Here is a 121,896-nt window from a genome sequence, read left to right as displayed (position 1 = left end):
TCTAGTACGAATTTAAAAAAGATGTTACAGTTCTGATAAAAACCTCCCTACATTTGCTCATTAATGAGCTTAACTGACACTGGGACAAAAGAATGTTTGAACCGGTTGTATTTACATAAAGAGACCCTGTATCTTCTCCCTGAGGGCATCTGCGAGTATTCGCTGCACAAAACATGGGAACTGTCATTTAGAATGTTTTTTGCCTGAGTAAGGACAGCCTCGTTGAACAGTTCCTGAGGGTTAAGAGGGGGGTGACCCATAATCCTGCCCGCTACTCTGACCAGGTTGAGAATCTGTGATTTAAGTTTGACACTCAAATTACCAAACCAACTGGTGATACCATACCATAAAATAGACTCTATTGCTGCCCTATAGAAAATTAGCATTATGTTTTTACTGACACCAAACAACCGCAGTCTCCGTAAAAAGTGGAGGCGCTGATGGATTCTGGCGCACACAGTGGCTACTTGTGTCTGCCAGCTCAGGTCACTATCAATGTGAATGCCTAGGTACTTGCATGAATTTTGTTGAGTAATGTTATTGCCATGTATCGTCACAGGGCTTCGGTCACCAATTGCTAATTATCTCTTTTATCAAAAATCCAAGTACATCTCAACTTAAATGTAGTGTCTGAGTGCTGCCTGTTTTGAAAGCAAGCTGTTGAGAGGGTTAGAAGTAGGATCTAAAGCATTTAAGTCTGTCACCAACAGTTGCTGAGCTGTCAGCTGGACGTCATGGTCAGGGTCGTGCTCCCAGCTCTACAGGCTCTTTACTGCAGAAGAGGCGCCTTTTTAAAGTGAGCATTAGGAACGTGCAGTTGTTTGAAGGCCTCACGAGGTCTGCTGTCATGGATTGACTGGAGCGCGCCATCATTGTGAGCTTGATTTGAATGTTGACACTGAGAAATGGATGGTGCTTGGTGTGATCCAGCATGTCTGTAGAAGATGTCCCATGTTAGTAGTTTTTAGTTTTTGGTTAAATCTAAAAATAATAATAATAAAAAAAACATAAACAAACTGATGCCTGTTTGTTGGACAATTTTTGCAATGTGACAGGTTCTCTTAAGTCTTCAAATCATTATGTAAAAAAAAAAAAATACATTTTTCATCTATTTACCTTGTCATAATTATTGTCATGGTAATAAATAATACAATTTAAAGACAGAAAAAGCACAATGAGGTCACTGTAGCCTGTAATTTACACAGCAATAAACAGATAAGACAGCAATAAACTTACTTTTTCAGTTCTTACCATTATATATATATATATATATATATATATATATATATATATATATATATATATATATATATATATATATATATATATATATATATATACTTATTTATTCTGTATAAGTGAAAGTGACAAAAGTGAAAGTGGCGTGACATTCAGCCAAGTATGGTGACCCATATAGCCTACTTATTAATTCTGTATAGCCCACTTATTAATTCTGTGCTACGCTTGTAACAGGCAGACATGCAGTGTTTTCACTAAAAATATATTCTAAGTTGCCACTTAACACATTATTACATGTTAAACATTAGACAATGAATGAATGAATGAATGAATGAATGAATGAATGAAATGTTGTTTCCCCCGAACATTTATATACATATTCAGGCCTACACAAATTTGAACAATTATTTTCAGCCATGCTCCTGATAAGGAAAAACATGCAATTAACAGTGATGTAGCACTTGCATACATAGTTTGTTTAATGAGAACATGTACTTTGAAAATGTTTACGCCTGTTTGTGCTCTTCCCCCTTCCCCTCTTTGTCCCTCGCCTGGTGTCCTTTAACGCGTCCTCCCTTTGACAGTCTCTCTGCGGTTCCCATCGCACAATGGCCATCAATGCCCCGCCCACTGGGCGTGACCGATGCTGTGGGCAGTTTATAAAAGCCCCTCCGAGTCACAATGAGGAGACTCAGCGTTACTATGGTACAGTCGGGCGACACGCATGTTTTTTTTTGTAGCCTATTTGGGTTTTTTTTAGAGTAGGCTATTGAAGGGAGATTTGGATTAATGCTTTGTATATCACAAAAAGAACGTGCTTAGAGTTTGATAAACATGTCGAACACGTATGGCAGGAAAGCTGTGCTCTCCCTCGCGGGAGCGACCGTCACCTGTCTTGCGCTACTGTTATTTCTGTGGCAGCATCAGCGGATTCATACGGACGGGATGCAGAACGAGAGTGAGGTCGGCTTGCGCTCGCTCCAGAGTCTGGGGGAATCGGAGGCTGATGACGGAGCTCAGCCTGAGCAGAATGGAAAGAAAGGATTCTCTGCCTATTTTTCAAAGCTGACCCGCAGCAGGAGGGAGGCGGATAAGCCCAGCGAGGCGTCCGGAGCGACGACAGACGCGCCGCCTGCTGAGGACATAAGCGCGGATGACATCTTCATCGCAGTGAAGACCACTAAGAAGTTTCACCGGTCCAGACTGGATCTACTGCTGGACACCTGGATATCCAGAAACATGCAGCAGGTATGTCTGTTTGCACTGTTACAAACTGTTACAGTTGTTGTACTCTTTGGTTACATATTTTACCAGCCGGAAACAAAAGGGGATTTCCCCCCCAGTGATATTAATGATTAATGGCGTCTTTCCGCTTCAAAACACTATGCTTTACTTTATGACACTTTTAGCTATGAATTTAGTTCATGTTCCGAGTGTTTGAAATCCAGTCACATTTTACATTACTGTCTTTGTTAAATTATAATATAGTTAACTTCAATAGTTTTAATTGGAGATGGATTAGTACTGCTTTTCAGGACCAATCTGGATTATGTCTGTTTAAGTGATATGGTAAATGGATACATTTAAATATAGCTTAAATACTTTATGGTTAAAATAATTTAATCATAATTTAAATGGTTGTAAGTTTATTGTATTTTATTGCATAACAATCCAAAAATAAATAAATAAATAAAAACCAATCTATAGTATTAGTACTAACAATGTGTATCTACAAGCAGGACCACAAAACAAATACAAATGTTGTATTGCCCGGCATATTAAAAAACACATTATAAAACTCAGATTCATAGTGCTGTCTGTAGCAGTTGCGGTATTGCTCACAGAGCGATGGGTGGCTGTACGTTTCCCCCTCTCTCCCCTCCTGCTCCATTGTTTGGGGTGTCCCCATGAAGACACCAGGGCTAAGGATGCATCACAGCAGCGGCTTCAGAGCTGTCCCCTTCTCAGCACTAACAAAGCGTCTTTCTGAAGGGGGAAAGAAAAGCTTTGCCAGCCCCTTGTCTCCCACTCTCCATAGGAACTGGGGATCTGGAGCAGAGGCTGGGACAAGCTATCCAAGCGGTGGGAAAAGAGAGTCTTCGTTATGGAGATGTTGGGGAGCACAAAGGGAGAGCATCTATAGGCAAGGGAAGGCTTTTCAGCAGCACGCCAAGTGGCTCACAGTATGAAAATACAGCTCTGAGAAACATGCCTCTTTTGCAGCCAGCACAAAAGCACTCTCGGCACATCGACAGCAGCAAGTGCAGAGCAGTCAAAGTGATTTTATCCACCACCTAGAGTAACTGCTCATACATTTTACAAAAGTCAGTTTAATTGGCCTTGGGGCTCTGTCACAATCAGTTTCCCTCACACCATAGACAAGAGGGGTTTTATTATTGTCACAGCCATAGCAACACTTTTATAAATTCGCAGAGTCTCAGTTCAAAGAATATTATGGTTGTGGCGTTTCTGTGAATAACAAAGCATGTGTAAAGTGAAAATTTAAATCAGACCTCTTTAGCCTCTGCTCTCATTCGGTCAGCTCAGATTTGTCTTTCACTATCCAGCTAAACTGATATGACCACTCCAGGAGACTGAACACTAAGACTAAGTTTGCTCAGTACAGGAGTTGATGGAAGTTAACCTACAGAAGAGAGAGTTAACAGCAGGGATTAATAGCAGCAGCTGGTGGGGAGCAGTGCAGACATAAAAGACCAGCATAGCCCAGAATACAAGGGGGGAGTTCCTGGAGAATAAGTGCCAGGTGGCTGGGTCTCAAAGAACAAAAGATGGCTCTAATGCCAGCTATATGAATCCTCACATTCTCAACATGTGCACACAAAGAGCCGCTCTCAAATTATTTGTACATTCATCTGTGCAACACCTGAGTATGTTAAATCCCAGTTATTGTCATCTGAACGGCCGGGGATTATCCCAAGGACTTTGGTGTACTGTTTGGCTGCTTGCCACAAGAATTTCAACGGGCCAGGCAGTGTTAGACCCACGGCATGGGAACTTTGTCACATATGTCAAGTGAGATGATGCATGACTGACACTGTGAACGTGTTCATAGGGGTTAGAAACTTGTGTAGGAAGGATCTTTCTAACCCGCTTACCTACTTCAGGTGCTGCATTGAGGGGTAATGAACAGCTTACAGTCTTGGGCTGTTTACATGTAAACACTGAGAGCAGATCCAATCTGTGCCTGCTGTTGACACTCATGGCAGCCTGTGGCTCTTCTTGGTGGGAAACTGCCTTGTCTTTGTTTAGAGTTAGCCACGGTCAGCTAAAAGCTCCCCTAACATTGTTAATACACTGGAATTATCAGTATTTTTCTAATGAATCTCTAGAGCTCAGTTGCTTTCTGAGTACTTGTTTTTGATTATTAAAAGCATGTTTTGTAATTGTCTTGACTTGATGAGTCAGGACTCTTGAATAGTATTATTCTTTTCAGTCAGATCTGCTTCATTGTGAATTGTTTTTTGATGCTGCAGCTTCTGGCTTCCACTGTTTCTCTAAATTTCCCCCCTGGAACAATGCAGCTTCCCCAGTGAGAGAAATTCACAACAATGAGAGAACAGCCTGTGCCACTGCTGCAGTATCCGGTGTCCAGTTACACAGATAGCTACTAAATGCCATTGCATATAAAGTACCACAACCAACCTCATTATCTCTATCTGAAATATTTAACTGTATAATAATTTTCTGTTTGTGGCAGTAGTTTCTCTGGGTTGAAGACAAGACAGTGAAAACAGTGTAGATCTGTTGTGGTACGAGTCTGTGCAAGTTTCTGGTCTCTTATTGGCACAGGTAGAGGGAGCAAGGCTCTTTGGTGTTTAACAGAGGGAGTAACATCTCTCTACTTCCTTCCCGGGTAGAAGGAGACAGACAGCCAGGCTCCATGCTCACCCTGCCCTATGCCAGACCTTCCTTTGGCAGGGTGGGAAGCCCTACCAATCTCTGCCCGCTCATCAGAACTCCAAACAACCGAACGGAAAACCCTCATTCTTTCTTGTGTGCCGAGAGTGCTGGGAATCTGACATTTATGAAAGAAACCACAAAAGGGTCATTTTGGCTCACAGTATCTTCAATAAAAAGGAAACCGAGAAACAAACCCATGTGCCATGAGAGGCCTCTTTAGTTAACCACTGCAGCTGTATGCAAATCCAGGCAAACATATTTAGGATTTACCCAGTGACAGCTTTACCCACTCCATATTGTCTCTATGCATAGGGACAGTGGGACCATGGTTGGGGGTGTATGGTCACACACACATTGTAATGCACTAATCAGCTAATCAGGTTTCTCTCTCTGTCAGTGCCCAGTCTGCCTTGGCAGCTGCCTGTGTGATTAGTCTGTCCTTTCAGCAGATCTCTACGCAAACAGCACCAGCCTCTGATTCTGTACTGGTCCAACCACCAGCCCTCCCTGAACAAACATCGGCCTTGGGCCTCTGCCCCAGAGTGCTGCGCTAAACATCTGGTCAGAGTTTGTTCTGAAATCCAATCAAACATTATCTGGCAATGTTTGAACATTCAGAAAAACTCGACTGTGAAAGGGGGAATGAGTCCACGTGTGTGTGTGCGGGCATTTGAAAGGCAAAAAAACAAAACAATACAAACAAATTCACTCTTGAGATAAAAGTCACAAAACAGCTCATAAGAGGATAGTTTTGTAGCGTAGGTGGTACATGTTCAAGGCCAGTTGGGCGTGGACAGGTTGACCTGTTCAGACACGTGGCTGTGATAAGGCGGCGGGTGGCAGGTGCTGTCTCACCTGAGGTGGAAAGCAAACAGGTTAACGGCAGTGCATGGCCTGGGGCACGCCGCCTTTTCATCATCTGTCTGAGGCGTGTGGCGGCATCTTCTCAGTGACTCCTTTGAGCCGGGGCTGCCGCCTTGCACCTGCTCTGTCTTATCTTCCACAATGAGCTTCTAATCCCACCCCTTCTATTTTAATGTTAACAAAACCCTGAGGGGTCAGACGTCAGTGAATGCACACTGGTGTGAATGTATATTCATCAATTCGAGTATGTCTAGGAGAATGGGACCTGGTTCTTCTTTCTTTTCTTCCAGATGATTTGGCCATTCCTTTTTGGGACATTTTAACATGTCTGAAGTGGATAGAGGGATGAGGAATGGAAAGACTTGGGAGGTGGTCAGGGGCAATGGAATGGGGGTGGAGTGTTGGGGGTAAGTGGGGTGGTCTGCTCCCCGCTTTGTTCTGGGCCTGGAATGCTTTGGGGTGCAGAGCAGTTGCCATGGAGAGATTGACAACAAGAACAAGGGGCCTTTATTTGGGGGGGTAGAGTTTGGCTTGTTTAACTTGCTGAGTTTTCCATGGCGTAAAACCCAGACAATGGTTCCTAATCAGTCCACTTGGAATAAATAGCTCTCCAAGACACATGATTCCAGTTTGGAAAACGCCAATTCCTGTTTTGTCTTTGCTCTAGTGCAGTGATTCATTGATGAACTTGTGTGACTCCATTGATAGAGCTAACCAGGCTTTGTCTTTTGCAGACATACATCTTCACGGATGGCGAAGATGAGGAACTGAAGAAGAAAATCGGTGAGTGCAGCTTCCTCAACCGGAAGTCACAAGACATTCCCACTTTGATATGCACATAGTTTGGACTCACCCTTTTTAATTCTCTTAAAAAACTTGTGCTTAGCTAAAGGGAGCCGGGCTCTTGGGGGAAGATGGTATTAGGGCGCGTGCAGAGTCACCTGACCTCTTAGATAATGGGCATTTCTCAAGTGATAGACATAAGTGGAGAATTACATGAGCATTGACAATGTATCCATCCTCTTGTCCACACAGGAAGCCATGCTATCAACACCAACTGCTCTGCTGCCCACAGCCGCCAGGCTCTGTCCTGCAAGATGGCAGTTGAGTACGACAAGTTCATTGAGGCTGGAAAAAAGTAAGCATCATAAATTTTTTACGTCATAAATACTTGTTTTAATGTCAAAGCAAACCATGTTGGATGTTCTAATGATATCTCTGTCTGGTGTAGGTGGTTCTGTCATGTGGATGATGACAACTATGTGAACATGAAGACACTGGTGAAGTTGCTGTCCAACTACCCTCACACTCAGGACATGTACATTGGCAAACCCAGCCTGGACAGGCCGATTGAGGCCACAGAAAGACTTGGGGACAACAAGATGGTAGGTGGTCCAAAATATTCTCATTTTATATATATACACTGGTAGTAAAAAGGAAAAGGAGCCTTAAGAATAGAAACCGATGTTTTTTTTTTTCTCCATTGCAGAGACCTGTCAATTTCTGGTTTTTTTTTGTATTTGAAGGTTTTTTTTTCAGCCGTGGGCTAGCTTTGAAGATGAGCCCTTGGGCAAGGTGCAAAAACCTCTCAACTATCCTAATGCAACATCTACGAGCATATTCAATGTTTTAAGATGATAGTAGACTTTATGTTGACTTACTCTTTTTATGCCAGTGGTGGCCATTTCATGAACACTGCCGAGAAGATCCGTCTTCCTGATGACTGTACCATCGGCTACATCATCGAGTCAGTTCTTGGGGTCCCTTTGACCCGAAGCAGCTTGTTCCACTCTCACTTGGAGAACCTGCAACTGGTGTCCAAATCAGAAGTACACAAACAGGTTAGGAACTTCAGTGACAGCTTGATATAAGCACATTTTAGTTCTGTAAAATGTAGTATAGTTCTATTAATGCAGTGTTTCATATCATTTCATTTAGATTACATTGAGTTACGGAATGTTTGAAAACAAGAGGAATATCATCAACATGAAAGGGGCTTTATCTGTTGAGGAGGACCCATCCAGGTAAGACCATTCTAGATCATATTTAGATGTTGCTTTTAACTAAATTTGTGTGCATGTACAAATCTAACGTCTATTTTTTATTCTCTCTCAGGTTTAAGTCAGTGCACTGTCTGCTGTACCCAGACACTCCGTGGTGCCCTCCTCAGGTTACCTATTAGGGTGACCGGCTCCTCTGTTGTATCCTCGTCCCTCATTGCCTCGGTATCTGAAAGGCATGAGGGACCAGTGTGGTATTGGGCCGTGTGGCTGCTGCATTTACTCTGCAGTGGGCACACGGCTTTCTGTGGTTATACAGGGCTGCTGTGCGGCCCGCCTTTAAACAGTTCCTTCCTGCCTGGTGCCTGAGCTTCGTGTTCAACTCAGACATTACGAAGGGCCTGGCTGTCAGAAGGATGCTTTCAGCTCCAAGCTTTGCAGGCAATCAATTGTGCTTTATGTGATTACTGTTGCTTGTATCTCATTTGCAATTCTCATAGAATGTAACTGTCTAGCATACCCAAGCCTTTTGCCAGCTTTATATGCTTAGTTTTAAATTCTAATCAGCAAATTAGTGCATACTTTATATTTTATTCTCTCCAAATGCCGTTCAGGATGTTCTTTCCCTCAGGTTTGATTTAGTGATTGAATTCTTTCAAATATTCGAAGGAAATAAGTACAGTGGGTGCTTTATTATCTAGTTCTAAAGGACTCCGGACAAAATTAATGACATGAAGGTCCATTTTTTTGCGAACTGATTTCTTTGATGTCAGTGTTATTATAATTATTATTGCTATTATGACATTTTGTGCTGGCAATAGGGCTGCACGATTAATCGCATGCATTTGTCATGCGTGTCTCATCAGTAAAGCTGGTTCCGTGATTATCGGTAAATATCCGTCACCTGTTTTCAAATGCAACGGGAGTTCATACACAGAGCCGTAGTTCACTGACAAGCTACGCAATATCGTGTTCATAATCGAATGCGATTAATCTCAATTATGAACAGAATATTGCGTAGCTTGTCAGTGAACTACGGCTCTGTGTATTAACTGCCGCTCCCGTTTGAAAACAGGTGACAGACATTTACCGCTAATCACGGAACCGGCTTTACTGATGAGACACGCATGACAAATGCATGCGATTAATCGTGCAGCCCTAGCTGGCAATAGGCAAATTTTCCAAATATGCTGTCAGGTTATTTTAATCTGTGGTGTATGAGGATTGCGCACTTTTCTCCCTAAATCCTCTGGGCATTTTATGGTGATTTAACTGTTGTATCTTAAAGCTGTGTGAAAATGTATCAAGTGCCCTAATTTTTAGATCTTTATATTATTTAATGCCAATGCATTCACACAATCTTGGCAAATAGATATGATATTTTTGGCATGGTTTATTATTATTATTATTTTTATTTTTAGCTTTGCTCAAAGATGTACTTAAGTGGGAGTTGCACAGCTTGGTTTTAATTAACTGTTGCTTGCTCAAGTAAAGTATCTCCTAGCAGTCACTTTATGCCGTTTACTCTTTTGAATTGGCACCAGGGCTACTGTTAACACAATGTACATTGTTAAAACAGATGGCAGCTAAAGTTAAAGATGTGTTTATAACACAGATCTGAGTTCTCTGATCCCCTTTGCACAGAGTGGTCTGGCTTAGAGCCACAGTTTTCCCCATTCCTTCACGGCTGACAGTTGGACATCACTATGCCAACTATACAAAACATGTTAAGTGAGAGCTTTACATGAGCAACAACAGTGATCCTAACAGAGTTTCAGTTTCTTTATGGGAATGACCCATATTGGGTGAGCATGTATATTTTATTTTAAAGCAGTATTTATGTACTGTGCCATTTTAAAACTGTTGTATTTGTACATAATTGTTTAGATATTACATGCAATTTGGTCACCTATGGATCAGACCTAGTTCTGATGATTCCTCTAAAATGTTTTTTAATGCTCTGTATTTTGCTAATGGCTGTAATTTATATTCCAGTATCTGGATTTGTTTGTTCAATTGTTGTCCTCTCAGGGATCACAATCCTGATATTGTTACCATGCGCCACCTTGGTAATTCACCATTCAGCTTATGAATAAAGCAGCATATTCGCTAAGAAACTTTCCTGCACTCCTTTCCTGTTTGTTTTCTTTCAGCTGACACACTACATATTTCAGATTTCGGAGGGTAGTTCACCTACAATTAAAACCTACAACACATACAAAAACCTTCATTTTAGTATGTTTCCCACACAAATGTATCATATGATTAATATAGACCACATTTATCACATTTGTTTGGTGCCTTTTTTGCAGCCACAATGAATGTAAGATGGTGATTGGGCACTGATGTCACCATCTACTTTAACTGTATGGAAGAGCATGATCATTTTTAAAAACATTTTTTTGGTGAACTATCCCTTTCAACAACATCTAAGGCAAACAACAAAAAGGACCCACTCACTAGTGCAACACAGACTACTTGCATCAGTCATTTGGTGTAAAATCATTGCCAGACCGCAGAGGTTTAGAGGCCAGTGTCTCTTACTCTGTCAAAACTGTTGTGATCTGTTACTGAAGCATGCAAGCGAAACAAACTCGGCCCCTCGTGGGTTTTGAGTGCTGGCACTGACCCGTTCTGTGTAGCTTGTTGTATTAATGAAACACACTTGAAAGTTTAGTCTCACTCACACATCATTTATTATTCTACATCAATTGCCATGGGAAAGAACATTTCCTCACTACCGGGACTTTCAACACACTATATAGTCACGTCGTTTGAGGCCTGGAAAATATAGGGGTTAGATGTTAGGTAAAATGTGTTATCCCCTTAATTCAGCAAAATGTGACCCTGTTTAAACGGCTTCGTCCATTAAAAATTTGTAGTGTGGAATATTAGATGTTTTAATATAGTTCTATCATGACAACTCTCAGATGATTTTAGCAGGATAATGGATATGAAAATGTTAATGTATGCTCTGCCAATACATACGCCGATACAGTGATGTGAGCATTTACGACATACTGCTGCTGCAAAAATAGCATATATATAATAACCAGTAGCAGATCTATACAGGTGGAGCTGGGGAAAGTGGGGGGTTTCAGAGGAAATGCTCTAGTGAATGCTAACCAGCCATTAAAATGTAAAGCAGTAAGCTCATTGGCTTATGCAAAAGGAACCAATCAGCTTGTGCCAAGTAGTTTAATGCTATGAATATCACCAGTTTGCATTAATGACCCATCAGTCTGTGCCACCTAGAGTTTCATGACAGAACTTGACATTTGTTCAAATACGAAATATACATTAATTAATTTTGGCTGGTAAATGAGGAAATAAGCAATTAAAAAGCCTTTGGGTACAATTCTAAAAATGTCCACTTTCAAGTCATGGTTGACATCTTTTTGCAGAGAAATCTTTAATGGTTTTTATTAAGTAAACATAACTTTTATATTGTTTATATTGTAATATTTTAAGATGAACACTTACTGGACTGAAGCAAAATCATGTTAAGAAGTATTAAATATGAAATATCAGGCTCCCAATCATCTCAATCATCTTAATATTGCTTTACCTTGTATGTTTTACCCCCCACAATTAAAGTGAGTGAAAGTCATGGCAACGTACAACACAAAGTACCTCACACAGGAAACACTTAACGTAACATGTAAATACGCGTAACTAACATAAATCAAGCAAGCTAGTATGCATAGGCCATGAAGTGTTGTCGAAATAACACATTAGCGGCCCGGAGAGAATATGGAATTTTTTTCCAGAAAACTTCTTGCACAAAATAAATTCGAGCACTTTCAATGACCTGTATATCTGTGTGTGTTTATTTTCAAAAACTTTTAATACGTGCAGCAAAAATGGCCTAGAAAAAAAAAAAGCCTACAAATGAAGCTTGGTTTCTTTCTTTGGATGACTTAATATATTATGAAGACTTGTATTGCTATAGATCAAAGAATTCCTCCACATAAATGGGAGGTCAACAACAGAGATGTTGTAAATGTTATTGCAAGATGATACAAATCCTTTTATTCCTTCAACATTAATAACAGGCTGAGGTCATATTTTGAGAACTCTATGACAGACACTTACCCCAACGGCATCATTCAATATACTTTTAAAACCACCTTTTTTTTTTTTACATTCCAGTCAAATCACAAAGATCTTATAACAAACATATTCATGTTTTTAAGTCACATCTGTGCCTGTTTTAATAGTGTGAGAGTTTATATTCTTAAGCCACAACTGCCTGTTTTCCCATGAGTCTGAGGGCAGCGAGGGGATTTCTGCATTCACAGATCACCCCAAAAACAACCACTGCACCAAAAAGGCTTCCTTCAATGGTCCTGAATTATATTTCTTCCTCCCAAAACCCTCTTCACAGACTTCACACAGTTCATATGTCATATGTGGCTGCAGATGTCAGAAACCATGTCTGCAAGAGTTGAAGCATCAGACACATTCGGGCATGTGTTTGCTTCCACTGTACTGTAATAAACCAAAGCTATGATTATGGGTATTCATCTTGAAGTCTGCGTTCCAGGAAGCCCAACATCTTTTTGTTTAGGTTAAATACTACATTTACATTTAAGGTGGAGAGCGAGATTGAATTATGCAAAGCACTCAAGCAAGGCAGCCAGCCAGAGAAAGTAATCTGCCTGGAGGAAAGATAACTGCTTAAATACTACTGAGAGGCAGTTGTCAGTTAAAAGAAACAGAGTGCCTCGAACCCATCCATACACAAAACATAACGTCTTTAGTGTGGCATATAAACAAAGCTTTCTGTACCATAACCAAAACTACTTGCTTATTACCGCAGAATCATATGAGGATTATAGTATATGTGTAAGCTACACCCAAATATCCAAGCCATTCATCAACTTGAAGGGCTTATTAATGACTTCTGCTAACCACTGGTTGGTATAACAAACATTACAGAACCAAATTTTAGAAACAGAATCCATTTCGGCTCTCATCCTCGTGCCAAATTCTCATTTGTAATTAAAGCCTTGAGGTCTGTTTTGACTGCTTCTGCACTGTTGCGTGAAATACAGTTGGACCACACAATGTCTGGGTCCAAAAGAGACTGGAAAATGCCTCTAAAGTCTAAAACAAAAATCACTGAGGTCTTGGATTAAAGCACAACCGATCCCTTCCTTTGACACTTGACCTTGATGTATGTTGCGGTGCCAGTTTCACCTCAGAGAGCCCAACGAAAACACTGAATGTGAAAACATCAGGCCACAAACCACATAGTGGTTTGCCAGACAAATAAATAGCTGCTTGAGCAAAGCAACCGTCGCATGGTTTCTTGGAAGGAAGAGGACAGCACTTTTATGATGAGTCAGAGGGCCCTGCGGTCCACATACTTTTACATTCTCAGACCTTCTGAACTCAAGAAACTGATCATCGCAATATTTTTATGCTTCTTTCTGTTCAAATCACATTCATATTGAACTTTACTGATATTATCTGTCTTTTTCCACATCTGGATGCATGTTCAATGAAGTGAAAGTGCTTGCAAATTCATTGTGAAACCTTCTGTTAGATATTGATCAGATAGCCTTCCTACTGATTCTACTAAAATAATTCCTCTCATAAAGATGTTACTTTCACAATAGCATTATTTAAATCTGATTTTGACTTTTTCTGCATAAAAATTGTTTCATTCAGTAGGTCATTCGTCTGTAACTTGGATTTCTTTTGACTTCCTTGGCAAAGCTGCCTTGATGAACCCTCACCTGGATGACAAAAAACAACTAATTTCAAGGTTTTGTTCCTTGTTTCATAAACCTGCATACATTTGAAAGAAAAGACAGAGAGATGATGCTCTGCCAACGGTGAGGGTAAGTGTTATGTGTGATCTCATTTTCTACTTTTTTTCCATTTGCATGGTTGCTAGTTACAAGTAGATCTTTCCGCCTTTTTAACCTCCTTTCATCAGTGCCTGGCATGCATCTGCATAAATTAACACCTGACTGTTTTCAGTTGAAGCAGACAGTTTCATGTACGTCATGTACTAAGAACATTTCCACTGATGCTTAAGCTACTTTTACACTTTTACTTACAATTGCAAGTAGCTCAACAATAATCAAAGAGCTTGAAAAAGTAATTAGCAACATCAAACACCAACTTTTTTTTTTTTTTAAAGTTACTCAAACAGGAAGTTAACCTGAAAACAAAAAAAGAATAATAGTTGACGTGACACAGTGTTGTTATTAACTAAAACTATTAAAATATTATGAGGGGCCATACAAGCCATAATTCATTCTGGCACTCTCACACACTTACATTCTCCTTTCACATACATATAGTTTTGCTTTCACACACTCACATTCTCCTTTCACGTACATACATTTCTACTCTCACACACACATACATTCTCCTTTCACATACATATATTCTTGCTTTCACACACTTACATTCTCCTTACACATGCATACATTTCTACTCTTACACACACATATACATTCTCCTTTCACATACATATATTTTTGCTTTCACACACATACATTCTCCTTTCACATACATATATTTCTACTCTCATACACACATACATTCTCCTTTCACATACACACACACACACACACACACACACACACACACACATATATATATATATATATATATATATATATATATATATATATATATATATAGAATGTTTGTATGTCTGAAGAAAATATATGTATGTAAGAGAAGAATGTATGTATGTGTGTGAGAGTGTATAGTGGAAACAGAAGGAGTATAGTGGAAACGGAAGGCAGGTTAGGCGCGATCAGGGTCACCGGGATCTTGATCAGCATGGCTGAGGTAGATGAGGTGGCCGCATATGTATTTCAGCAAGCTATCTGGGTTTTCAAAAATAAATAAATATTATTATCGTGAAAAGGTTACATGGCTCCGTCCCTTGAGTGAGTTGTGATTGAGGATGCAGGCTCAGCCTCAGTCATGTTGCCAGATACACGCATTATAAGCGTCTATGTGTTTTTTTTTTTTTTCACTTAATTTGGGAAGTTAGGGACAGCGATATCTTTATATTAATTTCATAACTCAAGATTTGGACTCATTGCGGTTTATTTATTTTTAGATTTTTTTTTTTTTTTTTAATATCTGGCAAAGCCAGCATAACTGACAGTAATTGAAAATGAGCAGGTTAAAAACAGCACGGGCAGGTTATTCCTGACAGGATGCAATTTGCTAACACAAACTTAGTGATCATCATGATATATTTATCTTTAAGACAGATGCACTGAAGACGGACACAAAGAGGAGAGAATAGTCACGCAAGCAGAGAAAATACTGTACCAGACAGAACAAATTTATTGAAATACTGAAATAAAACCATAATTATGGAATAAGGGTGGGGTGAACATGGATGTATTTCTGAGGATAACTGACAGTCTTCCAAAAAGTTTCTATAAGCGCCACCTGCTGTCAGAGATTGAATTTGCATTTTCATCAGAATCAGAACGAGCTTTATTGGCAAGTGTTTACACGCAGAAGGAATTTGTCTTGGTGTCAGGAGCTTCCAGTACAGAAAGTACAAACATAGTGCAGACATACATATAATTAAGTTAATAAAACTAATAATAAAGAGTTATAATAAAATATTCATTCAGCCCGTCTGATGTTTTTGTTTTGTGCAGTTGCAGTATGGGAATCGGCTCGTTTGATTGTAAAACAAATAAATAAAATCGGAAATTGGAATCGGTCACGAAAAATCCTGATCAGTGCATCCTTAACTGGAATAGAGTTAGACCTACCTGAAAGACCTGAAAAAGCATAATTCATTTCAGTTTTATCTTTGAATTATTGTACCTATTTGTGCAAAATGGTTATTATTTATTACAATACAATGTTACAGTCAACAATGAAAACAAAAAGTCTTATTTATTGATTTATTGATTGATTGATTGATTGTGTGAAAATTTTGCCAGGGCAAGTAAAAAATTTAAACCACTGGCCGAACCGGACCAGTAGAAAACTTCCATAGCGTTAAGCCCTGTCAATACAATCAAAATCAGTGTCTTAACACTTGTACACGGATCTGTAGAACACATAGGTTACATAATGATATGTTCAAGTTAAAAACATGTACCTGAAAAGAAAACAGGATGACTCTGAATAGCATAACTGTAAAATTGTGAGGAAGAGCTGAGCAAGTCTTGCACATGTATTTCCTGGTCTGAGAGTGGCTTCCTGCTTAAACAGGAAGTAATGGATACCAAATATATATATATATGTATGTAAAAGGAGAATGCATGTGTTTGAAAGCAAAAAAATTATGTATGTGTAAGGAGAATTTATGTGTGAGAGAGTAGAAATGCATGTAAGTGAATGCAGAATGTAAGTGTGTGAAAGCAAGAATATATGTATGTGAAAGGAGAATGTATGTGTGTGAAAGCAAGAATATATGTATGTGAAAGGAGAATATATATGCATGTGAGAGTAGAAATATATGTATGTGAAAGGAGAATGTATGTGTGTGAAAGCAAGAATATATGTATGTGAAAGGAGAATGTATGTGTGTGTGAGAGTAGAAATATATGTATGTGAATGGAGAATGTAAGTGTGTGAGACCGCCAGAATGAATTATAGATTGTACGGCCCCTCATGAAAGATAATATATACATAATATAAAAGTTAACAGCTTCAAGCTTTGACTGCAAAGAAAGAAAGAAAGAAAGAAAGAAAGAAAGAAAGAAAGAAAGAAAGAAAGAAAGAAAGAAAGAAAGAAAGAAAGAAAGAAAAGAAAGAATGGGTGCAATATATAAGCCAATACATATTTGTAAACATGCACTGATATAGAAATATCCTACTAAAATCATAATGAATTTCATCCAGGGCATTAAAACGTGGATCTCTTGAGGTTGGAATGAGTTTAGGTGAAAGTGTTCTATTGTTGATTTCTGATGCAAAGCAGGATGCAAATAAGCAGAAAATCAGTTAAACTTACAGATTTAGTTCAGGCCAGGACAGGATGGTGTCATTAACTGAAAATCATATTTATTCACGCTAACATTTTCAGTTTAACATCCTACACAAGTTTGTGACAGGATAGTAATCAATAATAACAACCAACTGCTATGAGTAAAAACCCAACTGCGGCTCTCCTCAAGGTTTCAGTTTTTGCATTTCATAACGGACACAACAGACCAAACCTCCTTTAAAAGAAATTACTCATGTCAGCTTTGACTGCAGAGCTCAACTCACTTGCCCTTTAGCACAATGCTGTTTTCATGTAGAGCCGGTCTTCCTGCAGTTGTTCATTCTTGAGGTATTTTGGGGTATTCAGGAGCAGCGTGGTGGACTAATGTGGGTTATACCTTGTTAACTTTCCCTTGTCCTTGTGCTGTGTTGGGAAAGAACACTGAGGTACATAAATCGCAACAGTGAGGGGGAATAAAGCTGACAAAATGGGTAAGAAAGGGGCGTATGGCTCAGAATAAATGGTCTTAGATGTTTCTGAATGGTGTGGGTATTAGAGAAGAGCAATGGGTTGAGTTTGAAGTTGACTGACAATCAAAGCCAGCACTGGAGGAATGACTGCTTCTCCACACTGCTCTTAAATAAAGGAGAGGGAACAACAGGATTGAGCTATTCAGAGTGGCCTGCTCCTTCCTGCTGGTGGAGAATAATGTTAAAAAGAGGCAGTGGGGTGTAAGGAATGGGTATGCAAACCCCTTGAATACAGCTGTCCCTCTGTATGGCTCTGAGGAACCTGTGCTGTCACTGTGACTCAAAATCTTGTCCATCAAGGTGGAGTGTTAAGGGAATTTACACACTAGAGACAGCTCTGACAGAGCATTTGATGGATAGGATGTGTTTTGAGGTTGTGGAAAGAACCTAACTGAGCTTCTGTTAAGCTCCACCCTCAGTGGTTACCGTTGATAGCTGAAGCTTTACAGAACAGCCCATGGAAATGATGAGATTTCTGCCATCAGTGCAATTTTTAGTAAAAGTGATGAAGGAGATGAATTTTAACATTGCAAAACATTATTTTATGGTTTATTTTAACACTTTAATTTAAAGTTTCCTTGTTATAATGTAATTTAAGTACTTAGTGATATTAAAGAGAAAGTGACGTGACATATAGCCAAGTATGGTGACCCATACTCAGAATTCGTGCTCTGCATTTAACCCATCCAAAGTGCACACACACAGCAATGAACACACACACCCGGAGCAGTGGGCAGCCATTTATGCTGCGGCGCCCGGGGAGCAGTTGGGGGTTTGGTGCCTTGCTCAAGGACACCTCAGTCGTGGTATTGCCGGCCCGAGACTCAAACCCACAACCTTAGGGTTAGGAGTCAAACTCTCTAACCATTAGGCCACAACTTCCCACAAAGTCTATATTAACAAAGTCTATATTAATACAAATATATTAATATATAATACATAATACAATATATTAATACAAACCCTATATTAATAACCTAATATAGGGTTTGAGTTAGGAATAGAGTTTGTTCTAGGGTTAGTTAGTTGCATGTAATTATGCATAATTTTACTGTTATTACTAGTGTACATGTAATGTGTAACAAGGACAATAAAATTAAGTTTTTTACATTTTTATGATGTTTTTCTCTCGATAAATTGCAAAATTATGCAGTAATGTGATTAAAATGAAAATGTTTTACTTAGTACCCCCAAATTATGTTTACCAAAACATTATCATATTTTTGGATAATTTAAGTTGAGTTGTGTTCGAAAGTATTCAAATACACAGATCCTCCATGAACTGATATAGAAGGGGAAAAATGGATGGCAATTTCCTGGCTTTCATTTTTTTTTTTTTTTTAATTTCAGTTTTAATTTTAGTTTTAGTCATTTTGCGGTTATTTAAAATATTTCTGTTTAGCTTCCCTTCTGGAAGAAAAACAAACAAACAAACAAACAATACTAATACCGCTAAAACTGAGGGGTTTTGACTACTTTAGCTGGTCCCAGTCTTTTACCAGCTCAACCAGGCTGGAAGACCAGCTAAAATCATCTACTTCCAGTTTAAACCATCTAAGACCAGCCAACCAGCTGGTTTTAGCGTTTTTTTTTTTTTCCATCAGGGTTTACATTTTTTTTTTATTTCAATTTTAATAATTTTAATATTTTGCCTTAAAATGATTTATTTACCAAGGCAACCTTTCTAATTTCCAATTGTCATTGAAGTTTTTCATCTTATATTTATATTTAATTTAATTTTGGATTTATTTCAATTAATGAAAAATGATTTTGAATGTTTTTAGTTAACTGTAACAGTAAGTTGTAGCAGAATGTAAATTTGAGGTATCCTGCAGTGAGGAAAGAGGGAGAACAAAAAATAGGTGCAAAAACAATTTTCAATCAGAACGTTTTACAAATAATTACAGAAAACTACAAGTAGCACACTAAATTGAAGTCTTAAAATAGAAAGAGTGAAATAAGCATTACTCCAATAATACTTGTTTTACCTGAAACTTTGAAAAGTCATTTCTGTATGTGTGTGTGTTATGTGATTACTGTTGCTGTCCTTACTATTGAGTAAGAGTGGAGTCTTACTGTTGAGTTTCTCATATTGACAGCACAACAGAGTTAACATCTGCTAAGAAAGCCCCTAAATGTTTCCAGAGTAACAGAAATCATTTTCAAGCAGATGGTCATTAATAAAACTTAAAGAAATCTCACCTATGATCAGAAACACTGTTATGTCCACAACTAGGACACGTCAACAGGAGAAGAAAAAGGTAGCCACACTAAATGAGCAGGCATTGAGCCTTGTCTAATAAATGAAAATCTGCTGGGGTTCACAGGAGCCTGGAATAACCCCCATTTCCATTCACTTAACCACTCCACTGCATTCACAACGCATTCCTGTGGCCCAACAATAGGAGCCTAACTCAATTTCCAACATAATTAGGTTGTGTGGAATTCCATTTTCGATCTCTATTATGGAATAAACCGGTGGCATTTTCTATTAGAGGGAATAGACGTATTTTCCATTTGTGGCTTGCTAAGCTAATTTGTTTCTTTGATGCCTGTTAACATTTTGAGTTTCTGACATTGTTTGGCACTCAAAAACTCAACACTGACCCCCATGACTGATGTCACAGCGGTGAGGTCATAAAAACACAGGACTGTGAATTCTATTTTCCTGCCAGGCCCCAGTCAGCATTCAATGCCTCTGACCTGTCTAACTTTTGGTAACATTTCAAAACACAATCTCCAAACATCCCCATAATCAGGGAAGTAAACAGCAGCAAATTTCTAGCAATTTTTAGTTAAACGTCAAACTATCCCATTTACAGCAAGTCTTAACAGCACATCATTGAGGCACATCAAATTGTGTGTAATTCATAATTATGAAGCTAGCAGCCAAGATTACCAAATGCCGATATTCATCTTTTACCTGCAGTGTATGATCATTGCACATGTACTTCCTATTGAATGACACAATGCTGCCCTCCTGTGTTTTTATGCTAGAACTGAGTTGAGGGTGTGGTGTTACCCATGAGCCATGGGGGTGAATGAGCACAAATAATGAGTGTGCAATCTTCACTAAATACATTCAGAATTTACAGTTTTTAATACACACAATCCTGTGTGTATTAAAAATCCTTGAATATCCTTGAATAAGTGCTGTAACTATAAATACTATAATAGCATTCAAAAAAGATTAATGACAAGAAAGATAAAGATAGAGAATAAAGTGCTTTTACACCTAATTCAACCCAATAACCCTTCTTATGATCTTGGATTATTCAGAAAGGTCAACATAATAATAACGTAATCTAAATATACTCACCATAGTGCATTGGTGTAGACATAAAAGACACGCAGCTGGACAAGAAAGACACATTCATCAGTTGATGTTAGATTTAATCTGAAAACCACAGGTTTTACATTTACAATATTTTAGTAATTGAACAAAAAAAAAAAGAAAAGTTAATCCTACAGTGATGTCATATAAAAGCATCTTGATAAAAGACTAAAATCATTTAATCGCATGAAAGAGACAAAATATTTTGTGCTTCCTAATATGTCTAAAAATATGCAACAAGGACTAAGAAATTAAAAAAAAAAAGAAAAAAAAATTCACAATTTCATGTCCTTAATGGGGCATTTTCTTGCAAACATTTGTTCAATATACTGTATATACATTATTTTTTGCAGTTTGACATTACCAAATGACGGAAAAAAAAGAAAAAAAGATTGCATCATCACTAACGTGGTCATTTACAGAGAAAAATAAAAATACTCCCACAGCATCAAGCTCATGTTCAAATGTGTCTCATTTAGTTGCTCAGCCCACGCAGAGCTCACGAGAGTCCACTTCTTCAAGGATGCGAAACATTTAGAGATACACGAAAGTTGTCGGTTATTGGCACAGTTGAGGATGTACGGACACAAAAGCATCGACTGAGAAACCAGTGCAAGCCTCAGTAGCACACAACATGGTTCCACTCCACATTTATAGGATGACCATGCCTTTGAGAAGCAAAAAGCTTTACACGGTCCAACAACAGCTAAATAACACAGTCCAAGGCTCTGTTCACTTATAGGTGTAATACATCCCTTTAGTCACATGAAGTTCTTGTTTTCATAAACATCTGGGACCTCAGGAGCAACTTTGCCACATTGGCATTTGTTATTAGTCTGCATTTAAACAGCATGCATGTATGCGGAGACCACGTAGATCTCTATGAGATGGAAAATCAGGGCTCAACAATAAGGATGAATGGCCAAACCAATGCTTTATCTATTCTTCATAAATTATGAACCTTTATCATTAAGAATTTAGAGTGTGTGGATAATAAAAATGCAGCATTTTTTTTTTTTTTTTTTTGATGTGGCAAGTGAAAATGTTAAGACTTTTTGTTGAGCCCTGAAAATGTGGTAAGGATATGACCTGGACTTGGTGTCCTGAAATCGACATGTTGGCAGTATGAGGAAGCAGGCAGTCTGTCCTGAGGTGTGGGCAAATGTGAGACTGATGATGCCCATGGTGTGAGAACATTGGCACCACTTTATAGGTCCAGAGGGGAGACGTGTTCATACTAGACTCCGTCTACAACATGAGAGAGGTCTTTTGAGGAGAAAGGGACTTCACCCTGATCAGATGCCAGCCTCCTGTGTGTTTGTGCTCTCATCAAGAAGAAAATATTCTGTATGACAGCACATCACTTTATATCTTCTTCAGGGATGGCAAGTTTCCCCTCAGCTCTGGGAATGAAAGCAATTTGTGGTACAGAAGCAAGAAGCCCAGGAAATTGTGGGCTTTGAAAATCACACTTAATTACAGCACAAGTTGCTGAGGCTTGCAGGCTCTCTTCCATTTCTCTGAATGAAAAAAGACAGGCCACTGATGACTTTACTTCCTGCCATATTGGTGTCCCCTTTCCTGAAGACTAAATATTATCAGCAAAATAATGGTCCAAATGTTAAGTCTACATTGTGTACACTACAATGAACTCCTCCCAGCGTCTTTCCTAGAACAGATAAGCGATGACAAATCGCCCAAGCTGTTCCCAGTGTCTCCGTGTTTGTACAGTATTAGGACAAATGTAATGTTCAGATATGGTCCCAGCATCAGACTAAGTTTTGTTGAATTCAGATTGAAAATACTTGGATGTAATAGCAGTTGTCCAGGTTTTCCAGTAATGGCAGTGGATATAGCCCAGTTAAATGAGTAATAATTTAGTTCATGTGTATTGAGAAAAAAATGTGTTGTCATTTAGTACATCTGTGTTGAGTGAGTAATAATTTGGTTTTTTTTTGTTGAGAAGCATCTACAAAAAAAACCATTAAATGAGTAATAATTTAGTTCATGTGTATTGAGAAAAACCCAACAAGGACTTCTATAGTTGAAGAGTGTGTAAGATAGATAATCTAATACTATCTTGATTTCATGCATTACACTGAAATCTGTAACGCAAGAAGTTTGTTAAAGCAAGCATTTCTTTAAGTTCCATTACAGTCATGACGAAGCAACTTTTGAAGAGAAACCTTGGGCTGTGCCTGAAATATAGTGCACTATATGGTGCCTGCAACTATACTGAACATAATCAAGTACAGTACACTCATCTGATGTACACTTAATGGCTAACTGCTAGTGCATACCAATGTACTGTGAGCGTTGTTCCAAATATATTCTGTGTTGCCAGACGGCGGCATACACGTCTCCTATAAATTCACCCACTCCTTTTCTTTCACTCATTTAAGTGGACTATATTAGTAATGCAATGAATAAATCTACTTAAAACTTCTGGCTCTGTAACTTCAGAGTATTGAGGTCATTGCCAAAGCACGTAAAATGAATCGACACATTCTAGGCGTCTGCATTTGTTTACTAGAGTAGAGCATGTTTCTGGACTTCTTTCTCTCACCATTTCATTAGAGCAGCTAATGTGAAATTTAAAAACTGCTATCTTAAGCCTAAACAAGTGGAGCCCAATTATTGAATTCTGGGAAAATTCTCATTGCTCTCACGCTATTTAGATTAGATCTGTTCAGTTCTATTACAGTAGATGCCACTAATGTAAACCTTAGAGTCGGGATTTGGCAGTAGGTCCTGCAAATGGAAAAGGTCACATTACTTTAAAAGACCAGAGGACAGAGGCCACGTTGGAATGTAGGGTTATGGGTGTTAAACCACGTCCAGTTCTTCAGTTCTGGACCTATCTGAACCTCTGGCAAGAGCACCACAAATGAGCAAGGGCAGCATGGATCAACAAACACACACACACACACGTCACTCAATGTATCTGTAGGTAATGAAGCTCATATCATTACAGACGCTCACACATAAGCAGCCAGGGCTGAGAGTAACCCTGCTAGCTGCATGAACTGAACCAGCCATCTGGAACATTCCTCTGACAGCAGTATTTACATGATGCAAGGGCGTCCTTTATCAGCTGGGTTGGAGAGCTCGCATCAAAGATCAACATGGCTGGATGGGTGGGCCTGGGGTGAAACTGTTCTGGGCTGTGGGAACAACATGTGGATGAGTGGGAGCTTTAGACTGAAGGGAAAGGAGACAGTGTTGCTCTAGTTTGCTGAGGAACTGCTGTTGGGGTCGGTCCGGGTGTTTGCCAGGTACTTGGCCCTCATGCTGGATGTGTACTGGATGAAGACAAACATTGAGAAAAGAAAATACTAAATCATTTAGATTTTAGACTTAGTTTTCACACAAAAGAACATGCTATATATAGTGCAAACATGCCTGTCACAGTTTACACCTGGTATTAAAACCAAGAGGATGGTCCAGGATTTCATGGAAGTATATTAGGGATGCACTGTAAATGACTATTATTTCATAATTATATGAAATAATAAGAACTAACGGCCTTACATCATATAATATTACAAATACAAAAAGTACATATTAATTTTGAGATCTGCTGAAAAATGCATTCAAAAGTGTTAAATTATTAATGAGAATATTTTAAAGATTAGCTGGTAATCTATATGTAAAAACAGACATAAGCATACACATTTAAGTAACCAATATTGATGTCAATAAATTATAAAAATTCTGTAATATCGGATTAGAACAGAAATGCTATTGATATTGTATATTATGCATCTCTAATGTATAATGAATGCTTTCCAAATATTTTGATTGGAATTTTCTTTCAAAGCTGTACCTTGAAAGATTTGATACCCTTGTTTTGGCATCTCAATTATTGTATTATTTAAATTGTACTAAACTCACTAAAACTACAATTTGGATAAAAAAACCTCCCAACACAAATTAAAATGAAAATACAAAATATAACAAAATTATAATAAAAATAACACTTATCCATAATAATAAAATAATAACAATAATAATAATAAAGTCTGACTCAGCACACCCAAAATCATTAAGACAGCCTTATAGATGAAATATTAATGTGTTTGCAGAGAGTGATCTAACACAGTTAGTATGTTATTTATTTATTGCCAATTAAATGGCAAAACGCATATTTTAACTTTGAATGCTTGCTGTTTTGATAGAGTGAACAGATAAATGCAACTATAAATACGACTTTTCTTATATATATCCACTAACATGATTTGATAATATACAAAAAAGAGGAGACATCTCTTTACACTTCTAGATGTAAAATTACCTAATACTAACATAAATCCTCTTTTGATTCCCTTAAGCTCATTTTATTCTTACTGAGGTCTTTAAGTGTGGCATGAATGTAACTGGCTAATTACTCTACACTCTTAAAAATAAAGGTGCTTCACAATGCCATAGAAGAATCTTTTTGTCTGAATGGTTCCATAAAGAACCTTTAACATCTGAAGAACCTTTCCATATCACAAAAGGTTCTTTGTGGTGAAAGAAGGTTCTTCAGATTATAAAAAGGTAAGAAAGAGACGGTTCTTTAAAGAACCTTTGACTGAATGGTTCTTTGTGGAACCAAAAATGGCTCTTCTATGGCATCGCTTGAAAAACCTTTTGAAGCACCTTTATTTTCAAGAGTGTATCTGCTGATTACATTTGCAAAATGGCTTGTTCAAACAGGTGCAAATGGCCTTAATACTAAGATAATGACTCATACCCTCAGACAGGTATCGACAAACTCAGTCAGATTTGTTTCTAAATGAAAGAAAAGCCTGTACATTCAAATCCAGTGTACACTAATCATCACCAGTGTACAGCTGCATATGTAGCAAATGGAGCTGACAGCTATTAGTTAAAACTAAAATTTCAACACCTATCAAGCTGATATTAAAAGTATATACATTTTAAAATAAAAATGAAAGGTATAACTAAGATTACACAAAACATGACTACGGGACGTTACGTTACTTTTGTTCACACTGACAGAGAAATATTCCTCAAGTGCTTATTTGTGTAATTACACTGTAACTAGGAAACATTAAAATAAAGTGTGACCAAGAATTACTGATTGTCAGTGAAATGAGGGACAGTGACCCTTATAAAACAGAGCTCAACTTCATTCAAATGAGCAGTGATGTGATGTGCAAACTGCCAATGGGAGCTCATACAGTGATCTGCTGCCTGATTCAACAGTCAACCCAAAAAAATAGAAATTAATAGCATAGTGGCTCAGTGACCTCCATCAGTTTAATGACTGTCAGTGTGAATGCACCTTTAGGATGCTAATCATTAGCTAAACTAAATTAAAAAGCTGTTCTGTCCCTTAATGTCTACTTTAATGCATTTAGTCCTCTCTGTGTTTGTGGAAATTGGATTCTCTGTTAGATACGTGAATAGTTAATGCTGGTGGAGGGAAAACATGCTGCCTCACAGATGACAAGACCAGGGATCCACACAACAAAAACACCAGGGGCAAGGGCAGCTTGCTTGGGTCAGAGTGAGGGTGGTTTGGGAAGGAATCACGTTGTTGTGTTTTTTGTTTTTGTAGGGAGGGAGGTGGGCCAATTAATGGGAATGGGACATTTGAGTACCTGTTGGAATAGCTGAGGCTGTTACCAAAACGAGCGGGAACTCCCCGATGGCTTTAACTGCCAGCTGTGATGGCTGTTACTGTCCGTGGATGTCAAATATAACTGTGTGGGTTTGCAGAAAAGAAAATGACAAGAAAGTGTAGAGCAGATAGACATCTCTGACTGCATCTCCAGCTCACAAGAAACACGTACACATGCACTCCCAAACACACACACAGGGTCTAGAGGACACAAGACCAGACACGAAGGTGTGAGGAGACACTGTACACGGGTGTGGGGTTAACTTACATCAGCAAGTCCTGACAATCTGTATCTCATCTAAACTACCAGCTGACCAATCCATTTTAACATGTATTTTTAGCCGGAAGCTTCTTTTAAAGTTCAGTATCAGTAACTATGTTTACATCACTCTATTTTAATGCACATTTTGAAGTATCGCATGAGAAACAAGTGATGGAAACACTACATTTCTAATAAAAATCCCTTAATTCGCAAAAAAAAACAAACAAAAATTTACGCTCGCTTGAGGTGGTTTTTGAATTGTGTGAAAAAGCGTTGATGCGAATAATGGGAGATGGAAATGCATTTCGCCAAAAAATTCCTCCAAGTGCATCAAAAAAGTCATGTGACTTTACGCTATAGGACGGCAAATCCTGACTAACCAGTGGACCGATCTCATTCCACAGCATCTGAAATGTTATGTTCATTCGGAAATGCATTAGCAAAGTCTGTCAAAGTATTTCTGTATAATTGCCTCCCAGAAATGTCTTACACGACTGCATTCCCAAACAGCAGCATCCATCTCCGAAAGCACTGACCGCATTCATTGCATTTTGTCTGCTTGCTCTGAGGCGCAAGTAATTTATTTTATATGAAAATTATTTTATTATCCTACTTTTCTTAGTGATTTATAGTGCCAGTTTATCGGGAAGTGATGATTTTGTTCTCTCTGACTCGTTGGATGGAAACAGTGCTTGTTCGCAAATGTTTTATGCAATATTCTAGTTTTGCGCACAAGTTAAATTCGCAACTTTGGATGGAAACCTGGCTAGTGAAAATGCTTCTTAAAATAACATTGAGTAATTTTGTGGTCATGTAACTGATTTGTCAAAAATTAAAATACAAGTTAAAAAATGATGAGTATATATGTGAAATTTATACATAAAAATAATGTAATGCATGTTATTGCAAAGTTAATGTAAAAATAGGCAACTGACTGCTGATCAGATTAATTTATATTATTAAAATAGATTTTTTTTTTTATATAAGTTCTAGGTGAGCACTTATATTTTATTTTTGTTGACGAGTTTCTTAAAGAACCATAAAATTGGATTCTCATCTGGTGGGATGCATGACTCTGTCAAGAAGCACATACACCAAATAAGGAAATGTCACATTAGCAAAATGTCGAAACAAAACAAACAAACAAAAAAATCCATTGTCTAATGCCAATAGTGAGCGATGTATGAAGCACAGCTCAGACAGAAGTCATTTTTTCATGACCAACTTGAACCTGTTGTAAAATCTGTATAGTGAAATAATTCGCCCTCACATTAAATGACTGGATTTCGGCCACAAAATTTAGCCAAACAATGGTAAATGTTAAGAAAACCTTAACAACCACAATAAAGAATGCTTCTGAAAGCACACATCATCACCTCAACATCATGAATCCACAGCGCCACCTAATGTTCACAGTTGTAATGCCAAGATTAAAGTGAACTGCATGGGAACTTTTATTTTGGTGCTTTTTTTTCCCCTAGTCGACTAGGTGGTGCACAAGTTCTCAAATAAATAATTACCTTCTAACATTCTTAGTGTTTGTTCATGAGTGAACACTTACAATCCCACCAACTAATCTCCCTGGCGAGTTAGTTTCTTGGTTGGCGGATTCTTGCAGACAAGAATGAAACTGACAAGCCATGCGTCTGAACTCTTAGTCACACCGTTTTTTGTTTTTTTCCTCTGAAAATGTTAACTGCAAAGAATACAGCAAGATTGTTGTCTGTAACGCTTATGTTTGCAATGTGCTCTAGTTCTTATTTTGGGAGCTTCATATTGATTGGCCCCCCAAATCAATTAAAAGTCTATGTGAAATGTCAGGGGCACTCATTTAATCAGTCACCTCTCTTCTATATCGGAGCACTGAGCTTAACAGCCCGATTTCAGCAATTACAGGTGGCCGTGTTGATATGACCCTGTTTTGAGTCGGTAAGCAGGCAGCTTGCTCAAAATCTCTGCTCTCCTTTCCCTCACACGAAAAATCAATGCAACTTTGATCTATGGCTATAAATCTCCACACTACCTAAACTGTTCTGTAAGATTGGGCAGGCAAGTTCCCAGTTCCTAAAACCTTTTTGACCAACAGCAGTTGGCTTGAAAGGTTTGCGTTCAGTTCTCACTTACTCAATCATCCTAAAAGACATTTACTTGAACAGAGTTCAGGGCTTTTGTAATGACTTGCTGTGTACAGTGAAACTACAGTGGGGGAGATCACTGATTTATACAAGCAGACGACAAGAACGTGCTATCTGAGGTGAATATTTAAGCATTCAGGCTGTCAAAATGACTCTGTGGTGTGTTAGTGTGTTTGTGATTATTGTGTGTGTGTGTGTGTTGTCGTTCACTGAGGACGATTGCAGATACTTACAGATGGAGGAGGAGATTCTCTCCCGATCAGAGGAGTGTTCTCACAGCGAGGGTTCTGGAAGTTTGCATTCTGGGTCCTGGAAACAAAACACACTCTTTACAAAGATCCTATATCCTCCTGCAGTAATGTTACTAATTACTAATTTCAAAATCACTGCTTATTTACACTATTAACATTTGGGGTTGATTTGATTTTATATGATGTTTTTAAAGAATAAAAATTCCTCACAGAAAGGAAAAGGTGACCTGTATGTGTTCAGCCTGTGTTCATGAGTATTGGCTGTTGATGTCATGTGTGTGTGTGTTAACTCACATGTACTCAGTAACAGGAGCGTTGCTGACAGTGTGCGCTCCTGCAGGGATGCTGGTCTCACTGCCATAGCTGCTGCCGCAGCTGTAGAGACTAGGCATGTGCACCCGGTACAGGTTATCATGATTCTGTCTTCCTCCATGAGCCATGGACTCCTCCTCACTGTCCTCTTCAGGCCTGTATGCACAAACACACACACCGCATACACATTATTAGAGGGACAGATCCATCAGTTCAAACTGGCTTAAGCTCAATGATGATACTTTACTGATTTCAGAGGACATCAGCTGTAGTTTGATATTGTTTAATCTGTCAACACAGCCCAACGTCATGCAGCTTGTGAAGTCACTTCACTGAAAGCACAAGCCGTGATCGCTGTGGGAGTGTGAGTTAGCAGTGTGAGACACTGCAGATAGCTGACAAGCAGTGTCAAAACTCAGACGGGACCCCTCGAGATCAGAAAGAGTTGTCACCTGTATGCAACACATGATAGAAGCGAAATACCCACTGTTGATTAACTAATTTAATCAACAGTTACTCAACAGCAATTAAATAACTGCAGCCTAGATAAGCATAAGGAAAAAAAAAAACCTTTCCCAACATTTTGACCTGTAGTGTTCTATACTAGTGACTTTAGTATTACCGGTCAAAATAAAAATATCACTAAACATACACATCATCAGCATAGTCAGAAAAACCCAAACCAAAACAAAAAACAACAAAAACCCTTGCTTCAAAGTGGAAAGCTAAATTTCAGTGAAATGGATGAATCCACTTAGAATAGAGGAGAAATATGAGTCATACCACTGTGATATGTCCAACTGTATATTAATAAATTCTATTTAATCTTCACTATCAACGCGTCACACTGTGGTATGAACAGCAGAGGGCGCTCTCTGCTGTGCTACTGATGACAAACAGGAAGAGCACATCAAGTCCACATACAGGCATGTGCTTTCCATTCTTCCTCTGCTTGTTTTCAGCCTCAGAGAACAAGAGAGCAGCATGTGATCCGCTCTTCCCTCTTTCCTCTTAGAGGGAGGACAAAAATACCTTTATCAATGACTCTGTGACTCTTTCTCCTGTGTCCACTGGTCTGTGATTGGATTACATGCCACCAGGAACAGAAGCGGATGTATCTGCAGTGTGTTAGCTTTATAGACGTGAATGAGAAAGCTGATGGTGACCAGAGGGAGAAAAATGAGCATTGTCAGGAGGGCTGTGAGAAAGAGTGTGGTGCTCTAAATATACAGATCTGGGCCGCCCCCTGCTGGTAGCTTGATGAACTCTGTATCACTATTCAATTTATTACGATTCAGTGTACAGTAGTTCAGCTTCAGTATACTCTAGCTAACACAAGAAACTTATCATTGGCATAAAGTGTGGTTGCTTTATTGTACACACAAATAAACTTAGAGTTGATCCAGTTAACGACTTGTCAGCACCAAGTCAGAATTTTCGGTACCTGGTTTTATGACAAAAATAAATAATACATTTTTTAATAAATTTTAAAGTTTAATAATTTATTCTTATTTAATAATAATTCCAATTTTTATATATTTATTTATTATTTTTTTTGCTTCAGATGCAAAAAGACTTTTTAATAATGAGATTTTTTTTTAAAGTGAATTCTGAAATGTGGCAGTGTGAATAGTTATGTAAATGCTTCACACTTTTGTGCAATTTAGTTCCAGCAGACTTACATTAGAAAACACCTTAACTGTCAAATTATGTTCGCATTTAGTGTCATATAAAAGTCTCAAAGTCTGTAAAGTCTCAACAATCTAGTGTTGTGGAAGTGTGTGTACAAAACTGAAAATCTGTTAGTATTATGATGTTTGCAGGTCAATTTGACTAAGTATTTCATGGTTAAAGGCAGCTGAACAAAATACATAATAAATGTCAGTTTCTTAACTAATCTCACGTTCATGCATTTGATGGATGTTTTTTTCCCCCTAATAAACTTTTTTTCCCCACAGTACTTCTGTGTAAATGATTAACATTTAAGATTTAAGATTAAAGTTTGAAAAAAAAAGCAAAATAAAAATAAAAAAATACAGTATTAAAAATCATGTTATCTTTTTTTTTGATATTGTTGTAATGCATGAGAAGTATTTATGTTAAAATTTCACTGTTTTTTATTTGTTTTCATATGGTGATTTTTTTCATAGTGAAACTGAATTGAATCCAATTTTTAGATTTTTACAAGGCACACTCAGTACTTTTTTCTTTCTTTATTTTTACATGTTGTGCTTGTCGGGAGCACTGTTATGGTTTCTGGGCCCCCTTAACAACATATTGACTTGGGCCCCCTCGGTAGAACTTGCATCTCTGATCAGGGCCCTTGGAATCATCCTAAACTCATGTCTGCCCCCATAAGGCGACCCACTGTGCAGCAGCGCTGAGCAGACCTATCGGTGTTGAATGAATGAATGCATGAATTTTTTTTGCATATAAAAATTCACACATAAAAATATCTCAAAAATGTCCCAACTTCACACAATTAACATAATCAGTGTCTACTTCCACACTGCACTGCCTGCCACAGCCTGCCTAAACTCATATTCAGAAACTGCTAATTACCTATAATGAAGAGTTAGTGTGAATAGCTGTGTACCATGAGACACACACTTATGTGTGATAATTACATAATATGCGTTAGCTGGCGTCTTTGTCCCTTCTATCTCTCCCAGCCTAATCCTGTTTGTTTGATGCAGGCCTATCCTGGGAGAGCAGCCGCATGGGCCTGGGCCGGGAAATTATTGCAGTTTATGTAATTATGGGAGGAAGATGTGAGTGATTCCCACACAGAGCGCTTGGAAGGAAGGAACAGGGGAGAAGAGTTGGAGCGAGGCAGCTGTTTCCGTTTAGCTTATGACTGAAGAGCGTGATGGGAGCACGAGGTGTCCAACCAAAGTCTTCGTAACAATGCCCATAGACACACAAACACACCACTAACCACTTCCAATGAAGGTTTAATCCTTACGGGTGCATTTAACTTCAGAAATGAGGATGTTCCACTGAATGACTGCATCATACTGCTAACACTAACTTGCGTAGGAAAAGAACAATGTGTTTTATGACAATAACACAACTGCCCCTTTCTCTTTAATGCACTTTAATCAAGATAATTCATATTTAATGCTGTAAACCAGTGATATAGTGTTAGGAATATATAGTATAAGGTCACTATCAGATGCGTACTGTTAGTAATAGTATAGTTATTGTCATAAAATGGTAGGTAGGTATAATATAAAGGGAGGTAGGTATAGTATAAATATATATTAAACACATTTCTAATGTTTACAGCAACTGCTTTCCATTCATTAATTTAGATTTGCTTATTTCTATGAGACCAACAATGTCAATTTGTTTATTTGACATATACCTGGAATACCGCTTTTAAACACATTACACAAAAGCTCATAGGCTCATTTTTAATGGTTAAATTAAGTTTTATTAATCAGAAATCATGCTTAGGTAAAATCATCAAACGTATACAATTTAATATCAATTTATTCAAAGTTGAACAAAAAATTTTTTTTAGGGCCCTATGAAATGTTTTATTTTTTTTTCACATTCTGTTTTATTGTTATCAAATTCTGTTTAAGCATGTCTAATTATTTTTTTTTTTTTTATCTTATTATGTTTTATTTTTTGGCATTTTTTTTTTAAAATTAGTATTTTCCATCGTGTTAATGAATTTTTTTTTTTTTTTTTTTTTTTCAAAACTTCTGATTTTACCTACTTTTGATTTTCTTGTGATTGGATTCCGCATCATGGAAATCATAGGGCCAAAAAATTATATATTTGGAACATTTATGAATTAGTTTTTCTCTTCAGATCTCACCTTTTGACATGCCACGTGTGTGGCACACTGCACACGACAGAGGTGAACATGAGAGCTGTGATGAACGAGAACAGCACCAGGTAGATCAGACCCTCTAGTCCATCATAACACACTCCGGTCAATGCCTGCACATAATCCTGCACACAAACAGAAAGACACAGCATTAAATGCACAATCACAGCACTGCACGCAAACACTGCAAATTCTGTCATCATTCACTCACTGCCACCATTGACTTTCTTTCAGCAGCAGAAACATTTTCATTTTTAGGTCAACTGTCACTTTATATGCATTGCATGAAACAACACACACACAGAAACCAGTCTCTGCTGGGTATGTGGATAATAGATACAGAAATAATGAAAAAAGTATGATAATATCCAGTGCTAGACTCTCTAACTGGGATCTTCCTGCAGCAGACAGCACCATATGCTGCAGAGAGAAACAGGGCTTTTAATAATACATGTTGACTGAACTGCGACCAGCCTTTCACATGCTGCTATCAGAGAAACATGGCAGCGTCTTCCTTCCTCTAAATTACTGTCATTATTAACTGCAAAATTGCTCCATTTGTAATTACTGCCGGTGCTGTTCAGCATCTCCAGCACAAACTCTCCTACATACAGCCCAGATGTACGCTTGGACCGTGTAGTAGGTTATTGCTTTTGCAGTATGAAAACACCATTAATAATATATAACACATTGCCAAAAGTCCACATTTTATCTGTTACTTTCTCTTCTCATGGGAAGAGATGCACTTTTAGGACCACCCACACAGCAGACCTCTGTCTCTCAGCCCTGAGGAGGAACTCTAATCACGCTGAATCCTGAAATATCAGACATCTCCATCTCAGAGAAGAGCACAGGCTTCAGACCGCAGTAGTAAGTGCTGGTAAGGTTTAGAGCATTTAGAAGATAGAAACACACACACACACACACACACACACTCACACACACACACACACACACACACACACACACACTACAGAAGTAACCCTGGCTTTTTATGTCACAGAAGCCCACAGGTTGAGGTTACAATGAAAATGGTGGCAAGATGTGCCTAATTAAGAGTCAGAGAGGAACTGTTTGTGCAAAGTGGTCATATACTCTGAAACACTATTTCTTACCATGTGCAAACTGCGGCAGTCCACAAGAGCAGTGAGCTGGTGAAGTCCAACTTCAGTGGTGTTCAAACCCCCCTGAATTTGCTCAAGGTTTCCCTAAAAAACAGGCAAACATAGTTTGAAATAAAATGGTTACTCTAAATGCAATATCTATAGATATTCTCATTTACATATATGTTTTTTGTTTTACTTGATGAAAATAGCAACAGTCAACTATTATTATAATTTAAAATAACTGTTTTCTATTTGAATATATTTTAAAATGTAATTAATTTCTGGAATGTCAAAGCTAAATTTTCAGCATCATTATTCCAGTCTGTCACAGGATCCTTCAGAAATGATTCTAATATGCTGATTTGCTGCTCAAGAAACATTTCTTATTATTATCCATGTTGAAAACAGTCGAGCTGCTTAATATTTTTGTTGAAACCAAGATACAGTTCATTTCAGCATTTATTTGAAAGATTTTTTTTTTGTAACATTACAGATGTCTTTACTGTCACTTTTGATCAATTTAAAGTGTCCTTGCTGAATAAAAGTATTAATTTCTTACTGAACCCAAACTTTTGAACAGTAGTGCATACATTAGGAAGTATAATCAATATCCTTATTTCATATATTTCACTATTTTAACACTCTATTCAGTCGTTATGAGTCCTCCACACAATGGCACACACACGACAAACCAAAACATTCACATTCACACAGGAGGATGTCAAAGAAGAAAGGCTTGTTTTCTTTCTTTCAAAGGCTCAGTGTTGTGTGAGGTCTAAGTTGTATGAAGCTGCAGTGGTAATCAGATTTTGGCTGGTTCTAAGGGTGAAATATTTCCATTGATTCAGCGTTTTCTCTCCACGCTTGTGTTTCAAAGAGAGGGTGGCTTTCTTTCTCACATGTACAGAATGTCAGCCATCACTTTGTCCCAGAACACACACTGATGCTGCACAATGACAGAGGCCCAGGTGTAGTGACACACACAGACACACACATACAAACATTTCCACACAGAAACCACAAAACGACCTGCAAGCTTTGGGACACTTGTGCATCAGGGATTGTGAGAAAAGGGCAATACATACTGCATGCATGCTCTGAACACACACACACACAGAGTCATGCAGAGATCTACATACAAGCACTCACCTTCGTTTTGGGGTAATCCCGGACTGCAGAGCGCAGTAGTTCTGACACATCATCCTGCATTTCCACCAGTGCTTTGTGACTTCCTGACAGCATCTACAACAAGAAAAAAAAAAAACAGTTACGTGCTGAGTGTAATTTAGGTTTATTCCATTTATTTCAACAGAAAGGAATTCACAGAAATCAGGTTATCATATACAAAAACTAGCACAAAAACCTATTGATCTAAACAATAGGATTTCAAAGTTAATCATTCTAATATGCTGATTTGCTGCTCATGAAACATGAAAAGTATTTTTCAGGATTCTTTGATGAATAGGAATTTTAAAAGAGCAGTATTTTTTGAAATAGAAATCCTTCACAATATTATTGTCTATAGTGTCACTTTTGATCAATTTAGTGCATCTTTACTAAATACAGTATGAATTTCTTCGTATAATTCATGAAACTATATCATTATTAACAATGCTTGTAATTGTTTGATTCTAGTTATTTTCTGAAAGACACAAAAATGTGACGTTAAGAGCTAGACAGGTAATCCAAACTGGGTTGCGCAACTGCCACTTCATGCCCAGTGCAGAAGTATTTCCTCTGTGTTCATTCACCAATGCACACACCACGCTCACTCCACTGTTAGTGCTGCAGGAGCAGTGAGAGCTGCTTGCATAATGGTAACAGTGGATTTATACCCAGCAGCAAAAGTCAGTGCAGTTTCTTGCACCCGGTCATTTAGGACATTTTAATGTGTGTCATGGAGCATTTCAGAAGCACAGGTCTTGAAAACATGGATATTTGAGAAGCCAAATGGCCACTGTGTCAGCATTGTCTGGCAAAAGTTCTACAATGATAGGCTGGAAAATTAGCTGACATTTACTGAGAAAGAGGTAGTGAAAGTACAACATGTCCTTCTTTAGAAAGCTCACAGAAGACTTTTGCTTACTGTGTTGATTGCAGGCAACAGTGCTGGAAACTAAAGTCAACAGCATGTACAGGTTTAGTTCTGCTAGCAAGAATTATAAAAAAACAACCTCACACAAATGCTTTTCCTTTGGCTTAGAAGATTTTAGTCAAAACCGTATTACATAGGCTACACTAACATTCAAAAATTTGGGGTTAAAAAGACGTTTTGAATACAAATTACTACTTTTACTGAAGAAGGACACATTAAATTAACAGCCAAGACTTATGCTTATAGATAGCAAAGCAACTCTAATTTTGAAAGCATAAAACGTGAAACTTGCAGAATCGTCAACATTTCTTTTTAAAATGTTCCTAAAATATTCCTTGGTGACATTTTAAGTCATTTGAAATCAATATCCATTTCAAGAAATTGCCATCTCAGATGTGAATCAGGCTTATTTCATCTGTATGATGCATAAGAACTGGAGGAACTCCATTCAGAGACATCAGCTGACAAAGAAGAGTGTTCAATCTCCATATAAGCATTACACTTCATTTAAATTAAATGACATCAAGACAATGAAGCGGCCACTGACAATCCATCAATCATGACCAGTTAAGAGCTGAGATTTGTCTGAATCATGCATATGCATTATTCAAATAAAGAAGTGGAGTCTGACTCCATTAACTAAAGGGAGAGGCAGGAAGCCAAAGGAGCACACATTTTCATTGAGCCGCCCATAATAAGGAGAATGCTAATGTACAGTGACAAACGAAATGGGGGCGGCACTTCCCCTGTAACGGAGTGTGAGGAGGGAAGAGATTGGCTATCTTCTAATCTCCAGTGAGATGCCTCGCTGTCTATTGTTTAAACACACATCCTTACCACAATAAAGTCAAACTATCTACAGAAGGAACAACATTAATGTCACCTCAAACCTCACACAAATACAGGTTCGCATGCAAAGTGCACAGGACTAAACATACTCAGAGTCTGATGGCAGAATCAGTTTTGTTAATTAAAACTATAACTAAAAAAAATATATATAGTTAACTTTACTCAATTATTAGATAAAAAAATACAAAAGCACATAACAAAATTTAAACTAGAATTAAAAACTGAAAATATGAAAATAAAAAGCTCATTCATAATATTAATAAATATTATAATAGAATATAAATACTACACCTACACATTAGCCTGTTGTTAAAGTAACACATTTGAAGAAACAAAAAATAAATAATTTAATTAACTATTTTTATTTTTTACTTCAGAAATGGGGGGGGGGGGGGAGGTTGTCACAGACTCTGTCCACTATGTGTGAAAGTCCCACTAACCTCATAGCATTGAATTCTCAGATCATCATTTCCTTGACGCATACATGTAATGCTGTACTATATTTTTGCCAAATGAGGTACCCATAAAGGTGCATAATACTGCTATTTGAAAAAAGTCATGATGCCAAACATCTCTAGTTAGGAAGCTCACTAGTGTTTTGAACAGAGCTGATATACTTTTTTGAGGTCATCTCTCAGAAATTTGAAAGTGAGGTATTTGGTTAACAGAGAAAATTTGAATCGAAAAATTAAAAAGAGGTAGAAGCTATAGTTACCTGTTGGAAGGGGTTGACCTGACCTATGTTACATGTGAGGTAATACTGCAGGATATCTGTAAAGAGAGAGAAAAGCAGTAGGTCAAGGGTAATGACATGAAAGAAATCAGCATTTATCATCTAGATGAAGACCCACTCAGGTACGATTTTTTCCCCCTCCATTTGCTTGCCTCTACAAGCATACAATACAATTTTCTGCACTGTAAATCATTATAAACCTGCAACATTCAACAAATCTTTTCTCTTTTCTTTCCATTTCACATCAGCCCAAAGCAGATGAACCCAAACACTGACACACTATCATTTACTGAGCTCAGAGAACCCACAGCAGCCACGTCAGGTATCTGAACAGCTATATTTCCAACCAAGAGCCATCCTAGATTCAGTCCACAAATGCCTCACTCACCCAAAGCTAAGCCAAGCATCAAATTTTTCTCATGCAGAGGAGAATTTCCCAGTCAATGCATATGAATCAATAACTAATCCCAGACCAAATCTGCAGATTCTTTTTTTTTTTTTTGCATAGATATTGAAGGAAAATCTGTGGAATGAATTTAAACACGATACAATTTGTTAAAGTTAAAGGCACTCTTATTGGTAGCTGAGCACATAACAAATTAGCCAAAATATTTAATAAACAAGTAAGACTCTACGTCTTCAGTCTTAGGGATGATCAGGGATAATTCTTGCCTGGTGCAGGAAGTTGCAGGTTCAAATCTCAACTCTGAACATTGGACATGCTTCTCAGTAAATGTGCTTCAGTAATAGGTGTCATATTCGGTTGAATTTAATTTTGTGATTTCAACTATTTTAAGCAAACGTGAAGAGAAATTACATAATCACACATTTGAATAGTGCTGACATGTCATAGAGGAATTGTTCCGAGGACTGAAAAGAAAGACGAGAGCTGAAGACTTCCTAAATAGCAGGTTAGCATCTCAAACACTAGCAACACCAAGGTGTACAATGTACACACACACAAAAAGTTTGGGGTCCCACACTTTTTAATTGTGAAGCTGATTAAAATGAACTTGTAATGAATCCGATGGAATGGAAACGAAGATCTAGACTGCAGTGTTAATAAAAATACTTTCTATTTCTGCACAGGAAATGGTATTAATTCACACAGTCCTCTCACAAACCTCCACACACCAACACAGATGGAGTCTTGGGCCATTTTCGTGCGCAGTTTGCAGCGTGTTGCGTGGATGTGAATCAAAAACAGACACATGCGTCAAAGCGGTGGGTTTGTTGAGGAGGAGTGATGCTTTCATTACTATCATTACACACGTGGACACACACATGGCAGCGGTCTCCCTGATTGCCCTATAAATTGCATAATTATGGCAATGATGAGGGAAATAAACTGGCCTGTCAATTATATGCATGGATGGCTATATACAAAAGGCTGAACTGAGCAGCATTCATTTATAGTGTAGTAGTGGAGTTCAGTGCTGGATTTATAGGTTGTAATAGTATTCAGTGTGAGGGCCAGAGCCCCACAGGCTCATATGTCATGTGTAAATGACCTCCAGTAATTGGATGTAATATTGGGTGACTGGTGATGCCCATATGGAACCGAACAAAGACAAAGACGTTTTTGGCTTCCAAAAACAATCTGAGGAGGAGGCAGAGCTCTAAATCCCACTCACGCCGCGATGTCTGCAGGCTGTAAAAGATCCTGATTCATGCGAGGCAGGGAACACGCCAGCGTACTAGCAGATCTTATTTATGAAGTGTTTCAGCTTTTCTTCAATGATGATTGTAAAATTGAACATCCTACTGAGACGTTATGAGATGAATAAATGGCATATACAGTGGAAGACAATTATAGCATGCATTACTGTGGATAAAAACTGTAATGTCATTGTAAAAAACCATGCAAACTAGTAGGTTAGCCAATCATAACAGAGCTTATTTACATGTAGAAGTAGCCAAAGCATTCGGCCTAATTCGAAAAGTTCAATATTTTTGGTGTAAAATAAGTTCAAACAAATAAATAAAAATATTATGTTTCCAAAACTTTTTTTTTTATAAAGCCAGGCTAAAAGTGTACTGTTATGAAAGTACATTACATAATAAAAAAAATTGAAAACAATAAAAAGTTCACTAGATTTATGAATTTAATTATTCTAAAAATGCATCACAGTCTGTAAAGAGTCCATATGGCCTCTTTAAACAACAAGATTCAGGATTAAACGGCAAAAAAGTCATGTTGTAATACATTCTGAGGCTTTCCTCACAGAAGAAACATGACGGATGGCACAGGGACATGTGTGCTATTTGTAAGTACAGAAATGTCTTGGTTCTATTCTAGGGAAAAGCAGTAGGATGACTCAGTCTAGGACAGTGATAGCCAGAAGGAACACACTCAGAGCTTTCTTTGTGGTTTCCATCTACAGCCATTAATGCTTCCGGCTGAATTACTGCATTACTGAAACATAATTCTGGACTAAAGGAACGTAATTAGTGGAAAGGTGTAAGCTAAGATCTGATGTGCATATCTTCATGATGTTCCTGCAAATCAGAGATTTTAGATTTGTTTCGTATGTGTATGTCCACTTGCCATTTATGAGTGAAAAAGAATTATTTTATTCTAGAATGGTGAGAGGAATTCTGAAATCCCACTAGTATATATTGTTCCTGATGAAGGAATCATACTTTACCAATATTTTATCCAAACTATTAATTTTGCTCCTCTTTTCCACATAATAATAAATAGTGACTATGTCTGGAAAACTCCAAAAAAAGACAAACAAAAACCACCATAAAAGTAGTGTAAGGACTTGTGTGCTGTACTCCAAGTCTTCCAAGTCATATTATAGTCCTGTGCGAGGACCAGACTAAATTTTGGTATGAATTTATTGAAAATCCTCCCCTTCAGTAAGGTGTTAAAATAATTTTTTATTTATTTATTTATTTATTTTTTGAGCCAATTCTTTAAGAACTAGTTCATCTGGTTCATAGATCGGACTGATCGGTCTATAGTTTGACTCGCTCAGCACTGTGGTTACAATTAAACTTCGCTTTTCCCTTTAACTTCAGAACAGTGTTATTTTAGTATTATTTATATACTATTTTACTAAATTTTATTTTATTTATAGCAATTTTATGTGCGATTATTCTTGTATTTTAAAAAATCCTCTTGATCTTTTGACATATAACAGGCCAATGTACTATAAAACAGTGAATCTCTTTTCAGATTTTCAGAGAGACTGAAATTAAACAATGATGCAGCGCAGAGTCTGAATAGAGTTGATCCAACAATGTCACATAAGTGTGAGTAAACGTGTTTTTTCAAAAAGCCTGGGTGAAAATTCATAATTCTCCTTCTGAGTCTGGAAAATAAGCATGGTGAATAAATAAAGGCAAAATTTTCAATTATGGGTGAACTATCCCTTTAAGGACTTATTTAGAGCAAATAAAAGGAAGACTGAAGATAGGAAGAATAAAGATAAGAATAGAGCCCAGAAGACACAATTACATGGGTGTGTGAAGCTGATAGTCACATGGTTTATCATCTCCATCCTTCAGTGGTTTTCTCTTCCTTTCCTCTTATCTCTCTCCTCTGTTCTCCAGAAGTTCTTGCGGTAGCTCTTCTCAGCCGACCAACAAAGTGATTAATCAAAACAGACGCCAAAGCTGACATATCAAAACTGCTTCTACTACATTAAAGCATAAAAGGATCCACATGCATAAAAAAAATACACTTCTGCTTCCTGCATAGCACCAATTCTTGGGGTCATTCACTGAGACCCAATATAACCTCTGCATCTAAATGTCCATCTCTAATCACAGGTGAAACATAATGAAACCATTTAAAAACATTTACTAGGATTCACACATGTTCAGGCCAGTGTAAACGCTTCCTTTCCAAGGATTAAGTCATAGGAAGACCAATTTCCAATGGCCGTATCCTGAGTCTACCTAGATTAGGCTTAACTAGAATGTGTGAGCATTAACTTTCCATCATCATCATTATAATCATCTTGCTCCGGCCACCCAAAGAGGAACAATCGGACACACCAAACAAACACAGTCTGAGATAAAAACACCCACACGGCTGTCTCTTCCACCGATTTACTGAAAGCATCCAGACTCCTGTGGAAAATAAGGTCACTTTGAAGAGGAACCGCTGTGTTGAGTAACACTGATAAAGTGAGGAAGAGAAAGTCTTATGGAACGCTTTCTCTCTGAGCCAACAGGAAATGAACGCCTGCGCGACCGCTCATGTCTCAGAGAACACGCTCCTCTGTCAGGAGGACAGTCTGAATTCAGACAGACTCACATGTGATTCATAATAACACCTGCTAGAATAAGCATCTTACTCACAAATCAGCAGGAGGTGAAAGAAAGGGGAAAAAAGAAATATCTGTGAGATCTGAAAGAGAAAACTGGATTGGAATGAAATAAAACATACCTTTTTTGATAAGCATGTACTGCTCTGACACCTTGGTTATGTACATGTCAGGTGCCGCACAGAAGTCACTGAAGCCCTAAAATAAGAGAGAAAATCAAACAATGTATATTAAAAGAACATATTCTACACTTTATAGCATGCTATTTTTCCCTGAAGTAAAAAAAAAAAAAAGGTTTTTAGCTTGCTGTGCTTTAACTGGTTGACAAGTCTTGCATTTTTTTAAGATGGCACGTCAACTTAAAAAATAGTCTAACTTTAAAACAGGCACCTTGAAATCCCTTAATTCTGTTTCATTGCATTTTTATGTGAGTGAGTGATGTGACGTGTAGCCAAGTATGGTGCCCCATACTCAGAAATATGATCAGGCCTTGTCTAACCTAATCATACAGGAACTTCCAAACAACCGATTTTCCAACTAGTAGTAGGTAACCTACTGACTAGTCCATTTTGACTTTCATCTGTAGGTCTGTACATTCCTAATATGTAAATGACCTTGATTACGAGTGTTAGATTCTGAGTGTTAGAGTATGCATACAAAATATGACATGGCATCTCCCGTTTTAAGTAGCTGTATAGTATACAGGCAGCTATAGAGATAAGCTATTCCTGGCTGCTTTAGGTAATTCCACAGATATAATTTGGGCGTTTGCAGGGAGATCACAAGAGGAAGCATCATCACTACAATACTGTCCTGCCTCTGTGTGGAGAAGCGTTGCCATGGAGACACTCACCGAGGAGACAGTCAGTTCCAGACCGAGTGAGCCCCAGCTGACTACCAGCGCCAACACACCCAGAAAACACACCCTGAGAGAACACAGATAATCATCATTTCAACCATCATTATATACAGTGTATACATATTAAACACTACTTAGAAAAACCCTTCATCCCACTATAATTTTCATAACTTTCATCTACAATATGAATTTAATTTTGGTAAAATTACAGAGGCAACAGTAGGATTCAAAACTATTAAGTAACAAGCACACATGTATTGCTATAATCAAGCCTCATTTCGAGCCTTATATTTGTGTAAAACAAACTTCACCAAAACATCTGCTTCACATCTAGCATCTGATGCCCACGTTTGAGCATATTTATTTATTTATTTTTAATTAGCATATATACACAAATTATATCTATCTATCTATCTATCTATCTATCTATCTATCTATCTATCTATCTATCTATCTATCTATCTATATATATACATATACAGTCTGCTAATCTTAAATTTATATTTTTATTTTATTGGAAAACAAGAAAAAAAAAACTAAATTCTGAACAAAAATGACTGTTTGCAGTATAACAACTCTAAAATCAACATCTTCCAGATAAAATGGGCAGACATTAGAGGGATTTTTTGGTGATGTGTACATTAATGAAAATTATGGTTCCATCTGTACCTTTAAATAAAGGCAAATCAAGCAGTAGCATGGTATCATAGTATCATGAAATGCCTTGAGTCAGGACTGAACTATGGCAACCTAAAGATTTCATGCTTTTAGCGAGTAACGACTTTTACTGCAGAGCACATCAATATCCTGACATTCACCTCCTGACACAACCTCAAGACAAACTGGATTTTTCACTATATAATGTGAATGTGAAATGCTAAATATCTTAAGGTATAGTAAATATGACAAGCTAGAGGGAATCAGTAAGCCAGACGGCAGGCTTTAATGTGAGCTCTAGCTTCCTCCTATAAGACACAACAGGTTAACAACACACTGTTTTTGGAAAGGCTAGTGGAAAAGTTGGGTGCTATCAACTAAATAACTGAACATGACTGGCCCGACACCATGAACCCGAGGTACTCCAGCATACACAGGAAACCAACACAACAGAAAGAGACCTCCCAGAGTAAAACTCACTCACATACACACACAACAGCTTTGTTCCAATACATAGTATTCCTCCTACCTACCTACCTAGACAGCATTTTAAAGCTACACACTCCCAACACAAACGCTGTTTCAAAGGACAGGCATGCCACACAATACATTATGTTGAAGCCATGTTTTTTTAAATATATTTTTAAAATAATCATGTTCAAGAGTGAGCTTTTGTTCCTGGTGAAAAAAATAAATCTCTGCCAATTAGAGAACTGATGACACATGCAAATCACATCAAAACAGCTCTGTAGTGCATCTGTATTTGCATCTCCATTGTTTTTAAATGAATTAAATGTCATTCGCAGTGCTTCATGGGATTGTAGTTCTTTGAAAATAAAGTACACAGTCTTGTAACTGTGATTTGAAGCAGAAAAGTATTTGAAAATATATTTGATCAGATATCAGATAACAAATAAAACAAAAGTGGCAGTATTGGATTTTAATGCCATGTCATCATATGAGGCAGTGTGGCAGTATGAGGAAGTTAGTTATTTCTGTGAATGTGCGAGACTTACGCTGCTTTAGCTGCTGTAGCTGCTGTAGCAGTAAAACTGTTTGCACTACAAACCAGTGTGTTCATAAATAAGATAATACATTAAAATAATATGGTAAAACACTGCAGTTTGCAATATCAAGCAGCAAAACAAGCTGTTTTTTACAGCCAGACACATTAAATTTACAAATGTCTGCACCCACTCTAACAGGAAAAATAAGTTGGAGAGAGCAGTCTTGAAACAGTGCTAATGTGTCTGTTTTTTCAAGCGGTGTTGTTCAGGCACTCTGGAGAGTTTGTCATGCTGTTGTTCTTCTGTTTTTCTGTACCATCTCTGATTTAAAACTTCCCAGAGGGGGTGAATTGGAGAGAAAGAGACATTATCATTTCTCTGTTGGAGCTTAAACAGAAGAGCATAACTAACACAAAATAAATCAAGCTGGTGTAACTGCTTTGACAGAGTCAGAAATCATTCATCAAAGCCTCATAGAGTGGCACTGAGTGGATGGCTCCCTGACAACTGAAAGATTTTATGGGTCACTGACAAGAGCAGATCAAATATCTCTGGTCATTTGCTAGTTTCTTTAAGCTCTGTTTTCCCTGATGTACCACACATGACCCATAGACACATCCATATGACAAGTCTCACCCAATCAGAGTTCCTTTGGAGTTGCGGATGAGGCCGAATAGCACCAGCAGACAAATCAGCACATCAAACAGCAGCAGACCCAGGTAACCCAGCCACCTAAAGACATCAACACATTAACATTACAAACACAGCTAAATCCACAGTCAGAGAAAAAACACTGTATAACAATGTATCGCAAACTCAAATATGGTAACACTTTAAGAAACATTAAGAAGTCATTAACAAATAGTATAAGATGCTTAATAGATCAGTTGTCTCTTTTATATTTAAATAATGAAATCTAAATATATGAAAAAGGGGACAGTTAGCTGTTTTTCTTTTAAGAAATTGATATTTTCAGAAACCAAGAATTCATAATGTTACAAAAAACTAATAATAATATTGTAATAATATTTCACAGTATCACGGTTTTTACTGTATTTTTGATCAAATAAGTGCAGCCTTGGTAAGTATAAGAGACTTCTTTAAAAAAAAATGTTATAGATGATAATTTATATAAGTTTGAAATGTAAGTTTTATAACACATCTGTTTAAATGTAAATGCCTTGATGAAGTGGCTTTTTTAAATTTTCTGAAGCTTATCCATTCAAAACTTGCCAGCACAATTATAGGGGTTGTTGTTGTTAGCATAAAGTCAACTTTTGTTTGAGCAAGCACCATTTACATTTTCAGAACTGTTTTTTTTTTTTAAATTAAAGGCCAAATTATTTGGTTTTATGGATGTATACTGTTTTGAAAGCCTGAAATTAAACTTATTTGGCTTTTTAAGGCAAACAAACAGACCCCAAAGCAATTTCTTTCAGTGAGAAATGTAAATGGCTGACGAGAGGTGGAAAGAGGCAGCGAGTGAACAGAATACTAATTTCCATTCTCTCTAAAAGTGCACTGTTCACAACTCATGCGATACAGAGAAATCCTTTGAGTGTTATTTTTTTCTCCTGACACTTGTTTTTTAGATGTTAGAAAGGTTTCACACCTTCAAACAAACTGAAGTACATGCCGTGTGTCTGAAACATTTCTAGGGTTGTCGCAACACTAAAATTTCAGTTACCAGTATAAGGAATTAATACATTTTTGTCAGCCGAACCCCTTTTACTAAATATGCTTGCTTGAAGTAACCCTTAGATTTTAATTTAATATTTCAATAACACAATTACATGTTCACAGTTCCCTGATGTTGGTTAATGGTAACACACACACACATACATACATACATATATATATAGTTATTTTCCTTATTAAAAATAAATAAATATATAAATACTTGAACTTGGGCATTGAGATCTGCATTTTCTTTTAAATTTTAGAACTGATTTGGTATTGAAGTAGAATGTTTGACATTCTTACATATTTCTTTTAGGGATATTGCCATTCCTGTGAAAGAAAGTACGTACCTGTACCAGTCATATAGTTCAATCTGGGTTGCCAGATCCTCCAGGGAGATGCTGAGATTGCTCCAAAAGGGAATGCCTGCCATCTGATGAACCAGATCACTCCGCTGATCCTGGAGTTTCTGTATGATGGACAGGTAGTCTGTGTGCTTTGCATACTGTTCCTTTAGCAGCCGAAGGTTCTCGTCCACAGTCTGGCTCTGAGCTGATGTACTTTCTGTCACCTACAAACACACACATTTGCTTTGTAAGCGCTTATCTCACGAGCTACAGATCACACAGTAAAACATCCAAGTATGTCAGTGTGATTGTCAAGCTCTGGTTTGTTTTGGAGAGATGGAGCACCATGTGAACATAACCCAGTGTGCATCAGTGCCTCACCAGTCTGTGCACTCCTGACACGGTACGGTTGGCATGACGGAGGGAGTAGGTAAGCCGATTCACACCGTCACAGGTCTCACCATTGCCGTAGAAACCAACAGCAATGCCGGCACTGTAAGGAGACACAGAGAGAGGCATGAGGAGGAGACAGGGAATGGAGGCCTTCAGCAGAGCTGTGGTAACCCTGAGGAATACTTCAGTAATGTCCCAAAATCCCTGCACACAGCCGGAATAAAACACAGACATGCCTCTAATTCAGACTCCGTTGTCCTAATAACACAACTGAACACACATGAACGACTTATTAAATAATAGTGAAGGCTCACAGATCTTTCAGGGCATGGATTTACAGCAGTCATTCCAAAACAGAGGTACTTAGGAATGTTTCAGAGGTACATGTTTTAAATATTAAAAATATATATATTTTTTTGTAATAACCACATATGCACAATCCTTTTTGACATTTATTTAATGAACAAAGCACACACAAAATTTATGACAAAGCCCTAAAACACACGATTAATCGTCATAATCACAATTATTTCTTAGTCAATTAAACTTCAGCCGAATTTCATAATCGTGAAAGCCCTAAGCATTACTGCATTACATATAGCTCATAACCAGAAGGTTGCTGGTTCAAGCCTAATAAAGGCCAACATGTGAATACGACAAATAGCCCTTTGCTCCATGGGGACTGTCAATGTAATAAGAGCCCTAAATGTTAACATAATCTAAATGACTACTCACTTACGTCTTTGTAGAGTTAGCAACTAACAAAATGCTCTTCTGTGGTCACAAAGACACTTTAGTCCATTTAGTCAAAGTGTCTGTGCAAATGTGAGAACCACAAAGAAAAACATATTGGTCAAATGATCGATAGCACTCTGAGAAACTCAACACAGCATTGCCTCAGACTGTTGGGCTACTAGTACAGTGCTGGGAGAAGACAGATGAAAATGAATCGATTGCTCTAACAGCTTTGACCAACCAGAGAATCAGGTCACAAACACACGGCTGCCCCACAAACCCACTGAGGCCATTCACAGCAATGTACTCCCAGCAGCGGACCACCTGCATCAGGGATGTAGATGACCACCAATGCATCTGACTTGAACTTGCCTCACCACCAGGTGGCAGAACAGCACAACCCACCAATGGGGCTTTCAATCCCACTCATTCCCATTCCCCTCCCTCTCTCGCTCAAGTATGTCAACCAACTCCATTGTAAAGCATTCAACGGCAGCTACAATCAGCGGACACCCCGCTTAAGGGGGTTCTGCAGCTAAACAAAGAGCTATTCACAGCAGGACAGGCCCCGCAGCTCTCAGCCAGAATACATTTAAGACGCATTCCATGCACTTGCCAGTTTTGTCATTTGCATCGCGAACAGGCCAAAGTCTAAGTATTAAGATTTCACAATAATGCGTGGAAGTGAAGGACCCATTGTCTCCGAAGCACTACACAGGAAGTCACTTGAGTTGAATCGAGTGACAGTCACTCAAACTAACTCTATATTTTGTAAACAAACAGTCAGTTGTGTTAAACTGACGAGGTGTGTTGGTTTATTCTCCATGCGCTGTGCTGTCCGGACGGGGCGTGTTGCGGCATGAATGCACAGATCAGGAAGCAGATGTCACATCACTGTTTCCCCCGAGGCCACGATCATGTGACCCATTAGAAAGGTCTCAGTGGAGTTCCCAGCATTCCTGCTACACTGTAAATCTAGTGGATAATCTGCATAAGCAAAGTTAACCAAATACACAAAAACACAGTATAATCTCTCACAGCACAACATAAATGGCTAGAGAGTGTTTGAGGGCCATTTCTTTTCTCATATTTTTGCATTAAAACAAATTATAATGCTACTTGTGTTTACACTATTACAGAACTATGCAATGGCATCACTAAGAAATTATTTGTATGTAAGAAGCAAAGGTTCATATTTCCCAAGAAGGACATAGTAAATTAATATTTCAGGACTATAGGTTCAAGGTGGCATTCTAAAAGGCAGCAGTGAGGTTTATAGGGTCACATACGTAAAACCATACAAGATATATCTCAGATAATAGAGAAGGGAAGTGATTGTGGGCTCTAAGGCAAGATATGACCCGAGGACATATCAATCAATGTTCCCGCAGCTGTGGCCTTTGGTAGTCCGATATCACTGCTGTCCTGTATTAAAGAAAGCTCAGTCTGTCTCTTTTCTGGACCACAGCTCTCATGGGTCTATACAGACATACTGCAAACAAATAAATAACAAAAATAAACCATGTGACTCTAATGCTAAATAGCAGACTTTAGTTGCATAACATATATTAAGTAATGACCTGTGATTGTTGATCAATGTGAATGGGGTTAAATGCTCCTTGGAGAATAACACTCCATTGACTGGACAGATCACACTGAGCAATCTCATTACTTATGCTCGTCCTGGTGTGCCCTTCCCCCTAAACACAGCTTCCTGAATCAGTGGGGATTTGGTTAAGTGGAGTGTCACACGGTTAAATCAAGACTGGTTTGGTCACTGTGCCTAAAGAGTGAGCGGCCAGCTATAGTTACCAATTAAAAAAAAAAAAAAAAAATAATATTAAACACCTTCCCACACATGCACACATACATATAAATACTGTACATACATACAGAGAGAGAGTTATACAAAAAGGGCAATCTTCCAACAAAAATGTATAATTTGTTACAACAACAAAATGAGTTCTTTGAAAAACAAAGAAACATATTATACATTACACAGAACAAGCAGCAGGTCTATTAGTTTGTAAGACTTAACGCACAGAATTTTGGACCCTCCATTGCTTTTTGGATACAATCCCACATTTAAATATGGTTCTCGATCTAACGATTTTACAGTGTGTAGCTAGCAGCAAATCCTTTAACGGATGACTGTGATTGGTTACAATACCTTAGCACTGAAAAAACATAAATAGAAACCTGACACTTTTGGAGTGATTACACATATGCATGGAAGTGTTTAAAAAGCAGCACCTATGAGCTATCATTCTAATGAGACAAAAAAGGTCTTATTGTTATGTTATATTGTCAGCAAAGATATTGTGATAATATTAAACGTACTGCCTAGCCCTACTGTCCAACAGCATTAGCAGAGACAGAATATCTTTCATATGTAAGAAATATTGACATTATAACTGAAATATACCTAAATGAACAGAAATTAATCAAAACTGGAATCAAGAGCGTGTGAATCAGAATCGAATCAGGGAATCTGCTCAAATTAAATAATTTGTATATTATACAATGATCTACAATTGCACAGATCCATCATATTTCTAGTGTAAAAATGTTGGATGGACACAAGCTTATATACGCCTGTCTCAAGCCCTTCAAAAGCCCAAATGAAAGGCACACTAGCTTCTGTGATGCTATCAGAGCCTTTGAAGTGGCTTCAATGTCAAGCCATGAGCTGATAAGCATAAATTCTGTAAAGAGACTTCAAAGTCTTGCACAGGATTTCCATAATCTTTAGTTATGCAGCACTACAGCTAAAATGTGCCCGAAGCTGCAGACATCGGAAGTCCAAGCATGAAACTAAGGTGCTTGTGCATCTGGAATGAGTCCTCCAGGCTGTTTCACACCAACTACATTCAAAGTAGTTGACTTGACTTGCAAGCTTCCAACTATATAAATTCTGATTGAACAGCGTGCATTTGAAGGGATTTCATCTGGACTAAATAATGCATGTGGTGCAACAGAACACATTAAAGAAATACTGCTATGTAGGAGCAAACAACAACAACACAAACCCTAAATGTTACTCACAATAAACAGGAAACATTTAGAGTAGGTGTTAACCTACACGACTGATTGAACAGTGAAGAAATCTACAGTTACATGACTTACAGTTACATTCTGCTGTTTATGATCACTTCTCTGCGTAGTCATGAATCATTGATTCAGGACAGGGGATTGCATGTCTCAACCACATTTTGTAAAACATTCTTGTACTTTCTGGTTTCTATTTGAGCACTCATGTGTTCCTTCAAATGCGTCCACTGAGATTTCTTGTAAAGCTCTTAAAATAAGTGCCTTCATCACCATACAATTTTCTTACAAGAAAGACCAAAAAAATCGCACAATTATATATTTCTATTTCAAAAGAAGCAGAATTAGCGGATATATCTAATACTAAACCCGATGGCATATGTTAAACTTCAGGTCCAGACTGCAGATGGTACATATCGCATAGGCTTCTTACTAAACAGTCCATGTTAATAGGCTGTCTAGATCCACAGATTCTACAGCAAGACCGTCCACTGAACGGACCGTATGAGCTCTTTTCCTCCTCATGCATAAGTGATGAGCAGTCCATGCAGAATCAGCACTTTTTAACATTTTCTGTGCTGACTGGGGTGGAATATTTGCAGAGTTCTGCAGAATAAACTCAAATATGGTCGATTTTGCTTGAAACTCACACACAAGAGATGGGTGAGGAGATTCGTATTAATGATGTACAAAAGAATAACATGGAAATCTGCAGAACTTTCAGTGGAATTCTGCTGCTACAGCTACCATGCAGGCCTGCTGATGTGAAATAAGATAATGTTTGATGTCCACTGCTTTAAAAAGCAAACACATCTTCTTTAAAAAGCAAACATTGTTGTGGGACTTCCCAAAAACAGTTTCAGGCACAACGTAATGGCCAAAGATGTCTATTTGAATGTGTATGGCTTTAGAAGTGGGTGATGAATTAAAAGAAGCAACTTCTGAGATGTTTAACTGTACAAACTATCTAACAACTAGAGCACATCATATGCTGTGAGCATGCTAATCAAAACACCACTGCTAAATAAAATCCAGATCTGAGCATCAGCTGAACAACAAGTTGACCATCACAATCATTCATTATAATTATCACTTTAAAAAGTACAATTTCTTAAGTGTACCACTTAAAAGTGAGAACGAAGCCAGCCTAAAGCATTACTGGCCGCAGGCACACATTATGTGAATATTAATATCACATTATGAGAAATCCTGAGTCCTGTTTGTCACAGATGTGATGATTACGAATAAAAAAAAAAATCCAGGTTGATCTAAAAATGGATACAATTTACTTTCTGAAACTCATTTTGGTCATATTTTTATTGATTTGCATTGTTATGTTTTTTTATTTTTTTAAATGTGTTTTATCAGATTTTTTAAATCTGATAAATAATCTAAGTAATATTAGGTAGCATATTAAGTAACTATTAGGGTCTATTTTGCTTCCATGATGGCTTCAAAGAAGGTAAGAAGAGATGGCAACACTCAGAGTATTTTGCCTTGCCTTTGAGCTGGAAAAAGAAGAAAAAAAAAAGGAACATGTACTGAAGACAGGATTTACTGCTTGGTATGTAACTCATAGTGGCCATAAAGTTCTCACCTGTCATCTTGCCTGTCAGGACAGCTAAGAACATACACAGAAGAACAGAGACTCACAAAACCACTCAGCAGGCCCTCTCTCATGCGGACACAATCACAGGCGGACTCCCTGAAGAGTGAGCGCACGTTTACATGGACAAAACATGAGGAGCGGTCATGAGACGCAGGGGGTTGTGGTGGAAAAAGGTGGTGGTCTTTTTTGTGAGTCCTTGATGATGGCTGTAACGCTGGAAAGCCACAAGTTAGGAATTGCTGGGGAAGATGCTCCCATAGCAACAGCGTTTATTTGAGACAGGAACAATAGCCGAGCCTCAACTTTCCCACCAAATTCTTTTCATTCAAATTGTGCATCCATTTTGCTTTCGAAAATCATCATAACAAAAGCCAGCATTACTTATTCAATCTGTTTGTTTATGAATCCTGCCATTGGTTTGGATTCACTCAGAGAAACATCTTGACCCTCTTGAATTTTAATGGCTTATAATGCACTTGAAAACAAAACGGCACTATGGTCAATACTGAAGACAATGAAGGAAAACTGGAGTGAAGGACAGCAGAAACACTCTTTGTGGTTTCATGCATTACAACAGCAGCACCAGACAGAAGGTTGTAGACTGAAGTAATGACTTTCTCATGCACAAGCACACTTTATTCTGCACCTCAGCACTTGTCATCATCGACATTATAACACACCAGGAATAGCCAATAAAACAGTCTCACCCAATCAGTAAACATCCTGCAATTAATCCAAGCAATCTAAAACTTGTGTATGGAGGGACCTAGAAGGGATTCTCAAGGAGTCAAACGTGCATTTTTCTAAATTTGCATTAAACAGTTAAACAGTTTTAAACAGTTGCTACACACCATTTTACTGTGAGATCCAAATGACCTAGACATGATCATGAAAAGTCACTGACAAATCAACTAAATCAAGATATGATGCCAAAAACTATGAAAAAAGTAAATTTGGAATTTGAAAATAAATTTAAATTTGAGCAACTAGAATTCATAGGGATGCACTGATATTAAAATATTTCCGATACCAATAAAATGACAGATAGCTAATATTAAAATTCTATACTACTATGCCTGAATAAATGAGAAATAAAGCACTGTAAACTATTTTAAATGCTACAAGTGAATTAAAATGTAAACTTTATGTACCAACATTATAATTTAAAGAAAATTAAAAAAAAAATGGATATTGTTTTTGAGATTTGCTTTGGATTACATTAAATAGTGTCATTAAATTATTAATAGTGTCCTAGGAAAACTAGGACATGAGAAAAATTTAATTTGTCAGTTGCATCTGAATTCTGACTTTTTTGACTGCCAAAATGTCAGTGCTCCCTACAGTTTATCTGTGGTTGTGTCATGGCAAAGCAACGGTCTGAAGAGAATCCCGCTAAGCAAGTTAGTTCAAGTTCAGCAGCCTGAGCAATGAACTGAGTGGCTCATGGATATCTAGCTCACTTCCTAATCAAACACTGCTGCTCTGATTAACCTGGCAAACTCAGGCAATTTCAGTGATTAGTTCCTCATCACAAGCACTCATCACATCAACCTTTTTACCACTTACTAACTTCTTTGTCAGATGGATTTATCAACAAATCTGGGCACCTAACCCTAGCTTAAAAGGTTAGTTCATGCAAAAATGAAAATTTGGTAATCAATTATTCATAATCATGTCATTCCAAACCTGTATGACTTCCTTTCTTGTGTGAAACACAAATGTCTCAGTGTCTACTGTAACCAAAACTGTGTGGTTACCAACATTTCTCAAAATAACTACTTCTGCATAAAACCAGCAGATGAGAGCAAAAGGTTGAAACTACTGCCAAATTAAGTAACACACTAAAGACAGGACTACTGGCTAAGCATTTCAGTACTGCCATAAAATGTGTTTCTGGCCTGATGAACTTTCATATTGATACAGTGGACATTTTCTTTTGGATAAATCTTACATTAGCCCTTGCCACTGAGGAGTGCTGGGGCTGCAGGTAGAACCCATGTGGACCTACAGCTAGAGGTGTCAGAGGTGTTAGTACAGCCACACCGAATCCCAGAGAGAGCTCCCAATGAGCTATAGAGATTAGTACAGAAACAACTGCCCTTCCAGAAATTAAACACAATACACACATTCTTTTACACTCCAACAGACAGAATAAAGTTTTTCCAGCTGGGGATAATTTGATAAAAGCATCTCTCTGGAGACCAGAGTATATGAACTGTGACTACACGTGTAATCTTCTGCCTGAATGAGACGCTGATATGAGGAAAAATGCATTCAGACTCACCTGCAGACGAGGGTGGCGATGATGACGCACCAGGCGGTGCAGCAGCAGTCTGCGTTTGGCTGCTCGTCGCTCTTCTTACGGCGGCAGCACAGCCAGCAGGAGTAGGTGAGGAGGAAGAGGAGGTCCAAGGCCAAGCATGCCAGAGCTACACTGCCCAGCAGCAGGATGGACTACGCAAGAGATAAGAAGAAAACGTGAGCCATTAGCTACACTTACATGCACCCAAATAATCAGTTTATAATCAGATTTATGGCTCAAATGGTTTGAAAAGCTGTCATGTAAACGACACAATCAAGCCGACTGGGCTGGATTCAGATGAAATGTCGATCAGATTGAAAGGGGTGCTGTAGACCTGAAAAAAAAACAATGAGAACAAAGACGTTTTTTTTTTTTTTTGGTTATAACTTCTGGAGAGAAATAGCCTAGACACTGGACAAAGGTGAAACTTTCTAGTGCGCATGTGTGAAGTGCCTGCGTTTGCGCATGCTAACAAATGCATTATACTTTGAAAGGCTTTAAGCTTTAGCCTCCAAAAAAAAAAAAAAAATTATATATAAAAAAACTAAAAATCTTGAGAAAAAAGATTTTACAAAATATTTTGGGGCTACCCAATTTAACACATCAACTCAGATAATTATTAAATGGTTAACAGAATTTTAACATTTACACAGCATTCATTTTGATGTTTCATTTTGAAACTGATTTATTGTATTATACTGATAACACTAACTACCATATTATAACCAAATACTGGATTCAATCTTTTTATCAACATGTTTTCTTTCAGTTAGCACAGATTTTTTTTTGATCTGAGCCTACACATTCAATGAACATTGCCAAAATTATCCACAATTATTATTATTATTATTATTTGTCTTTTTTATTCAAACTCTGAGGTGCATAAGCTCAGATCAATGAGGTCTTTGATTACTCAGTCTCAAAAAGAAATACAAAACGTGCTAATTAAAAGAAAACAAGTAGACAAAAAGATTGAATCCATGATTTGGTTATAATATAGCATGATGAGAGATATCCAAGCAATTTTAAAAAGGCCAGTCAATTTTGACCAGGAATGTCAAATTAGGTAAAGGATACTTAGCAAAGCACAAGGGCAAAACAGGAGAAAATTAAAACAATTCTACAGGTCCTTCTCAAAAAATTAGCATATTGTGAAAAAGTTCATTATTTTCCATAATGTAATGATAAAAATTAAACTTTCATATATTTTAGATTCATTGCACTCCAACTGAAATATTTCAGGTCTTTTATTGTTTTAATACTGATGATTTTGGCATACAGCTCATGAAAACCCAAAATTCCTATCTCAAAAAATTAGCATATTTCATCCGACCAATAAAAGAAAAGTGTTTTTAATACAAAAAAAGTCAACCTTCAAATAATTATGTTCAGTTATGCACTCAATACTTGGTCGGTAATCCTTTTGCAGAAATGACTGCTTCAATGCGGCGTGGCATGGAGGCAATCAGCCTGTTGCACTGCTGAGGTGTTATGGAGGCTCAGGATGCTTCGATAGCGGCCTTAAGCTCATCCAGAGTGTTGGGTCTTGCGTCTCTCAACTTTCTCTTCACAATATCCCACAGATTCTCTATGGGGTTCAGGTCAGGAGTGTTGGCAGGCCAATTGAGCACAGTAATACCATGGTCAGTAAACCATTTACCAGTGGTTTTTGGCACTGTGAGCAGGTGCCAGGTCGTGCTGAAAAACGAAATCTTCATCTCCATAAAGCTTTTCAGCAGATGGAAGCATGAAGTGCTCCAAAATCTCCTGATAGCTAGCTGCATTGACCCTGCCCTTGATAAAACACAGTGGACCAACACCAGCAGCTGACATGGCACCCCAGACCATCACTGACTGTGGGTACTAGACACTGGACTTCAGGCATTTTGGCATTTCCTTCTCCCCAGTCTTCCTCCAGACTCTGGCACCTTGATTTCCGAATGACATGCAAAATTTGCTTTCATCAGAAAAAAGTACTTTGGACCACTGAGCAACAGTCCAGTGCTGCTTCTCTGTAGCCCAGGTCAGGCGCTTCTGCCGCTGTTTCTGGTTCAAAAGCACACGCCTGTGCACGGTGGCTCTGGATGTTTCTACTCCAGACTCAGTCCACTGCTTCCGCAGGTCCCCCAAGGTCTGGAATCGGTCCTTCTCCACAATCTTCCTCAGGGTCCCGGTCACCTCTTCTCGTTGTGCAGCGTTTTTTTGCCACACTTTTTCCTTCCCACAGACTTCCCACTGAGGTGCCTTGATACAGCACTCTGGGAACAGCCTATTCGTTCAGAAATTTCTTTCTGTGTCTTACACTCTCGATTGAGGGTGTCACTGCTGGCCTTCTGGACAGCAGTCAGGTCGGCAGTCTTACCCATGATTGCGGTTTTGAGTAATGAACCAGGCTGGGAGTTTTTAAAAGCCTCAGGAATCTTTTGCAGGTGTTTAGAGTTAATTAGTTGATTCAGATGATTAGGTTAATAGCTCGTTTAGAGAACCTTTTCATGATATGCTAATTTTTTGAGATAGGAATTTTGGGTTTTCATGAGCTGTATGCCAAAATCATCAGTATTAAAACAATAAAAGACCTGAAATATTTCAGTTGGTGTGCAATGAATCTAAAATATATGAAAGTTTAATTTTTATCATTACATTATGGAAAATAATGAACTTTTTCACAATATGCTAATTTTTTGAGAAGGACCTGTATATATAATTTTATTTTAAAAAAATATTCTACCTTGACATTACTTGTCATAATAATAATAAAATAATAAAATAAATAAATCAGACTCAACGTTTTATGACTCTTTTTAGCTCAAAATATGACTAAGACAAATCAAAGTCACCTCCTAACACTTCCGCTTTTATTAAAATTGGAAATGGTGTGTGGGTCGCTCTCAGCCGAATCTCCCACTGCAACTCATGTGACAAGTAACCTGCAGGGGAATTTTTATGTATAATGAGGTCAGAGCTATTCTCGGTTAAGACACATGCTTCACTCTGACAATCTTATTGTGACAACCACACAAATGGTGACACCCGTGATGGGTTTGGCCTGATAATCAGTTAATCTGCATGGCCTTACTGAACCCCTCTTACATTTAAGCATTTCAAATCTCTCAAATCGCAGAGTTTCCATACGGTTTTCAACCTGTGCCAAGCTGTCCGTCAAACTCACAGTGTGTGATCACAGGAGAGATGGGGAAACCATTGTGCTGGTTCAAAAGGGCCCAGCGAGTCAAACTAGAAAAGCGAGCAGATCTTAAAAGCACAGACTGTACTGCTAAAAGTGCATCATTGCTCAGTGCATTTACTTTAAAACACAAAGCCTGCTTGTTCGTCTCAATGTAATTCTTTGGGCTTATTGGGCTCAGATGATTCCAGTGAATTTTCAGATCAGAGGTTTTATAAGACCTGTATTTTGATCAAATAAATACTGCCTGGCTGTTCATTTATCTCCGTCATTCACAAGTTAAAATCTCGGTTAGGGTAATATTATAGGGTAATCATGCAGCTCTCGTTTATTAGACATAAGGCATGGTAATTAGGTTACCTTAGTTAACAGTCTTCAGAGCAGTCAATCTGCCCTCAAAACCAGGGATTGTTCATGATGGTTGACCAGCTGAAGGATCTTTGGCCATTGCAGCAAGTTAAAAATATCAAGATCCCTGTGTTTTGCACATCCTTACATTGAAAGAGTTTCAAGACCTCTTCGTTGAATTTGGAGAACACATCCATTACTTCATTGCATTCTGTGTGATGGAGATTGGAGGAGATGGGAAATCATTTCCACAAGCCAAGACAACCCAGTCCTTGTGGGCAAAATGCTAAACCGATCTAATTTTAGAAGCACTATTAAGCCTTGTGCTGTATAGACTGTGAAGTCCACAAACCAGAGTGTCCAATATTCACAGTGGCACTTCAAGAAAAATGAATCTTTTGTGAAGTCTTCTGAATCTTTCACTCTTTGACAGTTCCAAAACAGACAGTGAGGGTTGTGTCGACTTAAAACGTTTACGAATCTTTTGTATCTGACTTACATGTGAATAATTAAACAGACTCATATTGAGGATAGATGAATAAACCAAGACGACTTCATTGATGACCATCTACTTTAAGTAAAAGATGATAAACCATGTACCTCTTTCCTAGTCAACATCAATAACTGACTAAACGGTTGTCGGATGATTAGACAGACATCGTGACCCACTGCTAATATGTAAACACGATCTAACCCACTTATGATCTTAACACTTACCAGGGTCACTGAAACAGCTGTTCCTTTCAATACAACAATGGGAAAAGTTAGGCAGGATCTTATCTGAGACAAATGTGGTGTGAATGATGACGACAATGTGTGATATGACGTCTCAAGATGAGGAAATGTGTGACTTCGTGCCAACACCATCTGGGAGAATGGCCAGTAAGCACTCTTGATATGATTAATCAGTGCTTAAATACCCTCATTTACAAAGAATGACAACTCTTGCCAGAACTGCATAGCTGACAACCTCCGATAATGTGTTTGGAGAATGTGATTAACAGCCTTTGTGCCCATGAGATCATCTCAGCGTACTGGCAAAAAGCTGAGTCTTTATATAAATATGCAACGAAACTAAATAATCAGCCCTAGTAGAAAATGGCAGAAGAAACAGAGGTTTGCATGTCTACTAAATCCATCTACTTAATTGGTTTCAAACAAGAAAACGAAGTAAAAAAAAAGGGGGGAAAAAAAAAACATTAGATTAGCCAGCGTGGGGACATCAATGCCAAAAACAACTTTAGACGTTGTTTTTACTTCCTGTAGCTAAAAGTGCTTGCAACACCAAGGTCACAGGTTCGACTCCCAGGGAACGCATGAATTGATAAAATGTGTACTTTGAATACAATGGATAAAAGCACCTGATAATGCATTAAACCTAACACAACCTTCAACAGACTTCCTCACTGAAATACAGCTGGCATTTGCCAACTCGGAGTGCTTGCGTTTTCCTATGAGAACTTGTGCCAAGGAGGTCACTGCAATTACTGAGATTTCAATCCTGCAATATTTCTCCTTTTGCTGCTAACAGGAAAAGACCCAGACTCAGCTTTTCTAAACAGACGGTAATCTTCTGCAGACTATCTTAATGGATCTACTCTTTCCATATGCTCATTCAGGACACGGTGTAGCGAGAAACCCCTCGGAGCGATACCACTGCCCAAGAACAACAGCAACATTTCAAACACAAGCTCACTGTGCTGATGTGCTCCTGGCTGTAGGCCATCATACTGATATTTGCTAAATATGCACCACCCTTTATCCGGTCACATTTCAGAGAAAAACCATACATGGAATCTCACTGTGCTCTACTAAACAAAGACAAAAAAGCTATGTCACATTAAGGGACTGTTTTTTTATAATTGATTTAATATTTAATTTATTTGTATTTTTTTTTATTCCCTTATCTACAGGATACTACACTGAAAAAAAAAACAAAGAAAAAAAAAAGATTTAAAGGGTTAGTTCACCCAAAAATGAAAATTAGCTTGTGTTTCACTCACCCTCGAGGCATCCTAGGTGTGTATATGACTTTCTTCTTTCAGACAAATCCAGTCAGAGTTATATAAAAAATTGTCCTGGCTATTCCAAGCTCTATCATTGCAGTCAGCAGGTGTTGCAGTTGAACAGTCCACAAGTCGTCAAATAAAGCGCACGCGTTCATAATAAATGTGCCTCACACCGCTCCGGGGGGTGAATAAAGGCCTCCTGTAGCAGTGTGTTTTTGTTAAAAAAAATATCTATATTTCAAACGTAATAAACACTTTTCTCTCACTTATGTTATCCTTCACACGCGGAAGCCGTTTCGGTGGATGACGTAGTATGTCGGCATTGCGTGATTAGTTGACGAACGTGGAGAGAGAACAAAACAAAATGCTAGTCATGAATTAGAAGTACAAACCGAGGATTTGCAAAGAAAAATGTCAGAGGATTTCGATATAAACCAAGAGGAGACTGGTTTTCCTTTGCTTCTATAAACAAACTTGCAAGACTAGCATATCTCAGAGGCGTGCGCTGAGCATACATGCTACATCATCCACCGGAACGGCTTCTGCGTATGCGGATGATGGAAGTGAAAGGAAAGTGTTTATTATGTTTGCAATACTGATATTTTTCTCACAAATATGCATGGATTCACTACAGGAGGCCTTTATTCACCCCCCAGAGGTTTCTGAAAAAAGCAAAGCTTAATAGTTTAATTTAATTTAAGCAAATCTTTACACTCTAAAAAAAACACAATATTGTTAAACTTAAAACCTGAAATATACATGTTGATAACACAAACCATTGCTTTCTACTGATTTAATTTTCCTTAGGGAGCCATATAGCCTCCACCTTGTCATGGAAAAGGAGTGAGGCTCTTTTCATTTGCAGTTGGAGCAGCAAGGGGCCAAATCTGGGTCAGAGATTTCTTTGGGAAACCAACAGTAATCTAGGGAGGAGTTAGAAACACTTTCAGAGAGGATGTCAAAAGCTTTTCAGCCTTTGAAGGCAGACTGGATGGCAATACCCCCCCCACCCCACCCCACACACACACACACACACACACACACACAGACACACACACACACACACACACACACACAGGAAGTCAGTAGTTAACACCTTACTGTAAATGTAAACTGAAAAAAAACAAAAACAAAAAAAAGATCTGGAGTCAAATGAAAGCAGACATAAATATTTCAAACAGGGTTGTTTACACACCGCTCCATGATTGGCTCCTTCTCAAATCCTTAATAACCAGCCAACCACGTGACAAAATTATTGGCAGTATGCCACTTTGAGAGACAGCTTGTGTTTCCTGCCTGGCCTGACTACAGGACGGCCTCGTCAGTCTGTATCACACCATGCAAACACGCTGACAAAACAGATTAGCAGCATCCCTGGCTGCTCTCACTTCCTGTGCGCCCAACGACATCCCTGAGAATGACACGCTAGAATGACTAAAATGACTCAACAAACACTAGAGCTACAATTATCAAAAAGGAAATGTTTCCAGCGCTCCCCCACGACATGAAGAGGCCAGTCACGAATTTCTCCAACCTCTCCCACAGCCAGCCTGGGGAGTGGGTGTGGGAGTGGGAAATCATGTGGGGGTTTTGTTTTTCAAATCTGAACTTCAAGCCCTGCTCAAGCCCACATTCCCACAACAAGCAGACAGAAAAAATGAAATCAAAACTGTGATGCTTTTAATCCATGACTGTTAGCTTGGAAATCAAAATCTAGTATATAACTAGTTCATCACTAAAATTCTTTTAAGATTTACAGTTTTTCTCTTCCAGCAAAACAGTCAGAAGAGAAATGGTACAAAGGCTTTAACCTTTTAAAAGGTACTAATACAGGGGTAAATATGATTCAAAAGTGTACCTTCTGAAAGGGGACCACCCCAGTGACAGCTTTTGTACCATTTTTCGGAGATAAATCTAATAAAATTTTCTAGAATGAGAAACGTTTCATCCCTTTAATTAGGGCTGGGCGATAAAATTATAACAATAATTATTATGATAAAATGTTCCTTGATAAAACAATAACAAGAATTCAATATAATGTTTATGTGCCAAAAGTGGAATAAAACAGCGTGACTCATTTGAACCTCGCCACATGGAGCATTTATCTGCTCGGCTCAAAGTTCAAGCAGCAGCGCAGCGGGAGCTCACTGGAACAGATGCGTTTACTCGATGATCTCAGTCACACGACACTAAACAGAGCTGTGAGATCCAGTGTGAAGCACTTCAATTCGGTGATGAACACAAATGACTCATGATTTAAACTAGTTTAGAGCCAGATGAAACAGTGCTGACAAACAGCAGAAACACGGTGCGCAACGAGACAGTCAGAAGCTTTTCAATCAACAAATCCAGGGCTCTAGACTAACTTTTTGCACTGGTTGCACTGGTGCGCCTAAATTTTTTTTTTTTAATTTTCGACTGCATCACATTTAACATCACAGTTTTACAAGTGCACTTTTTTTTTTTTTTTTTTTTTTTTTTTTTTTTTTTTTTAAATCGCTGTCCATATAGACAATATTGACTTGTAAATGATTAACTAACAATCTGGTCAACATAAAGTTCTATATTTGAAGCACAATTCTACAAGAAAGGTAAATTACTGAAAAAGTGTTGGTGCTTAAAGTGCTTCACTGAGTTGAAATTTAAACTTAAAACATCTCAAGATAAATGAAATAAAAAGAAAATCTAAATTAAGTGTTTAAAGGGCTTCAAACTGAACATCTCATGGCTCAATGTCTTATGGACTATCCTCCATCGCAGTCACATGCCCCTTGGATGGCCAACTCCTGTAGCTTGGTCTTCTTGATCTTTGGCCTTGGCTAAACCAGCTGGCCACACTCTCTCTAGCATCAAAATCTTCCAGACTTGGCCACTCTAGACTGATTCTGATCAGATCTTCCACTGTGTCTGAATGAAGGGATGCTCTAGTGTCTGATCTGAACAGCTAAACAGTCCCTAAACAGCTTATACTACTGTCTCAGCTATTAAAATTTTTCAGTCTTGTATGTAATAGCAAAGTAATTATATTTCATTTCGTTTTTTTGTTAAGTTAATTTAGAAAAACCTTTGGAGCATTTTTCTTGTTTGGTAAATATACGTTTGAGCCTTTGTTTGATCAATTAAGCCTTCTCAAATCATCACGACTCACCTAAATTAAAATTTATAGATATAAAACAGTTCAAGCATATAACAATGTTTAAACGTTAGACCCAGATAAATGTGCGCTATATCCAGTAGTTTGTGCAGAGACGCTTCAGGACGTGGAGACGCCAGCGTGATCACTTACATTTTTTTTCAGTAGATACACCGTCATTTTTGCACATGAAGGTAAGAGTAATACATCATTCGTAACTGCAAAGGGTATTTTATTTGTGTGCATTCACAATATCAACAAAACTTTGTGCTTTTATGAAATAAAGAAAACAAACACGATGCGCTTTCTGCATCTCATCTTTAACAGGAGTACTAAAATGAAGCAAAACTCAGTGAAAACATGCCTCACAGACATGATAAATATATCTATAGAAAGCTTTAATTGATTACTTTACTTTAAAACAAATCGAAAACAAAAACTCTTTCACTATAATCATAATCCATAAAGATGCACTTCTCTCTAAAGGCACGTCTAATGAGATGGCGAGTCAGGATCAGCAACTTCATCCTTGCGACACAGACTCAGAAAACACTTGTTTATTAGTAAATAATTCAAATATCTCCTTACTATTTCTCCCTGTCACATTTATGGTAATTACTTTTGGCAGTGCTATGCGGCAAGCTTAAGCATATTGCGTGTATTTGAACGGAGAACTGTTCAGCTGCGCTGCGGGACACTAAACACCGTTGAGCCGCTCTTGACACTCGCGGTAGCACGGTCTCATGTTGTTTCCACCAGCGCGGCAAATTTTTTTTTATCACTAATTAATGGATGTCTAAAATATAAAAGTAAGAAGAAGTCTAAAACAGGCGGGAGGCCCGGCCTGCGTCTGAACTACAGTATGACGTGAAAATTATCCCAAAGTCCGGCTCTAGGGGTGTAAAAAATTTGGGGTCTGTCAGGCTTGGGCTGAAATGCAGGGCTCTAGTGTCTGTTGTTGAACCACAGAGAGACTTTCAGAATCGCGGAGCCTTTTTTTTCTCCTCGAACGGCTGGTCGCACCGGTGCGACCTCTGATTTTTTTTAAGTCGCACCTTTGAGAAATTAGGTTGCACTCTAGAGCCCTGAAATTGCCATCATTTACCATATATACACTGTAGTAACACTTATCCCACTATAGTACTGTGGCAGAAATGTGGGATATTCACATTTGATTTGATTAAATGAATTGTAAACATGTATTAAATGTATTAAGTATTGGAATTACAGTATTTTTTGTGTGATTAAGCTATAGCATTTGTGCAGTATAACTGTTTTTCACACAAATACCCATATAGTTACATTTTTAACATGGTATTATATGTGTGGTTTTAACTGTGATCACCATGATCTTAATGTATGCTACTGTGGAAGACCAATGGTTAATTTTAATAAAACTCAAACAGTCGGAAGAATTCAATTACACCATATATAAAAAAAAATAGGTTTTTAAGATGTTACCATTTATGATAATGAACAAATTTACATCTGCATACTAACTAAAGCTACTACTACTACTGTCAACTCAAGATACTGTTAAATGTACATTTCTAAGAAACAAAAGAAGGCAATATTATTAATATTGCAGCCTGCACTGCAAACTGTGCTTAAGATACTCGTCAAAGTCAGGCAACGCAAACCTGTTTCATGATTTAAAACAAAATCACTCATTAAAACATGCAGAAACTAAAAAAAAAATTTTTTTATTAAGATATTTATTTTGTTAAGGATACATGACTGGAAAAATGTAAAGAATTCAAAAACGTGAAGTGTCTTATGTTCTGACCATAAAGAGTAGTGTAAAATCACAAATAAAATGGTCTGGTTTCTACAATCTTCACTTAGGAGCAAAAATCTGCCTTTAAACTTGAAAGAAATAAAGATTTGAAATTTGTGATAATTTATCGATATCAACTGATGATTTCACTGAACAGCACTGCCTTTAGTTATAAATACAATCTCCCTCTGATTAGCTTTTGCAAGAGCCAAATTTTGCTTTCTTAGTCTGTCTTCAGTTTTGCTATATCTCCTTTCCCATCCAACAACTGGTTGTGAAATCGATCGATTAAAACATGGAAAGTGGCCTGAATTTAAAGTTGACAGATTTTTTCTTCAATATTGTGACGTATATCCAAGTGTAAAAAAATCATCGAAAAAGGGCTTGGTTCTATCCACCGGTTGTTATTTGGATGAAGGCCAATCTGAATGTGAGCTTGCAGATGATTGTAAGAAAAGGGTGGGGTTTAAGAAAGTGGAATAAATGATTGGAACACTTGGGCATACTTTACCAGAGACAAAGTAGTTACACTGGAAACTCACCAATTTTGATTGAAAAATTACAAGGTCAAAAAAAGAAAAAAAAAACCTGAAAGATGAAACAGACAAATAGCTCACAATAAGATCAAAACATGTAACAAAATAAATAAATAAAATAGAAACATACATTTTTTTTTTTCCATGCTTACTTTAATAATTTTCAAGTCAAGTGTCAACTAAACTACTAATTGAAATTAAAAAGGGATGAGTCCACTTCCAGTTACAACATATCAACACATAAAAGAAACCCCGCTCACACAACTTCACAAGGTCTTTAAGATGTTGGAAGAAAAAAAATCCAATAGAATCTCTGAATACAACCATGAACTACTTACTAATAATCTGTCCTTCAGATAAAGCTGCAAGTGAAAATGTCCAGAAAAACAAGCACGGTTTATGGATTTAAAGGATTACTTTTAATGTCTCAGTTCAAATATACTTAGACTTCAGCAAAATCTGCTTGGAAAGAACAGTTTCAGCTGAAAGTAAACACATGGCTTAGAATGGATTGATAAAGACTAAATATGGAAATACCACCTCTTTTCAGAAGCCAATATCAAATGTCTCCAAGTAACATATTTGCGTATGTGATTCTGTGATTCCAACTCCTAACTACCGAAAAAAGACTTTTACTTTACAATAACAGACTTGCCAAATTACATCATTTAGGTTAAACAACCCAGTGGTGGCACACTCTAGAAAGCCTTGTGTGCATTCCTCATCCACTGGTAGGTCTGTCCTCACCCAAACAAACTCAGAGCTCCAGTCTCATCCATCATCCCACTGACTGGACCTCCCCTTCACAGCTTGGCTTCCATCCACGACGATTCATGAGAGGCACTGCCCAAACTCCCACAGTCCCGGCCTTTGTAAACACATGAGCCATGCTTTTCTCAATGCAATACCCATTGATAGCCAATGACAAGTGTTTAGGGATGTGAAAGGGTGAAGTTCAAATATATACTAGACATCGATACAATCCACTTAAGTTTACAATGGAATGGTGGCCCCAACAATTTCAGACTTATCAGCCATAATGAATTAATTTATCATTATTAGTCGATATACTTGATATTTAATTGTGCCTATCGTGCCTATTCATTTTATGTAATTAATTTATCTTCACTAATTTAATAACACTGTTAAATGCAATCTTTAGCAGATTAATACCCATTTTTCATACAGTGCATTATAATGTTGTGATTCTTTAATTTACTTCTAGAATTTAAAAGGAGTGATTTTAGTTTTTAATTGTATTTAAGACAAAATTTCCCTACAGCGGCTAATGAAATGGAAGTCTCACACATTCACAGAAAACAGCATTAAAAGGGTGGGTAGAATTTTAAAATAATCTGTACACTACTGTTCAAAATTTGGGTCAGTATTTTTTTTTAAATACTTTATTCAGCAAGGAAATATTAAATTGATCAGAAGTGAAAGTAAATACATTTATAAATGTGTGTGTGTATGTATGTGTGTGTGTGTGTGTGTGTGTGTGGGGGGGGTTGTTCTTTTTAACTTGCTGTTCACCAAGGAATCCTTAAAAATGTAACACCATTTCCAGAAAATTTTTAAGCAGCACAACTGTTTTTAACATTGATAATAATGAGATATGTTTCTTGCAAATCAGAATATTAGAATGATTTCTGAAGGAAATGTGTCATGTGACACCGAAGACTGGAGTAATGATGCTGAAAATTCAGCTTTATATCATCACAGGAATAAGTTACAGGTTAAGTTAAAAAAAAAATTGCACAGACACACACCACTGTGCTAAAGGTAAACATATTACCCAAACCTTCTACATGCATTAGCTTGGCAACTTCCCATTTGACACACTTGACACATTCTGTTGAGCAACATTAATAACCTGTCATCTTCACTCCGCACTACAAGCGGTCCCAAACAACTGAATATTTAGGCAGCAACATCAATAAATAATGATTTTGTGCTAAAAGCATGGCTGCCTTTTTTATTTTTAATGGAAACAGACCATCAAAAATAAAAATACTGAGCTGAAATTAAAAGTAGGACAAAGTTCACAGATAAGCACATCAAGGAAACCTCAAATGGGACATCAGGAGTGAGCTTAACCCCTAACTAGTGGCCAAATGAGATGACATCTCTAGTTAATTCCAGTCCTGTGAACAAATGGCATTCAATGGACAGCAGGTGTCCCCTCTCTCTCTTTCTCTCTCCCCCATCCTTAGCTGTGCTGTTTGTTATCATTCACTATGTGCACTTCCACTCCAAGACAAATGCTACACAGAACAGACTGCTAGTACACGCTGCTTGAACGTCCTGTCTTTTTATTAATGTGTATGATTTTGTGAGATTTTTTCTTTTTTCTTTCAGTGAATGAGTAAAGGGTTGGTCATAGCAGTCAGAAAATTATGAAAAAATGTTTAGGGATTAGATCATTTAACAATGATTTCATACAACTTTAAACATACAAAATATTCAGAAAGATCCCATTTAAATAATAAAAATGATTTTTTTCTTCAACATTTCAGCCATAAACTGTAATATTTTCAGCAAAAACAAGTGTCAGTGCATATAAAAATGTATAAGACACTTTATTTATTCAATTTCTGAGAAAGCTGATAATGTTCTTTAGCTGATAATAGTCCAAATTTAGATTTTCCTCTATATTAATAATACAAAAATGTCACATTTTAATCATTTACTTACTAAAAAAAAAATAAAAAAAATAAATAAAAAAGAACGCTTGGCAAACTGATGCTGCAAAAGGGTACTCGTCATAAATTATGCAGTAAAACTAGTGGTTAGGACTTAGGCCTTCCTCTCCATCCATGCAGATGAGCTTTTAGTCAGTTCATGAAGTTATTTATAATTCTATATGCACCTGATGTCAATGGCATTTAACAGAATGAGGTTAGATCCCTTAACACAACTGTAAAAACAAAACAAACAAACAAACAAACAAAAAAAAAATCATGTGTTTTGGCTTGTGCCTGCCATGCTGTTAAGACATGTTAAGACATTTTTTCAATGTTGATGCTTGGAAGGTCACCGGTAAAACATTTTAAAACAGCTGATAGTTTATCCTGGGCTTTATGACCTAGAAACACTGAATTATCTGCCTTCACCTCTGCTCTCCATCTCAGCTGCTTTCCTGAGCAACTTTTATCATCTCTGTGCCTATGCTTGAAGACCAGCAGGGACTGAGGATCAAGTCGGCCATCAGCTTACAACTGCAGTTTCTAAATAAATCCACTCATTTTTACCTTGATCTACTTCCTCTACACTTCTAGCTGAACGAGAAGTGATTCTCATCATCATGTGAACATGTACAGCAGCCCTAAAACAATTGTTTAGACACTTTTGGACACATAGGCTATGTCAAACTTACATTTTGTTGCAATTCATTAAAATAACCAAATCTAAAAGCAAGTGGCACCTGTTAACTAACCGACTTAAACTTACCTTTTTTGCACTCGCTTTGACCTAAACAGTGTTGAGATGATATTTACTGGATGCACAAAGGTAAAATTGTCTAAAGGAAGCACCTTGAACCAATACACTGACCATCTATAAGAAAATCAAATCACTACTATGTACACAGACCACCCTGAATAACCCCCTTATAGATGCAACAAATTATGATAATGTTGCTATAGCTCTGGAACTGTATTGTACCACCTGACTGATGGTGATGGTCAAGCACAATTATGACTTCTTCACATTAGAATTCCAAGTTACCAACTGGTTTCAGCCAACACTCCATAAAGCGAGCAACAGTGAAGGTCAAACTTGATTTAAGGAGCTTTGATTAGAGGTATTGTCACCAGGCTTATGGCACTCCTGGCTTCCCTTTAGGCCATCTGTTGTCTCTATGATGAAAGACTACAGTCAAGTAGTTGAAAGGGTGCGCCGAAGCCTACTTTCTACCTTCACCAGCCACGCTTGGGTGTGTTCAGCATTAGACCATAAGTCTTAACAATAATTAAGTCATTATAAAGATTGAATTGTCTTTATTACCTTTTTTGGCACTAAGAAATGTGTAATCCCTTTAAGAGATAAGCTCCCAGTTACTATTGAGCTAAAATTAACAGTTTGTTATATTGCTCTAACTCAACAGGCAAAGAGGTGTCTCTGGGTTTGTTAGTGCATTTCAGTACTCCTAGAAAGTTTGTATTTACAAACGTATATTTGTACGTTGTACATAGTATGCTTTATCACTAATGTGTATACTGAGTTTGTTATTTTAATATCAATTGCTTAGTAAGCCACACTAAGCATTGTCTTTACAGTGGTTTTCTAAGGGGAAAACATGAAAAAATCTTGTCTTTCTACTTGGATTACGATGCCATTGTCTAGTAGATCAAATTTATGGCAATAATTATGTGAGAAAACAGTTTTTTTTTTTTTTTTCTTGCTGGTCGTTGTTTTAGAACATTAAGCGTTTTAGAATGCCCCCATAAATACAACCTTTTCAACATTACTTGAGTGCAATGTTCACTACTGTGCTGGAAAGGCGCAAATGGAAAATCTGGAATGTTTACAGAACTCTTTGACCAAAAGAAGAAATACCTGTTGCGCTACTCCAGTTCAGCTTTGCTAGGTGACACGCAAACCTTGATGCTTTGGCTTCTTTTGTAAACTAATTTAGTTGGCTGTGAAGAAATAGCCTGAACTAACTGGATCGATTTATATCTCAAACAAAGGTTAAACAAAATAAATCACTTAAAAACTTAGTCATGTCCTAGCCTACTTAATATCAGTAAGGCTGGTATTAGGAGTCTACAGCTGTGCCTATATTCAGAATAACAGCACCCTTGCTTGTGTGACAGTGCTTAGAATGGGGTACAATCGGTATCATGTAGCCTGCGTAACCTTTTCAACAGGAAACATTTCAGCATTTCATCTACACATGTTGCTGGATCAAACAGTAGCAGTGTTACTGTAATGCAAGGGCTTACCTGCTGGTATGAGGAGTCCTCTGGGCGAAAATCACTGCTGGTTTGTTCAAACTGCAGATTAAAGTGAGGCAGTCTGTGAAGAAGGTTAACCCACCACGGAGGAGAGTAATTTACAACGGCTGCCATAATCTTTATGACAATAACACTCCGACTCGAGAAAAACTAAAGCAGGAAGAAGTTGAAAACTTCGGTCAGGGTTTAAACAAAATCATTAGATTATAAAGTCACACATAAAGCTGCTCTTCCCAGGAAAATGCACATCTATCGTATTTCATCCATAGTTATATGGAGCTAAAAACGACCAGTTGTTTAAAGCGCCTGCAGTCGCTGGAGAGAATCCGAAAGCTGACTGTTAAGTAAAACGAGGGATTTAATTAATCCACATGGATCGGTAAACAGCTAAAAATGTCAAGCACTAAAACGGTTCAGAAGTGTCCAGCTGTATAAAACAGGACTTCAGCTCTCCTGTGCCTACCGGCTGGCTGGCAGACGCAAAGGAAGCTACTTCCCCTTTCCAAACTGCCTATTGTTTGGATACATTATAACTACACGCACGCACACAATACACCCTGAGATATGCAAGCATTCAGAGCTGAATCCTTCCGAGAGCCAAGCCTCAGTCCCCAGGCTGCTCTCAACGCCAGCCAGTTATAAAATGTGTCTCCCTTGCTTGATGTCAGTCATTGGCCGAGATTAGTGCCAAGCGATTGTCCGCGGCTCCGTCATTCCCACGGTGGGACTCCTCCGTCCTTTTGTCCTTATTAGTCCTAGATGACCGGGGAAGGTGGTTGTGAAGTCGAGATGCCCGTGTGTGTAGCAGGCGCCACGCGACTCCTCCTTGCCGACAAAACTCGGTGAGATGATATCTAATCCAGTGTGAGCCAGTGAAGAACAATCAAGCAACGAGCCAAAGCCACCGCAACAAACTCACGTTGAGATAGTGGAGGTTTATCACGGTATGAGACAACTGTTGAGTATGCTGACATCTAGTGGTCAGACGCAATACTACACACAAGGGTTACTGGGAGCAAACCTTCCATTTTTGCACCTCTCCTGGTGCATAATTTATTTATTTATTTATTCATTTATTTATTTATTAATATTTATATTCAGCTGTTCTCCAGGAAAGGGATGCTGATAATAATTCTATATTGCTTACAGCTGGATGAATTTTACCAGCATTCGTGTAAGTTTTACTGAAGGTGACATGTTAAAAAAAATAGAAATTATAAAATAAATGATATAATAATAAATATTAAATATATTATTTTATAAAATATAAATTTAATATAGAAATATTAAATTCATTTCTAAAAAAATGAAATCAAATTAATTGTATTGATTTTAATTAATTAAATTAAATTTGATTCACAGTTGACACAATTCATTGGTAACATCAAATCCCATGGTTTAAAATGGTCAGAAGCATTCTATATTTGTTGATTGTGTTAAATTCATCACCTAAAATTGATAGATTGAAGCACTTGTTAGACTAATGCAGCCTTGCTATGCTGTAAAATGTTTCACTACTGAAAACGACAATGTATTTTTTTCTAAGCTGTAAATAAAACAAAGATTATTGGAGTATGTTTAAGATTGTCTTTGTAATTATTTATGAAATTTACTAGCAATTCTAAATACTAGAGTTCTGAGTAAGATTATTTCTACACCAATTTTTTTTTTCATTGTAAGGTTAATTGCTGCATTAAAGTAAGTCACAAACTATAGTACAGAGTTCCTTGCACTTTTTAACACTTAGATTTTCATTTGTGATGAAGAAGACTCACAGGGAGAAACTATAACAAAAATGAACTTTGACCAAAAGCATAAGGAATTCAAACGTAAGCAAATTTAGGTTTGCTGGCTTGCTACTCATTCATGGCACCATGAATAAATATCTGAAATCTGTCTTTATGCCTGCAAGATAGACAGTCAACACTTTCTCAAAACAAGTAAAACCTAAAACTGTGATATGGTTTCTGCTGATTCTGCTGTTACAGTGACTAGAACATGCAGTTCATCAAAGAATCTGGAAATAGGCATGTCTACACAAAGATATATGTCAGCATGGAGAAACAAAAGTGTAATTGGAGTGGGTTTCATTTAAGATGTGCCAGTGTGCATCATCATCAAAGTAATTAACTATTTAGCTATTTGGCTAACTATTTGTGTTCAAACATCTTAAAGCTTTTCTCGGTCAGAGAAAAAAAAAAGTACTTCATACAATTTCATCTCAATACTTTATAACTAATGAACTCTTCATGACAATCATTTTGAATTCCCTAAAGATAAATTGGATTTAGTCCAGGATTTGTTGTTTTGACTTCAACAGAAAAGTATTTTGACTAAAAGTCAAAATCAGAGGTTTCATTGACCTTCACAATGCAATAAAATTTTCCTTCTTCAGATGCATTGTGATTAATCTCTTAATAAGGTTAATTATTAATCGCTAATTATTAATAAGTACTATAGTGAGCAAAAAATATCATAAGCAATAAACTGATACACAATGTCAAAATGTAGACAATCGTAAAGTCTATTTACTATTTTTTTCTGCTTTATTTATTGGAATGGTAAATGTATACAATATAGCTTGTGAGGTTAGTGTAGCTGTTTCCTTTTAGGCTATATTAGCTTTATAACAGATCACATCTCTGAGTGAATTACCTTCTTCTTAACAAATTACACCTGCATTAATTAAAAATATATATATATATTTGAATGTCTGTTGAAAAAGACAGGACATTCTAACCAAACCTAAGATCCTGATGAACCTGCAGCTCCACCCACTCGCCTTGTCACATACTGTACCATGTGTTTCCACATCACTGCAACTTTAAGGAGAAGGACGTTGCTCTTTTCTGCAGGAAATCACATGGAGGCGATATCGCACTCACATGACAGCTGAACTATGGCAGCGGACATCAATGAAGGTAAGGAATAAAAATTACAGCCATTCAAAGCGAAATATCGCACAGTTTCAGATGATGTTTTGCCGTGCGGTTTATTTATTTAACTTTGTTTTTTTTTTTTTTTTTTTTTTTTTTTTTTTTTTACTGGGGGTTGTCTGCGAAAAAAATCGAGAAACACGAGTCACTTTAACGCGAGTTAAGCGCTTTACGTTGTCGTCTTACATAAATGTTTTCTTTTATTTGTTGTTTCACTGGTTTCACTTGTTTAGTGACTATCTATTACCGGTTAATTCAAGTTTTCCAGACTGACAACTCCGATCTAGGCTAGTTACAAACAGCTCTTGAAATGTGTTTTGAATCTATAAAATAAAAAATGTCCCCCAAAACTGTGTTTCTGTTAAATGAATTCAATAATGGCATATTTGTTTGGATTTAATGTTTTTATTTAGTTCTGTTGTGTTTCTATTTGTATTAGAAATACACTGTTCAGAACGTACTGAACTCTTCAATAAAATAAATAAATAAATACAAACGTATTGCGCAACTAAAATATTCTATCAGTGTTGGAGCAATCAGCTTGTTTGAAAAAACAAAAACGATTATTTCATTGTGTTCACTATGCAATGCAGTAACAAAATGTTCCAAGTCACCTCTTCCAAGTCAGTTCATTTATGTCAACATAAAGCTCTTAACACACTGTCGTTTGACTGTAGGGTCTGTCCCTACATATTATCGTGAAGTACATCAAGCCATCTGCTCCAGAACTGATGAACGAGTACCTATCGGTGTATTCCAGAGAGTTCTCAGCAGAACATATCTCTCCACCAATGTTCAAAACCAGGTGAGACTTGCACTAGGATTACATGCCATTATTGGCTAGACTGTAGCTGATAGTTAGCTGAATTACATCCCACATGCTTTGTTTAATGACATTATTTATGGCTGGAAATGGAAATGTTATGGTTTGGGTTTTCTTGTGGAACCATGGCATTTTCTGCACGGGCTGAAAGGCATCTTCATCTACATTTTAGATAGCCGAACATGTAAACAGTGCTGATGGATTCCTTAGTAAAGTCTCACTGTATAAAGGCTTGGCTCTCATTGCCCTTGCTCAACAAGGAAAAGCACCAAGTCCCAAACTGCTGGAGAATTTCATACAAGGTAAGCATAAGCATATCTGTTCCTCAGCTGACTGTAGTAAAGTAACCCCAGTTAAGTCCCCATAAAACTCTTTTGTTCAAGATGTCATGGGATATTATATTGCCTGCAGTCCCAACTGAATTACATTCAAGCTGCATTTCAGTGTCACCGTCTGTTTGCAGTGATTTGCACACTTTTTTCAAAATTTCTAAGAGAAAAATCAGCACTTTTGAATCCTAAGTAGTTCTCGCCCTGTTTTATACAGTATGCATGCATTATTTACATTCCTCAGGTCTACAGTTGTTGGTGTTGGTGTTTGAGTGTTTTTTTATCATCACATATGATTCATATAAGAGCTCTGAAGAGTTAAAGCTTCTATTCAGTACAGGCCTCTTGTGTTATTTCAGGTGTTGCCAGTTGACTGTGCACTTTAATTGTGGTGTTTCCTGTTTTCTTCTCTAAGCAAGACCAAGTTTCCCGTCAACTGCATGCTAAATGCATATCTCTCTGTGGAATGACCAAGAAACATTTTTTTTTTTGCATTCCACCAAACAAAAGGAAAGATCCTGGGTTGAATCTGCTGAGACAATGTTTTGCTGAGTCAAGCAGTTTTTCCCATTTTCCAGAATTTATTTTCTAAATTTGACACACAAACCACAGAAATTCACAGAAAAAACATTGTGTGCCACACAACTCTACACTGTGTATTGTTTTCTCTCATTCTTTGTCTTTCCTTGTGACCTTTCTGTAATGCTGTGTCATTTATGTGCAGTCTCAAGACTCCCGTGGAACAGCGATAGAAAGAAAGCAATCTTCTTTATATTATTTAAAATGATTAAGTATGATACTGTGATCACTCACGTGTAATATTTAATCAGTAACCTCTTTAAATACAGTACAGTCACTGTTATACACCATGTTTTTTAGAGTTCCCGAAGCCTCAGCTGGGAGAGCCAAAGGAGCTTCAGAGTCTGAAGATGCAGTCGGTTCAGGAGAGTCCTTTGTACTTGTCTTTGACTCTGGCAGAGCTGTTAAAGAAGGACACCATCAAAGTTGATCTCATTCCAGAGAAGAAGGGATTGTTTCTTAAACACGTGGAGTATCAGGTCACCAGTGAGGTGAGTGACTTAGGAGGCAGTATTAAAGTTCATCCCAAAAGTAAAAAATTGCTAATAATTTATCCACCATCAAGTTATCCAAGATGTAGGTGAGCTTGTTTCTTCACGGAATATATTTGGAGAAATTTAGCATTACATCACTTGCTCACCAATGGATCCTCTGCAGTAAATGGGTATCGTCAGAATAAGAGTCCAAACAGGTGATAAAAACATCACAATAATCCCCAAACCACCCCATGCCAGAGGAGAACTGGCCCTTGACTGAGCCTGGTTTCTCCCAAGGTTTTTTCTTCATTTCTGTCACCGATGGAGTTTTGCTTCCTTGCCACTGTCACCTTTGGCTTGTTTAGTTGAGAACACTTGACTGATTGAACAGACACTATTGGAAGAGAAATGAACTGGATGATGACATCACTGAACCATCAATGAACTGACTTTAGCTTGAAAAATGACTCTTTGTTATTATTGTCTTCTTGTATTATTGACAAACTATTTTCCTGTTTGACTCTGTAAAGCTGCTTTGACACAATCAGTATTGTATAAAGCGCTATACAAGTAAAGGTGGCTTGAGTTGACTTGACAAGTAATCCATCGTGAAGACGTTTTTAACTTCAAACTATTGCTTCTGGCTAAAATATGAGTCATATATCCATAATGTTTCTTTTTTCCAGTGAAAAACTCAACTTGTCTGAATCAGGAGAGAAATATGCACAGATCAAGCACTGTTTACAAGCCAAAACAGTTATTGGTGGATTTTGATGTGAGACAACAGAGGATGGACATTTTTTACATTGGAGGAAGCGTTATTATGGATTATGGACTGGTATTTTGGCTAGAAGTGATTTAAAGCTGAAACACCTTAATGATGGATTTGTTTCTTACAAACATGCAGCTTTTCACTTGACAAGACATTAATTGATCTGTTTGGACTCTCATTCTGATGGCACCCATTCACTTCAGAGGATCCATTGGTGAGGAAGTGATGTAATGCTACATTTCTCCAAATCTGTTCTGATAAAGAAACAAACTCATCTACATCTTCGATGGCTTTAGGTTGAATACATTTTCACCTAATTTTCATTTTTGAGTGAACCATTCTTTTTAAAGGCCCAGTTTACAAGTTTACAGCTTTTCTGTTTTTGGTCAGAAAAAAATTGTTATTGTTAAATTGTTAAAACTCTATACCCTAAACCATTAATTGAGTCACTGTTGCTGTGTCAGGCTGGCCATAATGCACAAAAAAAAAAAAAAAAAAAAAACAGACAAAATATTTTCACTTTTGCTTTAGTGTCTGTCTCAGGTGATCCAGTCACATGTGGACAGCTCAAAATAAATGTGTAAACAAGAACCAGCGAGCCTCGTTCATATTATGAAGAATTGTTTTCCTTGATTGGTTGAGATAAAATACTGTAGCTTAACTTTGCAAAGATGCTGTTATAGAAGGATGAGGGGCTTAAAAACTAATTGGCACAAAAAAAATATTATTATAAAAAGAGACCTCAGGGGAAAAAATATTTAAAAGTAATAATACAAAAATATTTATTTTGTAATATAAAAGATAATCATAAAAAAGTATTGTCTCTTCAGTGCAAAACTGGACAAAAAGACATCCAGTCGAGTTGCTACTGAGTCATTGCAACAGTTACAGTTGTAATATTTAAATATATCGCTGATAGTTTATCTACTATGTGCCCTTTTGCAGCGTTTTACAGTATCAGTCTTTCGGCGATACAATGATTTTGACGTTTTCCATGAGCTTCTACTTCAGAGATATGCTTACAGAGTCGTGCCGGCGCTTCCTCCCAAAAGGGTGCTGAAAGGAGGTAAGGCATTGATTTATTCAGGTTTGTAATCAAAGGTTTGTAATCAAACCTGTAGATTTTTAGTCTTGTGCATTTCCCACTTAGACTGTGCTGTGACATTCAGTACTTTCTGTGAATGCACCAGACAAACAATTGCAGCTCTGCAAAAAATTTAAAAAAGTAAACTTGTTCTGTATTTCAGCAAGATGTACTTCCATAGTAACTGAGTACCAGAAAGTTCCTTGCTGTGTTTTATTAATGGAAGGGCTATATTTTGTTGTTCCTGGAAAAGTTTAATCTTTTCTCTGTTCTTTGGCCCCGCTACAGTCCTGACCTCCATGTCAGAACGAGAGTTCATTGAAGGGCGGAGACGAGCTCTTGGCAGGTTTCTGAATCTTGTGGCACGACACCCTGTCTTTTCTGAGGATGAGCTTGTGAAAACATTCCTCACCTTCAGTGGCTCGGTGTGGATTTTTTGCTACTTGTATTTCTAGATAAACAGGATTCATTTTTTTTTTAAATAATATTTTATAGTGGAAGAAAAATGCATTTAAAAGTACATTTGAAATGCCAGTTCTGTTTCTTCCTAGACATTCATTAGGTTGTGACTTCCAGATTTCCATTTTTATGTCTCACAGGATGTCCAAACTAAGCTTAGAGATGCTTGCAAAAAACTGGGTGATGAGTTCATGACATGCAAATATGCAACGCAGGCAAAGGTTTGATTCAGTTTTATTTTACTTTGCATGTTAAAATGTATGTTTATGTTCAAATGTCATAATATTCTCTTTTATTGTAATAGTTAATAATTAAAACTGCTTGTCCGTTTTATGATTTCTCCTGCAGGATTACCTCCCAGCGGATGTCCAAAGTCAATTTTCATCCAGCAGAGAGCTCATCAGAAATATCCATAACAGTTTTCAGAAGTTAAGGGACAGGGCAGAGAGGATGGCCGAGCGCTCGAAGGAGAATGCCACAGATCTGCTGATGTTTGGCAAGGAGCTCAGGTACCACCTTATCCTGAGTGCTGTTTCTGAATCTTTGTGGTTTCTCTTAAACCAGGGGTCTGAGGTCCTCTTCCAAGGGCAAACCTCCAAGGGGGCCTTTAATGTTTTAAAATAAGTCAAATCCAGCCTTTAAACGAATAAATAATAATTCACCCCTAAACTTCTGGACTTTATTTTAATTACAGTTATGCCAGTAGTTACTTATTTTAATCTATGGACATTCTATAATTTAAAAAAGGTTTAGAACCACTGTCTTAGACATGTAGAAAGATGGAAAAAAAATGTTCAAAATATACAGTAAAGGCAGTACATATTTATTTATGAAATTATATATTTTATTTATAAAAACAGTTATTGGCTGACCATTTTTCCCACTCACCAGTACTGTTAGATGTATAAATAAAGAATGCACACAGCTGAGATGTTTTTCTATGTTTTTTGCCATTTTTGAAATAACCTGAATTACGACTTTTAGGATTATATAGTGTATATATGAAAAAACAAATAAACTGTCTTAAACATAGAACAATTTCAGAATGTTTAAAATATAAAGGCAGCTGTAGATGTTTATCTATAAAAATATTATGCTTATGTGCCAACCAGTTTTTTTTTCTACCATCAGTATGGTTAGCTATATAAATAAATAATGTGATTAAAATCATGATTTAAACATGTATTTATTTTATACTATATATAATTTTTATTTTTTTACATTTTTACACATAATTTTGTCTACCCATCAGTAGTGTTAATGATTTAAATAATTATATTAATCACATTATTTATTTATATATATACTTATTTTTCTTAACTACCCCCATCACCCCTTACAGCAAACATAATTAAATGAATGAAACCTTCAAAGTGATACAAGTCTACAAATCAACCTGTAGGGGTTTATTTTTTGATGGTAACTGTTTGACTGTATGTTATTTCTTATGCACAATGGTACAGTACAGTACAGTAACATTAACTGTTTGAGTAGGTGGAAAATACCAGATTTGTTCAGTGGTTTGAGAAAGCCTGATGGTCAGATGTTTATGACTACCTGCCATAGATTTCGCTTTGTTCTCTCTCTTCTCCAGTTCTTTGGGATCAGATGAGTCACCTGTGCCTGTCCTGGCATCCTGCAAGAGTCCTTGGGCTGCACTCAGACGCTCTGTCAAAGGGCTTTCTGTTGAGTTCTCACTTCTGTCTGAAAAAGCTGCCCAACAGGTACTGTGCCGCCCACACACTCACACACACACCACGTGAACTGGCTGTGCGCTACTACAGAGGAATTTAATGTTTATTTAATACAGGGCAGAAGAGAGGAGGATGATGTGGTGGATAAACTAAATCTGTTCTTGGACTTGCTGCAGTCGTACAGGGTGAGTATTGATGTGCTTTAAGAGCTACAGCTTTATGTTTTTGTCCATTTAGAGGAAATAAACTGAAATATGACTTTGAGGGCTGTTCTACCAGTCAAAAGAACTGTTGTTGTTAATAATAAATAATTTTAAGAAGCAAATCAGCATATTAGATTGATTTCTGAAGAATCATGTGACACTGAAGACTGGAGTCATGATGCTGTAAATTCAGCTTTACATCACAGGAATAAATTTGATTTTAAAATATTTTCAAATAGAAAGCAGTTATTTTAAATTGCAATAATATTCCAAATAATAACTGTTTTTATTGTATTTTTTTATCAAATAAATACAGCCTTGGTGAGCATAAGAAACATCTTTGAAAAACATCACTGTGAGATACTTATTTTAAAAACATTATAAAATATATTAATTATTACAAACTTTTGACAACAACTTCAGAAGTCTTGGAATATAGCAAACGAGTTGTCATTTAGCTGTTTTCATCCACTGTTCAAGCTGATTTGCCTTTTGCTACTTTTCACGGAGAGAGGACAGGAAATAAAGGGGAGACAGTGGAATAGCAGAATATGCATGTATTGCAAGCTGAATTCAAACCTGTTTTACCCACATGAGCACCAAAGCTCATTGTACATATAAGTTACAACTAAGCCATGGCACAGATTTTTTTTTTTTTTATGAGTGTGTATGTGTGGTGTCATACAGGATTTGTGTGAACGGCATGAGAAAGGGGTCTTGCATGAACACCAACGAGCGCTGCAGAAGTATGGGGTCATGAAAAGACAAATGCTGAGTGCCACAGTGCAGCCTAAAGAACAGGTTTCTGTCGAACAGCTGGAGTCCCGCATCGTCCAGGTCAGCCCACACACACACACACACACACACACACACACACATACACACACACACACACGCACACGAACACACACACACATGTTTGTTTTTGTGAACTGTGGGGGCATCCCATAGGCGTAATGGTTTTTATACTGTACAAACTGTATATTCTATCGCCCTACACCAACCCTACACCTAACCCTACCCCTTACAGGAAACTTTGTGCATTTTTACTTTCTCAAAAAAACTAATACTGTATGGTTTATAAGCGTTTTGAAAAATGGGGACATGGGTTATGTCCTCATAAGTCACCCTCTCCTTGTAATACCTGTGTCATACCCATGTCATTATACAAAGTTGTGTCCTGATATGTCACAAAAAACAAACACACACACACACTAAAAAGAGCTATAGCAGCTTGTGAGGCAGAATTACCAGAGGGGAAATGTGGGGACCAGTAGCTTGAGGGGCACTGATACATAACATTCTTATTATTTAGTAGGTGAAATTGATCTGAAGGGCTTGAAACCAAAGCCCTTGAGCAAGATTTCCCTCAAAATCCCTCTGGGGATGTCACAGGCTTCTGAACTAGGATCTCTGCCTCTTTAGAGACGTAGTAGAAGGCCTCTTTTTTTAGCTTGTTTAGGCCAGGGGTTTTTAAACTGGGGTCTGCAAAGAAGATTTGAGTTAAAATTATATAAATTAATAATGCATCGTAAAATTGTAAAAACATATTGTTAAATTTTATATAGATGTCAAAATGAAAATGTAAAATGTTAACAGGATATTAATTAAATATTTTACAGAAATTGATTTTAACGGTAATACACTATCAATCAAACAAATTGGGTTTGAGTAAGATTTTTTATTTATTTATGAAATAAACTGACACTTTTATTCAGCAAGGATGAAGTAAATTTATCAAAAGTGACAGTAAAGACTTCAAATAAATGCTAGTCTTACTGAACTTTCTATTCAATAAAATGTATCACTGTTTCCCACAAAAATATTAAGGAAGGATCAGTTGACACTGAAGACTAGTGTAATGACTGCTGAAAATTCAGCTTTGCCATCACAGGAATAAATTACATTTAAAATATAGATGTTATTTTAAATTATAAAATTTTACAATATTACTGTTTTACTACATTTTTGATACAACCTAGGTGAGCATAAGAGACTTCTTTCAAAAACATTTAAAAATATTACTGGATATTACAGAAATAGCAATTAATAACACTTGTGTGGCAATGTACTTTCATTGCATCACTAACACTGAGAATATTTTATAACCCACCGAGTAATTCCCAGCAACTCATTTTATTTTATGTCTATAAACTATACTTTGGTTGTGTTTACTGACCAAACTTGCATATAAGCATTTAATTGATCATTTGAGCATCCATTTTGCACATTCATTTTATTTTATCATCTAAGAATTTGATTTATCAATTGCATTTTGTTAGAAAAAGGCCCCGGCCAGCTGAAGGACAAGAGAAACATGCTTTATTGATACTGATGCAATGCCAAATCATGTAAAGCACATACAATATCTGTCTAACCTTGAAATAGCATGTCATGTTCCAGTGGTTTTTAAGTGCTGGGTGGCTCATCGTGATGATGATAATGATGATGATGATGATGGAGGTTAGGGTGGGAAGATGTGACCGTACTGTGACCTCGCTCTGATTTCTGACTCACGGCAGCAAGAAAACGCCATTCAGACCATGGAGCTGCGCAACTACTTCTCCTTGTTCTGCCTGCACCAGGAGAGCCAGCTCATATTTACATACCTGCCCATTACGGCTCACATTCTGGGGGCATTTGTAGACTCACAGGTGCAGGGACATAAAGAGGTAATCCTATTTTAAACTTATCTAGTATCTCTGCATTAAAGTTTTTTATTTTAATGTATGCCAAAGTTGGTTTTATTACTTTGATCCTAACAAAGCCTTCTAATATGTGTTATTGCGTCTTATTTTGCTCTGATCTAGATGGGTGAGGTGTGGCAAGATCTTCATTCCAAACTTAATAGTCTTTTTGGGGACGGTAACGGACAGTCTCCGCCTCTCAGCCCAAAATAGCCTCCCTTCTGGGATTTCATGAACTCCAGCTTGTTTTGACTAGCAGGATCTATTCAGGAACTACAGACAGTCAGTATTCTTTCTCGCAAGGAATCATGGGGAACTGCTTCTGTATAAATGTGTTATGTGGCAGTTCTTAGAATCTGTCTGTCTGAGTTGAAAAGGCAACTTAATTTCCTACAGTTTGAACAAACTGACACCTAAAATAAACAGCTAACATTGTGGAGAATAATTTTAAGAAATGCAACAAGATGATATAACACTGTATTGATGTTTAATCTACATGTATGCAAAGCTGATGTTGTTGTTGTTGTTTTAAAAAAGTAAGCTAATCTGAAAAAGAAATTTTACATTGTAAAAAAGTGTTAACACATGAAAGTTGACCTGTATCTTCTATTTTAGTGCAATATAAAGAAATGATCTAAGCTAATAGCTAGTGAGCCAGAGCAGTGGTTAGTTGAATACACTTAGCAAACATAGGAAATATGCAGAAATTGTTATTTGATGGAAAGGCATCATAATCTTCTGCAAGTCTGATTGTATGTTGTCTATTTTTTAATCTTCAGACTTGTAGTTCTTGCAGCTTTGTTTTGTTTTCACATTTCATCTTTATTTGCAAGTAATATTTACACTACCATTCAAAAGTCTGGATTAAGTAAGATTTTATTTTTGAAAGAAATGTATACTTTTATTCAGCATGAAAAATTTAGCAAAAGTCATTTATAGTGTTACGAAATATTTCTATTTCAAATAACTGCTGTTCTTTTGTACTTCCTGTTCATCGAAGAATCTTGAAAAAAATGTATCATGATTTCCACAGAAATATTAATCAGCACAGCTGTTTCCAACACTGACAAGAAATGTTTCTTGAGCAGGAAATCAGCATATTCTTGCATCCTTGCTGAGCATTACCGTAAGGCATTCAAACATTTAATCAGTAGTGTATACAAGGGAACACTTTCAAACTAGCTGTCCTTAAACAGTTCTGTAAAATGTGAAATGTATGTTCTGTAGCTGAGCTTGGATCCAAAGAGTCTTAAGCAATAACTGTAATGAGCATGAACTATTTAGTTATTAGCTGCTATGTACACCAAAGACCTGGTTTTATTCAATAAATCACGAAGTTCTGAAATTTTTAGATTGCTATTAAGCTATCGTATGAACTATACTTTGAAATATCTATGTCTGACCAAAAAAAAACAGTTTTGATGTCAATTTACCATAATATTGAATAGATAACACATTGCTGTTGGTTGATAATGCATGCATCATCCATAATTAGGTCTTAATTGTTTAACATTCAGTAAAACCCTTTAGCAGAGCCTATCATCAATTGTCTTATTATTAAAATGCTTGATTTTATGTTTGGGTGCTTAGGTGCTTATACAAATGCTGTACATTTATTACATTAAAATACAACATTTGATATATCAGGTGATTTCACATAGTATGGCCATATCCACAAAACCATGGAGTTGAATAATATCCACTGATACAGTGGCAAATGTTCATCAGTGGTATCAAACCCCAATCACACATCCTCCACTTCCTCCAGTTTATGCTTCATCACATCGTGACTGTGGAATTTAAAATATTCCAAGAACTTCTTTTTTTCTGAAGCATCAATGAGAACCACAAGACACCATCTGCCCACATCTGGCTGAAAGGTATTTTATCTGTGTCAAACCACAGTGGCCTCATCTCTGAAAAAGAAAACAAACCTCTTCAGTGGCACGTTATTAGACCTTCTGTCTCAGTATGTGTCTCACAAAACTGGATCATTAAGTGATGTGGCGCTGTATAACCATCTGATTCACTTGGCTCTCATTTATTAGGTGTCAGCTCTAAAAATGTGTTCATCCAGCAGTTCTGTTTCACCAATAAACTCAAATTTGATATTTCCAATCTTGTGGAGGGTGTCAACGGTGAGGCCACTTTCTCTAGCAGCTCCCTGTCACATAAAATGGCATTTTGTTTTAGCTGGAAAACCAATAAAAGCGGGGAAGATTGAACATGGCCAATCGCTGACACCATTGGTAAGTTCTACAGACAAGTAAATAATATAAAACATTCTCAGCATGACAAGGTCTAAATGGTTTAACTTTCATCTCTAGCTTCAATAAAGTGAAGAGACAGTGGAATAATATAGCTTTTTTAAACTTACACAAATGGTTATGTACATTTGTGTAAGAACAATATATATATCGGAACTGTATGACAATGACATTAACCAAAAGGTGGCCAAACGTCCAAATTTCTTGTCCCTGGAACTGTTTTACAGCACTTTCAAAACACCCCATAAAAACACTGCAAAATAAATAAATAATAAATAAATAAAGTAGCCTCCAAGAACACAAACATAAAAATAACTAAATATCTGTTATATAAAATTTGATTCATCATATGTTCTCTTATTTATTTTACGTTTATTTATTTATTTTACGAATTTTGGTGAATTAATGTAAAACCAGTTAGGGTCAGTTTCACCTGCAGTGCAAACATGATGATAATTATTAATTATAAGAAGATTATATGCTCACTAAAAATAAATAAACAAATAAATAAACAATAATTAAAATCAACAACTGAACTTTAAAATGAAAATAAAATCTAATCCAAAATTTTAACAGAAACTTTAATTGAATAATAAACTTAAACCGCATGAACACAATTCATTTCCCCAAATAATATGACGCCTTTAAATTGATGCTCATCTCCATTATACAGACAGTATTTTTTGAGTTTATCTGCATTCAAAATATAATTAACCTTTCTTGAAAGTCTATAAACATCAAGCGACAAATAGCTAATAATCGATCAGATAATCAACGATTAATATAAATCAGTACAGTGTGGCATCTTTGTATGCATTTAAATAAAACTGTTCACATCACATTTACTTATATCCAAATAATTTGCTTACTTTGTCCAAAGTAATAAGTAGAGACAATATAATAATAATAATAATAATAATAATAATAATAATAATAATAATAATAATAATCACATATACAGTCTAAAAATCAGATTTGTCAATATGCAGATATTTGGGTCTCAGTTTAATGAATCGGTTTTGTTCCCGCGTGTTGCTCGCAGTAAGATGATCACATGGAGGCTTTATATTGACAACAGTGAATTTAGTCATAATAGTGACTGACATATTATTCAGATTGTTATCTATCCAAATACAACACATGATTTACATATCTGCGAAAATATATGTGCTGGTTGACTCCACCTACCCACATGTGCAACAGTGAAATGTTCTCGATGGGAAAAGAGACCCATTCATTTCTATGAATCGGTTCTTTCGAACAGAACTAAACGAACCAAAAATTTCAGTTACATAAATCGGCTAAACGTTTTTTTTAGCCAAACGATAAATATATTTAAAGTACGCTGTATTTGTAACATTTTTGTTTTACGACTACTAAAGGCTATTATTATTCCTCATTCCACCTCATGTAAATCATTGAAAAGATCCGACTCAAAAGAACGAGTCATTGAATCATTATTCGGAGTGTGTGCACCTGTCAAATATTCTCGACTGATACTGAAAGAAATCATGAAACAGAAAAGCGCAAATATAACCGTATACAACAGTGAAATGATCCCTACCTGATATATACATAAATGCATTTAAGCTAAATAATTAATAATATATCATACAGACAAATAAAGCACGAAAATGCGTAACTCAATGATTAGAAAGACTCCATAGACACCCACGTGTCTCCTTGTTTTTTATGTACTTTAACTGATCGAGATAGATGACAAATACAGACTTGTCAAACCTGGTTGGAGTGTCATAGATTGTGGTGCTGCTCCTGGTGCATGGAGTCAACTCAACAGGAGAAAGTAAGTAAGCTGCTGAAAACATCACATCATGAAATCTATGCATGTCATCTTAGGATAATTATACCACAGCTAAAACGTTTTGTTTGTTTAGAAAGAAATGAATGCAAGAATGCATTCAATTGATCCAAAGTAACAGTAAAGACAATTATTTGTACAAATAAATACTGTTTTCAAATTCAGCTTTGCATCACAGGAACAAATTATTTTAAAATATATTCTAATTCAAAACAGATATTTTAAATAACAGTACTCTAGTTTTTGATCAAATAAATACAGCCTTTCTAAGCATAAGAGACTTGCTTTTTTCAAAGCATTAAAAAAAATCTTACTAACTTCTGAATGGTATAGTATGCACACGTTACCAGTCTAACCTTTTGAATACACTTTATCATTATATTCTGAAAAAATCTTACTAACTTCTGAATGGTATAGTATGCACACGTTACCAGTCTAACCTTTTGAATAAGTAGATCTTAACATCGATACGTGGACTGATATCCACACATGTAAGTATGGAGAATTTTGTAGTGAAAAAAAGAAGAGGTTCCAAAAATATCACACTTGTTATATATATGTTATACATATATATATAAAACTGATATATTTATATACAAACTATTTTGTTTTTTTGAAAAATTTTTTTTTTTTCATTATTTAATGTTGTGTATTTTGTTAACTTTTATAATTTTTTTTTTTTCAAAATAAATGACAAGCATTCTGTACCCTTGTGTCTTTTCTTTATACTAAGAACAAGATTTCTATTGCAATATTATATAGTTTATAGTCTATTAGTCTAATAACTATTATTATTATTCATAATAATATCAATATTATTATTATTATCATTCTTTTGAAGAAATTCAAACATAGGTACAATTTATCAAGCTAATAATATCGAACTGATTTTGAGCATCCACTTTTTCATCAAGTTTTTGATATTTAGATAGATATTGATAGATATATTTATTATTTATATAATATGTTATTTTTAATATTTTAAATTTTGGTTTTGTTTTTTTTTTTTTTAAATTTGTTTTTTTCATGTTTGTTTTTATAACCTATAACCTGTTATGTTAAATATTGGTTTAGGTTTATTTTTTTTAACTAGCGAAACGCGGACGCGCCGAGTACATGCCTGGTTTAGGTTTATTTTTTTTAACATACATTTGTTCATTCCAGGTGTGGTTCTGAGTTGATGTAGAGTAATGGGATAATTGAGATTTTAACTCAACGCATCGCCGCTTTGGTTGGGGTTCTGTTGCTGTGAAGCTCCAGCAGATGTCATCCTTAGTGACATGGCCCCCAATGCCGGTGGGCTCAGGGAACTGGATCATGAAAGATTGGTCACCAAGTGTCTATCAGTGTTGGTCTTAGCTGACAAAGTTTTGCGCCCTGGATTGTGAAACTTTTGATTTGTAAAATGCCACACACTGGTATGAGGAGCTTTGGCCTATATATAAGCTTTTTTTTTTTTCCAGCATTCTGTAGGCTTTCCTCAATGTTTCAAGATGTAAGAACATTGTAAAACCATAGAGCAAGCAAGGAAGGAGACTTTTTAGATTTAGAGCGCTATAGAGATAGATACTCATATTTATAACCTATAACAGTTTAGGTTTATTTTTTTTAACATTTACCTTTGTTCATTTTCTTTCCGGCGAGGATGTTCAGTTGCTGAGATAGGATCACGCGGCGGAGTCTCCTTATGGAGGTGATGTTTTTTATTGGATATGATGTAAGTCTTTTTCATGCAAATGTTCCGGCGAGGTAAAGTCCAGCAGAAGGTGTGTGTGTGTGTGTGTGTGTGTGTGTATATATATATATATGTGTTATATATATATATATATTATATATATATATTATATATATATATATAGATAGAAAATAGTTTTGTTCCTATTATGTATTAAAAATAAATAATAGTAATAAAAAAAAATAATAAAAAAACTTGCTTGCAACAAGATTCAGTGCATTAGAAATTAGAAACTCAAAACAGACCTTAAATATAAATGCTACAGCAGAATAATATGATTCAGGTGTTAAATATATCATTATGTTGAGTCAGATTTGCATATGATTTTCAGTCTATCAGGGTGGCCTAGCAGTGTTAAAATCGCTATTTCAAATAATTTTATAAAGACATGATGGACATGCATCTAAATTGCTTTTTATTAGTAATTACATAATTATAATGTTTTTTTTGTTTCCTTCTGTTAATAATTAGTCCCCACAAAAGCACAGAGTATAATAAAAAAAGGAGAAATATTTACTCATATATGATTTGATGGATTAGATCAATGGCTCACAAACAGTGGTCTGTGAAGGATTTCAAGTGAGGTTTTTTTGGCTAATCAAAAAAGAAAAAGCGAAATAAATTATAAAATAAAATAATTACAATTGACATAAAAGAACCAACTCATAACAATGAATTAATAGATTGTAACAATATTAATTTAAATGGAAAGTCGTGGCCTTTTGGGAAGTCGTGGCCTAATTTAAGAGAGTCGGACGCCCAATCGAAGGGTTGTGAGTTCGAGTCTCGGGCCGACAGGAATTGTGGGTGGGGGGAGTGCATGTACAGTTCTCTCTCCACCTTCAATACCATGACTTAGGTGCCCTTGAGCAAGGCATCGAACCCCCAACTGCTCCCCGGGCGCCGCAGCATAAAAATGGCTGCCCACTTGCTCCGGGTGTGTTCACAGTGTTGTGTTTCACTGCTCTGGTGTGTGGCACTTCGGATGGGTTAAATGCAGAGCACGAATTCTGAGTATGGGTCACCATACTTGGCTGAATGTCACTTTCACTTTGTTGGGATGGGTTTTCACTTTTCACTTCACTCATAACAATGAATTAATAGGTTGTTAAATTTTTATATCCATCCATTCATCCATCCATCCCACCTGTTGCAAAAAGTCAGTGATTTCTCTTGTAAAACATATTTTTTTCGGTGTAAACTCTAAAAATAGTTAAATCCAAAAGTATTGTTTAGTGTAAAACATGTTGAGGATTAGCTGATAGGCTGTCGATTCATTAAATTATAAGCTCTAAAAATCTGTTTATTCAGTGTAGTGAAGCCTCTCCATTGACATCCATTCAAAAAACAAAAAAAAAACAAAAAAAAAAAAACGGCCTCTGGTCTCCTTTCCCACGTACTGCTAAAGTGCTAGCATCAGCCATTACACTTTTTGGCTAAAGGTTGCAGGCTTGCCTTTTAGTGGCTTTGGGTTCAGATGTGTTTAATTAGGTTTGGAGCTAAACTCTGCATGACACCACACCTCCAGGATCGGCATGCACAAAAAATACAATGGAAGTCAATGGGAATTCTTTGGTTATCAACATTCTTCAAAATATCTTGTTTTGAGCAGAAAAACAGAAAAAGAGAAATGCATACAGGTTTGGAATGACATGGGGGTAAATGAGTTTCATTTTTGTGTGGACTAGTGTTTTAAGAAACAAACTCATTTTAAAGCTTAATTTGTATTATTTTAAAATATTTTCAGTCATTAAGGCAGCTTAATGGGCCTCGGCGCTTTGCTTCACTATCCTAATGAGACTAGGATGTTAGGTACCCTGCAATTTTGTTTTTACTCTTGAAGACTCCCGCCACCTAAAAAAAGTGCAAGAAACACTGGATTAGAAGATATCCAGTTTGTCAGAAGATGGCGCTCTTGAGTCGTCAGTGTGAAAGCAGCAGACTAATATTTGGACTCGGACTCCCTCACACACCCCAGCAGTGTGAGGAGACAGCGGGGACCGGCTGTTACTGGGAACATTTTTTCCCCCGTCCGTTTGAGAGTCGAGTGCCCAGGAGTTAAAAATCCAGCACTGTCATTTGCATTTTAGCAAACTCACGAAGTGTGGCTTATTGGACAACACTTTAATTTTGCGTTTCCCTAACCGGAAAGCTAAATTGTTTGCCCAATACCGAAAATCTGTTTTTCTAGCTGTGTGGAAAGATGCAATCATTCTCTCATTATAAGCTGAGGAGCTGTAGAGAGGATGGATAAGTGTCTTATAGACAGTATGACTAATGAGAATGCTTTGTCCCTGTAGCAATGCAGTCTCGCAGATATTAGCCTGACACATTATTATCTCAGACACTCACTTTCTACAGTCCAGCTGTGAATGACATCCAGCTTGTGCTGCATGGAGAGTTTAGACCTAACCTTTGATAATATGCGGAATAGAAACATTAGAGATAGTAAAATAGAGTTTAATGGTTCATAGAGGTTAGATCAGAGTATATTCATCACTAAAGCCTCATGGAGTTTTGTGGTTATACACTGCTTTGCCAGTAATGCTATACGAGGAGAACTCCTCAAACTTTAAGAAGCTCAAACTCTAGGCTGTACTAGGCTTGATCTGAAAGCACTAGAAAAAGAACGCCAGGTTCGACTCTGTATTGCTCTAAACTCAAGCTCAGGGAATCTTCAACTGAGAGACTCAAACATACCTAAATTAATTCTGCCTGCAGATCTGGCGCTTTCATATTCGACTGAGCTACAGTATGGAAATTCTTGCAACCTCACTCTTTAATCTGAGCTCCTGTGTCAGCAACATGTTTAATGTGAACCGCTTCGGTCAATTTGAATCCTGGGGTTTTTGAACACTCTTGACGTATATCAAAGGTGTAGGCTTGAGGTACAATCCACTCCTGCGTCAGTGACGTGTCAAAAGAGCCTGGAGAATTCATTATGGAAGATTAAGGAATTTATTTGAGAGCTTAGTTTTATATGCCTGTTAACGCTTATAAAAGGGGAGACTAGTGTCTGCAGGGATTCAGCCACACTGAGGTGAAATGAGTGGATAAATTTATATTAGTTTTTTTTTTTTTTTTTTTTGGGTTATTGTGTTGTTTTTGTATTTATTTTACAAGTTTTTTCCCCACTCTTTCATTCTTTCTTTAAGGTTCATTGCTGTTAACCCACATCCTTCTGGTTTCATGGAATTTCTCAAATTCTCTTAAAGGTCAGAGATCAGGCACTCCAGTTCACTGTAATAATGTGCCGTCTAACATTTTGACAGACTTCAATCTAGAGTTGGATAGCAAAAAACTTTTGGTAAAACTTTTTACTGAAGTTTTTAAGGTTGTGCACCATTAAGAATTCATTGAACATGCCTTTTACATTTGTGCATTTCGAATTGAATTTGTATTTAGGTAGCATTTTGTAATTCAAATTTAAGGATGTAGAATTAAAGTTATAAATACATAAAATTCAAAGGAATTCATGTAACTTTTGTTAAATATGAATTGCCCATAAACATGTTATTAAATGCACAGCATTAGTGGTACTTCCAGGAACAGAAATTTCCATTTATATTTCATTATATTTAATCAATGATTTTTATTTTATGGAGCATTGTAGAAGAACACTTAATTTCCATGTATTAACATACATAAATACATTTATACACAACTGTTTAAAAGTTTGGTCGATATCAGTGGTTTTGAAATAAGTCTCTTATGCTCACCAAGGCTGAATCAACTGTAATATTGCCAAATATGATTACAGTTTACAATAAACTTAATCTTTCAGAAAGTATTCTAATATGCTGATTTTGTGTTCAGTTAGGACACATTTCTTATTAGTATGAAAACAGTTGTGCTGCTTAATACTTTTTTGGAAACTGTGATTGTGCATTTTTTATTTTTTTTTCAGGATCCTTAGATGAATTGGAAGTTCAAAAGAACAGCATTTATTTATTTATTGCAACATTGAAAATGTCTCTGTTCGCTCTTTTGTTCCATTAAATGCATCCTTTCTTAAAAAGTATTAATTTCTTTCTAAAAACTGTAAAATAGAAAAGATGGTTTTCCAAATTAATAATTTAGCTTATTCAGTTTTGCTAATTTACATTCCAGAACTGATATTATATTTAGGATTGCTTAACAGTACAAAAAAAAAAACGTAAAACGTTAATTATAAACAAATTAATAGAGTTTTGATAGAATGCCAATTTTACATAATTCTCCAAAATAAAATGAATTTCCAATACTCTCAAAACTAATAGCCTATTTATTAAACTATTACTACTATTACTACTATCTAGCCTGTTCATAATTCTCCTAAACAGGATGCAAATTATCATTAATTTAATACAAATTAAAGATTTATTGGCACACTACACATCAATTTCCAACTCAAGGCTCATGCTGGCCAAAAGGTAACACAGAAAACTAAAGCAAAGTCATATTCTCAAGTGCACATCATGTTGTCAAATGTCATTGTATTGATTTCAGCTGTAATACACTCATCACAGGAATTGCAATTTACTAAATTGTTCAATCATACCTTTTCTTTCCATAAAAGTTACCACCCAGAGCAAAGAAGCAAGGGAGTACACTGGAGAAACAAGAAGAAGGTTGTGTAGCACTGAGAATAGATGGAGGAAAAAGCAAAAGAGGAGATGAGAGGACAGAGGGTTCAGCTCAGTGTCAACAGATACTGTGACTTCAGTATCAAAAAAAAAAAAAATGGAGAAGGAGAAGAAAGGAAAATGTCACTGGTCAGTCAATGTCAACAAACACCAAGCATCATCACCTGTGATGTGCAAACCTTTTGACAAAGTAATTCTTCTTCAAGCAATAATAGAGGCCTGATACTGTATATGGGTGTCAAAATTCAACATTCACACCATTTTTTCTTACATGCATCTGAAAAACGTGTGATGTGGAGATTTCATAAATATGCATATTCAGTGACAGGAAGATGTTTATGGGCTTTTTGAAGTTGACTTATGGATATTTGATTTTTGCAGTATGCAACACATAGATTTCCATGACATTCTTTACTCTTAAAGTAAAGGTTCTTTATTGGCATTTTTGGTTCCATGAAGAACCTTTAATATTCATGGATCCTTTACCTTGCTCAAATGTTCTTTAGTGGAAATAGGTTCTTTAGATTATTAAAGTGTTCTTCACACTAAGAAAGAAATGGTTGTTCTTAAGAATTGTTCTCTGTAATGTTCTTTGAGGAACACTGTGGCATCACTGTTAAAAGCCCTTTTTGGAATCTTTATTTTTAAGAGTGTTGTCTCAATGTGTAACCAATATTACTGATGTCAGTATTTCCTGTAAATATATGTTTGGATGACTGTTAATTGTTTTGGGAACACTGACCTTAGGTTAGAGAAATAATATCGATTGAGGAAAAACTATTATATTTGTGTGTCTCTAGCTCAATATATTATATAGTCAACATTTCAAATTCTGATATAAATTATCAGATTATATTTAGGTAAAATTGTTTAAAAAATACTATAGTGAACATTTTTTGGTGCTGTAGGACAAACAATTGACAATTATTTTGACAATATTGAATATAATTTAGTGAAATATGTCCAATTAAGGTAGTTGAGAAAAATGCATTCTCCGAATTAGGGGATAAATATACATAATTATTTAAAATTATATAATTAATGCACAAATGATATTCCTCTGTTGTGTGATCTGGTGAATTTCATTGAATTACTGTTCTTTTCTATTTCCTATCATCTCTAAATTATAAATCTAAATTCAGCATCCATAATTCAAATTCACACTCATAATTTAGAAACAGAAGGATTAGATAGATAGTCCACCCAAAAATGAAAATTCTGTCATCATTTACTCACCTTCATGTCATTTCAATCTTGTATTACTGAACACAAAAGAAGACAATTTAAAGAATGTTGGTAACCAAACTATTTCGGTACCCATGACTTCCATTGTAATTTTTTTTAATTATTTTTTATTGTCCATACAATGGAAGTCAGTGAGAACCACAACTCATTAATTACCAGCATTAACTAAAATTTATAAATTGTTTATACTTTTATTCAATTAACACACTGCCCCGGGTAACACATTTTGCATGATTAAATGCCCTTTGAATGAACATAGTTAATACCCTTGTTGCTATCAGATTAGACCCCAAAATTAGAGATTTTGAAGTCTGAATAAGCTAAACCATATAACAGAATTTGCATGTATTTATGAACTTAGAAAAACATGCTATTGTTATTCCAGCAAATCTGAGAATCACCCAATAAAATACGGCTTGTCTGTCATGTTGGGATGATTGTAATAACCATACGCAGAGTTAAAGTCTGTTTTTCCTCCACTAATTCCCTTCTTTAGTGTTTTGATCACATTTGATACTACTCCCATGGCAATAAAAGCTAAAATATATTTGTATTTAATCAAGCAATTCCCTAGCTGTTTCACACAGGTGAGAATTGCACACTTCGATATTAAATGAATGTGTTCCAAGAGTGTTCCAGGGGGATGGTGCACTGTCAGGTTAATTTACTTTTGTTAGGACAGCTGGTGGCTTGTATGTAAATATCAGTCAATTAAAGAAGAGAAATTATACACAGAGACTATACTTCCTAAAATTTAATTATGAGAATACAAGATCAGCTTTTTAATCTTATGGCTTCTGTCAAAGAACTCAAACAAACCCAGCTGAAATAAAGTTAACTTGGAGAAAACTTGATTTGTTAGGTGATAAAGATATGCTTAAAAACATTTGATGGAGTGCCAGCTTAGATATTTTCAGCGGCTGTGCATTACGGCTGTCTATATGGAGTTTAAAGCTGCAGCGGCTGACAACGAACCCCTTCGATATAAACAGATACTTGCACCTTCCAGTGCTGAATGAACACAAATCTGTTTTCTGTGGGTCTGGAGGAAAGAGATTAGAATGTTTTCTCAGAGAGTTTTCTTCTCGCAGGTCTGTCATGAAGGCCTATTGAATAGGAAAATGAATCAAACAAATTATTTTGACAGGATTTGGAATGATTGAATGACAAGTTTCAAATGGCTGAGGAAGCCTTTGGGACACATTTAAGGAATATCTCATGGGCAAGAGCATGGTTACACTGAATATAAGCATGGGTTGTTACAGCTGTGTTGATATTAAGTACAACGGAATGATATTGCTTTTATACAACAGTATACAGGTGCATCTCAATAAATTAGAATGTTGTGGAGAAGTTAATTTATTTCAGTAATTCAACTCAAATTGTGAAACTCGTGTATTAAATAAATTCAATGCACACAGACTGAAGTAGTTTAAGTCTTTGGTTCTTTTAATTGTGATGATTTTTGCTCACATTTAACAAAAACCCACCAGTTCTCAACAAATTAGAATATGGTGACATGCCAATCAGCTAATCAACTCAAAACACCTGCAAAGGTTTCCTGAGTCTTCAAAATGGTCTCTCAGTTTGGTTCACTAGGCTACACTAGGCTACATAATCAAGACTGCTGATCTGACAGTTGTCCAGAAGACAATCCTTGACACTCTTCACAAGGAGGGTAAGCCACAAACATTCATTGCCAAAGGAGCTGGCTGTTCACAGAGTGCTGTATCCAAACATGTTAACAGAAAGTTGAGTGGAAGAAAAAAGTGTGGAAGAAAAAGATCCACAACCAACCGAGAGAACCGCAGCCTTATGAGGATTATCAAGCAAAATCGATTCAAGAATTTGAGTGAACTTAACAAGGAATGGACTGGATTGTTGGCCAGTGGTCCAAAGTCCTCTTTTCATATGAGAGCAAGTTTTGAGTTTCATTTGGAAACCAAGGTCCTAGAGTCTGGAGGAAGGGTGGAGAAGCTCATAGCCCTTGCTCAAGTTGCTTGAAGTCCAGTGTTAAGTTTCCACAGTCTGTGATGATTTGGGGTGCAATGTCATCTGCTGGTGTTGGTCCATTGTGTTTTTTGAAAACCAATGTCACTGCACCCATTTACCAAGAAATTTTGGAGCACTTCATGCTTCCTTCTGCTGACCAGCTTTTTGAAGATGCTGATTTTATTTTCCAGCAGGGTTTGGCACCTGCCCACACTGCCAAAAGCACCAAAAGTTGATTAAATGACCATGGTGTTGGTGTGCTTGACTGGCCAGCAAACTCACCAGACCTGAACCCCATAGAGAATCTGTGGGGTATTGTCAAGAGGAAAATGGAGTGTTGGTGTGCAAAAAATGAAGATGAGCAGAAGGCCACTGTCAAAGAAACCTGGGCTTCCATACCACCTCAGCAGTGCCACAAACTGATCACCTCCATGCCACGCCGAATTGAGTAATTAAAGCAAAAGGAGCCCCTACCAAGTATTGAGTACATGTACAGTAAATGAACATACTCTCCAGAAGGCCAACAATTCACTAAAAATGTTTTTTATTGGTCATATTAAGTATTCTAATTTGTTGAGGTTTTGTTAAATGTGAGCCAAAATTATCAAAATTAAAAGAACCAAAGACTTAAACTACTTCAGTCTGTGTGCATTGAATTTATTTAATACATGAGTTTCACAATTTGAGTTGAATTACTGAAATTAACTTTTCCACACGTTCTATTTATTGAGATGGACCTGTATATACTAGAATTCAGAAGTTTGGTGTCAGTATTTAAAAAAAAAATAAAACTGTGGTAATTTAATGTGACAGGAAAGACAAATTTTTTTATTTCAAATAAATGCTGTTCTTTTGAATGTTTCTTTTGAAGAAAAAAAAATGTGTTTCCACAAAAATATTAAACAGCACACCTTCTTGCAACAAAACATATTTCTTGACCAACAAATCAGCATATTAGAATGATTTCTGAAGGATCATGTGATGTGACATTTCAGCTTTTGCATAAAAGGAATAATTATATATATATATATATATATATATATATATATATGAAGGTAATTATTCCTTTACATATATTTAGAAGGAACATGTCAGCAAACAGAAGAAGACTACACTGGTAAGCAAGTTCAACAGAGTTTATGAAATGAGGCTATAGAAGAGGAGAGATCAATGATCACAGCTATGGATTTTCTTGGAGAGTTCAGAGCCTACATTTAGCTGAATAATCACACAGGTAGTGATGGACCCAAGGAGCGGAGCAGACAACTGAAGATGAATAGGTAAGTAGATCAGGTAAGGAGCCAGGCTGATGTATGCATGTGAAAAACAAGACCAGACACTGAGGAAGGGATGTGATAGTGGCTTTATACCGGGCTTGAATGGTGTTGACAGGTGGAGTGCATCAGTATTCAGGTGATTGTGAATGTGTGGGAGGAGCTGAAAGATCTGGTGTTGCTGTTGACTCCGTGTCAGAACACAGTTACAGTCTAATAATATTTTGCTATAATTACTTATTTTTTACAGTATTTTTGATTAAATAAATGCAGCCTTGGTGAGCATAATAGACATCTTTCAAAAACATTAAAAAAAACTCTTTCAGATCTTAAAACCCAATCCCAAACTTTTGAACAGTACAAGTAGCATAACAAGTAGCAATTACAGTATGTTTACATGTACAATATGGATATCATCTTTCCATTATTTATATATTTTGGAGTTATATGCTCTCTAATTGTATTACAGTGCTTAAGTGCTAATGATGTTTAAGCCACTTAAAATCCTCTTTTTGCAGAAAATGTTAGGTTAAGCACATTTTCACACATAACTGTGAGCTTGTTGTTTAGTCAGAAGTGTTTGGTTTGATGCTTGAAGCCTGAAGGAAATTAATTTAGATGTTTCACTGTATTTATCCATATTTGGGGATCCCAATAGGCATTCATAGATTTTTAGACAGTCATATTGGACTTCAGATTCACCGACTGTGATTTTAAGAGTTTGCCACTGTGTGCATCACTTTTGTCTTGATGTTAAAAGATGGTGGCATGCAATGCGAGTTCATTCAGCTTTATCAATTTCTGTTGTAAACTAGAGCTAAGTGCTTTCTTTGCAGGGGTTCTACTCTACCACTCAGTCACTCTATCCTTCACTTTGATGCATCCCCCTCTCTCTGTAGATAAGTTTTCAAATTTAAATTGATGTTTTGGATGTATGAAGGAGTTCACTGTGACTCAGTCACTTGTTTTGCAGTGTTTACTAAATCAGACAAGCTTTCTGTGCATTAGTCACAGTTTTTCAGTGACACTTTCAGCAGGTTAAATCATTATGCTTGTTAGTGATGACAAGGGACTGCATTTATAAGTGAGTCATTTAATGTATTTATTCAAAAACTCAAAAAGTTCATTCAAGAAACATGTGACTTTATGTCTTTATGAGTGAGTCATTGAATAATTCACTCAGTATTATTATATTATATTATATTATATTATATTATATTATATTATATTATTTTATATTATATATATTATATTATATTATATTATATTATATTATATTATATATTTATATTATATTATATTATATAGATTTGTGACTTCTGGACAGATCAAAAATTCATAATCCACTATATTTTTCCTGCATGATTTGTTTTCTTTATTTCATAATGCTCTACTATTATTAATAATATAATATAATAGAAAGGAATAGATTATATTCAGCAGGTTAAATCATTATGCTTGTTAGTGATGACAAGGGAGTGCATTTATAAGTGAGTCATTTAATGTATTTATTCAAAAACTCAAAAAGTTCATTCAGGTATGAAACATGTGACTTTATGTCTTTATGAGTGAGTCATTGAATAATTCACTCAGTATTATTATATTATATTATATTATATTATATTATATTATATTATATTATATTATATTATATTATATTATATTATATTATATTATATTATAAGATTTGTGACTTCTGGACAGATCAAAAATTCATAATCCACTATATTTTTCCTGCATGATTTGTTTTCTTTATTTCATAATGCTCTACTATTATTAATAATATAATATAATAGAAAGGAATAGAATAGAACATCAGTTAACGTTTCCCCCTAAGCGATGGATAAAATCTAAACAAACTGTAGTTGTTTGCTTTATATGTTGTTTAGACAGTCTCTTCCTGTCTAAGTGTGCAGCCATAAGTCTGGCTATACGCAACACTAGTAATGAGTGGCTTTGCAAACTCAGAGCTATAAGGCCTTCTCCCGCCAGAAAGAATGGGAAGTGGAGCATGAGCCTGAATATTCATTGCTTCACATTGCTTCATAGGTTGCTAGAGTTACGTTCAAATAGGTTTCTGCCCGTGAAGAGCCTGCAAATTGCAAAGAGGTTTTTCTGATGAAGCTCCTGGCTCCCAAGACTGCAAATGTGCAGAAGGCATTAATGCTTATTCCTACAGCTGCACGTGTCCAAAATAGTCAAGTGTGTGTCTGGATCTAATCTCTTTTAGAACATATGTGATAGCAAAGACTCTATGACCTCTATCACAATTCAGTGGCTTTATTGTATGTAAATGTGCAAAAACCTTTAATTTCATATGAAAAAATCCATCAGTCTTTTTTTTATGTGAGAATCAGTTTTGGCTTCTTACATTTGGACAGATCATTTTGTTTATATATATAAATATATATTTTTTTAATTCCACAGTGATCTACTGTAACATCATCATCATCATCATCATCATTAATATTGTTATTATTATTGTATAATCAATTTAATTTAACTCCGACACTAAATGACAGATAAAATCTAAACAAACTTGTAATGCAGGGGCAAAGGAGGAGGAAACAAATTATATAAATGCGACATATTAAATGGAAAAAAAACCCCCCCAAAAAAACAAAACAAACAAAAACAAACAAAAAACAACTAGACATTTTTTTTGAGGAGAAAAAGGGGAATGATTGGTTGGTAAAGATGTTTCAGACAAATACCAAACCAATACCTATAATCTGATAAGTTCATAGGAATGTTGTTCCAAGACCATCAACAATGTGGTTCAGCAACATATCCTATTTGGGTAAATCACAGCCTGATAACACTAAAGAACCTGGGGTTAGCTGGTTAACATGATCTGGTTAGTCTCTGCTGGTGGGATGCTGTAACTACACCATAGGAATGGATAGCTCAAGGTATTATAGACCTCCTTGAATTAAGCTAAATATAAAGGTTAAACAAAATTCATTCCAAAAATCATTGCACTTATCATGTCATATCAACACAAAAATTGTTTTGCATTCTAGCCCAGTGGTAGAAACAGCCAAATGACATAACATCTACAGTTCCAAATGCTTGGTAGATGCTCCCTTTTAATATGTTGGTTGTTTGACAGCTCACAAAATGTGGGATCCTCCACAGTGGACCAGTTACTTTTATCATTTAATTAACCTGTGCGTGGGACAGATGTGTATTGGTGCATGGAATCAGCAAACATGGTCTCTAGGTGGACAACAGCTAAATTAGAAGTTAGAAACGAGGACACAATAGCAGGAGACTGACAGATGGTACACGGTGTAATTCTGGGATGTCTTTATTTTATCTATAACCTGTCAAGAGGAAATCATCTAGAGTCTAAAGATGTTTTTAGTAACCAAACTATCAAAAAGTTGCCTACATGGTTTATCTGCTCTTTGCAAAAATTATGCCAGAGAGCAAAAGTTTAGGGGGAGATCAAATTTATTTTCATTGCTTTTGTTTCAATATCTGTAACTCTGTGCTTTTTATGTGCTATGCATCTCAGACTTTGATATAATATTTGCATATTTACTGTAGATTTTACAAATCTAATACATAATCTCTAAACTGTGTGTTGTCAAAGTCAAAGAGTCTTGTAAAAAACAAAGATGGTTTAAATTTTGTTTGCTATATTTTTGTAATGTTAATAAAAATATTAAGTTCTGTTTCTGTATATGTATATATAGGCTATGGTATATGATGCACATATACTGTACTACCATTGAAATTGGGTTAGTAAGATTTTCATTATAAGATTTTCATTATGGCATAAAATAGCATCATGCAAGGTCAGAAATGCCACCCCAATTAATAAAAACGTCCCCAAAATTCAAAATATGGGTTTCCCTTGTATCAATTTTTTTTTTGTGTGTGTGTTAAAATATAGTTAAGCAAGAGTGCTATTTTCCCAAATAGCTCAGCTGTAAATGTGATATTCATTTTATACAACAGTTCAATACACAATAAGGTAATTATTAATAGACAATTTTCAGACACAACATTGTCAGTCTAATTTTGCTCTGTTCCGCCATTGGAAACAGTTCAAGTCAAAGCAGAATAGCTGCATCTCCCATAACACAGAGTGGTGTTTCATTCTTGAATAATTGCATTTTTGGACAGAATCTGGTGAGTCAATGATTTAATCAGCCATTCATTAAGACAGCGTTCTTTGTTAAAGAATGAACCTGCTGGTTTGAAAATATCAGCTGAAGTGGGAGACATAAATTCACAATTCTGAGAAAAAAAAAAAATAATTTGATTTTGACTTTCTTTTATCTCTGAATACTCAGAATGTTTTTTGTTTCCACTGCAGAATAAAAAATAAAAAGATAAATGTGAATTTTTATCTAACGATTCTTCTCAATATTCTTCTCATTTCTCAATTCTGAGAAAGAAAAAAAAAGAGTCAGAATTGTGAGATATTTTTACCCAGACAAGCTTCCATAATTTTCACTTGAGCACCTGCCACCCAAAAATGTAGGAATAAAGGAACTATCAGTCCACACCATCTAGAGTTTCATGACTAAACCAGATACATATGCATATATGTGTGTGTGTGTGTTTGTGTGTGTGTGTGTGTGTGTGTATCAAGCAAATATAGTCTACAGTACATCAGGGGTCTTCATCCTTTTTCAGGATAAGGACCCCTTAGGCCATGTGTTAAGCATAGCCTTTGATATTTATAGAAACTAACCATATTTTGATTAAGAATAAATTATATTATGATATATGTATAGATTATATTAAGACATTAGATCAGAAGTATATGCACAGTATTATTGTTGTGCATGCATCACTGCTTGTATTACTTTTTATTGTTAAAAATTTGATTTATGCATCATAACAAATAACATGCTGAGATAAATAATCACAATTCATTAGTTATTTTAAGTTGTTATAAATTATTTTAATCAAACTGCAGAGTCATACATTTTTATTTTACTAGTCAGATGGACAAATAAATATTTACTTGAAATTTAGCTTCAAGTTTACTAAAACAACATTTTAATTTTACTGTGAGATGGACAATTAAGAGCCAAGTATCTGAAACTCGGATTTCTAATAAAGTGCAGATGTAATATGCAAGCAACGGCTCAACCAACAAGAATAGCAATGTACAGTGAGACATTTAAGAATATTTACAAAGCATTACTTTTACAAATAATTGTAAAGGATTTTTTATCTAGTTATGTAACAGTCTGCATTGACATTAATAGTTAAAAGGAACATTTCACGTTCTCCAGATCTTAAACTGAAAAACTTATTGGAGTGTTTGCTAAATCTGTTTCGCTAATAATATTACATCATTACAGTGATGACTGAGGGTGCTTATATTTAAAATGGAATTTTTAATGTTTTTCTTTCACCCATGAATTCATTTTCTTTTAACAAAACATTAAAAACAGTACCGCTGCTGACCACCTAGGGGTCGTGGACCCGCGGTTGAAGACCCTTGGTCTATATAGTCTATTCATCCCTATTCCAAATTCCTTGAGGTTCAGGTGAACAAGTATGATTACATTTTTTTAAGCTTTTCTTTAACATCTCACTTAAGCAGATCAGAGTTCATCACCTTCACGCTGGCTTTTAATTTCAATAAATGATGACTGAATTTAAGCCCCACAGAGTCCAGCACATCCACTTAGCATTTCTAGTTCTGGCTGAATAACCCTCCGGGTTGCTTAAGGAGCCCAGGTGGAGGCTGGGGAGTCTTTTTAGAGCACATGGTCATTAATCTTTCTAAAGATGCTGAAGGCATGGTTTGACACATTGCTGTAGTCAGGTCCATGGGGGTCCTAGAGAGGGGAGAGCTGGGTCTGTCACACATTGAGGTCACGATACCCCCGTCTGCCATTCACATGGCCTGGCAGCCTATTCAGAAAAGCTGCAGGCCTTCCGACATCTCCGTGAAAGTAATCTCTCGGCTGCTGCCATTCTCATGACAAGTGCAGTCTCACCTGAGGAGTGAGTGTTCAGCTGCCAGCAGGAGGCCAAAGACAAGACTTTTGGCAAAGTGTCTAACACATCCTTCATGATGGATAACAGCGGGAAAGACACACAAAATGAGTGTGACTGATCTAGCTACTTTAAAAATGTCTTCCAGTTAAAGGTTTGGATTTAAATTCATGAAACGTTTCACTTGGATATTTATCAGTTATCTTGTGACATAGTGGCATTTGAAGCATAATCAGGGAATCCCAGGATCCGGTGATCCTGAACACTTATACATCTTAATAGGAGTGACTTGGTATGATTCTTGTCCCATGTATCATTTTGCTGTTCACAGTAGTTATTTTGACTTGAACAAACCACCAACTAATAATGACTTTCAGTGTGGGAGTATCTAAAAAAACCAAAGAAATTATTCCATGAATTTATATGAGGTTTTACACAATTTCACAGGTGACTCATTACCATATGCATGCAGTATTGCCATATATGCAATATTTATTAGATGTTTTGCTACTTCATCTACACCACCGTTCGAAAATATATATTTTTTAAAATAATACTTCTTTTCAGCAGAGATACATTGCATTGATCAAAGGAGACAATAGATTTCTGTTTCAAATAAATGCTGTTGAACTTACTATTTATCAAAAAAATCCTAAAGTAAAATTTTAAATATCATGGTGTCCACAAAAATATTAAATAACAGAACTGTTTTCAACACTGATAACAAGAAATTCAGCTGTGCATCACTATTACATTTTATTAAAAAAAGGAGTTATTTTAAACGGTAATAATACTGCAATATTTAATATACCTACAATAAAAAAAATGCGGCCTTGTTGAGCACAGGACACTTCTTTAAAAAATTAACATAGAGAAAATGTCATTAATTAACACATTATAATAATTTATAAGTGATTTATATATATATATATATATATATATATATATATATATATATATATATATATATATATATATATATATATATATATATATATAATTTATATAAAATTAGTATGAGCTCAGATCAAGTGATAAAAAATTACAAAAAATCTGAAGGAGCATCGCTTTCTTCAGGGATGAAAGGTTTTTGTATTGCCTAACATGAACAGCTGATAAATTAAGTTATACAAATTACATGTCACAACTCTAGCATCATGATTCATTTATTCAGTGGAAGTCAGACACCTGTGAGCTTAAAGCAATCATTTTATTTCAAAAGCAAATGGGAGTCTTAACCAGCGGTGATCTGCGGTTATCAAACATTTTGTATAATAGACAAGACATTCTATTACTTTGGCTCTGGGAATCTGCCAAAAAAGAAAGAAAAAATCAAATGAATGAAAGATTATTGGTATGCTTGATGGGCTAACATGAGAAGACTGAGCTGACATGCTTCTCATCAGATTGCCTGACATTTATCATGTTGAGATATGTTATCTATAATGGTTCATTTTTCAATTAGGATTAGGTTGAACTATTGAACATGTCAGAATTGAGAATGTCTGTCTTTGGGAGAACAGACACAGATTATCTCAGACAGCAAGCAAGAGGCTGAGAAATAAATTGACAGTATAAAACTATATAAAATGTATGCATAAAATCATAGGCAGTACACAGTTTTTTTATGGTTTTATATTTGCACAAAGCATAGGGTTAGGAGTTTTGTTTCCATTTGAGTAACTATACTGCACTTATATATTTTTGGATAAATCTGTACTTTGCTTGAGTTCTGTTAAAACCAAATATTTTATACACATTTTACATTTTTACTCCATTGCAATTTATGATCACTTAAATAGTACAAATCGTAAGTCATCTTGACTTAAATCTTTTCTTAATGATTTGAAAATTACATTAGTACTTTTCTTTACCCTAATGTGGCTAACAAGCAGATTGATTGGTCACATAAATTTAACCTCCCATAATTTTAAACAGCCAGTGCAATTTATTTTAGTGTAAATACTGCTAAGGCTCCAAAAATGAATGAATTAATGAACGAATTGTCATTCCAAACCTGCATGACTTAGTGAATGAGGATGAGGGTCTTTCAATTTCCAAAAATGACAAAACAAGTAGTCCATACAAGTCATGATCTGTATTATATGACTTCCAAAGCCAAATGAGGTTTTATACATGTAACAGAGGAAAATTTATGCTCTTATTCACTTGCCCGCATTTTTATAATAACCATCTCAGTAGATGATGAATGAACTTAAGTTTATGATCAGTCCTGATTATTAGTCTAAAAATCACTGTATTATGGAAATCACTATAATGATAAGAAAAGTGTACTTTCTACTTTTAATTACTGAAGTACAATTAAATGTGGAGGCGTTTTATATTATTATTATTTTTTACTTTGACAAGTCTTTTTATGGCTGTATATCTTTTAATCAAGTAAAGGTTTTGACATAGTATATGTACTTTAACTATATTACAATTTCTCAATACATTTCGGACCTTTGCTTGTTTCCATAGTTAGTAGTATTCTACTTTGCTTCTAAATATAATATTTCAAATACAGTCATCTATCATACTAAGACCATAAGTGTAAGAACTGAACTGAACTGAACTAGAACTGAAACTAATTTTGTTGTGGGTGGGCAATGGATTTGGATTGTAATAGTCACCCTAAATGTTTCAGAAATCCCTCATGAGTCAGGCTTCATATTCAGCAGTCAAAGAGTATTATCTTGGTTGAATAGAAATGAGCAAGTGCTTGGATGAAGTCACAACACTTTAGGATGTGTGGCCTACAGTGTTTCCCCACAGGCAACCCACTAAAACAGCTGTTAACTGTGATATTGAATGCCTGTCAGTGCCTGGAATATTGTGTTGAGAAGTCATGGACATTTTCTGTTGTTATTGACAAATTGTGCCCATGTGGTCACATACTGGCATTTCAGCCGGTTAAGATGGAAAGGTCCATGTATCATCAATGTCAACATAAATTACCTGAAACTCTATAGGAGGACTGAAGTTTGTACTTAAAAACACATAGTCTAATTTACAATATCTAATCATCTGTGTCCAATGAACTAAAACACTTATAATTTCCCATCCTTAAGGCTTGCTCCCGTCTTTCTGTAGGAGTGATACTGTGTTTGAAGCCTTTCATAATTCAGTGCAGTTTGCTATGTATAGATTCAGGGTTTCTTAAAGCCCAGGGGGCACAATTACTATCTATATTCTCTTGCCGAGCAGCTTTAGCTTTGTTTTCAACACTGGTAGGGATGTCATTTACAAGATCCTAGTAAGTGAGGGTCTGGCTTGACTGACACTGTTTAGAGACCATGTTTGGCTCAATAATAGCTTGACGAGTAATCAAGGCAGGTTTGGGTTTATTACACCAATTAGACCTTGAAAAATTGTAGCACTTTCTGCTTTCTGAATCAGTTATTATTATTATTATTATTTATTTATTTTTTTGTCCCAGAAGGATGTCTCTATTGTAATAAAAACCTAAAATGGCCATGAGAAAAAATATATCTAATCACTATGAAGAGAAAAAGATATTAGTGTTGACGTCTGTTCTAAATGTGTCTGTGTTTGGTGATTTGAAAAATGAGATTTGTGCCTTGTGCAATAAGAGAATGAAAGAAAGGTGGATGGCTTAATGTAGATAACAAAATGCAATTTCCTTTTCCAAAATGTGAGAGATGATGCCCCAAAATTGATGGATAACCCATCCTCAGAAATTCTATTGTCAGCATTGGACATGTTTTGTCATGTGTTTCAGTTCCTGGTTTGCCTTATTTGGTCTTGTTCCTGTCCTTGTGTAGTTTGATTATTAGTTGATTCCCCGCACCTGTCTGTCCCTCGTTATCCTGTCTTTGTATGCCCCAGTCTGTTCAGTTGTGTTTGTCAGATCTACTTGTGTACTACGTGTGTTGCTCAAGCTCCTGTTGTGATGATTCCCAGTGTTTCCTTGATTAAAGTCTGCTATACATTCCTTCGTGCCTCCCGTGTTCTTTCTGAACAGCATAATGTGACAGAAGCATACACCACCAGCTATCTGGACGAAGTTTAAACATTGTGTGCAGACTGCCGTCGACAAAAGATGGTCCCCGAGCAGATATTGCCACCTATGTGGAGTAGATACTGGCGAGAAATGGATAACCGCTCACTGTCAGTTCTGAGGAGGATCTCACCAGTACCACTCCCGATGCAGAGCCCAGCCCATCATCTCCCCACGATGCGGAGCATCAACACATGCCAACCATTGATGGAGAGCTATTTTCCTCCACGATCAATGAGCCAGCGCAAAGCCGAGGGACTGAACAGAGGATCTCCCCAGTTGTTGAGCTTAACTTGTCAGACCATGTACGAGAGCCGACAACGGTGCCCACCGCACTGCGGCTGAGGGTGGGCTGTGTATGGCGCGGTGACTGTGCCACACTGAAGAGGAGTGAGCTCCTGTTCCTAAGATCTGGCATGAAAGCCCGGAGGCTCACAAATCAACACCCTCCCACCCACTCCTCCCTCCTCCTCTGCTGTCGTCTGGCAGCCCCTCTGCTTGCATTCAGCCCACCATCAATACGGTGTGAGCTATGGGGGTCTGCCATCCTCCAGTGTCACTGTGGCTGGAGAATCCCTTACCTCTGCCTCCAGCCTCCGAGGCCCAGACTCCGCCTTGGCCTGTTGACCCAGTGCCTCCACCTCGTCTCGTAGCTCCCTCGCCTCCACCGTCAGCTGCCGATCCTCCGGCTCCACCACAGATCTCCACCTTGGTCGCCAGAGCCCTCGGCTCCACCCTGGCCCACCGGATCCTTGGCATCCTCCTGGATCGTTGGTTCTCCGTCTCCGCCTCGGGCTCCTTTGCTACCTGCTCCACTGCCGTTGGTCGGCCCCCTGGAGTCGGTGGCCATTCCTCCTCCATGGCTCCTCCCTCTATCGGCTCCACCGTGGGTCATCATCATGGCTGTGGCCTGGGTCCTGCTGCCCTCCTCCTGCACCGGGCCCCTGCTGTCTCCTTCCTGGCTCCTCCCTCCTTCATTGCCTCCCTGGTCTCTGTCTGCCGGGCCACTCCTGGGTGTCCATCCTCTTCCTGAGCCTCCTCCCAAGCTCCCACTATGTCTCCCTCTGTTGTTGCCTACGGTGTGAGGACGCACCTTCCGGGAAGGGACAAAATGTTAGGATTGGACCTGTTTTGTCATGTGTTTCACTTTCTGTTTTGCTTTATTTGGTCTTGTTCCTGTCCTTGTTTAGTTTGATTCCCCGCACCTGTCTGTCTCTCGTTATCCTCGTCTAAGGCCCAGGCTGTTCAGTTGTGTTTGTCGGATCTACTTGTGTACTACATGTGTTGCTCAAGCTCCTGTTGTGATGATTCCCAGTGTTTCCTTGACTAAAGTCTGCTATATGCTCCTTCGTGGCTCTCGTGTTCTTCCTGAACAACGTAACGTGACATCTATTCTATTGTATTTGTTACAAAACATTAAAAATCTACATGTGATTATATTGAGTAAAACCACAAAAGACAGTCTGTCTGCGACTAAGAATATATTGTGAGCCAATCATATGTCTTGTTTTGTACATGCAGTGTGCGAATCGGTTTCACATAAGCTAAATAATTAAATCCAATTACCATAGATTTTGTGGTCTAGGCAAGCTATTATCTAAGTCAAGTCACCAGTGGTATCATGACCTTATTTATGCATTGATCTGGGAAAATGTGTTTTTTTCCGATGCTACATATGGATTTGTGATTGTCTCCAGATTGCAATCCCTAGGTGATTCTGTGTATGTCTTCATGAATATGCAGTTTGGTAAGTAGCCTCATCTAAGTGCACAAATAAGGAGGACAAGCGTCTGAAATGCATTATTTCTTATCAGATAGAGCTTTTGGCACAGATGTTACATCAAATCTCAGCAACCTGAATTCTTTTTATTTAGCCTGATTGATTTGAACGTTTTAACAACATTCTCTTTGGTTTCTTTTCTGGATTTTCAGACCCAGGAATATAACAGAAAAACAACATTTTACACAAACAAGGCAGAGCCTGGGAAGATGCAAACCCTCTGACTATTTGTCTTTGATTATAACTGTAATGGTACCAAGATCACCTAGTAAGTACAACGGTTCAAAGAATGACTTAAAGGGCAACAGGAAAACACTAATGTGATTCATACTAAAAATCTGTAGAAAAATCAAAACAGCTTCATTTCCTGAGCCAATATCTGCATTTTCTAAGTAGCTGTAAAACTTGTAATTGCCATGCATCATTGAAAATAGCCTAAGACACTAATTTTAAACAAACAAATAAACTAACAAATTATCACAGCCACAAGAGTGCTGGTTTTTATTTTATTTTTTTTATTTTTTATTAGCATTCAAATCTACAGCACGATTGAGAGTGTGATGCAGCAGTTTAATAAACAGGTTAATATTGAGTAACTTTTACACACAATACTGACAGTTAACTTACAGTCACATATACCCTGAACTCTTGGTTGATTAACCCAAACCTTGCTTACTTGAGGTGTGCTGGTTCCAAAAAGTCAACTCAGAGTATGTTCACAGTTAACACAAAAGACATTCTCAACAGAGTCACGAATCGACAAATCACTATGGAAACAAACTAAAAAAAAAGTGGCATACTGCTTCTTTCTTCTTTTGTTCAAAGGCTATTTACATACCTAGTGCATATCGCCACCTAACTGGTGGTGCAATCATTTTTCAAAATTTGTTTAATCTTTAATTACTGAGAAAATAATTATATTGTTTGTTTGATGTTGATTGATAAGACATATGATAATGTATTTTTATAACAGAAATACATTGTCGAAAACATCCTGTTGCAAAAAGAAGAATTATTTTTTTTCTCGCAGATCCAGATCCAGATCCATCCAGATGACAATAAAATAAATATAATAAATATCTTAGAATACATACATCGTGTTATTATAGTGTTTTATTAATACCGACACGACTTAAATATTACCTTATGTAATACTTATAATAGTGCTTTATAATATATATATAACTATAATGTTGTATATTACTGTAACTATATTGTAATAATATACAATACTGTGCGCAATATGTCACGCCCATTGGAGTCTTGTCAACAGGTCACACGTGCTGATAGCACTGAAGTAAACTAAACCTGAAACAGAACCTACTCCGGAGCAGGTTATGTTCAGAGAATATGTTTCTATGCATATCCTGAAAGTTGTCTCTGTTTTTTGAAACAAAAGCTGAGTTTATCCACTAACTTACCCTTAAACATACCCAGATATATCACATAACCTGCTATCTGGAATACCCCCAAGGTAAGTCACAATACTTCAGAGTTTATTCAGGAAAACCAGCAATGGAGGATCAAAGACAGACAATAGGTGAATAGGCCTAAATAGTATACAGAGCTATAGTAATGTAACTTAGCTTTGTGTAAAGAGTATTTTCTCTTATACAGGGAAGAGAACGATGGGTTCAGAAGAAAGGTAAGAGTCACTTTCGTAACACTGAGACCAGACACTGACTGAGTGGAGAGAAGGTGCTTATAAAGGTGCACTGATTGCTTGATGACAGGTGCAGCGGATTAGAACTTTGTGGTGGAAGGGTCTAGTGTGGTTTCAGTATACATGATATTCCTTGGGTGCGGCATTACTAATGCATACTGGGACTGTTCTTAGACAGCTACAATTAAGAATAGACCTTAATCAGTTTTAATAAATGTATTAAATAAAAGTATATAAAATATTAAAGTAAATTTACAATGTACTTCTATCCCTCACAGACTCAAATTCTCTGTGCACTATATATATATGTGTGTGTGTGTGTGTCTATATATATATATATATATATATATATATATATATATATATATATATATATATAGACACACACACACACACACACACACACACACACAGACACACACATATATATATATATATATATATATATATATATATATATATATGACCAGTATAAAAGCCAGAACAATGACTATTAGTGTCTATACCAACAGACAATATTATAAGTTTATTATAAACTGTGAGGCACAAGCTCCAGTTTTATCGTCTGTCCCTTTAAATGCTCAAGCGCTTTAAAACCAGTTTGATTCTGATTGGCTATCAATTTTTTTTATTGTTCATTGGCTGGACAAAATTATTTTTCTGTGTCACTATTGTTGTAGTTGTGGTGTGGATTTTGCTATATCCAAAAAAATTACGATGAATATAAAAACTTTGTAGTTATAGTTGTCCTTATAGTTATCATCATTGCTCTGAATGGGCCTTAATGCTGGGCCATGTTATTGATCCACAGAACTGAATAGGATATCTGTTTTGTTATAGCATAGACCTGGATTTCATTTCCTAATTAAACTGTATCCATTAAAGCAGGAAAGATTATTGCTTCCCTTTTGATATAGAAGTTGATGACACTGACGGTGGGGATAATTATGGATTTTCAACTGTGATGTATTTTAGATCAGTGTTTGAAACGCCACACGGTTCTGTCTGTAATTTCTGCAGTTACTGGGGAACGGCTGATGATGGCTCATAGATGTTGCAGGGAAATCTGTGCAAATGAATTATGTATGCTGTTACCTCTTGATAGGCCAAGCCAGACAAGAGTTGAGCAAGTAATTCAAAGGCTCTCTCCCTGTTGAAACATGAAAGTAAAAGATAATTAGTGCCAGTGTGTGGAAGAAACGTGATAAAGTTAAACAAGAAGTGGGCAAACACTTAGAGAGAAGTGAGAAAGTATTCTGCATGAAACAATATTGACATGGATTTCTGCTTTTCATGCTCAGACTGCAAATTGAACAGCTGTCTGGGGGAAATCAATAAAGTGGGTACTCATTTGTCTCAGGTAGGCCTGTTAACGATGAGAATGTTTAGAAGTAATTAGCTTATATTGCATCAACAGACCTGACCTTTTATTGACAGGGGCAACCCCCTTTGAATTCAATGCATCGGTAACTCATTTTGGGTGCCACAAAAGGAAATAGGATTTCTTTGTAGAACATTAAAACAAAGCGTAAAGCAAGCCTAGACTTTATTTCTCACTTAATTGGAGTTTTTTTTTTTTTTTTTTGGATGATAGGAAACGTGTTGTGATAAATTCTAAATTCATTTTTTTCTCTCTTCTCAGTTCTCTTCTCAGAAAACAGATTTGGTGAAAAAAATCTTTTGTTGGGGTAAAATAAATGTCTGAATATAAAAAAATGGTATAATACTTTGTATGTAATGACTGTTTTGTTGTTGCAGTTGGAAGACATCATTTCCATTATAATAGGAGTGTAATATTAATAATTTACTCTGTCAAAATTAGCATTTCTACTTTTGGTGGACAAAAAAGCAAACCATTCATTATATTAATCATTTTCATTCAATTTTATAATTTGCATGCTTGTTTTGCAATCAGTTCCTTATGTCCTTATTTAAAACACCCTATATATAAAGACATGTTAATGCCAAAATGCATGCTTTTATATAAAGCAAAAACAGAAGAATATACTATACCATTCAAAAGTTTGGGCTCAGTAAGACTGATTATTTATTTATTTGTTCATTCTTTTGTTTGTTCATTTGTTTATTCATTCATTTTTATTTTTAAGAAATGAAAACTTTAATTGCCAGGCTTTAGAAATTTATATTGATCAAAGAATCCTGAATTTTTTTTTTTATCACAGTATCCACAAAAACATAATATAATATAATATAATATAATATAATATAATATAATATAATATAATATAATATAATATAATATAATATAATATAATATAATATAATATAATATAATTTCTGAAGGATCATGTAACACTGAAGACTGGAGTAATGGCTGCTGAAAATTCAGCTTTCCATCACAGAATTAAATTACAATAAAACAATTATTTTAAATTGAAGTAATATTTCAAAATATTACTGTTTTTACAGTATTATCTATTAAAGAAATGCAGTCTTGGTCCCCAAACTTTTGAACATTGTGTAAGTACCCCCCCCCCCCCGAAAAAAAACCAAAAAAAAAAAAAAAAAAAAAAAACAAACAAACAAACCAACAAAAAAAAAAAAAAAAAAAAAAAAAAAAAAAAAAGAAACACAAAACAAACAAACTAAAGATCTCTCAGCCATGGCCTCTCAGATATACTGTGATTTATAATACATTTCTGTCAACATGAGAGAAAAGGGAATTATAACAAGATTAAATAAGATTAGTCTCTGCTGTCCTGCCCTGTCTGCAATTCTGAGTTTTCATATTCATATGTTTTATGGATTTCTAATGGTTTATGCACTCTTATTGGTTTAGTTTATTTAACTGGATTGGACTGTGTACCCACTTCTGTCTGAAATCTAGCTGCTGTTTTGGATACTTTGTTTTTCTGATTTCATCGGTTTTCAGCTTTTTTACATTGGTTCATATCACGACATTTGTACAACCATGATTAATGGAGTCCAGAATTAGACTGCATTTGGTGTTCAGTTTCTAATGAACGCTCTAGCTTCAATGGGATGCCAGCTCTCTTCTCTCATTTAGTTACCCACCAGGGTACAGTGCAGTCTAGAGAACCGCGAGATTAAATAATCAGCTCTAAACTCCTCTTTAAACAGTATGGGACTTAGCTTAACTTGAAGAAGAATAAGTACTTCTAATATTTCACAATTGTTTTTATTCTTCCAGAGCAGTTTACCAATAAAAACATCAAACAAGAAAAAATAGGCATGGAAATCTTCAGATTGTAATGTCTTGTGATGCCACAGAAAAGCCTATGATAAAGTCCATGCAGGAGAGTAAACCCATGAGAAATGGAGCGAAATGAAGTGAGTTTATCACAGGCCACAGACACATCGTCCATATTGTTGATGTGCTATATCATAAGCAGAATATTTTTAATTTTAGCAAGTCTCTTCCTTATTCATCGTTGTGAATACACAGGCCTTTGAACTTTATAGAAATAATGAGCTTTTCACAACACTATCAGAATTTCAGTAAGTTTACGTTGGCTGTTTGGCTTGCTTTACAGAGTTTAACGTGTGTTTTTTAAATTTTTTTATTTATAAATAAATAAATATTATGGGTAGAGGACTAGTACTTCATAGTTTGAAGCTAAAAATATCTTGATGAATGATGAATGTGTTTCTTGCAAACACAAAGCTTTTCACTTCATAAGATGTTAATTGATGGACTAGAGTCATGTGGATTACTTGTGGATTATTGTGATGCTTTTATCAGGTGTTTGGACTCTCATTCCCATTCACTGTAGAGGATTTTTGTTGATGTACAGTAATGCCACATTTCTCTAAATCTGATTTGATGAGGAAACAAACAAAAGAAATGGCCTGTGAGTCTTAGGGTGAATAAATTTCAGCGACTTTAATTTTTGAATTAACAAATTAGTTTTTGAAAATGTAACTATTCCATTAAACCTTTGTTTTAAACTGCTTGTTTGTGCATCTACAGGTTTCTTTTGCTACAGCATGCATCTGGCATTAAAATCTCCTTTTTTTATTTGGTTTGAGGCTGATGAGATTTTCACTGTGTTTTTGTGAGAATCCTAAACAACTGCTGTGGAAAGCTTTAAAGCTAAGATCTATCTAAAGTGTTGTTGCCTGTTTTAGAGAGTTTGTGATTTTCAATCATTGATGGAGAACAGGAACCAGAGAAAGACATTTCATTTGCCAGGCAGAGAAAACTGGGCTTAGTCAAAACTGTCTAACAGCTTTCCTACAACAATAACTATTGAACGCTTTATCTCATTGTGGGAAGTTACAGCAAATCCATGTCTGTCTAGATTACGCCTCACCGTGTGCTTGCAAATTAATTTTTCACCGCCTGTCAACAAATTAAAGATAAATAACATGATGACAATATGCTTAAGTTGTCAACTTGCTTAGAATGCCTTATCAGAATTGTACACCTGTTATTGTGTTTTAGAAAACCATAGCTTGTAATTATTTGTCTTGTTTAATACTGCAAATGTTTGGAATAGGGTTAATTTGTTAAATGCAAACACAGAATCCATTAGTGTCAGTTCACAAAACATGTTCAGCGGTGCCCTCCTTCCAGTCTGTGGTGAATGGATTACTGGGTCTAATTCACTCAAACTCGGAATACTGACAATCCACTCAAACTTTTGCATTTGCACATGTATTGATAAATTCTATCTGAATATCTTCTCCATCAAGCACATGCATGTCAATATGAAATGCTTTTACTGAATGGATAATAGAAATCATATTCTCTCTGGTAGAGGAGCTGTTGAGTAAATACTATCCTATGACTTAGGCATGTAATGTGGTGATCATGCCAAAAATGTGTGCTCATTGTTTGTGTACTTTGCAAGGTTGCTTATTTCAGCTGCAACATTGCGAACTCATACAGTAGTCATCTAGAAAACAGAATGAAATGTCAACAGTGATCAGCATGAACTTGGATTATGATGTTATGAAATGCATTAATATGGAGAACAACACATACAGAATGTGGTTTTGCAGCCCGTTGGCCAGCACAGCCACAAGAGCTCCACCACTGTGCCAGTGGTCCCCCACTTCAGATTGTAAAGTGTTTTTGTTTTTAAAATGCCTTGTCTCGTAGGGGGGAGTTTGATGGATGTTTTGTTTGGAATTTTACAGCAGAAAGTGAAGCAGCATTATCTGTGACAAAATTGAAATGAGCACAGCCTATCACAGCACAGAATGTGCAATCCCACTGCAAAATTGATAAAGAGCAAATCATTAGGATGCGGGTGGAAACTAGGCTGTATAAATACGTTCGCTGCACTACTGCGATGCTCACAGGTGTTTTTGGAGGCTTATCTCAGCCATGATGTGATTGAAAATTTAAAGATGGAGAAGTCATTTAGTCCTATCGCACAAACTGCATGTCTCTCATTGTGTCTTGGAAAGCACCATCTGTGCTTGTTGTTAGCGGAGGACATAAAAACATTACAATGATGTTTGTAGACTACTTGAAATCATCAGGGGTTTGAGATTCATTTAGGTCATACTTACTTTATGAAGGTCTTTAAAAAATAATGTACTATGTACCATTTGTAATGCCCAAAATGATGAAAATAAACAAATGTAACATTTAAAGAATGTTTAAATAAACATTCTCTATGCTACAATCTCAGGAAAAAAAATATACAAAAGCTGTCAATCGGACATCTTTGTACCTTATATACCCTTAGTACCTTGATGGTGCATATTATAGGTACACAGTAGATATTAATGCCTAAATGGTTCATATTAGTACTGTTTGAAAGAGTAAAAAAGGCACAAAGCTGTCACTGACATACAAAAACAAAAAACCTAAAAGGTAGATCTATCTATCTATCTATCTATCTATCTATCTATCTATCTATCTATCTATCTATCTATCTATCTATCTATCTATCTATCTATCTATCTATCTATCTATCTATCTATCTATCTATCTATCTATCTATCTATCTACAGGGTTTGCTTTATTGTACAGCACATGTAGCTTTCTTTGTTTCAAGGCGTCAGCAAGAGAAGTGTTTATAGCACCTAATTTATTGTTAGATGTCAGCAGACACAGTAGTGATCACTGTGGGCCAGGTACACACAGACATCATTAAAGAAATGAACTGTGCTACACTGACTGCATTATCTCTTAATACTTTGCATTCCCAGCAGAGTGGAACTCATCAAGAAAGTTCATCAAGAAACAACTTCTCATTAAGCAAGCTACAAGAGAATAGGATGAGGTGAGAGGATAGAAAAATATTCAGTAAGTTCCTAAAGACCTGGGTTGCCTGGGTTGTCACTAATACCAAAAACTTGATACAATATCAAAAAGTAAAATGTTATTGAACATGCATCTTAATTTTTTATATTAATTTTCACATTAATACATATTAAATTAAGACAGTAGTATGTAGAGTGCATTTTTTCTTAATCATATAAACATTGCTTAATGGTTTTTCCAAGTAATTCATAATTTTTACCTGTCAGTAACAAAACAATAAATCAAGACCAGTGACTAGTTTTTTGTTTTTGTTTTGATCAGTAATATTTAATTAATATTAATCACACAATAAATAGCAACAGGTTTATCATGCTGAATTTACACTGCAATGCTGAATGTGCAATTCCAAAATTTTGACATTGTTTTAATATTTTGATATCATTTATTTATTTATTTATTTATTCCTGTGTTCTTAAGACCAGTGTTATTTTAGTATCATTGCGATACTACAGCTTTATTAATATGTTGTTGTTATTAATTTGTGTCAGTCCTGTGTTTTGTGTTTTGATCCCCACATGTTCCATGACCCAGTTTTCCCTCATGTTTTATTAATGTGTATTGATCTCAGGTGTTTCTCGTCTTCCCCTCATCAAGTCCTGTGTATTTAAAGTGTTTCCCGTTCCTAGTTTCTTTGTCCGGTATTGAATGTCGTCTTCCTTGCTATGTGTGTGTGTTTCCCTGGTTTTCTTGGATGTTTATTAAAGTCTTCTTGAAGTATTCTCCACAACTCCTTGTTCCGTGCTACCAACACAGTAGCGCAGTGTGACAATATGTAATATTTTCCATTTTAATTTTGCTTTTAGGTTAAGAATTATGTTATGTTTTCTAGTCTAGTCCTAGTTCTACCAACCGATGGGGTAGCTGTTCCTCCACAGGGTTAATTTCAGCTACTTTTACCCTAACAGCTGTTTATGAGATATAACAACTTGAAAATATTTCATATCGAGGCTTTGTTGTCTGTCACATATTACGTACAGCCTTCCCTATTTATAGCCCATGCCAAGGAGGATGTGTCTGAATATCGAAAAGCTTTATCTGTCTTCAGGTTTTGATTTGATCAAACTGAGCATGAGCCATGGTGTTTCATTTTCACTTTCTTAGCTCAATCAAGGTATGTTTGTTCCAAGTCGATATCTTTTCAGTCGACTGCACCCAACACTTATGCCACAAATAAAGTGCTTTAAGTGTGTATTGTTTATCCTTCTTATCATGGATTCTTTCAGGAATTCGGGTCACTGAAATGTTTTATTTTGAATCTCATTAGACTTAATTGGTTTGATTTTGTGACTTCGGCTGACCGGTTTGTACAGCCTTTTGCCTTAATGTGATGAGGTTATAAATTTGCAAATAGCTTGTTTTGCTGTTGATTTTTAAACAGGACATTATGCTGATGATATGAGTCTAGACTAATTTTGCTCACTAAAGATAGCCTGCTCTATCACATGTTTGGCATGGAAATCAATTTATGAATTCTCTTAGCAAATTGCACATTGGCAGACCTCAGCAGCGGTCTTGATTGCAACAGCTATAGTCTAATTATTGCTCACAGTTAAATAACCCAATGTCAGCAAGGTGCCATGAGTTGTCAGAGCATATAATTAAGAGAAAGGCATTTATGAATTTCCTCACCTCTGACTTAACCCTGTGATTATATAAATGCATAGCAAAACCACAGAACCTGGATGTGAAAATGCGGTCAAACCTAACTGTCTGAGATCTTTTTGGCTTTAAACTGAGGTGTTAATTAGGGAAAAGCTGTATCCCTGTCGCTTTGAAGTCAAAAGCCCAGTTTATGCATGTTCACTTGAAGAGCCAGAGGTTCAGAATTTTAAATGAGCTTTTTGAAATCTACAACAGCAAAGATTAAACTTGGGGTCACTTTTAATTGTATAATTGAGCGGAAGAAGGAGGAAAGACTTTAAGCTCGATCATGTGTCGCAAAACTGAGCATGTTTTTAATCAGTATTTTTGGTTTGTATATATCTGTACATGTTTTTTTTTCTTGTTTAAATCATAAAACTCAGTGCATTTTTGTTTTTGATTTGTGCTTAAAGAAAATGTTTATATTATATATAATATATTTTACCTTGAAATATCAGTTACAAAATCATTCTGATGGTACACTGACTTTATGTCTGTTATGAGAGTATATATGATGCACTATGCACTATGCACTGTGTACTCACACTATTTATACTACCAAGCAGCATAGAATAGTGCATAAGTGCACAAATTGGAACACATCTTATGTAAGTCTGTTGAGTGGATACGAAATTCCATGAACAGGCTGGACTGATTTACAGCATGCATCCAAATCCACTCTAATTACGACAGTGATAAATTTGCGACTGAATTCCATTTAACCATTACCATTTAATTACCATTTAAGTAGGGGGCTCCAAAGTAGCAAAATACACAAACCTACATACAGTTGCTTCAAATTGTGTTTTAGAGATAATTATAAATATTACTGGAAAACAAGAAAAATATTTCAGATTTGTTTTTTTTATGCAGTAAACAAAGTCGATGTGTCCCTAGTGTAAGCAGAGAAAGTTTCATTCACATTCTCATAATAAAATCTTGACAGAGCTCCACGCACATGCAACTTGAAAAATCTTTCTGTTTGAATTAATCTAGCGCGATGGAAATATGCAGGTGTCTTTGAGTTATGAATGAAGCGGCATGTAGCAGACTCTGGGAACAGATTGCCAAGCGGGTCTAAAGCGGATTAGAGTTAATTAAAGGGATGTTCCTACTTGTCATATTCATGGATCCACTTTCTATTTACATACTAATGCTGAGAGCAGGCGGAGGAGGAGAGCGCTTCAACATGACATTGCCTGATTTAACAGATGAGGACTGAGATTTTCATTCTTTGAAAAAGTATTATTTGTGTAGACACTTCACCTGTGTATACCACCCTTGATTTCCTACACTTCAGTGGCCTGTCTATTATTTTCTTTCTTTTTAATGTTTTAACCACCACACAGTAAACAATAAATGCATACATATGTATAATTATTTGCAATGTCATCTGGTAGCACCTGAGCATGCAACTTTTCATAAATAAAAATTTTGGTCATCGGGGCATCACAAAGGGTGGGGAAGGGGTCAAAGTGTATAGGGTTCAGAGGCTGAGAGGGGGTCACAACAATGTCATTTGGGAGGCCCCGACTGAGATGGCCCCTCAAGTACTTATACTGAATAAGTAATTGCTTTGCGACTGTTAAATAAGTGTTGAAGTATCAAAGTGTGTAGTATGACTCAAATCCGGACATACTACATTTGTCATGTAACTTACAGCATCAGTCACGTTGCTTCACTGACATTCACAAGTTCTCTCCCATGGCCTTATGGGACTTTTGACATATTTATTTTTCACTTACTTTATAGTGGGGAAGTATGCATATTCAGAAACAGCCATAACCTGCTCTCCTCATTAACATAAAATAATTACTATATGTTTTAGAAGTGTGACCCTTGAGCATAAAGATCCGGTCTTGTGGCGCTTTGAGATTTCCAAGGTTGAGGAGGTCCTGTCCTTAATGTTAATGACAGAAATGTTTGGTCTCCTTGATGCCTTGCATACTGGCTGCGAAGGGCACATGTGTCAGGTTTTGTTTAATTGTCTTGTTTGTTTATTTACTTCCCCTTTTTCTGAAACACTTCTTCGACCAATTAGTGCAGACTGTCACTTTCATAACAATGCTTTGTTTTCAGGGAAGACTTTGAGATATTCTGAATATATTTACATGCCGTGAATTGCCCTTTTCACATTAGAGGACAAAATAAAATAGGGTTTTGTTTACTTTAGTAGTCAACCAATTTCACTGCTTGAATGTTATCATATTTCAGACTGCAGTCTCCCCACGGCTGCTGATTTAACATTACTGCTGTAAAACCCCATTATTAGGTTTCACTCAGATTGAGTTGAAAGCCAAAACGGAATAGAAAATAGGAAATAATGTGATTAGAAAACATTCAATAAACTTCTCCCAACATGCTCTCTATCTGAGTGAGGCCTGTCTGGGTGTTAATTGGATATTGTTGTTCATAAAAGACATCAAATGTTTTTGAGTGATTGTATAATTCATATGTACCATCCATTTTCTATTTAATGTCTCCTAAGGGCATAGAAGATGACATCGCTTCTGTCCACTTAGTCACACGACTGTTTATGTGAATGAAAATAATGAGGTTGACTTACTGCTGCAGCCTCATTTAACCACCATATAACAATATGACAGACTCAGAAGCAGTGATACAAGATAGCTATTTTCAAAAACATAAATGTATCCAGAGG

At 36.5% G+C, this 121,896-nt stretch overlaps 4 protein-coding genes across 5 annotated transcripts; 3 read left to right on the top strand and 1 right to left on the bottom strand.

The window, feature by feature from the left end:
* The first annotated feature begins 1,921 nt into the window (after window positions 1-1,921).
* LOC109047918 (beta-1,3-N-acetylglucosaminyltransferase lunatic fringe) lies at window positions 1,922-8,845 on the top strand. Its single transcript, XM_042721090.1, has 8 exons — window positions 1,922-2,487; window positions 6,759-6,807; window positions 7,060-7,162; window positions 7,256-7,409; window positions 7,514-7,599; window positions 7,700-7,865; window positions 7,963-8,048; window positions 8,140-8,845. The coding sequence occupies exons 1-8, from the start codon at window positions 2,074-2,076 to the stop codon at window positions 8,204-8,206; spliced, it is 1,125 nt and encodes a 374-aa protein (XP_042577024.1). The 5' UTR covers window positions 1,922-2,073; the 3' UTR covers window positions 8,207-8,845.
* A 15,064-nt stretch (window positions 8,846-23,909) lies between these two features.
* On the bottom strand, window positions 23,910-71,265 carry LOC109048315 (protein tweety homolog 3-like). 2 transcript variants are annotated; one of them, XM_042721072.1, is made up of 15 exons: window positions 70,887-71,265; window positions 54,936-55,105; window positions 47,248-47,359; window positions 46,870-47,090; window positions 45,476-45,571; window positions 43,170-43,242; window positions 42,439-42,514; window positions 38,019-38,074; window positions 35,509-35,601; window positions 34,369-34,461; window positions 33,242-33,378; window positions 29,395-29,568; window positions 29,083-29,158; window positions 26,433-26,534; window positions 23,910-24,125 (listed from the first exon to the last, which is right to left on the bottom strand). In XM_042721072.1, the coding sequence occupies exons 1-14, from the start codon at window positions 71,010-71,012 to the stop codon at window positions 26,454-26,456; spliced, it is 1,584 nt and encodes a 527-aa protein (XP_042577006.1). In that variant the 5' UTR covers window positions 71,013-71,265; the 3' UTR covers window positions 23,910-24,125; window positions 26,433-26,453. The 2 variants fall into 2 exon arrangements, with proteins under 2 accessions (XP_042577006.1, XP_042577012.1); XM_042721078.1 differs by lacking the exon at window positions 26,433-26,534.
* A 497-nt stretch (window positions 71,266-71,762) lies between these two features.
* On the top strand, window positions 71,763-84,285 carry LOC109047917 (sorting nexin-8-like). The gene is made up of 14 exons (XM_042721083.1): window positions 71,763-71,842; window positions 73,754-73,819; window positions 74,512-74,639; window positions 74,830-74,959; window positions 75,866-76,056; window positions 77,759-77,879; window positions 78,186-78,322; window positions 78,497-78,577; window positions 78,705-78,865; window positions 79,951-80,080; window positions 80,167-80,235; window positions 80,941-81,090; window positions 82,776-82,925; window positions 83,064-84,285. The coding sequence occupies exons 2-14, from the start codon at window positions 73,798-73,800 to the stop codon at window positions 83,151-83,153; spliced, it is 1,560 nt and encodes a 519-aa protein (XP_042577017.1). The 5' UTR covers window positions 71,763-71,842; window positions 73,754-73,797; the 3' UTR covers window positions 83,154-84,285.
* Window positions 84,286-86,910: 2,625 nt separating this feature from the next.
* LOC122138723 (rRNA methyltransferase 2, mitochondrial-like) lies at window positions 86,911-88,414 on the top strand (the record flags this gene model as incomplete). The annotated part of the gene is made up of 2 exons (XM_042732812.1): window positions 86,911-87,011; window positions 88,303-88,414. Coding segments are annotated over 2 exons (213 nt in total), but the record flags the coding sequence as incomplete, so codon positions are not given.
* Window positions 88,415-121,896: the final 33,482 nt, after the last annotated feature.

Source organism: Cyprinus carpio, chromosome A3 (genome assembly GCF_018340385.1).
Source record: "Cyprinus carpio isolate SPL01 chromosome A3, ASM1834038v1, whole genome shotgun sequence".
NCBI lineage: Eukaryota > Metazoa > Chordata > Actinopteri > Cypriniformes > Cyprinidae > Cyprinus > Cyprinus carpio.
The sequence above is the reverse complement of the archived record's forward strand: the minus strand, read 5'-3'. Positions and strand labels throughout refer to the sequence as shown.

What these genes read in the sequence shown, in the direction of transcription:
- LOC109047918 (XM_042721090.1), top strand. Translation starts at nt 2,074, where the DNA reads ATGTCGAACACGTATGGCAGGAAAGCTGTGCTCTCCCTCGCGGGAGCG. An exon ending in TTCATTGAGGCTGGAAAAAA is followed by an intron (nt 7,163 to 7,255) that starts GTAAGCATCATA and finishes TGTCTGGTGTAG; the next exon opens with GTGGTTCTGTCATGTGGATG. An exon ending in AATCAGAAGTACACAAACAG is followed by an intron (nt 7,866 to 7,962) that starts GTTAGGAACTTC and finishes CATTTCATTTAG; the next exon opens with ATTACATTGAGTTACGGAAT.
- LOC109047917 (XM_042721083.1), top strand. Translation starts at nt 73,798, where the DNA reads ATGGCAGCGGACATCAATGAAG. An exon ending in AGTATCAGGTCACCAGTGAG is followed by an intron (nt 76,057 to 77,758) that starts GTGAGTGACTTA and finishes GCCCTTTTGCAG; the next exon opens with CGTTTTACAGTATCAGTCTT. An exon ending in AATATGCAACGCAGGCAAAG is followed by an intron (nt 78,578 to 78,704) that starts GTTTGATTCAGT and finishes TTTCTCCTGCAG; the next exon opens with GATTACCTCCCAGCGGATGT.
- LOC109048315 (XM_042721072.1), bottom strand. Translation starts at nt 71,012, where the DNA reads ATGGCAGCCGTTGTAAATTACTCTCCTCCGTGGTGGGTTAACCTTCTT. An exon ending in TGTCAGGAGTGCACAGACTG is followed by an intron (nt 47,091 to 47,247) that starts GTGAGGCACTGA and finishes GTGTGTTTGTAG; the next exon opens with GTGACAGAAAGTACATCAGC. An exon ending in GCTCCTGTTACTGAGTACAT is followed by an intron (nt 29,159 to 29,394) that starts GTGAGTTAACAC and finishes TTTTGTTTCCAG; the next exon opens with GACCCAGAATGCAAACTTCC.